This window comes from Drosophila serrata, unplaced genomic scaffold, assembly GCF_035046125.1.
Source record: "Drosophila serrata isolate PLE 108 unplaced genomic scaffold, ASM3504612v1 contig_245, whole genome shotgun sequence".
NCBI classification, from domain to species: Eukaryota; Metazoa; Arthropoda; class Insecta; order Diptera; family Drosophilidae; genus Drosophila; species Drosophila serrata.
The window spans coordinates 1,104,352-1,245,235 of NW_028257143.1; the positions used below are offsets into that span (position 1 = coordinate 1,104,352).

General features: G+C 41.8%; 13 protein-coding genes and 2 long non-coding RNA genes across 19 annotated transcripts in view; 6 read left to right on the forward strand and 9 right to left on the reverse strand.

Moving 5' to 3' along the window:
* Window positions 1-6,388: 6,388 nt before the first annotated feature.
* LOC110186030 (dynein axonemal light chain 1) lies at window positions 6,389-7,193 on the reverse strand. The gene is made up of 2 exons (XM_020955066.2): window positions 7,089-7,193; window positions 6,389-7,024 (listed from the first exon to the last, which is right to left on the reverse strand). Exon 2 carries the CDS (start codon window positions 7,015-7,017, stop codon window positions 6,469-6,471), a length of 549 nt encoding a protein of 182 aa, XP_020810725.2. The 5' UTR covers window positions 7,018-7,024; window positions 7,089-7,193; the 3' UTR covers window positions 6,389-6,468.
* Window positions 7,194-24,588: 17,395 nt separating this feature from the next.
* Window positions 24,589-25,403, reverse strand: LOC110186052 (uncharacterized). The gene is made up of 4 exons (XR_002319815.2): window positions 25,130-25,403; window positions 24,914-25,071; window positions 24,779-24,858; window positions 24,589-24,724 (listed from the first exon to the last, which is right to left on the reverse strand). It is a non-coding gene; the product is annotated as an uncharacterized LOC110186052 (long non-coding RNA).
* A 1,747-nt stretch (window positions 25,404-27,150) lies between these two features.
* LOC147643707 (uncharacterized) lies at window positions 27,151-28,058 on the reverse strand. Its single transcript, XR_015271522.1, has 5 exons — window positions 27,815-28,058; window positions 27,742-27,758; window positions 27,508-27,599; window positions 27,350-27,455; window positions 27,151-27,295 (listed from the first exon to the last, which is right to left on the reverse strand). It is a non-coding gene; the product is annotated as an uncharacterized LOC147643707 (long non-coding RNA).
* Window positions 28,059-28,647: 589 nt separating this feature from the next.
* Window positions 28,648-84,074, forward strand: beat-Ib (beaten path Ib). Of its 3 annotated transcripts, XM_020954836.2 has the most exons (7): window positions 28,648-29,225; window positions 50,058-50,749; window positions 80,313-80,524; window positions 82,091-82,226; window positions 82,290-82,546; window positions 82,608-82,779; window positions 83,389-84,074. In XM_020954836.2, exons 2-7 carry the CDS (start codon window positions 50,680-50,682, stop codon window positions 83,523-83,525), a joined length of 984 nt encoding a protein of 327 aa, XP_020810495.2. In that variant the 5' UTR covers window positions 28,648-29,225; window positions 50,058-50,679; the 3' UTR covers window positions 83,526-84,074. The 3 variants fall into 3 exon arrangements, with proteins under 3 accessions (XP_020810495.2, XP_086688171.1, XP_086688172.1); XM_086832045.1 differs by lacking the exons at window positions 28,648-29,225; window positions 50,058-50,749 and adding an exon at window positions 70,031-70,862; XM_086832046.1 differs by lacking the exons at window positions 28,648-29,225; window positions 50,058-50,749 and adding an exon at window positions 73,882-74,186.
* LOC110185827 (uncharacterized) lies at window positions 31,156-32,873 on the reverse strand. Its single transcript, XM_020954834.2, has 5 exons — window positions 32,616-32,873; window positions 32,473-32,562; window positions 32,017-32,415; window positions 31,643-31,953; window positions 31,156-31,580 (listed from the first exon to the last, which is right to left on the reverse strand). Exons 1-5 carry the CDS (start codon window positions 32,687-32,689, stop codon window positions 31,357-31,359), a joined length of 1,098 nt encoding a protein of 365 aa, XP_020810493.2. The 5' UTR covers window positions 32,690-32,873; the 3' UTR covers window positions 31,156-31,356.
* Window positions 47,121-48,601, reverse strand: LOC110185829 (uncharacterized). The gene is made up of 3 exons (XM_020954835.2): window positions 47,966-48,601; window positions 47,582-47,877; window positions 47,121-47,523 (listed from the first exon to the last, which is right to left on the reverse strand). The coding sequence occupies exons 1-3, from the start codon at window positions 48,478-48,480 to the stop codon at window positions 47,312-47,314; spliced, it is 1,023 nt and encodes a 340-aa protein (XP_020810494.1). The 5' UTR covers window positions 48,481-48,601; the 3' UTR covers window positions 47,121-47,311.
* On the reverse strand, window positions 69,300-69,994 carry LOC110185831 (uncharacterized). The gene is given in 2 exon segments (XM_020954837.2): window positions 69,300-69,717; window positions 69,853-69,994. Coding segments are annotated over 2 exon segments (279 nt in total). The 5' UTR covers window positions 69,926-69,994; the 3' UTR covers window positions 69,300-69,511.
* Window positions 84,075-87,758: 3,684 nt separating the features above from the next.
* On the forward strand, window positions 87,759-89,233 carry LOC110185873 (retinoid-inducible serine carboxypeptidase). The gene is made up of 2 exons (XM_020954885.2): window positions 87,759-88,755; window positions 88,817-89,233. Exons 1-2 carry the CDS (start codon window positions 87,780-87,782, stop codon window positions 89,122-89,124), a joined length of 1,284 nt encoding a protein of 427 aa, XP_020810544.2. The 5' UTR covers window positions 87,759-87,779; the 3' UTR covers window positions 89,125-89,233.
* A 411-nt stretch (window positions 89,234-89,644) lies between these two features.
* On the forward strand, window positions 89,645-91,189 carry LOC110186037 (retinoid-inducible serine carboxypeptidase). Its single transcript, XM_020955075.2, has 3 exons — window positions 89,645-89,801; window positions 89,887-90,798; window positions 90,865-91,189. Exons 1-3 carry the CDS (start codon window positions 89,726-89,728, stop codon window positions 91,155-91,157), a joined length of 1,281 nt encoding a protein of 426 aa, XP_020810734.2. The 5' UTR covers window positions 89,645-89,725; the 3' UTR covers window positions 91,158-91,189.
* A 1,885-nt stretch (window positions 91,190-93,074) lies between these two features.
* On the reverse strand, window positions 93,075-94,627 carry LOC110185849 (uncharacterized). 2 transcript variants are annotated; one of them, XM_020954858.2, is made up of 4 exons: window positions 94,413-94,627; window positions 94,300-94,354; window positions 93,521-94,230; window positions 93,075-93,454 (listed from the first exon to the last, which is right to left on the reverse strand). In XM_020954858.2, exons 3-4 carry the CDS (start codon window positions 94,224-94,226, stop codon window positions 93,174-93,176), a joined length of 987 nt encoding a protein of 328 aa, XP_020810517.2. In that variant the 5' UTR covers window positions 94,227-94,230; window positions 94,300-94,354; window positions 94,413-94,627; the 3' UTR covers window positions 93,075-93,173. The 2 variants fall into 2 exon arrangements, with proteins under 2 accessions (XP_020810517.2, XP_020810516.2); XM_020954857.2 differs by having other exon boundaries at window positions 94,286-94,354; window positions 94,413-94,602.
* Window positions 94,628-96,740: 2,113 nt separating this feature from the next.
* On the forward strand, window positions 96,741-101,914 carry Tep1 (Thioester-containing protein 1). Its single transcript, XM_086832194.1, has 9 exons — window positions 96,741-96,855; window positions 97,315-98,508; window positions 98,559-98,820; window positions 98,888-99,116; window positions 99,183-99,245; window positions 99,300-99,408; window positions 99,475-99,653; window positions 99,768-100,687; window positions 100,789-101,914. Exons 1-9 carry the CDS (start codon window positions 96,785-96,787, stop codon window positions 101,830-101,832), a joined length of 4,071 nt encoding a protein of 1,356 aa, XP_086688320.1. The 5' UTR covers window positions 96,741-96,784; the 3' UTR covers window positions 101,833-101,914.
* Window positions 101,915-103,172: 1,258 nt separating this feature from the next.
* On the forward strand, window positions 103,173-104,354 carry LOC110185856 (phenoloxidase-activating factor 2-like). Its single transcript, XM_020954865.2, has 2 exons — window positions 103,173-103,440; window positions 103,508-104,354. The coding sequence occupies exons 1-2, from the start codon at window positions 103,381-103,383 to the stop codon at window positions 104,306-104,308; spliced, it is 861 nt and encodes a 286-aa protein (XP_020810524.2). The 5' UTR covers window positions 103,173-103,380; the 3' UTR covers window positions 104,309-104,354.
* Window positions 104,355-111,362: 7,008 nt separating this feature from the next.
* LOC110185586 (aminopeptidase N) lies at window positions 111,363-114,608 on the forward strand. 2 transcript variants are annotated; one of them, XR_015271483.1, is made up of 5 exons: window positions 111,363-111,971; window positions 112,029-112,184; window positions 112,243-113,602; window positions 113,862-114,083; window positions 114,145-114,608. XR_015271483.1 is itself a non-coding variant. In XM_020954518.2 (4 exons), the coding sequence occupies exons 1-4, from the start codon at window positions 111,496-111,498 to the stop codon at window positions 113,955-113,957; spliced, it is 2,088 nt and encodes a 695-aa protein (XP_020810177.2). In that variant the 5' UTR covers window positions 111,363-111,495; the 3' UTR covers window positions 113,958-114,608. The 2 variants fall into 2 exon arrangements, 1 of the variants encoding a protein (XP_020810177.2); XM_020954518.2 differs by having other exon boundaries at window positions 113,862-114,608.
* Window positions 114,609-134,199: 19,591 nt separating this feature from the next.
* Window positions 134,200-136,492, reverse strand: Tektin-A (Tektin A). The gene is made up of 3 exons (XM_020955083.2): window positions 135,955-136,492; window positions 135,582-135,856; window positions 134,200-135,485 (listed from the first exon to the last, which is right to left on the reverse strand). The coding sequence occupies exons 1-3, from the start codon at window positions 136,312-136,314 to the stop codon at window positions 134,363-134,365; spliced, it is 1,758 nt and encodes a 585-aa protein (XP_020810742.2). The 5' UTR covers window positions 136,315-136,492; the 3' UTR covers window positions 134,200-134,362.
* Window positions 136,493-136,752: 260 nt separating this feature from the next.
* LOC110186046 (uncharacterized) overlaps window positions 136,753-140,884 on the reverse strand; it is a 4,528-nt gene continuing 396 nt past the window's right edge. Inside the window, exons 1-2 of the mRNA XM_020955084.2 lie at window positions 138,144-140,884; window positions 136,753-138,094 (exon numbers count right to left, since the gene is read on the reverse strand). The exon at window positions 138,144-140,884 is cut by the window's right edge and continues 396 nt beyond it. Of these exons, the coding sequence (XP_020810743.2) occupies window positions 136,878-138,094; window positions 138,144-138,147 (1,221 nt within the window). The 5' untranslated portion in view covers window positions 138,148-140,884 and the 3' untranslated portion in view covers window positions 136,753-136,877. The remainder of the gene's footprint in view (window positions 138,095-138,143) is intronic.

Sequence of the window (140,884 nt, forward strand, 5' to 3'; positions counted from 1 at the left end):
CGTCATCATAAAAATTCAATCAGGCCGCAGAAGCAAATGGCAAGAAGCCCTGAACCCGAAAAAAAACAGAAACCGAAGAAAACAAAAAACCACCCAAAAGCAAAAAAGAATCTCGCGCCCAAAATGACATTAATTTACACATCAGCGAAGCGCGTAAGAGGAAGCTGAAGGGGGGCATAAAAGGGGATTGCTGGGAAGGGAACCAAGCGGAAACAGGAAGTTGCACAACAGCCCGGCGACAAGGAAGATGGCGGTTGGGATCCCGCGACCAGATGACAAAGCGGCAATAAAAAACAATCAGAATGAAGCAATGGGAAAGTCCGAAAGAAAAACAATTTGTTAAGTATCCCGAGACCCAACAAAATATGGGCTCAGACTGTTGACAGTGTCGTAAAACGGGTTTTATTTATTGTGACAAGAACATAGAACTACTTTTATACCATTATATAGTTGTTGTTGATCTTGGACTACTACATTTTATTTAAAGTGCAGTCTTATTTGTAAAAGGAGACTATACTGCGATTTTAACAACAAGAACAGGTGATCATTGAATCTTAGATTAATAAACTCTTATAAGGTGGAAAGGTGTTAACTATGTCCTATAGAAATTTGTAAAAATCTAAATCGAAAAACTATATTGTACAGATATTAAACAGATTGACCGAATATTTAAGTTATACCAAAGTAAGATTGCTTTCTCGTTAACATAAATTAAAAAACAATCAGGTGGAGCTTAGCTTAACGATTGACTTAAATACCTACATATATACTATTAGTAAGCTTATAGTTATAAGAAACGGAGCGATTTTTCTTACATTAAAAGCTCGATTTGAATACATTCTAATAATAATCTGTCTCAAGCTAATTTTTTGTAATTGTAATTGTAATATTTAATATAGCCATAGGTACCATGAAATAAATATGGCTGAAAGCCCACAAGCCTAACTAAAACTTTGAGTATAATAACATTGTCACTCCTTCTTAAGGTAAACTAAATGCAGGACAAGACCAGGACTCTTGCAGTTGACACAAGGCATGGAAAAAGCAAACAAATTGGCAATCGAATGCCAAAGATTGCTATACATTCCTCAACGTAAACGGCAATATAACCAAGAGCTTTAGTGGTTCATCACGTGTGCCTGGGAATATGCATAATTGCATTTTACAAACCCAAAGATTGTTATTGCTGCGGATTTGTGTGGTAAGCAGTAGCTTCTGCCTGCAGCCAGCAAATTCGAAAATCCCAAATTGTTAAACAAAGCCTAATCTGTGTTTGCTTCGCTGCCAGGATATTCCCGAGCCTGGGTCCAGAATATCTAATTGACACAGAGCAGAAGGAATTCCATACTCTTTATCAGCTCGGTGACAGCTTGTTGTCAGTGAAAACAAATTGTCCTCTCGGATTGTTCTTGAGGTACGACAATTAATCACAGCATTAATAACATTTTCTCCAAGCTGGCGGAGGAGAAAGCCTGGAAAATCTCTCGAAATTAATGCAAAATTGTATGAAATTAAATGCCGTTTATGAATACTAGGCGTATACGCAATGCCGGAAATTAAACATACGCTATACGGCAGCAGAAGGATTGTGGGGCCCCAACTTAAAGCGGAAGTTAATTGTTATTCAGAAAACATAATACGAAAAGCGAAGACTGGAAAGAGGGAGCCTCTGGGCGTCGGTTTGGCAAGTTCTGCCCAAGATGATGCAGAGCATAACAAAAACTTTAATATTTAAATATGAAAAACTATTTATGTAAGACGCTAAACAAAACAGAGCAGACACACACACACAGCTCTGGTCAAACACAAGCAAAAGCAAACACCAAATGTAAATTATGAAATTGACACTACGGAAAAGGATGGGCTGGTGAATGCCTTATACAAATTATTTAATATAAGAAATTTAACAACTCATTAAATTTGGTAAAACAAGTTATAAATTTAGGAAGTAACCACTACTTGAAAAATCATAAATTTAATAGATTTCAAGATATATTAAAGGGACTCTCCCCTTGTTCCTTGAATCGGAATACTCTTTTAATGCCCTATCCCTAAGCTAAGCCAGACCCATAGCCTTTACTCGTCCTTCTCAACCCTTTTGTTGCTCCCTTCAGTTCAGACGAATGCAAAAGTTGCCTTCCGCAGACTGCAATGAGGATGGCCTCGTCCTTTCAGCAGGGTCGCATCTTTTTGGTGGCCGCAGCGCGATGCGAAAATTTTAATTTATACATTTTCATCTGCATCTGTGTGTGTGTGTGTGTGCGTGTGACTTCCTGTTGCAAAATGGAGTTTTGTGCATGCGAGCGAACAGAAGTTTGCACAACTTGTTTATGATTTCTCATGTCAAATACGCTGCAAAAGTGCCTCGGTGAGGGCGTGTCTGCAGATGCAGTTGAAATAAGTATCTACAAGTTCGGGCCTCTATTTCGCACTAGAGAAGTTTGTGATTTACTATCCGGTTGTAAAAGTGTGTGTGTGTATATATAAGTGGGGAGAGTGTGCGTTGCGAATCTTGTAGAGCATGCTTTAAGGCGCCGGAAGTGCAGTTTATGACGCCATTTTCTTGGTGGAAGTTTCAACAAGAGCTCTATGAAAATACCACTACGTTTATAAAACTATTTATCTTCCATTTTGTTTGAGAATATATATTTTTATTTCATTAAATGGTATATTAAATCGTGATATGTTTGGTTTTTTCCCCCCTTCAACTGAAAACACTTAAAGTCTAGACACTCGTCCATTTAATATGACACCATGAGCCATGTTTTTTCATCTGTTTAAAGTGTGGATACTCATTGGCAGACAGACAGGGCTGAAACTCCAAACCAGAAAGTTTTTACGATTGCTGTTTTTTTTTTTTTTTTTTGTTTGCATTAAATGCACTTTACGCAGGGAAATCTTTTTATGCGCCTGAGAGCACGCTTCAGTATAATTTGCGGTCATGTTCATTGATCTCCTGGGAAGCATTAAAATTTAATGATTTATACTATGTTGCGCGGAGTCTGCAAAGGGGGGAAAAGCGCGAAGCATCAGGGGCCCGGGGGCAAGGGCAAATGAATTTATGTTATGTCTCCGCTGCTATTTCGGTTTAAGGGTTAACATTGCGAAATTAACAACAATTTGACTTATGCGCGGGGGAGGAGCAAGTCACACATACACGCACACACTCATGTGGGCCGGAGAACAATGTCTGAAGCCTAAAAGTATGCTAAACAGCCAGCAAAAGTCATAACTCAGACCCGCTGGCCGGATTTTGGGGCCAAGGGAACTTGGCGAAAGGTGGAAATGTGGGCTGCAACTATTAATCAGGCTTTAATTGTTTTTGTGTGCGTCGCTCGGTTACATTTGTGGTGCCAGATAGGCCAACACACACACACATACAGAGGCAGCCCTTCGCAAGGATCCTCTCAGTGGGTCTGTGGGCCGTAGGCACCATGCATCATGTGGCCGAAATCTTTTTGTAATCTCTGGCATTTGTCTGGATTTTTCGCAAAGACTTTGAATAGATTTATGCTCCATTGACAGGCACAAGATGTGAATGCGAATCTCTGCGAGAGTAGAAGTCTCGCATGTAAGTATGGGCGAGCTTAAAGTATCTTAAAGATACGCCACTGCCAGCCAAGTAGCCATGAGGGACATTTATAAGGCTCCAAGTCAAGGAACCCATGTACTTTGGGTGACTCTAAAATATAGATCGAAAGTGAACAGAGTGTTTAAAATTATTTAAAACAAATTTGCATTTAAATTATGAAGTATTTTTTATTAATACATATATAATTATATATTTCTTAAGAGCTTCTTAAGAGCTTTTGCTTGCAATTCACAAGGTTTTGACTTTAATCCCTTAAAATACTTAACAGTTTCAAATTTCGATTCTAAAAACCAGTAGAATTATAGCAGAAAATCTTCATGAAGTAATTGTTGGAGAAGAATCCATGGAAGAACCCTGTTGCCCACATAATGGTTAAGCAGGTAGACACCTGTAAATTTTCAACCACACCTCGTCCTTCAGCTTTGCCATGTTTTTTTCACCGGCTTTTCTTTCTGCTCCTTTTATCCTTCGCACTGTCTCTTATCATTGCCGGGGCATAAATCACGCGTTTAGTTTGCCAAGTGGCCTTTTCGACCGCTTTGCGTTTAACTGTCGTTTTGGCCACTTTCACGTTGGGCTCGTTGGTCTGCCGACCGGCGAGGGCGAACCAACATATTTAGAATATATGGCAACACTTTGGCAACACCGACACAACCCTTGACCACAGCAAGTGCGGAATGTAAAAAATAAAGCCCGCCCGAACAGAACACGGAGAGTACGAAAACACAGACGATTGCGCAACCACAGTGTAAAAACCACTCCAAGTTTCGCACACAAACACACATAGCCATAGGTCCTGGGAGGAGTGTAGTTGTAGTTGGGTCCTGTGTTGTCACTGCCAGTGTTGCCAGCAACCAGGACACAACAATGGCGAACAACAAGGCCCTGCTGGCTGGCCACACAAACTTGTAACGTAAATTTTGTATAAGCCCTCGCCAACAACACACACCCTCGACCAGTTTCGGCATTTGGCATTAAGATCGGTGCAATGATAATTTTTCAAAACAGCTGCGGAGAACCATATTTATTTAATTTTAAAGGTAATTTGATGAAAACATAAAAACAGGGCTACGATGATACAAATACTAGGAAAGTAGATACTCAAAACATTGACAATGCTTACTTGAAAGTAACTTTTATATGGAAATTTAAATCATTTAGGTTTATTTATTCATTTGAATAGATAAAGCAACGCTTTAAATTTATAGTAAAAACGCATCATTGAATTCGTATGGAGTCTATGAAACAAACAATTACTCTTCAATAAGCCTATTGCCAATTTAATATTTGCTCTGTACAAAAAAAAAATAGTTCAAGCTTTAAAAATAATAATATTCTTTATTTTGCGACTGCCTAATCAGCCAAGCGTTAAGTCTGACTGCCGAAAAATATATATTCCTGTGTGCATCCAATTGTACAATTGTCTCGATTTCTGTTTGTCTGCCAAAATGTCGAACTATGGACGGAATTCATGTTTACATTAGTATTATTGTTTATCAAACAATAACAGGAACAGCAAGAACAACCATAATAGAGAAGTTGTTAAATCGAAAAGACATAAAAGTATCATTAAACTTTCGTGTCTGGCAATTGGTTTGGTTTGCTTAGGGTTTTGGCTGGAATTTGGCTGCTGTTTTTACGATTTTATTCAACGTTTTTATCTGGTGTCTTTCGGTTTGGCAGACAGAAAATTCACATTCTCATATATTTTGTTTAGTTGCTTGTTTGCCAAAAATCTCTGTCTGTCTGTCTGTCTGTCTGCCATTCTGATTATTTATGCACAGAAAACAAATACGATGTGCCCACAGAAAGGACAACCAAGTCAACTCATGAGTCTCCCTCGTTGCTCTCGTGCTTCAATTGTTTTCACTTTTCTGTTACGATTTTCGGCATCAAAAATTTATTGATATTTGTTGATGGATTATACGAGTTATGCTGACAGAATCTGTTGATTGAATAAAATCCCATTCTGTGAAATATTAATTTAAAAACAATGCATCAGCCTCAAATTGAATTCATTATCGAAAAATTCGGCAACATTCTCCGAGAAGCCTTCTTCCCTTTACCTTAGAACACACATGTTCCTGGCGAACATGACACGCCTCCTTGCTGCAAGGATTGAGCTCATTACTTTTTCGACTTCAAAATATGCAAACAAGGCAGAACACGCAACACAGGAGCTCGAACTAGTCCGTCCAGACAGCAAAAAACACAATAGACCCCAAATAGACTCCACTGCAATGGAGCGTTTAATACTCTTCTTGAGCAGCAAATAAGCCCCAAGATGTGTTTGTTGGAAAACAGTTTATGATTAATTATTTATGGGAACAAATAGGCCTGTTTAATCCCAACAAGCCTCGCTGAAAATCGATTGGTTTATCTTAAATGACGCATTAGATGAATATGTATATGTATTTGTAAGGTCATGGCATCCCGGTTAAGTCTAGAGTACCTGCAAGCATTTAAAGATAAGCCGTAAATATATTCACAAGAGGTTAGGCGGTTGGCAGTTCGGGGGCGTCGTGAGACTGGCGAAACAATGGAGCTCATCAGCAGGAACAGGAACGCATTGAAAATTGGAAAATCCTTTCAATGCTGTGCGAAAAATACGAGATTCAATGGAAAAATGTTTTTCTGCACAAGTGCCCATCACAGACACACGCAAAAGCAATGGGAATGGGTGTCAATGGAATCCTTGATTTAACCCATGTACCGACATGCTAGCAGAGATTTAACCGAACCGCAAGTCAAAGTCGTTATAGACGTGGAAAGTCTTTAGAAAAAATACTAAACAAATAGGAGGATTATATGCTATATGCTTTAATGGTTCATTTAATAATACAATACAGTATTGTCAACACTTGTAACCATTTTTACTAACGAATAACTGGCTCTCCGTCCAGTTTCTTGAGATTGGGCAAACGGCGGATTGCCTCGGCAGCAAAGGCAGCCGGCTCCATATTTTCGCTAAGGATATTGCCCACAAAGCTGATGTCGGAGAGATTGGGGGGAATCCCCATGCGTCCAAACTCCGCCCAATCCTTGATCACATTGTGTGAAATATAGAACACCTTAAGGGCCTTCATTACCTCCAGGGGCTTGATCTTCTCAATGTTATTGTAGCTGACCCACAGCTCCTCCAGGGTATCGGCCAGCGGCTCAATGCCATTGAGCGCTTTCAGATTGTTGCGTGCCAGGCTAAGGACACGCAAGTTCTTCATTCCCGAAATGCCGGAAATCTTCTCGATCATGTTCGAGGAGAGGCTCAACTTCTGGCACTCGGCCAGGCTGTTTAGGACGGGGTCCATCTTCTCAATCGGTGGATACTGGAACTGCAGACCGATTTCAGTGGCCGTTGCCAGTGGCTGCTTATTGCGTTCCTCCCACTTGGCCAGGGCATCCTTAACGCTAGTGGGCTTGGCCATCACTAAGCTTTTGTGATAATGGAATCAAAATGAAAATAATTCTGGAAAGCTGAGTGAGATACTACTGTCACCTTAGACTGTAATTACAAGGTCTCCTTTTGGTTGGAAAATATAAACTGCTTTGTTTTTGGGAACTTTAAAGTAGCAAAAAACCAAGACTTCGTTGGAGATTAATCTATACATATATACTATGAACTATGAAATACTCCCTTTAATATGTATACTTTATATATATTTCCCCTCAAAATTTTGTATGCTCGCGTTAAGCCAACAATAACAATGCATCGCACACAGAATATTTAGTTTGGCTTTGTACATTTATTATTTATTAATATTAATCGAGAGTTTAACACGAGCCCAGAGCTCTTAAAGCTGTTTGAGCTTTGGCTTTAAGGTCGGCGCTCTTGTGACTTTAAAGAATTTTCTAGCTGAGGAGACAGAGCCACCTGTGTGGGCTAAGTAGATGACTTGCGGCCCCGGGGTAATTTATTTATTTGCGCATGTGCCCGCTGCTCCCCATTCGCTGGCTGAATTGCCCGTCTGGCGCACAATGATAACTCCATTGGCCGGGTCCCTTTGTTCTGGTCTGGTCTGGGCTTGGGTCTGGGCTTGGATCTGGGACTGGGTTTGGTCCTCGTACTGGAATCGAGGGGCTCCCATTGTCATATGCTACCCTTCGCCTACTTTGCTGCCGTTTTGTGTCATTTTCGGGGCGGGGGCTGGAACTGCTTTGTGTCAGAGGCCTCTTTGGCACTTTATTACACACATTTGAGGTGATAATACAGTTCACATTTAGCCCCAAGGGGTTCGCTTTCTGCTTTTTTTTGCCGGCAAGTCTGCTCTGCCGTTTGTCAAACAATTTTCCATTGGGTTTGTTTTTTATTGGGCATTTTTCGGGGGCTGCCTTTAAATTGTAGCAATTTGATTAAATATTTGCAGCAGCTGTTATCGCGTATACAGCCAGTTATTTTTGGGGCTATAAATTATTGAATTTATTTGTCCAAAATGGCGGCAAAGAGAAAATTTTGCAAAATTGGGCCACCGCTTTTCGTTATTTTCCTTGATAATCGTCCAGAAATTGGTAAAAACATATTTGCTGCCTTTTCCTTTTTTCAGTTTTACTCCTTTTTTTATTTTTTGTGATTCAAATAGAATTTGTGATCCCATAAATCGAGTGCTCAATGCGGCAGAACTGACGCCCCAAGAACCACCACTAGAAGGGACGGCAGTGGTGGAGATGGAAAATGATTCGCAATTGCATGCAAAGTCTAATTTATGAATTGGCCAGAGGCACACCAGCGATGAGAGGTGTTCGGATGAGTGGGTATCGGTGTTTGGCAAGTGGAACATGTCAGTGGCGAGGGCGTGGCCACAGGCCAGCTGTCGGGGCAAAGCCAAAAAAAATTGGCCAGCAAAGTTGGCCAACAGGGCGGCGGCGGGCAATTTTCATAAAAGTATTTGCGATAAAGTTGCAGAAAATGCGAGGAAAGTAAGGCAGGGCTGAAAAGTGTCAAGCTGTCATTGCTGTTGGGACTCCCAGTGAGATCAGGGATTTGCTCACATATTTTTAAGATATCAAAACTAAAACATAAATATTAAAACTTGCTACAAAGCGTAAACCGTTTAAGGTGATCGTTTCTAAAATGTTTCTAAACAATTAAGCATGGGCTGCAAAGTGGCCTCACCTCTGTGTGTCCATATGGAATCCTCCACTATCACGAAGGCAAATAATCATATGGGGGAGGTGTGTGTGGTAGCGCCAGTAGCCACAACATGTCCTGTCATCCAGCACCGTGCTGGATGTGGGCATGCGGTAAATGTTCCAGTTGTTGACAGCCATGTTTGTACTGTTTAGTTTCAGTTAACAAGATGACAAACAGCGGCAGCAGAGTTCTGGCCAAATGGCTAACCATAATATATATTTTTGTTTTTGGTATGAAATTTGGCAACATTCTTTAAAGAAAACTGCAATCTTTTGTTAAATATTTAGGTTCCCTTAAAGTTATCAGAGCTAACATTTAATTCGCACAAGTTTATGGACATTGTGTTAAGTTTTCGCCGAGTCACTGTTCCGAGAGCGGCAAAAGTCTGCCAAGGACACCTACTTCTTCGCTTGTTAGTCCTGTTTGTGTTCTGCGTGACGCAAAACTTTTATCTATGAAAATATTTTTTTGCATAAAACACCTGGCCACACTCAGAGCGATATCGGAAGGGAAGGGAAAAAGGGGGGCTTTTGCATATTGAAAACTTTTGCATTGGACAAACAACATGGTAGAGTATTGTCTGATAACAAGCGATGGAAGAGATAGATGGTTGCCCAGGTTCTACTTGTTGGCTGGTTACACTTTTTCGAGGCAGCCTGCGAAAGTTTCTTTTGTATACACACGGAGAGCGTTTCCCAACTTGGCCAACATATTTTCCAAGTCATAAACAAAACCAGTTAACTAATAACGGCCATCAATTTTGTTCAAAATACTACAACAAGAAGCTAACTTCAAATTACATAGATCACACCTTAGAAAAGGCATTTGACAATCTCAAAATTCGCATCACTGGATGCCAATAAGTGTCTGCGTTTTGAAGAATGAAGTGTTATTGCTCATTGTCTGATGTTACAGAATGCGCAGCTATAAATTTGGCACACACACACACACACAGGCGGCGGTTTAATGAGTAATCAATAAAGCTGTTCGATTGGCATTCAAAGGCTTCCGCAGCGACAATAGACAAATATTGCCCCTCGTAATTATCAATTTCAAGTGCAGTCATCGTAGCCTTTGTTTGCAGCAATCATAAACGTCGGTTAGAGTGCACTCAGAAAAAAATTTAATAAAGCGAGTTGTTTGGGAAGAGTTCAGTAAATGTTGCTAATGAAAATATAAATTAAATGTGTTTACATATGAAATATACTTCTCTTGAGATGTATTCACTCTAAATACTATTTAGTATATTTAATATAAAAAATTAAGAAAGGAAGCTAACTTCTGCAGGCCGAAGTTCATATACTAGACTTGGAACAACATAAATTATATATTTTTATGTTAAAAAAATAATGAAGTAGTTAGTACCTGCTTTTATTTCATTCACCTATACATATTATATTTGCGGATTTACATTCACAGATTTTCATTTTTGCTCCACATCTAATGATCGTTTTGTTTGGCAACTAAATGATATAGTCGACACCAAATTTAAGACTAATATAAAATGGTTTTATCTTAAATTTTATGAAAATCTGTCGAAAACTGAAAAAGTTATAATTTTAAATTGAATTAATTTCTCGATCGTTCCTATGGGGGCTATATGGGAGAGTAGTCCGATATGCATGACATTTTACACAAAATTGTAGATTAATATATATATCATATATCTATATATCAAACTTGATTAAATTCTGTTGAAAATTGAAAATGTTATAATTTTTTTGGTAAAAATTTTCCGATCATTCCTATGGCAGCTATATGGTCGGAGGTGCCTCCTTCACTGCGTTGCAAACTTCTGACTGAAATTATAATTCCCTGCAAGGGTATATTAATGTTTTATTTATTTAGCTAGACAGCTTAGTTTCTTAAAGTGTATCGAATGTCTTGGCCAAACGATTGAACCTTCTCCCCTCCTGCGTCCTGCTCCTCTGGAATCCTGATGACTCAACTGGAAGGACGGCTTGTCTATTTGTGGTTGTGTAACTCAAAACTCGATTGCAATTGCATGTGTGCAACGGCGGGCGGACTTGTGGTGCGGTGAGACGTGAAATTTGGGCATCTCTCCGGCAGCAATGTTGTATTGATTGGGGAGTTACGAGCCAACGGAGTGGGCCAGATGGAGTCGAGAACTGCAGCGAATCGCTATTCCGGAGAAAGAGCAGAGCCCTGCAGATTTCAGCCTTCAATTAGTGTGTGTTTGTTTGCTGCTGCTGCTGCTGCTGCTTCTGCTGCGGTATCAAGTTCCCTTCAAAGCCAGGATAATATAGGCCGTAGCCCGGTATCCTTATGAAAGGGCATGGGCCAGATTAATGCGAATAATCCTTACGGCTGGGATGTTAACTTCGATGTTATCTGGCAGATTATTGAACGGTTACACAAGTGCTTGAATTTACAGATTGATGAATATATATTTCATTGTAATAATTGCTTTAAACTTGGCTTAATGTTAAGTGCTTGTGCAAGCTTGGAAATAACCCAACTAGGACTAGGTATAAGCATTATATATTTGTGGAACTAGATCATTATCTAAATACTACCTTCTAATTCTATTAATTAAATGAAATTATTATTTTCCTAGTCCCTTTATTAGGCTCTTCTGGGGGAAACCAATTGCATCTGCAAGATGCAACCCAAATTCATCTTGCTCTTGCTAATTTGATTACGGCTAGGAATAAGGAGGATAAGGCAGGACACAGCTTAGGGCACCCGGAGAGGACATCAGGACATGACTTGTGTGATGTGTGGAAAATGCGGCAGGGCAAACATTTTATAATTTGCTGCAGCACGACGCATCGCATAAGTCAGCAGCAGCAGCAAGGAGCTTCGTAGAGGTCACTGGGCTGCGATGAGGACCCTTACTGGCCGAATCCTGGCGCACATGAGACAGGAGCAAACGGGAGACGAGTGGCTGCCGCATTCACCAGGCTGGCTGCATGCGAACTTTGTTCCGGCGACTCGCCGCAAATGGCAAATGATTTTGCAGCTGACACTTGTCCGTTGCCATTTGGGGAATTTAGTGTTAATTATGGTCGTAATAAGTTATATAACATCAGGCAGCAAGCCCCAGTCCAGTAGGCTCCTCTCCTCCCGGAGATGTCACAGCCCGACGACAGTCTGTCAGTCAGCCTGCCTAAGATGTGAAATAGTATCCGCAGGCCGCACGAAATTGTATTAAATGCAGTGTGTTTAGGTAGGTCAGCCGACCGTAGAACGATTGTCCATAAGGACTCACCACTGCATGATGTCCTTACCCAAGAAGTGCTGCTTCTGGGCTAAGATCTATTGTTTCCGCTTCTATCAGTAGTCTTTGCTATCACTTTTAATAAAAGATTATGTTCTGTAGTAAGGGAAATGTAGGTAAAAAGAAACTAGCCCGCTGTGAGAACTAATAACGAAAACTACTCACACCCACAACGAACTGCAGTTGTCGTGATGGGTTTGAAAAACATTCTCCAACTGCACTTTAATTGCATCTTTTCATGGCTTACGAATATAAAAGTCGTTCTCCTTTGGCCCTGGCACCCTGCCACCGCAATTACATGCAACTGTCTTCCACTTAGCTGCTTAAATTTACATGTTTAATGCCCGCCCCCATCGTCATCAGGGACCCCTTCAGAAGTTGAGACACTCAAGACCTTTACGCAAATCGCTTGATAATTACTTAAAATAATCTGCAGACGAGTAACCACAGGCGAATGCAGCCGGGCCCAGGACGAGGACGAGGACCACGCCCACGCAGGCTCCAGATTCTAAAAAGCCGAGCACACCGAACAGATACCGAGGGGATCCTGGGGGAACACCCACTGAAATGAGGAGTGTAAATGATTCCCCTAAAAAAGGCAAAGGCAGAGGAGTCCTTTTCAATTTCCCAGGCACGTCTCGGCAGCCAGCAAAAACAACAATAGAAGGACAGTGTTCGCCTTCCCCTTTTTTATGTGTGGAAACTCGAAAAACAATTAAGCGACAAGTGTCTCAATTTCAACGTCACTTACAAACATTTTATGCACCGCTCTTTTGCTCTGTATTTGCTTGTGTGCCTCTGTGTGGTTGTCGGTGTGTGTGTGTGTGGTAACAGGACATGAAATGCAAAAGTTTTTACCCATTGAAAGTTACGTGTCGAGGAGCAGGAGCACAGAGACAACCACGATCCGCCGCTACCAACACCGAAAAAGTTAGAGAAAAAACTTAATTATTTGTGCTGTTGAAGTGGGCATGGCGGAAGTCCTTGATGGAAATCTGTGCCCCTTTTGTCTGAGTGTGTGTGTGAGTGATTGTGCGAATATGCGCATAAAAGTATGCAGCTCATTTTAATCGAAAAATGTCTGCAGAAAATGTGACCCCCTTCCAAGGTTCTTCATCGAGATTTCTCATGATGATGGGGCCAAGGAAATACAAAAACTATGATTGCAATATAAATTTATTAAATTGATTGAGTTAATAAATCGAAAAGCACAAGCTTAAGAGAAAATGTATGTCTTAAAATACTTTTCAATGATAACTTACTTATAGATTTTTCTGATATATTAACAAGAGCTGTAATTTGTTGATTTTGTGCAAACAAATCGATGTAATTCCAACTCAATTTCCACCATATATGTTCCCTTTAAGCTTCTGTTCTCTATGTTTTCCATTTTCCAACAGTTCAAGATGTCATTTCGTTGACTTAATTCCCTACGTTCCCGAATGCGAATCAAATTCTGGTCGCGAACAGATTCCGAAAATAGAAATATTCGTAAATCCTTCCCCAACCTCCGCGGCGTTGAACGCACAATTTCTATCCGCGCCCTTTGCTAAGACAAATCCCTTGGGATTATGTGATTCTGGCCCGTAAACTCCGGCAGCAGCCATAAACTGACCCGGAAATGTAGCTGTTCGGCCCCAGCTGAGATTCCGAGACCCGAGCGGGCGCCACTGGGAAATGGAAATGGAAGCTGGCCACGGCACCCCAGCTCACCTGGTGGCCAGGTGTACGGTTCGGATTCAGGTGCACAGGCCGGGGACGGGGTCCGGCACCTGGTCAACCGACACACACACACAGATGCAGACACACAGCGGCTCCTGCCAATCGCTTTCCATTTCGTGTTAAATTACACATCGAATCGGATTGCGGCGGCCATAACATTGTGGCCAAAAGGGAAGGAGCAGGCCAAACACAGTTGCTGCGGTCGTTTGGGGGCCCTCAAATAGGTTTTTGCGGTTTTTTAATCAAGTTATTTGCTCGGCGCAGGAAATTCGTAGGAGATTTACTGGCATTGGTGGAGAGTCCAGCCTAGGGTCCGAGAAAGTCGCATAAAATAAATATATTCCGAGGGCAATTTATTAAATGTTTGCGCAAATAAATCACAAATGTGTTTTCCAATCAAACTTTTTCTTGGCCCACACAAACGCAGACGTTTGAGCGTGTTTGTGTGTTCAACCAACAAATCTTTTGGCCCTTTGTTTGGCGGCATCAAATTTATGGCGTTAATTCGCATGTAAAACATTTCTGTGCACATTTTCTAAGCATTTATCAAGCGTTTTATTATTGACAGTGCTTATAAATATACATACTATATCTTCCATTCGTGCTGCGTCTGCAGTGGCAAAGTTTTCGCTTAAAATAAATACATATCTAAATTATATTTATGCCCGACATGGTCAGCAATAAATTTGGACTTGGATTTGAGTCCAGAGTTTGGCATGGGCATAATAAGTATAAAATAATGTTTGGCATTTGGCAAATTGAGTTTTGATTTCGATTTTGGCCAGTTTAATCGGCTTGAATTGGGAGAAGAGGTCAAGGGTCAGACATGAGAAATAATATACGTTAATTTGGAATTGAAAAGAAAGTGGGAATCGTTATATCAACTGAGGTCAATTATTATTATATTAAAAGTCTAAGAACATTCATTTATACAAGATACATGAAGAGAAAATAGGTAATATGCTTCAAAATCATACTAAACCCTCTCAACGGTATGACGAGTAAAGACGAAGATTAAATAATTTTGAAAATAATAGCCGGATAGAGCCGATAAACAATAATAGTATCTACTAGGTTAAGGAATATATTTTATCATGGAAATGTCAAGCGAATGACGAGAGATCAACGATCGAAGATGATGACAGTCGAAAATCGAGTTAAATCACCGAATTTCAATGCAGCATAGCGAGTAAAGATAACGAGATGATAAAAAACAAAAGAGAAGGATATGGAATGACTTTATAGTCTTATAGTGGTTATCATTTAATCGACCTTATATTTTCACACAACTATGTTTTAAACATATATATTTGTATTTTTTTTTTATAATTTCCGGCAATGAATCAAAATTTTCAGATTAATTCTTTAGTTTCAAAGAACTGATGCAAACTTTGGGTCACCCACCGCCCATTTGCGGTGCTTGCATTTTCCTACTTACCCTCAAACCCTGCTCTGTCCGACTCAACTCAATAAATTCTTGGCGGTGGATCGAGGGGCGGCAAGGGCATCGAGCGATGTTACAAAAATTTCTGAACAAATTGAAAATTCCAAAATTCGCTGAAGCATGCGAGTAGAAAATGATAGAATCTACGATGAAATGCACAAAAAGACGGGGCGGCAGCCACGGGGTTGCATCCACACACGCACCCTGCGTGCATCCGTAACTCCTTCTGACATCAACCGAGCAAAGGTCACAGGGCGGGGCGCTGGGTGGTCAGAGAGGGGTTCAAGTGGGCTGGAGCCAAGTGGGGTTGGGATTTGGTTTGGGGTTGGGTTTTGGGGAGAATGACACATTTGGCGTGGCTTTGGCATCAAAGTCAAAAGCAACATTTTCGGGGAATGGGGGCTGAAGGAAGGCGACTGAACAAAAGTCAGTTGGGAAAATATTTTGTCATGTCATCAGCGGCATCAGCAACTGAAAACTGAAAACTGGCAACTGTTGCAATGGCCAACACCACCACCACCAATGACACCAATGGCACTCCACCTCTCCGCCACCACTGCTTCACCAACAAGGACTCCTTTGGCTCGGTTCGCTCTGCTGCTTTTCCCTGTCGCCGCCAAATGTGGTTACAATAATTTATGCACTTGTAATGACAGACAACAAAGCGCTCAAGAAGCCAGGAGTCGTCATCCGCGAGAGACCCAAAAAAGCAGCATGAAAATGAGTTTTCTTTCATTCCTGTAGCGGTCTGGGAAATACTCTTCTTTAAGTTCTAGAGATTATATGTTATTAATCAAACTATTATGTTACATAATTTGTTTAAAATAGTTTATTACAAAAACTCAATGATATAATGTTTAATGAAACGGATAACTATAAGACTTGTAGACCAAACTTATACACTGTTCCTGAGTACCCCATGGTAGTGCCATAAAAAGGATTCAGACGCAACGGAAGAACCCATCTCAGAGCTTCGTTCTCTGTCAGTTGAGGCGACTGACGCGCAATAAAATGCGTGTCATGTGTGTCGTCACTCCAGCAGCACTCCGCCAACACCACTCCCCCTTTGGCCAAGCCTTCCATAGCCCGTTGATGGGTGGCCTTCGCCAAACGGAGCTCTGCGACTCTGCAACTCTCCGACTGCACTTCAAAATTAATTTAAAATTTATAGTTGGCGCTATTGCGTTAAACGATGCTGCGAAGAGCAGGAGGAATGGGGATGAAAAGGTGGCGTTTGCTGAATACATCTATCATGGCGTTGAGTGATTTGCGAGTGTCAAAGGAGTCGAGACGGGTCTGTTCGTCCTGTGGCGCGCATTCGATTTATGTTAATACGCCTGCCAGTCGGCCAGGACGAAACCGGTTGTGCGGTTAAAGTGCTTAAGACGTAAGTAAGCCTCCGCGAATGAACCGGAAACTGAATACAAAGAAACTTACTACACAGTTTATCACCTCCCTGCTATCCATCGGCATTGCTCATGTGAACAATTATGAAATGGGTTTCATTCCATATTTCACCTGTGTCTATTAAAGAATTCTTTAATTTATCATTAAGGATGTAAAGATATTGACATTTACACAAAAATAAAAAGATCTTAATTGCGAAAGTAGTTTGAACTTAACTCTAAAAGTTAATTTATTAGAAATAATACAGTATAAAAGACAATTTAAAAAAAGCTACGATTAGTTAAGCTAAAGTAAACATTACACCATTGATAGGTTTGTATTTGCCTCGAAGATGCTCATCCTTGGCGCAGCCGGTGATCCTTTTAGCCGCCCATCCCTGCCGCTTACTCATCTTCATCATGGTGTTTGTGTGCGCTCATCGTCAGCTCGTTTGTCAACACTGTAAGTGGGGTAATTTTCAATGTAAACGCAACGCCTACAGCAGCTGTTTTCCCTTCGCATTCACGTTCACATTCACCCTTCACACTGCCGCTGTTTTCGGGGTGGGGGATGGAACTTCCTTGAGGAGAGGAGTCTTTAGTTTGGGCGTAGGCCCTCAGGGCGTGGCCCATTCATTTGCATTGCACGGGCGAGGTTGGGAGGCCGTGGGCCAAGGCCGCCTTGTCGTCTCGCAAGGCGATTGCATTTTAACACCCAACCAGCCAACCAGCACCTTAACCCCTCCAAAGCTGGCCCCCGCTTCAAGTGAAGAGTGTTTTTACAGTGCTAGCAAACATATTCTCCCCACACGACCCCCTCAATGTTTTCCTCATGCTCTGCTAATATGCAAAATTCACTTGGCCCGCCGTCGCCTCGAGGTTATTTCTTTTCGTTTCTCTAGTTTTCGTTATGATACTTTTCCTTTTCTTTTATTTTTGTCCTGTTTGTATGCGTATTTCTGTGGAAATCGGAGGTATATATGGTAGATTTTTATTATGACATTATAATACAATAGTATTTAAACTTGTTTAGTGTTATCTTCATTCGTATTTTCAAGTTATAGATATTTTAAGACCCCAAAAAAGTATATTTAGGGTTGCTTCAATAGCTGAATAGAAGTTCCCTTTCTTATTTGCAAAATGTTGCATATTCGGGTTTTCAAAAATATCTACCAACTTTGACAAAGTATTTCATGTAAATTTTTATTTATTTATTGTTCTACTCCCGCAAATTCCAGGGTAAACTTTAAACGAAAGAAAAATCAAACAGTGTCCTTTGGCCTATGCTTTTTTTTTGTGTTTCCAAACTTCAAACTAAGCATAAAGTGTTGCCTAATGGGTTTTGAGTGTTTTCGACGACTAGAACTACGACAGCAGCGACAAGAACAACAGCAGGAACGGTAGAAGAATCAGGACGAGGACGAGGATGAGGGGCAGGATCAACACTGCAATGCATGGCATGCATTTTTTGTTTGCCGCTTGCCAAAAGTTGGTCATTAGCGCTGTTTTCTAGCACTTTTCCAGCTATTGTTGCTTTTGCCTTTCGGGCAGAGAACGGAAAAGTAAATAACAATTAAAACAATTTTCGTGTGCAACGCAAAAATCTCCTAATGACTGGAAGCTCGCTCTGAGGTCAAGGATAAGCGCTGAGCTGGCTTTTGTTGCCAGCAGTTGTTGCATATTTTCGAATATTTATCGAAAAGAGATTTCCTTTATACCCCAGAGATTAATCTAGGATTTCCGAGCAACTTTGCCGGACAGGAGGAAGGATTACACTGAATAAATGAATATTTCTAGAGAGCTAAGGGTTCGACAAAAAATGAATTTTAAATAGGAATTGTTATTCCCCAAATCAAAGCACTAATTTTACTAAATGTACTGACTGAGTGCATCAACGTCCAAAATGATTAATTTTACTAAAAAATAAAATGATGCAAATAATTAAATTAATAAAATTACATCAGTTTAACAATGATATATCGTAATATACATTAAAGTTATCATAAGTAGTCTTAAATCTTTGAATAAAATGAGCATCTTTTAATAAATACATATTTCCTGCAATCTTTTCCCTTATTTACGAGTCTCCATTGAAGGCAATCTCTGACCTTACCCGCTGGCAAATCATAAATTAAACAATTCTATGCGGAATAAAGTCCCTTGCCAGTCCCACGACCCTCGTCCGGCGCCAGCTTACCCAAAATAAACATTAAATTTCACCTTTTTGCATACGATATTCATATAAATCTATTATAATCACTTCGACGCCACAACAAATTATGATTGAGAATGTCCTCCAACCCCGTGCGAAGACGGAATAAATCTCCAGAGACAGACCAAAGGAGCAAAGGAGAAGTGAAGGAGCAAAAGGGAAAAACCAAGCAGACCAACACAGGAAATGTCAAGCCAAGCAAAAGATCTGAGGGATATGGTAAATCAAGCTAAATAAATCATTTAAATGATTACAGCTTAACTTTTGACGCTTTTAAGCGAAATTAAATGAAGGATCAGTCGGGACCAAAGCCGAAATGGGGCAGAATGGATTTGGGGGGGTTGGGCTACATGCCATCATAAAAATTATTTATTTGCTTTGAAGAACGTCGAGGCGAACCAAAAATAGGAGCGCCAGGCCAGCAGAAATGTAACCCAAATCTATGTAAGTGAATCAAGAGAAATCACTTAAGTATATTTTTATGCTGGACATGCTGCCAGGAATTACAAATACAGGGCGGCACGCACGCACGCACAGGACCAAGAGCAGGAGCAGGAGCAGGACTACGACTACGACCAGAAAGCAGAGCCTGGAACTGAAACTGAAATGGAAACGGTGATGGGTGACGGGAGACAGGACGATGGCAGGACATCGACGGTCGGTCGGTCGGTTGCTCTGTTAGTCGCTTGGCGGTTTGTGCGGCAGTCATTTGGCCCCGGGGGCCATACCCGACCGATATGCGGAGGGGGAATGGGATCCAGGGCCCAGGACTCCGTCTCCGTCTCCGACTCAGAGAACGGGGCCAGGAGAAGAGCCATCAAAAGGACATCAACACGTAGCAAATAAAAGACATGCCACAAGGATATGCCGGCGCTTCTTCGGATGCTCTTTGGCCAATGCTACATTGCAAAATTATTATGATTTATATGGCCTTTGGGAATGCGCACTAAAACACACACTCTCCCGAGAGGGGCCAGAGGGGGACAGAGCGGCCAGAATGGCGAATGGGGAGCGGCAACAATCGGCGAGTGTCGCACAAAGGACTTGGCCAGGATACGTAGTATACATTCAGGCGAGTCGTCGCAGTGGCCGCAAAACTTTTGCCCGCTGCGACAAAATAGAAAACTTTCTTGGCATAATTCTTTCTATTTTCCTCTGGCCTGTCGTCGTATTGCCATTGCTCTGGCTGTTGCCTTTGCCACTGAAGTTCCCTCCGGCGTCGCACTTGCCATCTTTCGAAATTAGGTTAACACTGACGAATTAAGGACATTAGCGTCATAAAGAAATAAGTAATGAAAAGAGCAGCCAGTTGAGCATTTCTGCCGAGTGCGTATAGCGTATAGAGCCAGAAACAACAAGAAAACAAAACTTGAAAACTTTTCCACCTCCTCGCTTCAACTGCAGGATTCGTTTGAAAGGCTTCGCAGGCCTCCTCCCATTTTGCCTTGGACAATGCGAAATACTTGTGACAAGAGGCCCAATTGAGAGAAAACCTTACATTACATTTAAACACTTGGTAAAACAACAAGATTGCCAAAGAAATTATTACGAGGGCAGAGAACTTCATGTGGATATTAGAGCTTTAAATGTTTTCGGTTGAAAAGCCGATTATTAAACTTAATTTATTTAATTTTATATATATATATATGTTGTGTAATGGAATGGAAATTTACTTTATTTAAAATTCCATGAAATAAAATTATTAATATAATTCTTAGAAGTGCTTTATTATTCTTTAAAATCATTTTAAATTTTGAAGCTTATGAATTCAATACATTAACTCTATGATTTTAATTGAATTTATTTTAATTTTAATTTTGACAATTGCTTTAATTGTTCTCTGAATTCAATTTATATTTCGAACATTTTAATTAAAGCCAAAACATGCCAGATTTACTTAATACATTAACATTACTGAGGCAGAAAAGTGTTTATTTTGCACGGCACATTGTCTGTTGTTGACAAAATGGCAAAAGGTTAGTGGAATTTCACTTAAATGAACAAGGCAATAGCGCTTATATATTGTGTGATACTCGTGTTATTTAATTACATGAATAGACCATATGCTCAAATAATTCCAATATGTTTTCGCTCGTGTTTCTTATCAGCTTTTAACCAAATATTCCCACTCTTACGCATATTTTTCAGCTAATAAAATATTGATTTATTAAATTATGCCCCCGACAACGGCAGCGAGCGAGTCGCTTGTCAATATTTTGCAAATTTGTGTTCCCATCAAGCCGGAGCCCTAGAGCCCCGAGTCCTGAGCCCCTTCGCCAGGATGCTTCCCAAGCCTCTGTCCACAGGCACACCCGCACACCCGCACACACGCACACACGCTGGGCTTATAGTTGCCACAGGCACTTGCCACGCCCCCTCTGCCTGTGAAACACGATCTTCTGTTGGCCTTCGCAAAGTGCTTTTTAAAATCCCGCCCGGAGCATTTTGTTTGTTTGCATCATTGGCAGCTGTTGGTGGCCAGCTCCTGATTCGGGCGGGCGGGAATCGGGGGTCCTTCCAGTAAAACCGCACAACTTTAAATTTGCCGTTCACCCTTTTCCCTTGCAGGCTTTGTTTGTCCCGCCCAATAAAGCATCTTTGACGTATAACCACCGCCCACGCTCAATTCCATACCCTTGGTCCATAGTCCTTGGGCCGATAAAAATATGAGCGGAAGCTTTACGGCTCAGCCTCAACCTCAAGTCCAGAGTTGTCCCTTGTTTCACACAGAAATAAAAAAGCGGTGTGAAATGCGGGTCTCTCAAATCTGATTTCTTATTCCGGAAGGACACTTCGAGAGCCTAAATATCTGTATATTATTATCTAAATCATAGGGTTATATAATAGATAAAACTATGCCTCAAGGACATCAAGTTTTAAAGAACGATTTATATATATATTGGCAGGGAAATTAGATACGAAATCCAACGCGAATATACGTTATGTCATTGGTATATAAATATAATTAGTTATAAGAGATATAATGGTTTAAATGATTTAATATTCTGAAAGCTCAAAAATTTTAAATTTACTTGGTGAAATGTTTTTATTTACATAAAAATGAGACTTTTTAGAAGAAAATTAATTATATACATTTTATAATTCATCCCTTTTTTGTTTTCTGTGCATCCACTCGGCTTTTCTCACTCGTTGTGGCACTCCATTCCAGCAACTGTCTTTTACACTGTTTATTGATGCTTTTGTTGTAGTTTTCTACTGCCGCTGTCACAGACATTTTCTGACGTCTATTATGCCTTTTTATAGAAAATTTTCTTGGGCTCTGGAAACAGCAACAACTTTCCGGGAGGGGAAAAGCCCAGCAAAGACAGAAGGGGTGTTGGGGCGTGCTGGTCTTAGTTTATAACACTGTCTTGCGGTTTCTGCAAGCAAAATGGTTATGCTAAAATTTTCCATTCCCGTTTCTTTTTTTATTTTTTGTTTGTGGGCATTTTGGGTAACTGTTTAAAAGTTTATAACAGCCTTTCTCGACAAGAGCTTAGTAATGGCTTTTGTTTTATATTGAATATAAAATTAATAGATCACAAAATAAGTTATTACTAAAAGTAGAAGAATTGTAGCTTTAAGAGGTTAAAACTAAAAACAAATAAAAGAAGTTGTTAAAATTTAATTTTTTCTCAGATAGTACTTATTTTTTCACATTGAAAAACATACTAGTGCAAAGTTTATGAAGATCTGCAAAACCTACTGCCATAAAAAGTGCAATTATGCACTCTTATACCGTAAGTCTTTAACCCAAATGCAGGCAAATATGGCTGCTCGCCATATACCTTGACATCCGTTCTACAGGATGCAGGATCCTTGCTCCTGGGAGCTTCATCTTCCCTGCTCCTGGCCACAAAACTGCAGTCGGGGGAGAGACAAACTGCTATTATGGCACACGATAAAAGGCGAATGGTGGAGGGAACAAAAAATAAGAAATAAAAAATCGGAAGCCGAAAGCGGGCGCATAAAAATTGCATTAAAATTGCCACGCGGACATCCGCAATGGACCCCGAACTCCATTTTTTTGGGGGGGAAACACCGGGCTCAGGTTGGTCGCCCAAACGGAGGCGGAAGTGCAAAAGGAGACGGAAGTGCAAGTTGTGCAAGAACCACTGCATCGAATTCTGGGGCGCAAAATTAAATGTTTCCGCATACAGAAGTCGCTACCGAAAAAGGGACCCCAAATAAATGGAACTTGTGGCCATTTTCTAGTCGTTTGCCGGACGTCATTTTGACGGTTTATTGCATACGCTTCTGGCCGGGGTCTTTTCCAACTCACAACTGACCAGGGTCGGAGATAGTCAGTCCCACATCCAGTTCATGGCCTCTCCGGGTCGTGTCTAATTTGGCACATCATTTAGTGGCAGCAAATCCCCGTCCAAGTTGACTTGGTCACTTGTCACCTCGGCGGTGGTGCTGGCGCTGGCGCTTGACATCCATTAATCAATCAAGTGGGGCTTTTTCTTTTCCCCGGCATATTTCTCGGACTCGGTGGGAGGACCTCGACCTCAAATGCGTGCGCACACCGAGACAATTAGCGCCAAGTTTCCTGGCTTATGCGTTTCTTTGAAGTGTTTCCTGTTAATGAGAGACAACTTTTGGTTTCGGGTCAACTTGCTGGCTGTTTTTTAGGGGATTCCCCCACACAGAGGTGACGATAAGAGCGGATTCCTTGGTTCTTGAGGGTTATTTTTTGTGTAACTTTTTATTATTTTAGTTTGAGAAATCAAACATATTTTATAAAGACTTAATAATAATAATACTCTCAATTTCTTGTTTTTTATAAACTTAATTTTTACATTAATTAAACAACATTTATGTTTTCCAGTTAAAACAATGTGATAAAGCTCATCTTCAACTATGGTGAACAACTTAATTTTGCTAGAACTTCTTGTATCAGCTCGTCCTTAATGTCCCCCAGACAAAGTATCTGCTAAGCCCGCCCCTGGAGCCAAACTCTGGACGCCTCTGACCTGGCTCGCCTCATCAACTCTCGCTTCATTAGCCGCACACTCTGAGCTTCCAATGCCAAAAGGTGAAAACAAAAAATCCCCTGCATACGTATACGTACGTACATATATTTTGGGTGGAGCTGGGGTCTGGACTGCTCCTACTTGTAGACAATACGGCAAAAGGACGAAGAAAGCGCTACGAGCTGAGCAGGTCAAAGTTACACAAAAGGAAAAGTTGCAAAAGAGCCAGTAATAATAACAACAAAAACCACAACATCGAGGAACAGGATCCGAGCTGGTTTCCCCTCAGCAGCAGCTGCTTCTGTTGCTCGTCCTGTTCCAGCCTGCGGCTGATTGATCTCGTGGGAAATTTTGCACAGTTGATGCAACCAACAGCAGCAGGGACAAAAGCAAAAAAAAAGGAAGAAAAACCAAAAGTAAAATAAAACGTAAGTTTTTCCCCATTGCCACTTCCTTTGTTTCAGCTTTTTCGTTATATTTTTTCTCTTCCAACTCGCTTCTCTCTTCGATGGCGCACACGAAAATTAACTTAATGTCACTTACACTTTAGTGCTTTGGGTTAATTTGGTTAGATTATTGTTAATATCCTTCGGGTGCTCTGAGACAGAGCGAGACTTTCGGACGTGTGTGTGTGTGTGTGAGAAAAAGAGAGCGAGAAGGAGTGTCGGAAACTCCGGTCGTAGAGGTTTTCCGCCAAAGATGGGGGCACATTAAGCGCTTAGGCAGTTCTAAAATTTTCCACATAAAAATGATGCATTGGACTCGGTCGCTACTTTAGGGATTGTCGGCCCGGCATGAAAGATTCATGGAAATAAACATATATTATGTAAAAAATAAATTATTTAAAGAAAAACCCCTAAAAAAAATGTAGATTCAATAAAACGCTCGTTTAGGTGTAAATGTTTTTATTATAATAGATTTGTTATATTATTATTTAAATTGTATTAGTTTTTCTCTGAGATATCGCAATTACTTTCTAGATTTCCTTGTCAATGAGTGGACTGAACCAGGGGAGTTATCGAAGCTGTGAAAATAAAATCGATTAGTACAGTTTTCAAAAATAAAATATATGTCTTACCAGCTTGGGTGGATTTTATGCACTTTGTTTATACTTATATGATTATGAAATATGTTAAGGAGGTGTGGGGATAAATGATGCTGCGAAAAATAAAACTAATTAGTAAATTTTTTAAAATATAAAATGGTTCCTTACCTTAACGTATTATTATTGAATAAATACACTTTGTGAAAATTGGCATGGATGGTAGAATGAATCGGTTTTGGCGAGTAAAGATTTTTCTCACCCAGGCAACAAGTATACATTTTGAAAAGTGTCCTAGCCTTCTGCATAAGGAGGGTGCAGGAGAGATGCTGTTGAAAATATAACTTATTAGTAAATTTAAAAAAAGAATAAACTTCTGTGTCTTACTGGCTTGGTGTAGATCGTCCACATGTTTAAATGTATCGTGTAGACCTTGTTTTCACTTCATAGAAAAAGAATTGCGTTCACTTTTATAATTTTGACATACATTCACTCTGATTCGTTGTCTTATTCTTAAATATTAACTATTGGATAAATTATCACTTTTTCACTTTATGCTTAAACCTAGCCGAAAAAAATGTATTTATATAAAAATAAAAAAAACTTTTGTTTTCGTACTGAGCTAGGAGCTGTGCACGCTCTAGAATTTTGATTCGAACTGAACTTTCCTGGCGGCGTTCGGAGTCAAGTAAAGTTTTGGGACAATTAAAAAATCCCAGACTACTTGGTTGTTTATTTAAAAATAAACAAAAATTAAAAAGTTAAAGAATTTAAAAAGTTTTGTATATAAAATTTAACCTTTAATTAAAAAAAAAACATTTAAATGAAATATTTAAACTAAATAAGACAACACATTTCTTGTAATTTATAATATGATCTGATGCAATATGCCTTACAACTTTTTAAATAAGATTTAAAAACAATGGTCAATTTAAAGCCCATTTAATACTCTGAAAGCACCCAAGGTTTAGCAAGAAAATTCTTCAAAGAAAAACATTCTTTGGAAAGACAGAATTAGCAAAAGCGGGAAATAAATTTAAACAATATTCATCGGCTTATAGGCACGTGTGGGCGCTAAAAACTTTCCGTGGGCAAAGAGCACCCTCCATATTCATAAGTCAATTGAAATTTATGACACAACACATGCCGCCGCCGCCCCACAGCCACCAGCGAAAATACTTTGTTTATCTCTGGAAAAATATTTTTGTGCATAGTATGTGGGGTCTAAGCACCCACCCCAATCCTGATTTTGTCTTGGCATAATAATTTACAAAGCATTTTACGCTTCGCTTCGCCTGCCATCTGCATTAGCCGCAAAGTCAGTTTCGCAAAGAATTTCGGAGCGAAGGAATAAATATGTTTGCATAATGTAAATATAAGGGAGCTGTCCTGGATCTATGGCCGCATTTTATTGCCTTTGAACGGGTCCCAGGTTGGAGTTCATGAGGTGCAAATGGAAGGTTGAGCGATGCAGAAAAATATTAGACGGACACTTGACAAATGGCTAAGTGCGAACTGTTTGAAGCAATTAGCCAAGACACGCGAAAGTGATCAAGTTGCCGAATGTCTCAAGATATTTCCATTAAAATTTGTTTAATTTCATGTAGGACTAAGATTTATCTTGGACTTAAAGATCAAGAGAATTCTCTTCTTAGGTGCAAACGTAGGTGTAAGACTTCAGAAACCAATTAACGATTATAATTTTAAAACTCCTTACAGCCTGAGCATTCAAAATGCACATTTCATTTTCTTTTGCTTCCCGCGACGCAACAATAAAAATCGCGTGATTTTATATGTATATTTTTATGACAGCCACAGGTACGTCCTAGCAGGATTTCAGCTCCCTGCTTCGTCCTTTCCACGAATTACGCTTTCATTTGTATTCAGAGATGCGGCGCCCTTCTATGAGATTCTCATAATTACATTAAGCATATTAAAGCTCGCTGTCTGAGTCGGCTCACCCCAGCCACAGCCACAGCCCCAACGAGTCCTTCCCCGAAACGCGGCTTCCCCCTTGCTCTGGGCCAACTAATAACGTGTCATAAAAGATTTTCAGTGCTTTAAGTATGTGTTCGTAAAGCGAAACACATTCGAGGCACCTTAAAACACTGTGTGGGCGGGGGCTGGGTGTGAAGCCGATGGCTTACACTAATTCCTTAACTCTACACCCAAGCGGTAAACGCATAATTCCCAATTAGCGACAATTAATTGAACCTCGCCCAGCGATTTACCTAACGTTTGAGAGCGCAAAACTGGTCTATACGGATTTTAATTAGAAGTATTTATTTAAAGCTAACTTACTTGCAACGGAATGCTTTCGAAATACCTATGCACTATGTCATATAGTCAGCCAATTCAATCTTGTAAAAGGAAGTCCCTAAACAGACATATCCATAATAAATAACACATTTAGGTGTAAGTGTATTTTTATTATAATAAAGTTGTTATATTATTTGATTTGACTAAACTATTGCCTTCCAAGTATCGCCCTCCATCAATTGTTTGTTTACACCCTTTGCTGTCAGGTGTTTAAATCCCTCGAATAAGTTGATGCTGAAATGAGATATTTTAATATTTTTGAGAAACAGAAAGAGTTATATTTCTTACGCTGCTCGAGTGTTTCATCTAAATCTCCATTGGTGTCTTCCTTTATGGTATTGATTGTGTTAAAGGTTCTGAACAAATTTTCCATGAGTAATTTTGAGTTATTCATCTAAAAGACTATTTCTTAGCACTAGCATCTGGAAAGAAAAAACTATACGAACCTCGCTAACCTCGTGTATAGAATAGGGCCACTTCAGGTTCCAAACCATTTTGTATTGTAGATATATAATAACTTTTTCACTTTACGCTTAAACCTAGCCGAAAGAAGGTACATATTTATATAAAAATAAAAACTTATTTTTTTGTACTGAGCTAAGAGCTATGCTCGCTCTGGAATTTTGATTCGAACTGGATATTCCAGAGTCAAGTAGAGTTTTCTGGGTCGAGTTAAAATCCCTCCAAAAAGTGGACGCTGAAATGAGATTCAGTTAAGGTATTTCTAAGGAAAAAAAGGAGCTATATTTTTACGCTGGCCGAGTCTTGCGTCTGAATCTCCATTTGTGTCTTGCTTTATGGTATCGATTCTGTTAAAGTTTCTGAACAAATTTTGTATTGTAGATATATAATAACTTTTTCACTTTATGCTTAAACCTAGCCGAAAAAAGGTTTTTATATAAAAATAAGAACTTTTGTTTTTGTACTGAGCTATGCTCGCTCTGGAATTTGGAATTGAACTAAATTTTACTGGTATCGTTCGTAGTAAGGTCGAGTTTTTGAACAATTAAAAAAATCCTGGACTACTTGATTGGTTATATTAGCCTTCGGATTTATTATTAATATTTACAAAAAATTCTATCTCCTATTGCATTCATACACTATGAAGACGTCTTTTTTGTTTTGCATCATTTTCATTATTATTTTAGGCACTTTTATATTTAGAGAAGATATTTTAATATCGTCTAATACTTATATAAATTAAAAAGCAGGTTGAAATAAAAGTTGTATTCTTTATTCAGTAACTCATCTTAAAATGATTTAAAAAAGTATGCAAGTTGCAAGTACTTTGCTCTTCTTTAAGTCATTACAATAATTTCCCACTTTTTTAACATTTTTGGGACTTTGTAATATGTATATAAAGGAATACCCAGATTAACAGTAGTATATAATAGTCAACAATTTTTATTTTCCATATTTTTAGTTTTTTAGAAGAATTTTTATTTATTTTTTTTCATTAAATATATTATTAGCCAATACTTTATGAAAACTTCTGAAGTAATAATGCTATTAGCTTAAAAATATCCTGCCCGTTAAATATCCCAGCGAAGAAATAGAGAGAGAATTACAGACCCTTCGGCACCTTCGTTAAGTTGAGAGCGAAAGAGTCGCTCCCCCGAGAGAGAGAGAGAGAGAGAGAGTGCGAAAGGACGGCCGAGTGGCCACGAGCGAATGTCCTTTTTGGGGCGATGCTGGCGACGATGACGAGAAAAATCAGCAGTTTCATTGATAACGCGCAACGAATTGGATCTCAGACGAACAGCGGCCACGACTACACTGTTAAAAACAAGTCGTGAAAGCGGCTGCAAAAGCACACAAGGAGACCATTCCACATCTCACGTTGAGGTTTGCTTTGCAGAACACACTGCGTATGAGTGATATTAATATAACGTATGAGTATAATCATCTTCCATTCCGCCGACTTGATTCGCTCGGTTCTCGCAGCGCGTGTGCTTAATTATATCGCCGAATGCGAAGGATTATCCCCTTTTGCAATAATAACGAACACAGGAAATCAAATTAAAGACCCCCATCTTAATTTCTTGGTAACAATTCAACTGTGCGTGCAATAACAGAAGAAAACAATAAACACAAATGCCCAATCATTGAAAACTTTAATTAAATACAACATAAAACCCAAGTGACTGCAAATAAAATACAAAGAGTAAGTAGTAAAAACCTCTAAAAGCATTTGAACTTGCTCAACGGAGCTTTAGATGAACTATTTATTTTTAATAAGTCATAAAAAAAATATTATTCTTATAGTATCCCTCATATTTTAAATATCTTCCCAAAGGACATTAACTTTTTTTCAGCTTTTCAATTAAATTCCTATTATAATTTAATTAAACTGCGAGCACCCACAAAATGGCCACTAATTAGTTTGGCCTGTCCCGCCTTTTTGGAGACCTAAGTCAGTCCGTGACCTTCGCTTCAAAAAACCAAATAAAAATAAACGGAACAGCAAAAAATTCCTGGCATTTCCTATATATAGGACAGAAAAATAAAAACAAAATAAGGGAAACGACCTAATTAAACTGTGTGGAAAGAGGGTGCGCTGAAACAGATTTTTGTTTTCTGGGTTTTTCATTTAAAGCGCCGACATTTTCATTTCAACCTTTTCAACAATTTTTTGCGACCCCCGTTGATTTATCTAAATACATGGGAAGGGCTGTAAACACCTCCCACGCACCCTACTTTTTCCACAGCAAAGATATTTTATTTGTATTTTTTTTCTGCTCTCGAAGAAAAGTTCCACGTCGATTTTCCGAGGGACTGGGGAAGACTCTGCTCAGTGGTCGCCTGTCGTCCAGTTGGCGTCACATAAATTTATATATATGTATATATATTTTCCGCCAGCTTCCCATCGTCCACCCGGAAAATCCCGCCTCGGGAACTGACAGTGACTTAATGAGCTGCGGAAGTTAATGTGCAACTTGGCCCAGACTTGTTTCCATTTTGCTGGCAAATTTATTTGCATATTTGGGTTAATTCTGTTTCTTCGCAGCTTTTTTTTCTCCCTATGACTAGCATTATTCTTAGCTCTTGTTCGTTGTTATTCCGCTGTTTTTCTGACCCAATTTTCGCTTAATTAGCATGTTCTTATATTACCGTCTGGCCATAAACAATCACTTTTTTAGGTGTAGGTTTATTTTTATTAAATTAAAAATGTGTTTTTTATTAAATTGATGTTTTGTGTTGCTGGGATATCATCGGATAAGTAAAGTTCGGAAACGTATTTATGTATTTGTAGGACGAAGTGGACAAACACTCTCATCGTTCTTACATATCCTGTGTATATTTCATTTCCATTGGAGTTGAACTGAATATTCCGAGCAGTGTGTTCATAGGCAGGTCGATGTTTGAGGATGATTCAAAACACCCAGAATACTGTGTTTGCTTATTTAAAACAAAAAGTGAATACTCGTATCGTACTTCAGTCCCTTTAACCCCAACTGAGCCCAGGGAGCACACAGACCTTCTAGGAATCAGAGGGAATAAAACGGAATGTTGACTTCTGTGGCCTCACAATGGCCAAGCCACGCGCTTCCCATACGAGAATGGAAAGGAAAGGAATGTGTAAATACCACTCACACACAATCAATAGCAAAGATTTTTCTGCACACACGTTCCCGGACTCCTTAGCCAATTTTCTTTTATTTCAGACGTATTTTCCCAGTCGCTTCTTTCATCTTATTACATTCGTGAAAAGTGCTGGGAGAAACTCTTCAGTGGAGCCCAGCGACACAATTGAGAGCCCTGCCAATCTGTGGGGAAAATTATATTCTGCACAGCTCTCTGGAAGCCCCAAAGCCTTCGACTTCGCCTATTTGTATGCCCAAGTTCATTAGCGTCACTTGGCAAATATTTACCGAGTTGGCAAATTGTGCTTCGCTTTTTGCTAAGGCGCTTCTTTTTGGCTGCAACAGCAAACATAATTAAATTTAATTTGTTGCCAATATTGAACCTACTCACATACCTTGTGTGTGCGGAATAAACACAAATATAGAATGGGTCAAAGAACGTCTGGCTTAAAAGGCTCCATGGGCTGTCTTATGGATAAGGTAAAAGCTTTGGAATATTAAACAAAAAAGTTTTAACGATGCCGACAAAGGTCTTGATTTTATTTCTTTCTGCTGCATTAGAAATCTCTAACATCTGCAGCAGGTTTTTTACAATACACACAAAAAAAAAAAAAGGAAAAGGATATCATCCTAGTACATAGTAAAGTACCCGAAAAAGTATACAAATTTTGTAAATTATACCGTACAAAATATACAGAGATGTAAATAAATTTACATATCGGCATATTGGGCTCCACAATTGCACGGCTCCAGCGGGCCGTAAATTTCCTCTAGGTTCTCCTTGACCTCATCCAGAAGGGCCTTAATGTCCTTCATTTTGAATATCGTCTTTGGCAGGACCATATTCCCGTCCGCATCATGCCACTTCTTCATGTCGTGGGCGATGCGCTTGAGGAAGGTGGTTGTGATATCTAACGCCTGTTTAATTGACTTTTCTGCAAGTATGTGAGAACTTACAGTCTAGTTTCTTGCAAAAATGTTCCTTAATTTGGCTTACCCCCATATTCATCGTCAAATTTGCGTCTAAACTGTACCTTCATGTCCATGTCGTGCTTTTGGCACACAAATGCACGAACCAAATTGGCATTGTCGCCGTTTTCAACCACTTGCACGGATTTGCGTCCTTCGCATAATCCTCGATCGTCAAATCCATGAAAGGGTACGAATGTATACACTTCGGACTTCTCGAAGGCAGTTCGCAAAGCATGGACTTCGGCCATTTTCTTCTGCATTCTGTAGCAGGAGAAGGCATTGTAAATGCGATAGTCTAATGTGGCCATTAGCTTGTCAATCGTTGCGCTGCACTTCCTGGACAATCGGGGGAGATGAGATCTTATTAGTATAGAGAAAGATCGTAGTCAATTAGCTTACGTGGGAAAATTATTCCAATAAAGTCCTGGTACCTGACCCTTGTGCTTCACCTCATGCAAGTGAACACCCAGGACACTGATGAGATACTCTGCCAGGGAGCTCTGCAGAGACCTGAGCTTGGTCAGATCGTTGACATGCTTCCGAGACCACCAGCCGCGGAAACTTGACTGAATAATGGAGGCACACCTATTGTGATACGCATTTACCACCCGCTGCAATTTGGCTTCGGCCAGCATAACCAGAATGCCTTCCGCCATGAAGCGGCGCCACCATTTCTGAATGATAATCGCAGCGCGCTCAAATTTCCGATTGCGAAAACGCACTAACCAGCCGCGGACATGTCGCTGAATAAGTTGCGCCGCCTTGAACTGTTTAAATTCCAAGATCAGTTGTTGTGTGCTGCAGAGCCCCGTAGTCAAAATCAGGGATATCGAGTAGAAAGTGTAGCCTACTTACCGAGGCAAGTTCACCCCGAGAGTCGAGTCATCTGACCACTCCCCGGCTTCATCATCAATTGACCAATCCCCCAAAGTTGTGTTCGAATGGCTTAGGCAATAATAATAGAATATACTTTTTTCTAGTTAAAAATAAATTCTTACTCTGGGCTTGTGCGGGTTATCATCTTGTCTTGTTTTCTGTTTATGAGAAATGGAAATACTACTGGTTTCTCCATATTAAATCCGTAGAATATACTTGAAAGCCAAGTCAAGGCCAATTAGATGTGAAAAACAAGTTCCTAGACATTCCTAGAGATAAGGCTCTCTACAATATTATATATGAAATTCACAATTTTAAAGAAATAGAATACAATCCTGTAACCTCGTGAGGTGCTAGTGAACCCGAAACTATCTATCATCCTTACGTTTTACGCCTCCAGAGAGCCAAAAGCTGCAGATAGTCGCACATTTAATACATTTTTAATGGCGATGCGACTCGCTCGATATTCCAGGGAAGGCGCAACTTTGCCACTCAATGCAATCATTTGCCAATGCACTTGGGCAGGACGAAGAGGGGCTCGTACTGAGAAATGCGGAAATCAAAAGTTAAAATAAACTTCGCTGTCCTTGTCGCCGTTCGCTGCTGGCTTTGTTGTCCTTTTTTCGGGTGCCTGCCAGGGAGCTCCTCCTTATAAAGTTCCAGGATATCCGGTTGTTGTCTTCGGTGCTCATTTTTCGTCCTCCCTCACCAGAGCGCCGTTGAGCGCACCCGCCTCTGGTCCTTGTCTCGTTTAATGTTTCATTTATTTGTATTTTTGTGCTGGGGCTTGGAGCAAGGAGCAAGGAGCAAGGCAGCACAGAGGAGTCAAGGCGGGAGGGTACTGAGGCTGCAAGGACTACGAACTGGGACCGGGTATTGCATTGTACTGGGTCGCTGTTTTCACTATTTGACGCTTGTTTACTCATTTCCGGTGGCTGCCTGCATTGTGTCCCGTCCGAAGGACATTGCCTTGCACTGCGGCTCTGTCGTTCGTCTGGGAAAACTGAAGCACTTTGTAGCTTCCATTACGAAAATGCTTTAACGTTGACTTGACTTGGCAGCCGAGTGTTCTTTCATATTAAACAAGAGTAAAGAGTCCTTCTGATGTGCGAGTTATGCAATGGGTGATAATGCAGCTCAGAAATATGATCAGGTATCTTTCGATTATATTGATATTAAGAAAAGAAACTAAGATCATTTTTAATCACCTTAATTCTATAAGTCTAAATATCATTGGGCTGAGCAAATGACCCAATTTAAATGTCCACTTTAAATTGAATTCAATTGCAAATAATTTCAACCCCTTTAGATCGTCCTTTGCCAAAACTGAAGGCTAAACTTTCGCCGCCCTTCTGAACCACCAACCTCTCGCTCGCGGCGCACAAATAAAAACTTTGCCAATGCGGTTTGCGCTTCTAATTTGCCCCAAGGCAAAGGCAATCAATCAATATTCATCAAAATGCTATTTAATTTGAATGCAGCCGCCCTGCAACTTAACGTCGTCACGTCCTTGTCCTCATCCTCGTCCTCGTCCTTTTCAGACAAGAAGGCACACGCAACTTTCATTACTCGCGAACTCGGCGACAACGCGAACTTTGAAGTGTGGCAGTCGACATTGAGGGAAAGCCCTCACAGAAGGATGCACTGAAACAAATGGGGAACACATGCATTTTTACTTTGAAAAGGATTAGGAAACTATTTACCTAATAAAGAAAATATCATTTAATTTCTTGGCGTGATTAGAATATGTTTTAAATATTATTTTATCTTGAAGTTAATTAATAACACAACTTACTTTCTCTGACTGTGAGAGAGTGTAAAATTGAGATCGGGGCTAAGAAAGGGTAAAGCGAACTAACGAACGTGCTGCAGTTTCCTAGTCTCGCTAAAATTTCAATTTTTCAGACTGCATCTTTGTCATCGAGTCGAGGCCGAGAAATTTCGGAAATTCTTTGACTGAATTTTTGCATTCTTGGTCTGTGGACTGCTAATTGCGGCAACTTGCTCACTCAACGTTTCCGTTGAGGAAAATGGCTCACGCATCTCAATCGCTCTTCGTTAACCTGATTTCGCAGAGAAACCAGGGGAACGAATGGAGAGGTAAACATTTACCAAACTGCATTTGTATGGCTCACACATATAACGAGGAAATAAAACATCAATTGCTGGCCCTTTTCCCTCAATTTCTCCAGGAGCATACTTTATTGGTTCATTGATGAGGCAAAAGGAAATAAAAGGGTCAGACGGGGTCTGACTTCCAAATTGGCAGCTGTAAATTTGAAGTTGCCCCCAGACAAGCCAAATATGTGGGATTACGTGTAACCGGCTGGCAGGGGTGAGCATTAAATTGAGGAGTTTCAGGTGAAAAACTTCTATGAAACTTAAGAAGGGAAGAAAAGAGTGAGAAATGTATGCGTACCTTTGTATATAAAATTATATACTGCAGTTGGAAAATAAATTATTCCGATTTAAGATCATTAAAGTGCGAGAATAAAGCAATCTCTAATTCAGATTCTTGCAGGAAATTTAAAGAAAATGCTCTGGCGTTATATATTTTCTGACAGACTAATATAAGTTTTATTGGCCACACAGACTTTGCCACCCCCGCAAGCAGGGAGAAAAATAATTTTAAAGACCACAAAAAGCATGTCCTTGTGTGGAAAGTTAAGACCACTTAATGCACGCCAAAAGCAGTTTATATATATGTATATGCATGTATGTGTGCCTGCCTTCTATGTATGTATGTACATGGCTCATAAATACTTGTATACTCGCACATAGGGCCACTCGCACGCACACACTGGCAAACAGGGCCAACGACACATGTTTTGGGTTTTTGGGCCCCTTGAAGGCATCACTCGGGTGCCTGCTTGTGTATGCGGTGTTAATAATGCCTTTGATGTGTGTTAAGGACAGCTTCAGACTACGACAACCGAAATACATGGCCAACTAAGGCGGCTCCATGTCCTTTGTTGTCCAACTCGATCTACAGCTGCTTCTGCTGCTGCTGCTGAAGTCTACAAAAATGTTGGCAAATGTAAACAGAATTTGCAAGCAAACAGAGTGCATGGGAATATTGCCCCCAAAAATTGAGCTGAAAGCATTAAATTTGGTCTCTCTGTTGAGTATAATTTTCATTTATCATTTAAAAGAAAGCATGGGCTCTGTCAGATTGTGCAATCTCAAAGAGAAGTAGAAAATCTATATCTATCTAATTTACAAAAGAGAATTTATGCATTATAGCAAGACAATTTGTTTTCTCAGTTATTTCAAGGCCTGTTTCCTTGTTAAAATAAAATTCCCTGTAAGCCGCAAGTCATTTTCAGTGGTTAACGAACCCTGGCAGTCATTAAATCTTTTGAAGGCCTATTAGCGCATAAATAAAATGGCATTCGCGCATTACGCATACGCAGCGTTGACCAATTTTTTTATGGCTACATTGCGGTTGGTATTGCCTCACCTGAGCCTCAGCCGTTCCTTTCGGCCAAAGTGGCCAAGTGGCCAGTTGGCCATAACGGTCTGTCTCCGAAGGAGGCGAGGTAAGTCTATTAACGGCAATGACAAAGCACGCGAAAAGCTAATAGAGAGACAGTAAGCCGACGGTGGGCGGTGGCTAAGTAGTTTGGCAAGTCTATAAAAATGTATTAACTGCCGGACGACAGGAGGAGAAGGCGAAAATAAAGTCATAAAGCGAAGTGCCGTGCGCGGGGCAGTGCGGAGGAGTGTTCAGGAGTCCAGGCAGGACCCAGACACAATGGCCGTAATATGATAATCATTGCGTAGTCACTCACACACACAAAACACACTCGCACCCGCACTTAGGGGCGTGTGAAAAGTGGGCAAATGATGCAAAGCAGAAGCGGGGAGCCTTTCTAGGTTCCTTCAGGCGGCAGCCTAGGCCAACGGCAAATCCATTAAACCCTTATGATGCACGAGTACAAATAAAGTGAGTGAAAGCCGACAGACAATGGAAATGCCACGAGTGCTGGCAAGGAAAACACAAGGCATGGGTGGCAAGCGGCAAGCGGCAGGCGGCGTGGGAAATCGGTGGAAAACAAAAACATCTGGGCGCAAAAAAGGCGTGTCAAAACATATGCGAAAAAAAGAGCAGTAACCGCAGACCGAAGCGATGGGTGAAAGTAGGGAAAGCTGCCCGCAAAGTGAGCAAACACTTGAGTCAAGTGGTTAGCTGGTTAAAGCGCTCCTGTCAGGATGCGAGTGCAAATGGGGTGAGCGGCGCCACAACGTGTGGAGTGGATGACAGAGCGAATGTGAAAGTTCAGTCAAGTGCACCGTCGAAGAGGCCTAAAGGTTCTCGCCTCAAATTATAAACAGATGCTGGCAGGGAGATTAGCCGGATCAGGCGAAACAAGTGGGTAAATGGGCCAAGAGGCTCACATCTTGGAAAAGCCCACCAGAGTTACGTACAATTATGTTACATTTTATTAGCAAACTGGGGATAAACATGAGAGAGAAGTAGCACACAAGTTGTGAAATACAACTCTTCTTGGAAGTATGGATAATTTCTTAACACGTTTTGCTTATGAGATTCTAAGCAGTAAGAATACTAAATAAAAATACTTTAAGTTAAATCATTTAGTTATTAAAATTAAATGTATATTCAGTAATATAATTATGTAGAAGAATCATTCTCATACTGTTTAAGGTAAAGAAGTATTCGAAAATGAGTCTTTTTTTAAAGCGTCAGAATATACAATTATAAATTTAAATGTGTATAATTGCAAATGAATATTTATTATAACCATAAAAAAACAAATAGTGATATGAGAAAATCTTGATGCAATGGTTGTCAGTATAATTAATGGTTTTATTAATACATTATATAATGAATTCGCTTTAGTTTATTTCTTACCAATCAATTCAAAGCAAAACAACATAGTTTCAAGTAAGAAAAGTAGACATTCAAACCTAATAAAATCTAATTGTATTATGTTCTTATAAAGTTTACTCAAGTTTCTGTAATACATTTACTATCTTCAACTTTCTACACCCTTGAAACAAATTTCACCAATTCAATGCCATGTTTTTTGGGGACAGCCTTTCCTTAGCCAGGCTTATCTCATATCCAGGCGACCAGGTACAGAATATCAGAATAGCACCTGGCACCTGGGAAACGAGGACAGTGGAACAAATAAAGCGCAACGCTGTGCAACAGTGGCCAAGCAACTGTTCAGATTTCAATACCTGAGTGAATTTTTAGCATTTCCTACAATGCCAGACCAGAAAAGGGATACTGGTGGAATAACAACAATACAATATATGAAACTTCCACCACTTCCACTTCCCCTCCTGCTTGAGGAGGCGACGGCAACAAACGAGTCGGTGCACAAACATTACGTATACGCGATGTGGGTCTGAAAGAAGCAGGAATAACATGGAGAATACCCAAAAGAGATACTTGCATTAGAGACATGAGCACCACCACCGGGCATCAAACTAACAAAAGCAAGTTTTTTTTCGCATAAAAATAATACTGACAAACACACACACACACCACGTACATTGAGCAGGCGAAGAAAGTTTAAATCAACTTGTGGGAATTTAGACAATTTTATAAACATGTATACGAGCCGGAGGACTGTGGCAAGATAAATCCGTGTACATATAGATGTGCGACTAAAGTCGAAGGAGTTGCTTATCCACTGAGGAAAACTTTAATATTTAGTGAGAAAGTAATGTAAATGATAAGTATTTAAGTATTACTTTTTGCTTGAACTTTGTATTGAACTTTGAATTATTTAATTCCCAATTCCTAACTTAATTTGACAACTTTTTATAAATATTTTCTAAGCATAATTTATTGTATCGCATTGAATTTCTTTCAGTGCACCCACATGCACTGTGCACATGGCATATAGTACAAATTTAAAAGTAAACCAAGCCGCATCGCATCGCGCTATCTGCGAATGCTTCTGCCGCTTATTTCTTGGCGAGCCCACAGACACCACACACACACCCGTCTTGTTATTGTTGTACGGTGGTGTTTATGCAAATTCTCGCCCTGTGTGTTGGGCCAGCGCCAAAAGGAGATACGTGCTTTATATATATTCATGAATGTATGAATATCTCGCCTGTATAAACAGAGTAACTGAATAATAATAACAACGGCAGCAGCCGACGGGCGGCCAGCCTCGAAAAACTTGACGGAAATGTCGCCAGGGGAAAAAGTTTTTCACGTAAGGTATGAAAAAAGAAAGCTGACAAAATAAATATTACATATTTCGGTTACTTCTTTAAGCGCTTTAAATTAGGTTTGTGGAAAACAGCGGGATAAATCAGTGTGTGGCTGCCATTTATATGCTGCACTCGTGCCAGCGATGAGTGGAATATCAGCTACAGAAATTCGGGAAATCGTACGTGATACATGACACTAACCCAAAGTAAGGGGGAAAAGCGTCGACTTGACTTACTGGAGTAAATTACCATGTGCAAAAGGATCATTTTCGCTGGGGTGTGCTATTTGAAAAACTATTTCAAAATATTCAAAAATTTCCAATGTATAAAAGCTAAGGTGCTGATAGTGATTCGTCCAAAGAATTTGGAATACAGGCATATAAAAATTGGCTGTAGAAAATACAGAACTCGAAAAAGTTACAAAACATATTGCACTTTTAATTTTCTAACTCGCTTGCCACCGCCAGCTGGTCAGTCATCCGTGGGCGATATCCTGGCCCCCTGTTCGCGTTCCCCATTCGGTGGCACAGTGAAGCGTGAAACTTGTGCGCTTGTCACAGAAATGCTGCCCGTCAGCTTTCCTTCCCTTTCTTGCGGTTGCACTTGCAACAACAGTGGGGTTGCGGAAACGTCGCCACATAAATTACCAAATAGAGCAAACCGACGAATCGAGTTGCCGCACAACAAACGGATTGCATTTCACCTTTTTTTTGTCCTGCCACCTCCTGGCACATTTCTCAGTCCCCACCTCGATTGCATTAGCATTTTGACGTTGGCCCTCCCATTTGCACTGCCCCATTGTCTGAGTTTCTTTTATTTTTTGCTGCGGGTGCCGCTGCCACTTGTCTCATTTCGAGCGCTGTCAAGCTGCAGAAAAGTAAATGCACAGCGCCATCTTGTGGCCAGCAGCCGGAGCATCTCCTCCCCACTTCCACTTCCGCTTCCGCCCACTTCCACTTCCGCTTCCTCCGGTGGCGACTGCATCGCTGAGTGGATTCCACAAGTCCGGCACTTGGACATTGCTCTATTTTTACCATTGCGAAAGTGATTGCTTGTTGCTCTCTTTTGTTCCCTCGGTTGCTGATTTGCTTTTGTTTTCTAATTAATTATGGAACACTGTGGCCTGCTGGCAAAGGAATGGAAAAAAAATCCGAAATATGGTATAAAAATAATATTTTTAGTTATTTTAAAATACATAACATCCTAAAAGCAAAAAGCATTATTAACATAAGAACTCTACTTATATGTTTCAGCCTATTTTAATTTATTTAACTTGTTAACTTGTTTAACTTGTTCGGAAAAAAATTTAAAAATAATTTAGTTGCTTTATTAAAATATATTTCATTAAAGACCACAATTTCCTTTTATTAATTTAAATTTAAAATCTAAAATTATTCAAATTGAATTTCCAGTTACATAGATCCCACTGTAGTTCAAAAATTTCCTTCCTCCAGACAAGACTTTTTGTCACTGGCGCATTGTTTTTGTTTGTCATCGCTATTTTCATAGTTCATTAGTGTGCTGGCCCCTCAGTAAACTCCTTTTTTTACCCAGTTTGACCAACACTTTTCTGCTGTTGGTGCTCCCTTCTTCTTTGTCGGGATTTTCCGTGGCATTTAACAGCTGCTGTCAGACATTAGAAAAATATTTGCACTTTGTTTTTATTTTATAATTTCCTTGCAATGTCTGGCAGGCTCTTAACTTGACAGCGTTGCAATTTCGCCCCTGTGTGGCCCGGACTTTCTGCGCGGGGCTGGCATTGATTTTCCGGGAAAGCAGCTCCTTTAAGCCAGGGTGGCTAATGACTTTAGTGTGTATAAAGATAAGCAGCCTCTGTGTCAGGCTCCCAGGATGCAGGATGCAGGATTCTGGATACTGAATGCTGCCATATGCACCGAGCACAAGGAGCTGCAACGACAACGAGGCAGTGAGCGACGATGACGACGACAACTAAAATTTGTTTCGCCCCCGAAAGCCCCACCCTTTCCCCACATAAAACAGCTTGGGGTCTCGACTTCAGCTCCTTTCAGCCTCCCGCCTCCTGTCTCCTGTCTCCTGCCTCCTTTCTCCTTTCGGCGGCTGCTTGGGTAAAATAAACGACAGCTAATAATGCGCACAACGAGCAGCATCAGAGAAAAGGAGCATGGAGCCAGGATCCGAGAAAGCTACTTGGGTTTTCCCATGCTCTGCTAGTGGAAGTCAGGGCATGAAGGTTGGATAGTTCTTTGTGAGTAAAGAGAAGCATTTTGGGGGTATTCTATAGAAGCATTAAAGCCAGTTATTTCAATGTAGTTTATCAATGTGTAGAGCAGGTAAATGTAGTGACTGTTATATAAGATGAAATATGAAATAATATTAATTCGAAATATTATAAAAATATAGTATCGATTAATTTATTTCTTTTTCTTTTCTTAAATGGTATGGGTACTTTTATCTGTTCTATTTTTACAAATATTTATGGAACATTTAAGCTACGAATAAGGGAAAGTATTTCGTCCTTAAATAACAAGAATCCTGTAAGGTTAGAGGCGTGGCAGGGACTTTAATTGGCACACATGCAACAAAACGCGCCGTGACACACTTGCCGCACTCACACCATTTGCGACACGGGCAACCAGGGGCTGGGCTCCGGCTTCGAGGACAAAGTTTCTCTCGTATGCATAGACACATTCTTAGGGTTGGGTTGGGGAATGGCTGGGTGGCTGGGAATGGCTCCCCGGTTGATCTTTTGGCTGGTAGGCGGCAAACGCGAGTCCTTATGCAAATGAGTCAGGATGCGGCCGAGACAACGGGGCCGGGCGCAAGTGTTAAGGGTCGCGCAGCTCGAGTTTAATTAGACGCAGGACGTGTGATTTATTTGATTGTCGCCACGGCAATAGTTTCCAAATGGTTTTGGGTCACACCCAGTGTCCCCAAACCCGGTCCCCAAATAGTTTCTGAAAGTTTCAATCAATAAATATAAAGTGGGAATCGAGTTGGAGGGGATTTTGTGAATGTGTGTTATGAGCTTCAATAAATTGTATGAGAAAAGTTCTTGAACTTCTTACTTCTGCAAACATTATTTAACCGTGAATTTATTTAACATAACTTTTAATAAATAAGTTTCAGTTAATAAATAGCTGGAATTTATTTTAACTTAATTATATATCAAATTATAACAAGGATTAATTAAGATGAAAGATAATTATATCAAACTGACACTATTGACCGCTATATAAAATGTATCATTAAAAAACTTATTTGAGAGCATAAAACCAGATCGTTTTCTGGATATTCAGCTGGCAAACTTTGAAACTTATATTTATGTCCGATGCAGGCTTCGGTCACCCGGGCAACGTGAATAATAATATCTGTCAGTCGAGCGGCGATGGCCACTTTTTCTTTGTCTGTCGGGCCAAGGCGTTTGCCTTTACGCCTGATTCGTTACGCAACTTTGGTCAGGTAATTTCCAGGTGGGGTCGGAGGCATTACTCAGTGACGCAGTGGAGCGAACGGAAGTGTGCAACAGTGGCAGAGGAATGCGCAATGTGTATGCGGACTAAAAAGCCAACTTTGACCTGCCTTCGGGTCCGCTCTCGCGTCCCCAAGTCCTAAGTCCTGAGTCCTCAGTCCTGAGTCCTGAGTAGCTGCTCTTGGCATCTCCGCAAAAACTTGTCACTTGCATTCAGTCGCTGACAGTTGGCGTGCAGCTTCCTTCAGCTGCCACTGACAGTTGCATTTATTTATTTCCTTCTGGAAAAACCTGGCGAGAGCAGCGAGTGGCGGATGAGCCTGGCGAAAAACTGTAAGGCGAACATTCGTTACGCTGGTAATTTCCATTAGCCTGGCAGAAAATCAAAATTTCAATATGGAAATATTGAAATATCCATTTGCACAGCTGCAAACTTTGCATGCTAAATTAATCTGGGGAGGAGGTGGCAGGTGGGAGTGTGGAAAATCCTGGGCACTCTCTCGTTTGCTCTGCCAAAATATTTAATTATCCATAAATTAGGGCTGCCCTTCACATAGCCCCACTCTCTGGTTTTATACATCAAGTTAACAAAATTGTTCATTTCTATAGTTGCTGAAAGTTGATGATGTTGGGAAAATTATTTTTAATGCTATTCACGAATGTTGTTTTGTTAACATTTAAATTTTGTATCCAAATTGTTGTGTTTATTTTATTTTATAATATAAACAGTATAATTGTGGTATTTATTATGTTATTAGATAGAAAATTAATTAAAGGAAAATCAAATGAAATGAAATGAGAAATAGTAAGTATTTAAACAAAATAAAAATATGTATGACACAATTGAAACTCTTTCCAAGTTCATTCATTCCAGATTTATTGCCTCCGTTGAATCCTTTCACTTAGCCCTGCAAATCGTTTTGATTCAGTTCGCTTTCCCACATGTCTGAGCCCAGAAGGAGCACATCCTTTGGATTTTTTTTCAGCGACCTCCACTTCAGACTCTACAGCTCTTGCTAGAGAGAAAATACAAATTTCTCCGTTTACAATACAAATTATAAATAACGATTTATCATGAGCTGCCGAGGCTGGCTGCCGGCTGATGCATTTGCCAATTGCCCACCTGAATGCGTTCTGGAGTGCCTTCGCATCTTGGCCAGAAGCAATTGCCCGGGCCGAGGACAAAATCCCTGAGCTGCAGTTGCTCGGCTGGTGGAAATAAATTGCCAATGGCAACGAGAGCTTGGCTTCCAGTCAGTCAGCTCCGCTTTTGTTGGGGAGTTTTATGTTTATTTCTTATTTTCTGCAGCCAGACTTCGCTGGCACACACCGTATTACATGCTGGAGTTGATTTGGAAAATGTTTCCGCAGTGCATCTGGGCTTAAAGCGGCTGGAGTGGCTGCTGCAGCAAACGAAAAATAACATTTAAATTGCAAGACGAGTTTCCAAAAAGAAGTCGAACATAAACTCGGCACATTTGCCGCTAATCGCTTCCCCACAGACGCATTAACAATTTATCTTGCCTTATTTTATGCGAAAACTTTTTCGCCAGCGCCACGCCCATGTAACCGCATCGTTCACCTTCTCCATTTGCCGTCGAATCGAAATCGAATCCCCGAAAAGAAAAACATTTGAATTGAAAATCGTGGCGAGCAGAGAAGGAACGAGGAAAATATCAACGGCATGCGCATAATTTCAGCGCACACAGGCATCGCTTTCCACGGGGGAAATGCGAGTACGTGGCTGCCAGGATGGGGGAAAAGGGATTGGATAAGGATTTGGATATTGTGTCTGTGTGTGCTTAGGTAGGCCTTTGGGGTTTCGATAAGGGAAACGTATATTTGGCAGCTTAAGGAGGCACAAAGTTCGATCTACTCTGGATGTTTTGTGTGTGCAGAGGGATTGGGATAATGGAAAGGTAAGGAGCACCTTCTTGACATTGCTTGTGCTGCAATATTTGGATGCTCCTCCAGTGCGGAGAATTTCAAATGAGCTGTACGAAAGTAATATTTTTTGCCATGTTTAAAAGCATTCTTAATGTTCTTAGTATCTTTTGGACACGAAGTACTCAGATTACCTCTCTAACTTTACTTTCAATATACTCTATCTCCGCTTAAAGATCATGCAACATATGCCAAGTAACGCGAATCATAGTTACTTTAGCTTTCAATGAACTGAAAAACACTGCTAAATCCACTTTTCACACAGTAACCCTGCCCCCTCCCCTTTTAATGGAAAGTTGCAGTTCAATTTTCCGCAGCTGCCAGTTGTCAGTGTGTGTTGAGCAGAGTCCAGCCCGATCAAATCCAATAAATTCGTAAAATAAAATGTGCCAATAAATTGCTGTCTCCACTTTCCACAAGCTGCAAAACTGAAACTAAAGTTAAATTGAATTAAAATTCAGAGCGCTTAATGTGCCACACACACATACACACACACGACAGAGGGAGGACAGCCCCCTTCGAGTCTTCACATGTCGCAGATTTTTCAATAAACTAAACAATTTACGAAAATTGAAGTTTATCTCAATTGTGCAGCTGTTGTTGACAACGCTCTTCGTAGTCCCTACACTCCTCCAACCCCCTATGTATATGGCACAGTACACTGAGCGCTTTGTCGCGCACCCTCCCTTTCGGCCGAGAACTCAATTTGGCAATAAACTGGCACTCAAAGCTCATGGATTCAGGACACCCCGAACCTCGAACCCCAAACCCCGAACCCTATAGATGAGGCACGATGCCTTTGTGAAGTGGGGCACAAATGCGCTTAGTTGCTTTATTGGTCAAGCTGTTGTGCGTGGATAAAACCCTTTTAGTGCACAATTGCTATAAATTCGCTTGGCCCATTATGCTGGGCACTGACGACGACGACAACGACGATTGGATATATGTGCTGGGAGGGTCCTGGCATTGTCATGTGGATGGGATCCCGGGACACTCCAAGTCGAAGTCGATTGACGGAAAAGCTTATTTTAATCTCATTTGACAGCCATGGGCGAAGGAAGACGAGCAACGAGGGGCGGCGGCGGAGTCGGGAAAACTATTTTCCGGCGAACAGCTGTTGTATCGTGCCAACCATTTGACAAACGGAGACCTTCCGCCTGGGTCAAAGGGTGCTCCCCAATATAATTTCCCATGATTAAGTCCGAAAATTTGCATGGACCGAGCCTGACACATTTTGATGACCCAAGCATTCGGAGGCGTTCGGCAGTTTGGTGTTAGTTTATGGCCAAAATTGGGTCGCCAGCTCAGTTCTGGTCGCACATGGTCTCGTTTCTCTATTTTTTTTCTTTCTTTTTGAGCATAATTAACATTGGGGTTAAGGAAATGGTTTGGGGTTTCAGGGTTGGCAATGACCTCTAATTGGAATCCCTTTGTGCTATCGCATATGGTCAGTTGAGCAGCAAAACACTTGAGTGAATGAATGCCAAGAGTCCTTAAGAAGTTGTATATGATTAGTTCAAGTAATTCCGGCTGATGGGATCATTGCGGCAAATTGCTAAGCGATGCGAGCGCATATCCATAAACTGGAGACTATTAAATATCATATTGTCAACTATAAAATAACACTTTGCTAATAAGTATCATACTAAAGGATGAAGCACGAAGGTCATAGAGTTTATATATGTTAACCGGACCGTATTTAAAATACTATACAAATTGATGGGCAAGTCTTGAGTTGCATTTAAGCAAATAAATCGTACGATTTTTGATCAAGCCTGTTTCTTAGATTCCTGGCCAACACCTAGAATAAGTTGATTCCACAGAAAACAAAAAAGGAACTGAAGAAGCGGATTGATGATCCAATCGAGAGCAGAAAAGAGATAAAGATACCGTAAAATTTCGATTTTTTCCTTTGCCCGACAGCTTAATTACATTCGAACGAAAGGAAAATGGCCAAAAAGGCAAATAAACAGGGCCTTTCGGGGAGGTGTGGGAAAACGGAGGAAAATTCCCAACTTAGATGTGGCTATATATACGTATATCCAGTGGCATCTTGGCCAGCTCTTGACTGCAGCCAATCCACTTCAGCACCTCGGGCTTGTGTTGCGGTTTGGCGCTTGTTAATTTTGCAGTGAAAATTGCTTTGGTATTTACAGTGCACTTGGCCGGAGGCGCATTCCGGATGCCTTAAAGCCCTCCTTCCATTCCTCCGGGAGCCAGCTTTGTGCTCTTAGCCCACTCCTGCCATCGACAGCTGTTAAGCATTTTCACGTGCAGTCTGATGCTGATGCTGCTGCCAATGCCTGATTGTGTTTGCCCTCTCGTCCTGGCAATCGTCCTGGCCAGACCCCCCCCCAAGACGAGCATCTCCACGGACTAATCAAGACGGCCACTTTATGCCACAAAGTGTGCTGCACGAAATTGTGTAACCTACTTATCTTTAAACTAATTTGTTTCCTAGGTTGAGGTCCTCCACATCTGTTCTCCTTCTGGCGCTTTGGTTTTATCAACCTCGGTCGTCCGCTTCTCAGCTTTTTTATGGCGAAGCATTTCGTTACCGACCACGATGCGACCATAAAACAATGCAGCATAAAAAGTGACCCCTCCTCCTTGTCCCCTTCCCCTTCCCCTTAGCCTGCGAAGAGAAGTACTCAAAGCGAATAAAACAAAAGTAACTATAATAAATGTTTGCAAATAAATTGTGAGCTGCTAAAAACGCAGACTCACCCGGGGGGAGAGTCCGCTTTTCTTCAATTTTTGTTGCCTTGACATTAAAAAAGTTGAAGCGCCCTGCTTTATTCGTCCGCTGTTGAGGGACGAAATCTGTTTTATGCTGAGGAATTTGTGAAATTTTGTGACTGATGACTATGGGAAAATGAAATGGTCGGAAGTGTCCTAGGAGTCCAGTTTCGAAGAGGGAGTAGGGAAAGGAACGGCTGATCCCCAAGTTATAAATATTCCGCACACCAAAGGAATCTCAATCTGTTGGAGTATTGTAAGTCACAGGTGCCCCTTTTGTTAATCAAACACATAGATATATATTGATGTATAGAATATTTTTTGCTAAACTGTATCTGCTGAGTGCTGTGACAACAGATAATTTAAACAATAATAGCGAATATAATGAGATTTCAGATCCACGTATTGGGAGAATGGGGTTGCCATGTCCTGGCCGATCCTCACTGACCCGTCGAGGATGCTGCACTGACCGTCCAGGACTGGGCAAACCTAAACGCACCAATTGTTATCGACCATGGGCTTGCAGTAGCAATTGAACTCTTCAACTTTCATAAGGAGATCGTCAATAAACTGCTGGATCATTCCGGAATAGCGCCTAGTGCTAGGCAGATTGAGTGTGGATCGGATAGTTCGCCTTATTAATTCCTTACAGAAATGGCTCCTAAGGGCTTCCCGATGTGCCGCCATGGTATCTCGGAGTCCTATAAATAATATGCATATCAGTGGGGGTCTGGTTAAAACCCCGCAGGGATTACTTACGCGCCGAGGCCTTTAAAAGGATATTCTTGACATGACGGTCGCGATTGCATTTGTCGTACAGCAGGAATACCCGCTGCTGCTGCGTTCCAATTCTCTTAGAAAGACTAAATTCTGGTTGTTGGGTCAACGCAGCATCGGGTCCCGGGAAGGGTGCCTCTGTGTACAACATGGAATTCCTGAACTCCTGACGTCGCTTCGCGAGAAGGGCTCGCCTCTGGGCGATGGCCGCCCGCATGCGTCCGTTATGGAAACGATAGCCAAAGGTAATGGAAAGGACCTCGATTTTGCTCAATAAGCTGCAGGCAAGATTAAGGGATTTAAATTGAGTTCAATTTCCTGAAAGCTTTAACCACTGCCAAGAGTTATGACACATGGAGTACGTACAGAGATCCGCGTAAACCGTATATCCCCGGCAGCAAGCGGTCCTGCCGCATCTTATGGAGAACCTTGGCCAGCGTGCTGAGCATATCCTCGGCGCACTGCATGCGAAGTTGTTTCATGGCCTGGAAGTCCTGGCACTTCATCCTGGTCTGCCAGCCCCGGAAGAGTGATTGGGCCTTGGTGGCCACATCGTGGTAGTATTTTACTTGACGCTCCTGCAGCAGGGCCTCTATTGCGGCAAATCGGTGGCTTCGTACCCAATAGCCGCGCCACCACCTGCTAATAGTGGTTGCGGCCTCGTTCTGCTTACGGAAAATGGATCGGAAAAGCCAGCCACGCACGTGGCATTGTATGATCCTAGCGGCCAAGAACTGTTTGTGCTCGAGCAGAACGGACTCCAAGTAGGTGCTCGGGTCGGAGCTGCAGTCGGAGGAGGCCGAGCTTGGTGTGTCGCTTTCGGGATCTTCGAAATCATACCACACCAATGTGCTGATGTTTGTGGTTAGAATGCTGGACATGGCGTGTGCCAGTGTGATGGGTTTGGTGTTCTATAGTATTCTGAAGTATTTTCGAGTCTTGTCGGAGTAAGTGTTGTTTGACTGTAATACAAAATGTTACTGTAAGATATTTGTAAGTATTAACACAGTGCAAATGAGCTCAATAGAGTTTAAGAAACCTGAATACCTACATTTGGTTCAAACACCGATTTGACCCAGAATCAATGTCTAACATTCATCAAGCAGCGATGCACTGACTCTCTACTTTCGAATACTCCTCATTCAGCTGACTATATCGGGCTTACTTGATTCTTGTATTTGCACATACAGTTCTCGGTGGAACGGGCATTAAGAGCTCCCTTCGTCCCACCACTTGGCACACATATCGAAGACTTGACGGAGCCGAAACCCACTCCGTGAACTGATCCAGGTCGCTCCTCTCTCGCCCAGCAACTCCTCCTCCACTCCAATCAGAGTCGCAGTCAAGCTGTCAGTGGGTCGCTGAAGGATCCGCGGGCAGGGCTCCTCCTTTCGAGCGCATTTGCGGCTTAAAGGATTTACATTGAATACCGAATACTGATACTTCATATCAGTTTAGTTTTCGTAACGTCGCTCTGGAGCCACCAGCTCCTCTGGCTGGAAGAAAATCTTCGATTTCCATAAGTGAATTTTCGCCATGCACACAGGCATGTCAAGTACCCGCATGTGCGCCACTGTCCCCGTCCCCGTTCCCGTCCCCGCAAGTGGCAGTGGCAGGCACTGCGAAATGGTGTCATGTACGAAATGTGAAAATCGTGTTGTACAATTTCATGGCTTGGCTTTTGCCAATTTCCCATGTAAAACCGGGGCGGCTTTCGCTTGGCGCCAAAGTCACCGCCACTCTGCGCCCTTCTGCGGCGGAGCAGTGCGTATTTGGTTTGCTAATGGGCAACATTTGGATTTTCAAATCAGTTGGAAAATGCACTGAGCCCGTGTTTTGTTTTCCCGCGCCGCCAGGCCCCGAATCCGATGCAGCTTAAAGCGTCCGTCAATGATTTAGACCCGTGGGATTTCCCAAAGCTGGAAGGCACTAAATCCTGGCGGGGATGTTGGATTCATGATGATTGGGGTTGTCAAGACCAAGGAAAGCGTCACACGGAATCGGAGGCAGTAAGATTTTATAAAATAAAAGCAATGGTTTTGTTTCGTGATTTACAGAATGACTTAGATACTATAATAAATAAGATGGGTAACGCCCTATGGCGGCAAGTGAAATATATGCTAAGCTGCTTATTGATTGTATTGATTTTCAAACAATTGCAAACACTTTAAATATTATTAATAATTCAGTATTGCTTAGCTTTGGTTTATATTCTTTTATGTTTGTTCAGTCTTTTACAACAACTTATCGATTTTGTTTTCAGCCAACACATAGTTCACTTGCCTAAATTCGAATTACTAATTCAATAATCTGTTTTATATGTACAAAAACCCTGCAAAATTTAAACAAATAAAAATATAATAATAGTTTTTGATGTATGGTTTATATTTCGACAAAAAATACCTGTACTTGCAACTAAGTCTAATCCTATTTCCCTCTCCACTCATCCATTTTTCAGGCTAAATCGGAAACGGACTCTAGTTCAATCATCTGCCAGCAACATTGTTCAGTCCCCAGTGTGTGGGGGAAGCAGAGTGAAATCATATAAAATACATAGGAGCAAAGTGGAAAAATTGTGTAAAACAGGAAATGAATATGCAAAAGAGGCAGAGGGGATATGAAAAATGCAAATAGCCAAATCGAGTTCAATGAGAAATGCAGCTAACCCGAGCGTATTTACACAATTCCCATTCCCATTCACATTCCACGTGCGCGAAGGTGGCGTCGAGGTCCGAATACCAATGCGACTCACTGTGCAGATTGCTAATTGTGGCTGACTGGTAAACCGAAGAAGGCACCGGCCAGGGAAAATGAAAAATGCATTAAATGCGACCGCAAAATAGAGAAAAAAAGGAAAACCAATCAAGGGACGAAAAACAGGGGGAAAAAAGGGAAATTGCACATGCTGAGCGCACAAAACAAAAGGATGACAAAACGAGTTAGCGAATGTAAAAATTGATTTCTGCGGTCTGGGCAGCGGATATTGCTTTAAATCGTTCGTTGGACGCAGTGCGATATAAAACATTAAGTGATTTATCAATAACCAATCACATTCCCTGGGCAGGAGGTCAATAAACAACATGCAAAAGCCAGCGCTTAAGCTGCGAAGACTCTTCCTCATCACGGCCGTTTACCTAGCCAGCCTGCCAGGTGAGTTCGTTGTAGAAAGCGAAAGCTTTCACCTGGTTACGGGTTCTACATTCACCCAACCCTATCCCTCTCGACCACAGAACTCTTACAATTTGCCTGAAATATTAACCGAGAATTATGAATGGGGGCGAAACTGTACAAATCACAAATCATTTCCACCCACTCGCCCTCAGGTTGACTGCACTATCCACATCATTTGCGGTTCAATTATGATGCGGTTTGCCATTTGTGAAAACGTTTCAACTCCGGACGTGTCCTTGTTTTTCTACCATTTGTCTGTCACTCGGGAAAAGCTTGGAAAAATCGCATTAAACCGCAACGAGTAGCACAGAACAAACCGAGGCAGTAGCTCAAAAATAGTGTGCTTCAAAGGGGCATTGGAAAAAGGATAAAATTGTAACTCGAATATGAAAATAGCTTATAATAACAAACTAAAGCAAGTGACTTCCTTTTAAACAATTAAATTAGCTTACTTTCTCATAAAGTTGATCAAGAATATGAATACCATGAAGTGACATTCGGCTTAGCAGGGGTTTGCGATATATTTGAAACCAGATTCAATGGACTGAATGCATTGTTTCCAGATGGCTTTGTTCCATTCAGTTCTGCACTGACACTGGCATTTGGCTATTCCACCTGCTGATTGTCAATCCTATTATGTCACTGGCTCTGGTCCTTATGTCCGGTCAATCTTCCTTGACAAGTTGGCTTGCGTTGTTTACAGTCGGATGCTTTATTTAATGCCCCATCCTTTGGGCATCACTTTCATAATATTGCAAAAGCCGCATGGCTCCGTCTCTTTGCCAAGCGTCGAGTCCACTTTTCTTTTTTGCAAAAACGCTTTTTATTAATATTTTAGCACATTTTTCTTTAATATTTCCCTCTTGGTGCGATGACTGTTTGTTTGTCACTTCGCCGCTCTCCCTCCAAGTGCAATATGACTCGGATTTCATTTCAGTTTTCCGACTTTCCCCATATTCCCCCTGCCGCCATCTTCGTCTCTGACACTCCGGGCAAAATGGCTGCTGCAATGAGTTGTCGCTTTGTCTGCATTTCCGGCAGCTTTAATTTTATTTCATATCCCCCATGCCCCTCCCTCCCTCCCCCAGTCGCTTTGAGTGCTCTCATTCATTGTGAGACTTGGGCCATAATAAAGTTGTAAAAGAGGAGCTCATAAATCCCCATCGTTTTATATTAAAATCTGAAAAAAATTCGAGCAGCACTGTGAGCTGAACTTGAAAGTCACCCAAATGCAAGGCCGGTAAATTCATCACAGTGACTTCCGGTTCCGGTCTAGGCCAGATCTGCACATCAGCTCAATTTTAATTAAGACCAGCCTGCCGCGACCCTCGACTCCTCCCCTTTGGCATGAGGCCAAGTGACTGTGCTCTGAAAACCTCACCAGTCTGTGCCAAGTTAGTCATATTTTTGATATTCCTGGTCACAACCCACTCGTAGTGGCACTGAAACAAAGGGAAGCGGCGACAGGAGCTGCTAAAAAATTCTCATCACGTCTCGCGGATCCTTCACTAGACACGCATTTCAATGGCCATCATTTGGGGCCAGCTTTCAATGGAAAAACGTATCTGGGAGGTAGTCCAGAAATAGCACTACGCTGTGGTTCCAAAAATAAATCCATTTCATGTCGGTATTTTGATTTTATTATTTTCCTTAATAGATAAACTTACACTTACAAGGGGGAAGCTAAAAAAATTTGCTATTGACTTGAAATCAGTTGCTAGTGTCTTTAAAATATTAATTATATTTAAAGATAAAATATATTATCAATACAAGTTTTATTAATTTAAAATGATCTTAATTGATATTTCTTTTTCATTTCTTATTCCTTAAATTTTTGCCTCTCGCATAGAAGTTCCCTTAATTTCTCTCCAGCTGCTGCCTATTACTGCCGATATTTTTAGACTTTTGCGTTTTGAAAACCGCCAACACACCGTTGGACCGATTTTCAGTACTAAACTCTTGACACCCCCGCAAACACAAACACCCAACAAGACACACACACGCACCCTACGCTACGATACACCCATGTCCCAGCACAGCACACTTGTTGTTGTGACACGCACGCGATGCATGTGGCGGCTGCCGGAAATGCCGGGCTCAACGTCCAGGAGCAGGAAAAAGGAAGAGAACGCCAGGAATCAACTGTTGGCATGTTGATGTTGACGCTTCGCCCCCGCCCCCGCCCCCGCCACCACCACAGCCGTCCTTTGCCACCCACCGGGCCCCGCTTAGCTGACATTTTTGCCAGCGTAATCACGATTAAACTGTCAACGGCATACTAATTAGATTTTTATTTTTATTGCGCCATGACAACGCCGCGTGACGTTGTCGCGTCCTGCAAACACAACCTCCTCCCACAGGGGCCGAGGTCCTGCTTAGCTACTCTTTTTTTTTCATTATTTTTTGTTGTTTTGCTCTTTTCCCGCTGTTGTTGTCCTTTCCAGAGGAGCGCGTGCCTCGCATGACCAAGTGACATTGCAGACAATCGGTAAAAACCACTCCAAACACGGAAAGAAAATATGCTTCGAACAGGATCTGAAAACTATATAATTGAAATATCAAAGAACAGAGATTCTCTCATTTAAATGAGGAGATTGTTTTAATATTTAAATACCAGCTGCACAATCACTATTACATTGAAATTAAAAATAATGATTAAATTCCAAAAATATCCTAATTATATCTAAGAATCTTTTTCTCAGTGCTAAAGGACCCCAGAAAATATCAGAGAGGCGGGGGAGCTGTAGATCCTCGGGCGACAGGACCAGATTCGGGACCCTTGGCCAGGCACTTTGTGGCGCCTGCTACTTTGTGATTTATGTCTTATCATATTTATGAAAATTATTGTTATTGATGGCATTCAATATGAAGTGAACGAGAAAAGAACGAGCCACGAACCAATTCAGATTGATTGATTGAAAGATTGAGCATAGCATTTTCGTAATTGATTTAAAATGTGTGACTGCCAGTGGGCATATTAAATAGTTCAAACATCAGAATATTATTTATAATCTTAAACCTTTAGAAAGAAATCAATTAAAGCTAAACTTTATAGGTTATTCCTTATTAATAGGTTATTAAGAACACGGTAAAAGTAAAGTAAAATAACTTCGAGACTAAACGTTGTGGTTTTAGTAATTTAATCTAGAGCCTCTTTAATTTAGTTTAATTTAATACCAAAAGTCTCTAAACATCTAATTCCTGCCGGCATAGGACAATTGCATTCATTTTCACGGAGGAGGACGAGTTTCTCACATCACACGGTCCAAGTAGCCCTTCCTTGTGTATCCTTGTATAGAAACTGGCTTCTAAAGTTCCCTGTTCTCACTTAAATTTCCAGACGCCTTTCTGTTGAGTTTTCTGGGTTTCCCTTTAGTATTTTTGTAAGGGCAGCGCCCTTCTTTCGGGGAGGCAGCTCTTTGTTTGCCCTGTTTGTTAGGGTCTATTACTTCCAAGCTGTTGAATGCGTCATCAAGGAATCCCGCAAGCCGAGTTCCAACTTTAAGCCATACACCTACGAACACTTCCCCCTGTCCACAGCGTTTCCCAACGCCTCTCTTTTGTTTCTATATACATATATACTTTTTCTTCATTTTTTTCAGATTTATTTTCATAAAGTTTCCGTACAGGAAGTGAAATGTTTTATTCTCGTTGTTGGGTAGTTCACTGGTCCAAGTGCTAATGCGGCCAGACAATGGTGGCTGGCCGAGGCTGGGCGAAACAAAACCCAATAAAAAATATAAAAAATATATGTGTATGTATATTTATATTGCAAAAGGAGGTGGATTTAATGAAAGGATGCAAATTACAGGGAGCACAATGCAATTGTCGGCATCCAGGCTATGCTGTTGTGTTTGTTGTGCAGAACTGCCAATTACGAATGCGCAAATATTTTTGCCTACAATTAAAAATAATTATTGTGTCCGGTAATCGCGAGTAAACAAGGCTCTTCGTTCTGCTGATTGTAAGGCAACGAAGTGCAGAGTGTTTTTAATAGATTAAGGAAAGGTTATTGCATTATTGACAACCAGGAACATTAAACATTTAATATTGCTGCTTTAACATCAAAATAACAGTTCGCTCAACCTTAAATTATATAAAATATTTTATTTATTAACACAATATAATATATGAAAAATTGCTTTATTTAATTCGCAAAATATTATTATCAAATAAATGGATGAATTCACATTCACATGAGTCGGAGCGAAAAACAACATAATGTATCAATCTCGATCTCCATCTCATATCAAAGGCCATAAAAATCAGCTCGAAGCCGCTGTTTGGATTATAAAAAACTTTTCGCTCAAATCAGCTGAAATAGTTGCACACATCGGGGGCCATTCTCTGAACAAGAAACAAAATAAAGTAATAAAAATTAAATATAAATATGAGTGGGACTCTGGCACGCAGAGGATATAAGTATTTATTTATGCTGATTCCTGATGAATATGCGGGAACTTTCTGCACAGACACGAGTAAAGGCTCCCAATGGAATTGTTGGTAGCATCATCATCATTGTGGAAATCATCATTAGTGTGACGACATGTGGCCAACATGACGCATGAAAATTAATATATATATATGTTATATACCCGTATTTATGTGTTGCACACTTCGCTTCCGAGAATTGATGCCTGAAGTGTGGACGGCGCTGTCGAGGAAAGCCATAGAACGTGCTCCGTGGATCTCCCATTGCATATTCATAGCTGTGGAAATATTTTGAATAATGCTAATTTCATTTGGTGCCGTGTGCAAGTGTTTTCACCAGCTTTAAGTCTGTCCCGAATTGGCTTTAATCGGACACACTGCTGGCTCTTAAACGCATTTAAAGTGGAAGTGGTTTTATCGATTAGCGAAGAGAAATTCAATGTACATTAGGCTTAAAGCATCTCCAACTTGAACGTTTAATTTCATTAAAATATCTTAATGACAAATATACGATAAGAAGCATTTTAAGCTTGCCAAAACTTTTCAAGGCACAATAGAGACGAATCGGCTCGTAAATATTTCGTAACTTTTTCAATAACTCAACTCAGTGTTAGAGAGGCCGGCTTTGCCGCATTACATTCACTTAAAAAATCGACGGTACATTCTACTTGGCCAACTTTCACAAAAGAAACCAAGGGGCTTTAATAAAAAATTGCCAAGTCCCGGCCGCAATCGTCCTTCTTGAATTTTCCATTCTCCATATTTTTATTTTTTATGATTTCACACAATGAACGCACTTGGCGCACATTAAATAAGCCCGCAAGAAGCATTTATCAAATTTCTCCCTTTTATAAATGCTTTTTTCTTGTTGGCACCATGACTATGTAGTGTTTGCTTTCGTTTCGCTGGCTCGGTGTGTTTTTGAAACATTTATAAAACGGTAGGTGGGCGGAAAGGTAGCCAGCGGGCAACAGGCGCGGCAGCTTGGCAGCTCGGTATCCTGGCAGCTCGGGAGCTCGGCGAGTCCTGAAACTAGCAGGTGGGCAGCATAATGGGAGCCTAATGACAGCGATGAAGATGCCAAAATGATAAACAGCGGCAAAAACAATGGCAATGCGTTGCGAAGTAGGCTAAATAGAATGGTAAACAAACACAAAATAGAAAATGTGTTTGGTCATTAGGACTTTAAAGTGGAGCTTGAACCAAAGGTTGCCAGCTAATTCTGATTTTGTAGAAATATTTACATAGTTATTTTAATTATTTCTATATATTCTTCTTTTCGAGTATACTCGCAGTATAATTACAAATCATTATAACTTAGTTGGCATTCTATCAAGATGATTCATCACTCGAACGATTTTCATTTGTATGCGACTCCTTCTTCGGTCCTGGGCGCACTTTAAATGTCAATTAGTTGTCAAATGTTTTTGTCCCCGGGAACGGAGGAGAAAAAGTTCTGCACTCGGCTCCCGGCAAGCGTACAATGTCGAAATAATAATAATTTATAACTATCAATGTCACGAGTTCATGACATGCTCATCAATCAATGCATTAGACAGCTCAACAACGTCGTCCTGGCCCGGTCCTGGAGAGGCAGTTGACTGAAGCGAATTCGCAACGAAATCGGGTCCGAAGGACGTTGCCTGTCCGAGACTTTTCCGCCCCCGGGAAAAGTTTTCCCGGCCCCCAATCATAATTCTATGTTGCATGCTCCGCATTTTCCGCGCTAAAATTGACAGCAATTGGGTGGGCTATGTGTGCGTGTTGACGCCTTCGAGTGTTTGGCAAACTTGTCGAAATGTTGCTGAAAACTTATTTCGATTTAACATGGTGAACTTGACTCGCTACACGAAATCCCGGGGAGTCCTTCCGTGTGACAGGATAGTGAGATGCTGATTCGATCAACTGACAGTTGATTGAGATTCATATTGATGCGGGTTTGCTTTAGGTTATTAGTGGTTAATGTTTATGAAAGAGTGACATGAAATTTTAGTTTATTTTCTTAAAATAAATTTCGAGTCTTAAGATAGAAACTGATGAAAATAATTATGAAATATTATTGAAACTATTTGGTTTTAACTTATTATCCCTATGGCCATTCAACCAGGTCTCTGAGAACCGAATGCTCAGGTATTGTGGCCATAAATGTGTATTTTTCACATTGCCTTTCAACTTTCCCATTTCTCATAGCATTGCTCGTTTTCTTTTGGGATTTTTCCAGTTCGACTCTGCTGGTTTTGTATTTTGCTTTCATTGTTATTATGTTTTTCCATTCGTCTCGCCAATTTCCCTGCACTTTTTTGCTGCAGTTCGCCCTTTTCCCATAGCTTATTCAAATTGACTCAATTTTTGTTAAATTTCCGTTCGCCTCGCCTTGGCCTCCACGGCTGCTCTCCTGCCGTTTGCGGCCAGACTGCTCTGGGAGCTTCTTCGGGCTGGCCTTAATCCTGACCAGCAGCAGCACCGGAATGTGCCGGCCCAGAAAGCCAATTTAAAAATGCCAACAATGATTTATGCTCGCCGCCTTCGTCCTGTTCGTCCTGTTATTCCCTTTTTGCCCCGACCCACCAACACGTGGTGGGCAATAATTTAAATGGCCGCTTCTTTCGGCTTTAATTTATGCAATTAACCCATATGCTTAACCCCCAGCAAGCCCCGTTCCCGTTGCGATGTAACTAATAAAACGAAATGACTTAATATCCCGGCCACATCCCGTAGCGCCTTCGCGCTTGCCAAAGGTCACATTATCCGCAGCAATTGAGAGTGTAACAACGGCGTGTAGGTCCTTGCCAAAGCTAGTGGTAACGTCTCCATTTATATTTTAACCGCCTGGCGTTCGGCGCCCCAAGTCATTGACTTCCGCTTGTGGGCCAAGTAATGAGCATGTGCGAGTGTGTGTTAACAACATTTGCTGCAAAAGGCACAATTAAAGGACACGAGCCACGGGCACGACAGCGACAAACAGCAGCAGCATAAATGACAATAGAGAATGCGAAAATGGTAAAGGATCCAAGGAGATGAATAAAGAGTATAGCTGGGAAAAATTGCATTCACTATGAATATTTCTAGATACCCTTTCTCTAATGCTTAGGATTTGGAAAATCTGTTTTATTCGATACTGAGTGTATTGTGAGCGACATTCTGAACTGGCTTTAAGCCTTTCACCAATGTTTAAAGTATAATAGCTATCACTCCCAGACTTTAGAATGATCATTTAAATTCCTAGCTATTCTAACTATTTGAGGTTTTCTGTACAATTTAACATTCAAGTCTAAATGAAAGTCATTGCCGACTGACTCTCCGCCGAATCATGAAATGCCTCGGCGACAACAATGACGACTCGACATCAGCAAGGACTCGTTGGGCTAGCTGGTCGGTAGTTGCTAGTTGCCGTTGTGTGGCAGTTGCAAAAGGCCATTATAAGCATATGTGCCGGCTAGGAAGTCTGAGAGGAGGCGGAATGCTTCCGCCTATCGGCCACGGATGGCTGAGGGGCAGGCCATTACCGACAGTGGGCTCCACCGGCCGGGGAAAATGTGTGTGTGTTATACCAGGAGTAATGGGCTCGATTCTGTCGCCCCCATGGCCACTATCTGTGTTCCTGATCCCATTAAGTACCGGCTGACAAGTGGGGAACTTCTTGTAAATGGTCCTCATTCCCACATATTGGAGGCTGGAACTGCATATATGTACATATGCATGCAGGCGGAAGTTCAACTCCCTTTAATTGCATTTACCAGCATTTGTTTGTATTTTGATAACAATTTCACCGCAGACACTGGACAAACATTGCCGGCTGGCCGAAAATTTAAGAGCGTTGTGTTTGTTTTTCTTCAGGTGCCAACGAATGATTAAAAATCGTTTGCCTAAAATATTTTATCACGCTGTGTGCAGGGTCCATGGGTATGTTTTGACAGCCCCACCGCCTTTTTGCAAACGGTTCACGTGGCAATATAAATATATCATTTTGTGGACAATGTAAATTTAGCTACCTAAAATGTGTGTATATTTTTCAATTTTGAAATGATTTTAAGAGTTTCAAGTTGGGGATTTAAATGGTTGAAAGTTTGATAGGAAATGTAACTTCTATGACTTTTCTAGCTAATCACCCGCAGAATCATTAAATGTTAAGCTACTCAAAGTTCGAATAGCTGTGACAAAATGTTCACCCAGACACGCTTCTCACACCGACTTTTGCCCCGTAATTAATTACACATAATTAATAAATTTAAACAATCTTATGCGGCGCTTTACAAATAAATCACTCGGCTCAAAGTGCCGCCTCAGAAATTTAATTACACTTTCAGCAGCTAATCACACAATTTGCACCACCACCCGAAAGGCTTTAAGGAGCCGTGGTGTGGCATCGTAAAGGCGTCGAGCGGCACTCGTAAAAGATGCCATAAATCTGCCCAGGAGACGTCACTGGCTCCGGCCTGACTTCGCATTTTGACGGGAGAAGGATCTGGATGCCCCGTCAACTCCCACATCCTGCCGTGCCATCCAATTATAACTCACGCCAGACGTGATAAATCAATAAAAGTGTCCTTGGCAGGAGACTGGCTCCACTCTCGAGGTGTTTACTCGCCTGATGGCTTCCCTTGTCGATGTAAATATGCCAAAAAGGGGAAGCATAATGTGACATAAAGTCTGGCTCAAGATTAATCTCCGGCTTATTGCAAACTGATGTGGGTGCTCTGCAGCCAAGTAGTTGGGCTCAAAATAAGTTGTGAGCGCTTTGTTAATGGGACAAGAGAACTATTATACACTTTAGTTATTCTTGCAAGAAAAACATCTATATAGATAGTCTGACTCTTTTAAATTAATAAAATTATATTAAGCATGCTGAACGTTCTATAATTACCCGTTCAGATTCCTTTTAAATATTAAGAATTAGATTTAAATAGCACTTTGGTATATTTAGAATGCATTCCCTATATATTTTTCTCTTTACTAACATTTTCGTCTTCTCTGTTAATTCTCGTTTTAGGTAATTGATTGCAAAATTAAATTAATTTCCACTCCTGTGTGTGTCGAGACTCGCTTGAGTAAGTACGGGCCATATATCACAAATTTGAGTAGACGCCGGCCAGCGGCGGAGAGGCAAACAACTACTAAATAATTGTTAATGTATTACGAATAATTTATGGCACTATTTCATAAAAAGCAATAATTTTTCAATATCAAACCGAGCGGCAATCCCCGCCCAATGCAGCGCTCCCAAAGTGTTGCACAGTTGCAGCTGAAGGATACGTTCTCCCAGGAGGACGCTGCTGCTTTCGTAATAAGCTTGATAAATAATAAAATAGCATCGGAAAGGCAGGGCCCTGGATGGGATGTCGGGTGTAGAGGGCATGGGGACCGGCGGGGCAAAGTGAAATTTATCATTTTTCATGGCTGCAAGCTGCAGTTTCTTGAAACGTTTCACTCACCATCGGAGGGGCTCGGCCACTCCACCAGGATACACATTTTCGGAGCGGACTCGGAGCCATACTCGAACCCGGACCCGGACTCGGACTCGGATCCGGGACTCCTTAGATGACAGCATGCCGGCGTTGTTTTTTCGGCTTGGGGCCACTGGCAAATGTTTGCGAGCAAAGATTAATTGATTCCGCTTGGTTGCATCCAGAGTGTCCCTTCTGGTTTCCCTTTGCCAACCGAAATGCTCCTAATGGAGCTAGGAAAAATGAGAAGCATTGTCGGACCCAACCATGGTTATATTTTCGAGACCATCTACTGCCATTTACCAACTATAGTTTGGTTAGGAACTTTATATGATTTATGGTAGCTTCGATTGCATCTGATAACCTTGAAGAGTAGAGAAAAGTACAGTGTATAGCGTCTTCTTTTGAATAATTAAAATATATGATCCATTGGGTTTATTTAGTATTATTATATTTTGTACGTTTTTATAGGTCCTCTGTTGATCACACAATACTTTTAGAGAATTTTCTCTTAAAATCATTTATTTTTTATAGCTTTTCGTGGTGATGCTCACCGTGTAAAGTTTATCTTCTATTTCTGAATCTAAGCTTTGAGTTTTAGTTCTGACTGGACGGTCACATTTCCATAGAAATCATCACTGAAAATATTAAGTAAATAGGTTTTAAAAGTAAATCTTTTATATATATTTTCTGTTATTCAAATATCAACTTGAACAAACCAAAAAGAATTGCATTAATGATCGGTAGAAGGACTGCCTGCTTTTCCAGGACATCTTGATTGATGCACGCACACACAGCCCCGCAAAAGCTGAAAGAGTTGCTAATGCTCCACATGATTAAAACTTTATAAATTTTCACCACTGCAGTTAACTGCTGCACAACAGGACGGCGAAAAGAAAACTTTGGTAGAACTTGTCACGAGTGCCAGTTACTGGGCAACTTTATGTTAAGGTTGAGGGTTCTTTGCATTCGCCGAGTGGTGCGGGAGTGAGTCCTAGGCGATGCTTTTGAGATGTTGCACAGTTTAATGCTTGACAGCCCCTCCGCCACCTCAGGCACCTCTCGATCTCGATCCTGCTGCGGTTTCGGCGAGGTCCTGGCTTGTCAGCCATTTTGAAGTGACAAATATATTTAATTGCTTGCAAAAGTTTGCTTCGCAAAAGTTTGCGATAATTCTCGGTTCACTTCTATATATATTTTTTTATTGCAGACAAAATGGGGTGCTGGCGCATGTGTGAAATAGACGTTTTATAATTGCTTGTAATTACTTTTTCATTTGCAGCCCTAATGAAACTGCGTCGGACAATGCTACAGCTCACACGAATGTGTATCCAGAGTCAATCCTAAAAATGCAGCAGCCTGCAATATAATTTCAGCTGAATTAACATTTTATGAGTCTGCGACTGGTTTTGCCTTTACACAGAAATGCCGCAGAAGTGCAAGGAGAGTCCAAGTGAAATGATTACATTTTAATTTCATTTGCTTTTTACTGTTTGCCAGACAAGTTTAATTTTAACAGAAGGCAAGATGCCATTTAACCTACTATTTTCATCTGCTCATACTTGCTTTAGTAATATATGAGTTCTTCAGAATAAAAATGGGATCAAATACAGTTCTCTTCAAACTCATTTGCTGTACAAATAAAATAAATGATGGCAAATGCAAATTCATTTTGAATCGATTAACAACTAATTCCATTGATTCTTGTCATGCTTATTATTCATAAATATTCATTACTTTTTAATTGTCCATGTTTTATGGGACTATGTGAATCTTTAATAGCTAAAATCCATTTTAATCTGAACTCATTAGCCTAAACTATTCAAGCGATTCCCCCATTGATTCGGGTCAGTGTAAGCTGCTTTGCCAGGAATTAATCACTTGCATTGAAATTATCAACATAAATTCCATGGAATTACGCAGTTTACGAGGCGTTGTTAAAAAACAAAAAAAAAAACAGCATCGTCGTAAATATGAAATATTAAACATTTTTTACCGAACAACTAAAAGTTATTCCGTGTCTGAGCTGAGCTCAGTTGATGTTAAACAGTAAAACGCGAATTACGACTTTGTGACACATTAACAGGGACGCTTCGAGAAAAAATATGAAAGAACAAATACATCAATTTCATATTAATGCATTTTTTATGCAAAATAATAGTGCCGGCCGAAGGCATCGGGACAAAAAGTCGCAGTAAACTCTTTATCGAGGCCAATCGAAATACCATTTCCAACGGCAGGACAGGATTCCCTTTGATGCTCCCGGAGCGGGAGCGGCACACAAAGACTTCTCCCCCCTTTTTACCGGAAATGGCTCCAGTCGGGGAGGTGTTTATGGGATTACCCGGACTCGATGGAGCAGGAGGCCATCACCTTTGCCACTTGCCATTTGCCTGTTTGTCAACACTAATCTGCTGCTGCACAAACACACGCTCCGAGGAGGAAATCGAACTCCTGCTGGGACAACACAATCAATGTAGAAATCGACAAGGACACCCGCTGCCAAGTGCTGAGCATTTGAGCCGGAAATCAAAATAAACAACGGCAAATCAGTCAAACAAACAAATAAACAAGCAGCCAGCGAGCTTTGGCTAAAAGCAATAGGGCCCTGCCGCCATGTGTTCCACATTCGACTGGCTTTGAGTGGCAGGACCACTTCGCCTTCGCCTCCTCCTCCTCTACGCAGGACATTGGGCAATTTTTGTGCGTTCCGAAATTGGTTGTATCTGGTCTGCGATTTGGGGTCAGCTTGGATCGCAGTAAACTCGGACACAATTAGCCGGAATCCGTGTGGGCCACAGAGTCAATAGGGCGGGGAGAGTGTGTCCAGCTGCTCTCGTCCTCCCCCTCGATATCTGTTAATATTTCAGCAAATATATTAGCAGATTTGTAATGCATAATGCAAGCAGATCGAAAGTAAACATTAGGCGCCCACTGTTTGGCAAGCAATAAATTAATTTCGTCTCAGATGAGTAATAGGACACATTTACATGTTTGCCAATGAGATTCGTTAATGGATTTTCTGTCTAAACTAAGATACTTGACGAGACATGATATGTTTAGTAAGAGATGAATTCAAGGGCAAGTAAGAGTTGGTTCTTAAATAATATAAAATAATAATAATAAAAATAATATAAATAATAAAAAGGTAGTGGGAGATTGGGGAACCTTTACGAATTTCACTTTTAAATAATTTATGATTATACTTTTATCAAAAGTCAAACAAATGATATTAATCGTCTGTATATTTACCAGAAGCAATATGGTTTATGATAAACAATCGAACAATGCTCGTAACAGAATGAGAAATATCCACCCATTTACCTATTTATTCAATTGTAAATTCGGAAATTAATGTATTTTTATTCTCTATATCCAAAACATGAGCAAAGTATCTGGTATACTAGAGTATTCGCCATTCCACGTCTACTTCTGGATGAGATGAGACCCGTTTTTAATTACGTCAAATTTGTGCGTCTGCGGCACTCGCTTAACATCTCATTAATTTACAAAATTTCCTTTAATTCCCATTTCATTCAGCTCTCAACCGCAAACTCACCGCCCGCCTGCCGCAGTGAAAACGCATTACAATTTTATTTTTATTCAATTTTCGCGCAACGACATCAAAAGGCTGAAAGCGGAAAACAGCAGCGAGTGCAGAACTCGACTTGACTCCGTGTAATACAATTTTCACCATCCTTGCTGCCACTTCCTTGGCGTGCCTTGTTCAAGAATATTATATTTTTACATAATTTAACATGACGAACGAGCGGCGGCGGAGTAGGAAACTCGCCGTAGTCGGAGTTTGTCCGTCATTTTGCCGGGTCAGCTTGCTCTTTCTTGGCGGGAGCCTCGATGTTGTTGTGGCAGCCATTGCATTGACCACTAAAAGTTTGCCATTAAAGGCCATAAAATTGTGCTATTTCTGCCGGAGCGGAGCCTGGGACAACTATGGCAAAGTGGCACTTGAGTGGCGGCACTCTGAATGGGCGATTCGCATCCCTTCACCTTCACTGCCAGCATTCCATCACACCATGGATCCTTCGCCGCTTTAAGCGTAAATTATGTTGTAAATACGATTTTTTAGCGGGCAAAATGTCTTCATCATCAAGTGGCTCGCTCAAGGGGTATCTTTGCCACCCATTTTCCCACCTTTTACCGCCGAGAATGGCCCGAATGCCGTAAAAGCCTTGCTGTTTCTGGAGAGGGCCAGAAAGGTTGCTAAGTGGAAATGGGTACTTTGGGGAAATGTGCGAAAATATTGTTTATTCCCGAAGAGAGGAAGGTAGGCAGAGTTTTTCGAGATGAAGTTCCCAATTCGAAGCCGAAGAGGTTTTGCAAATTAAGCCTGTCTAAATTAGCGGGTTTCCCTTAATCAGTTGTGTAAAGAAATCTCTTGTATAGAATGGATATAGATAAATCTTAGAGTTACTCACTAAATCCTTTCTAATTACACATTAAAATATCTTACCAGCAGTTTCACTTTCTTAAAGCAAAATGAGAAAAAGTAATTAAACAAATTGTTGTTTCCTTGAAATTGAATTTAATTCGAAACTCTCAAGTGGCAACCTGGGTTCGGGGCTTACCTCAACCTTATCCTTTGTCCCATCCAAGGGGAAGCCAGTTCATTTCTCATTCAATTTCCAGACTTGCCATAATTCTCCAGAACATTTGCATAAATACTGAGCCAATCGCTCGCTGCAAAAGATTATCAATAGCCCCAAGGCAATCGGGTAAATCCTTGCGGCCGTATTTAAACTCAAATGCGGCATAATAAGCCAGTCCAACGGCAGGGACGGAATGGTTGAGATTTCCCTTGTCCGCGGACAAAGCGCAAATCTGAAACTAAAGCCAAAGCCGGGTCCTTAACGCGACGGAAAATCATTACCAGAAATGTCCTGCAGCGTCGTTTGTGAGCGCCTTTGGCAGGATGCCCTCAGTTGTTGGCCAAAGATGGAGTGGAGTGGAGAGGAGTGGTAGCGGAGAGAGGGGAGCAGGGCCTGGCCTGGCCTGGCCAACAGCAGACACTTAAGTCTAATGGTCCTGTCAGCCGGGCCACACCCCCTCCCGTCCTCAGACCGCCTCCTTGCAGGACATCGCAGCCACTCGCAGCAATGGAATTCGCCTCAATTCGAAACGGCGCTGCACGCATACAAATTGACAATTTTATTAGCACATAAATTAGTAAAAATAATCAATAAGCAATGTGCCAAAAAGCAGTCGACAAAAGGGAAGCTGAGAATTCGTTGGCCCAAAGGCGAATGCCACATACTCTATGATGGGAATAAAAGTCAATAAAGTTATGAATGTCTTTATGAGAAAGTGGCTTATTATATAAGCACTATACGTCTTGATATAAGATATAAGATTCTGAAGAATGATTGAAAATGTGAAACCTAGGGGAAACTTTAAAAACAAGGAGTAAACTTAATTTACTTTACTTTATATAAGAATTAACTTAATACACCAATCCTGTAAAAGTATTATGCTGATAAAAATATCAGCAAACTCTACCCGACAGAACCAAAAGAAAGGGCAGCTAATGCTCAAAATTGGAATTGGTAGCTGGCTGAAATAAATTCAATTTATTGGCCGTATTTATGCCTTGTCCCCGCACAGTATCGTTGTCCTTGGAGTGGCTGTGGAATTCCTGCGATTGCAATTACCATGCCAATGCCGGGACGAAACCAATACCGAGACCAATGTCAGGGATTCGATTCGATTCGATTCGATCCGCCGATGATGCGAAGACGGCAATATTGGTCAATTAGCAGGCGTTGGGGCCACGTCACACTCTGGCTGCAATATAGGCGGAGCCGCTCCAATGCCGGCTAATTCGCCATTCGGCGTTTTTATTCTGCCTTTTTCTTTGGCTGCCCTGCTCCGGAGTTGGCTAATTGCTTAATTCACGAGCACTCTCTTGCATTGCATACTTTTTGGTGGCCCGTGGAAGGCAGGGAAGTGGGCGGGCGGGTGGCTTTCCCAGTTTTTCAACTATTTTCGTTTTCGTTTTCCGAAAAAGTTCTGCGACTGCTCTCAATGACGATGATGACTATGCCTCTGATGATGATGATGATGATAGCGATGATGCTGCTGTTGCTGTTGTTCCTCCCCGGAGTTGTTTGTTGTTGAGCGCTAATTAACTAGATTTTCGAAGGGAAAACCGTTTGCTAATTTGAAAACGAAATAGTTTCGGCGGCCCCTCCGGCATCATTTTCAAATGAAAAGTTATGAAACATGCAGTGATGGGAGCTGCGGTCGTGGAAGCACCAAACGCCAGTTGCGCAATTTTTTGGAACTTTTCCGTCAGACGGGAAAATCGGGATTATTCCTAATGATGAGCAGAAAACAAAACATGATTATATAGTGTATAAGATACAGAGAAAATGATTAATTAACTTCCTTAATATTAGTTAATAATATTGAATGATCAGACTACTTAAAAAAAACCTGTATCCTTGATTTTCACCTTGAACCTCTTTATGGAATGCAAAATCTAGCTACTGGAAGCACGCCAAGAAAAACCAGAAGTGTGAGACCATTCCACCGGAAATGGAATACAAGCAGACGATAAACGGAAACGGAAACTGGCGGGACAGGGATAAGACGAGGAGCCAGGAGTCAGGGGTCAGGGTCCTAGGACGGGTCGGCGGGTCGCACAATTCGCTGTCACACTTAACTGAAATTAGAACGTGATTAGATTTCATTTAAGCATTAAGCACAACTGACAGCCAGCATGACAGCGGCGTCGGCGAGGTTCGAAATGATATTTTGAGCTCGCAAATTTATTGACAATTAGCCGGGACAAGTGTGAGACGGTTGTGGGCGGCAGCTGTAGCCGTGTGTGGTGGGTGGGGCGGGTGGAGCCACGGCAGAGAACATTAATTATAACGTGCATAATTAACAAATCTGGCAATCAGTTGGGCAGTGGCAGCCTCAACTACTCTACGGGACCTGGACGCGCCCGGATCCACACACTCATGTTGCCAGTCCAATAATCGTTTAGCCGGGCCAAGGACGACGCTGGGGGGCCAAGGACTTCAAGGGGGCAGAGTGGTGAGAATGAGAGAATCAGGGGCTTTGGCCATTCAGGCAGCGCTAATGAAAGCACAGCCGGGAGAAATTGGTTTACGGGCTGTTTACGCAAGTAGAAGTTATTAGTGGAGCTCGACTTCCCCTCGCCCTCCTTTTGCCGGGCTAATTTGCGGTATTAATGACAACAGAGGGCAGGGGACTCGACTCAGATATCCTCATAATTGGCAAAGGCTTCAGAAAGCAATGCTATATCTATCGTTAATGCAATTGCGATTATATGGCTGGGCAGCTACGTACGTCATGAGGCGAAAGTATCTTAAACGGTTAAAGTTTAATGTTTGTGACTTGGAACTGAAATTTCTCTAACTAGAAACCACACTTTCTTCAACAATACCTTCCAACTTGTCTTTATATTTTGGTTTTCAAATCAAATAAAGTTCTCAAAGCCATCATTATTTGCTATTGGTTTTTTACAACGGTTTTGGGTTGTCGCAATCATAATCCACTTGATTTTCTCCAAGGGGTAAGGAAAACATGGAGGGTAAAAACCTCGACCTCAGCGACCTGCATCACCTGGCTCCACCCCAAACCCAGCACCTGTCTCTACACACACGCAGGCAGACACACAGGACAATGTCAGCTTTATCGCTACAAAGTTAAACAAATACAAATAGATTAGTTCAAAAGTTCGGGGCGTCGCTCGAGCCAAAAGTCAAATTGTGTCAACTGCTGGGGCGGCGCAATAAAAAACAAAAAGACGAAGGAAAAACACGCAGGAGGGCGGAACCGTGTGGCATGTCAGAGATGCTTAGAACAACTTGTCATCGTGCGAGAGTGGGGTGAATAGTTCGAATGCGACAAGCAAACAAATTGCCTTCGAGTCAATCGATTGACGATTCGCCCTGCACTCGGACAACGGACAACGGACAACGGACCTCAGAGCGGCTTATTGAAATACCTTTGCTGGGACCCAGTCGGGGTCAAAGGGGACACATTTGAATTGCAAAGCAGGCGGCGAGGTGACAATTTCCGCAGTGCGACCACCGCCTTGGTCGACACGGCATGCGAACTAGAGATGGACCAAATAGTCCTAGGACAACTTTATCAATTCAGTGAATGCCAAGATACAGAACAAGCTTTAATAATTTCTAAAATTATATTCAGGAAAACTTTTGTAGATATGTCATAGTGAATTTTTGCCTTTGCTGCTTCTATAATCTCTCCTCTATCATCAACTGGTCGAGTGGAAAATTAAAATCCCACCCAGTGCTGTCAGTGATTACAAGAACTATTCGGCCCCCAGAGGCGTTTCGTCTTCAATTACTTTGCATAAATACGAGCGAACGACAAGCTAATTAGCTCACAGACACGACTACATTTCATTAAACAAATGGTCCCCGGTGTATAATTTTAATACGCAATTACTGGCATTTCAACGACACCCAATGATGCCTGCTGATAGTAGACACCGGCATCGCCCTGCCGCCTTCTGATACCCACTTCAGCCTAAGCCGGAGCAATAAATTCCATTTGAAGGCTTAGGTTACCTTGACTCCTGGCTCAATAGGAGGGCTTTAAATTATTTGACAATTTATGCGAAAATTATGTGCGAATCGGAGTCGAGTAACGAGGGCAACTCAAGGGGACAAACGAGAGATCTCTTTATTGCCAACCGCTTCCGCTCCACTCCGCTCCGTTTCGTTCCGCCCCCTCATTAATCAATTATTTGGTTGTCATGGCGCCGAATCAAATCTCAAATGTCCGCCCAGATGTCCCAGTCCTCCCGACTCACTAGGATGCTCCTCCATTTCCTGAATTTCGTGGAAGATCTTCATGGGGCAGATGAATCCGGTGACTTGCCGAATCACGAAGAGCACGAACTCAAACATCTCGCCGGGATCTTGATATCAGGGAACGAGCACAGGCTGCAGATGGGAAGGATGCCCAGATATTGGCAGTGGAGCTGAAGGAGAGGACAGCTCTGGTGAAGCGGACAGAGGGGCGGAGTTCCCAGGTATAGAAAGGCCTTGCCGATAACTGTGGGAAGCAGAATGGTATGGATATTGAACTAAAAATACCTTATTGAAATAAGAAAATCCTTTATAAATTTGTAGAGGACCTTTACCCACTAGTTAATTAGAAAAGAGTCCAAGAGTCCATCTCATTACTCACCACGTGCAAAGTGCAAAAGCGCGTGTTTAATTGGGTCGAACTGATGATGTTTCTTTTGATACTTGAATTTCATCTCTTGAATTGAATTTCAAAGCCGAGAACTGAGAGGAAAAGTGGGGCCTACTACTCCTTTCACAGGTTTCCCCCTTTTGAAATCGCACAGCTCGCCTCCTGTAGATTATAATTGGCAACACCGAAGCCGCCACCGCAACGCCTCAATTACACTTTGTGGCTTTTCTGGTTGTGGAGCATTTCCTTTGGTTTCAAATATCCTATGTAATATCTTGTCATCGTGTTACATTATTTGGTTATTTTAATTGAAACAAAATTATTATATACAGACAAATGAAGTTAGCTTGAGTTGGAGTAAGCATTAATTGACGTATTTAAAGGAAGAAAAACTACTAAGATTATATTATTTTTTATGTTTTTAATCTCCCTATGACATTATGCCGCCACTCCGTTTAAGCCCTTACTCACACAAAAGCCCAACCGTTTTTTCTGACGATAATTACCCAAATGATCTGGCTGAACACTCGCAAGTAAACAGCAGTTATGCATTTGAACAGTGTTGCCTGAGGGCAGGCAGCAAAATAAAAAATGTTGTAAAAACGCCGATTAATTTTTGGGTGGCGTGTAAAATTCGCCACGAAGGACGAGGCTGTGCTGAGCAAACACATTTAAAATGCAATCAATCGGGAAATGGCAACGAAAAAGAAACGGGCGTCACACAAAATGGAAATTAATTGTGGACACATTTATTTATTTATTAATTAATTTCCCCCCAGAACCATTTATGCAGCTCCGGCAATGCATTAATATCGTTTTTAGTAGCGCATTTCGGTTTAACGCATCCCCCAATTCAATTGAATATGGATTTGCCTGTGTCTGGGATTATTTAAGCACGGAAAGGAATTATTTTCAATGTGATTTATTTAAAAAATGTCAAAGGAGTAAAGTGCAAAACCTGCTCGAAGGACCAAAAATAATCGGGAGAGTTTCTGCTAAATGTAGGCGAACATTTAACGAAAAATATATGAGAGTACTTGTACATATCGGTCTTTATAAATCAAACTACTTAAAACTATCAAACTAAAACGACATGGATAATAAGGGAATGCACTTACCTAAATGTATAAACTATTGAACTACTCAATTTCTCTTCCAAAGATATTATCTTCGTTTTGTGTATGCCAACTTAAGTATACTAAGAATGAGATTATTTTCTCACCGTTTCATCTTAAGATCATTGCCCCGTCTCCAGCTCCAGATCCAGACTCTGATGGGCAATCTGGCCGGCACATTATCATTTGCTCGGCCCGGTGCCATTAAGCCGGTGCTCGTTCATTAACCAATAAAGCTCGCTGGATAATTGCAATTACCATTAACTGCTCTCGAGGCTTACGAGAGCAATCCTCTCGAGCTTGACAGCGGTAGCAAAACTGGCCGGCTTCCTTCCTCCGTGGGCCACCACTTCATCATTCGCCCCACATCTTTCCCAGCCGACCACACACTTTAACAATTATTGCCAACCACACGTGGACAAGGACATGGACACGGACACGAACATGGACATGGACATGGACTTGGACATGGGCAGGGCCTGGACCTAGCAGGACACTGACTTGGCATGGACACAGAGCTCGAGAAGCAGACGATGGAGTCACAGTCGGAGCTTGTAATGTGCTCAATTTTTCGCATTTTGCACATCCGTCGGCCGGAACAGGGCCAAGGCGAAGCGAAGCGAAAGCAAAGCCGAATGGCCACCTGCCAGCCATAATAATATTAAACAATATATATAAATCACTCAGCTGTCTGGCGCACACAGCGCACACAGGAAGGCGGAGGGGCTTCATAAAAATTTACCGCCATAATGCTTATTTTAAAAGTCAATATGTTCGGTGCCTGTTATTTTAACACCCGGCGTGTCCAGACTTCCAGGTGTCCAGGTCACATCCGCTTGTGCAGAGTACGAGACAGGCGACAGGACCTGGGCCGGAGCAGGAAAGGCGGCAGGAGCAGGAGCGGGAGCCAAGTGTCAGTGGCCAACGTCACAGCCCACAACACACAACATAAACATAAAGTGAAAAGGGGGTTGAGGATACAGCTGGTGAAATAAGTTGGAAGGCACCTCGGTTTTCTCCCTTTTTTTTTAAAGGCCATCTAAAGCCAAGCGTCACCTGTCGCCAGGATGAAAGGACCAAAAGGGAACGGCAACGGCAGCGGCAGCTTGTTGTTCATATCCTGGCCTGTCGTCCGTTTATGTGACATGATTATGTGCAAAAAGTGCAACAGGCAGCATGACCAGGCACCCACGGTTTCACCCGTCCGCATCCCTATCTCCTTTGGTAGCCAACCAACCAACCACTCACCTGCCGGCTCACCTGACACCCTGTAAAGTAGCCCCGGAGCATTGCGGATGACGAGGGCAGCTGACGGAGGTGTCTCACCTTTGTTGCCGGTCCCAGCTTACACGTGATTTTTCCGGAAATAACGTGGAAAGTCGAGATGCCAGCGGCGGATGTCAAGCAACTTATTCAGCTCAATGTGCTTTCATTTACACAGCAGCCACATTTCGGCCCTTTCCACGGACAAAGAGCCTTGTTTTCTGTGGGATAAAAACATTTCTGATTAATAAGAATCTCGTTGGGGGGATGATGTTATTACTTATATTGGATCGTCCTTCAGATTTCCCTTCTCCTTATTTCCGATCACAGTTTGTTGTGATTATTCAGATTTTTGGGAATAAAAATGGTGTTTCGTACTTACTGCTTGATTCATTACCGTTATTCTTACACAAATAAAAGAGAAAATATTGATTTTAATGTTCATGTCCTCACTTTGCCTATCAATTTTCAATGACTTGATCTGTGACACACTAAAATATCTGCAATAATTACTTATAGTTCCATTGATTTATGCTTGGGACAAACTTTGCAATCCTATGCATCGAAAACAAAGCAAAAACAAGCACATAAATATGTATAATTAGAAGATTATATTGATTATCGCTTCATCCGTCCTCTTCGCCAGTTTGCATTATTACTTGAACTAGATTGAAAGCGAATTATTTCCATACATACACAGAGTAGTAATTGCCATGAAAACCAATTAAATTAAACACGTATTTTTCTAAGAATCAAGGCTTAGGTTAGCAGACGAGGGTTGTCGGAATGGAACTATATTTTTAAATATGGCATAGTTTTAGGCAAGTTCCTAAAAATAAAAATCTCCCAAAAAGTAGGCATCATATGTTAGTGAAGGCCCTTCACCATTTTGTAGTGAAACTTGTGAAAATAAATGTGTTTAAAAACACTGCGTGGATAACTTAGATCAAAAATATTCAAGAACTTATATCTGTAGTTTTTAAATTGTACAATTAAATTCAAATCAAAATGATTGACATTAGCCAAAATAAATATAAGACCAATAAATCAGGCTTATAATCGGGTGGGAAGCATTGGTGTTTGATAGCTGGGGTTTTTTTCGCTACTGGTGACGCGTAATTTTTACCAAAAATAAAACAAAGCACACAGATACGCCGCTGACAAGAATGTGAAATTCAACTCGCTGACCGGGAATTTTGTTTACGTTTTCTGGTGCAACCATTGGCTATTTCCCACGTGCTGGTCCCCTGTTCAATTAGCAAACTATTTAAAATGTTTTAAACTTTTTCATGCGGTGTGCTGTTAAATTTACTTAAACAAAATACAAAATAAAAACCCGTACACACGCTGCGACAGCTACTTGTTCCATTGTGATTCCGAAACTCTGCGGATCACGGGGCGTATGAGTAATGGAATTAAACGGACTAAATTGCCCTTCTCTTGTTGGTGCTCTCCGTGTTTGTATCTCCCTCCCACTCGCTCTATCTCTATCTCTCCTTCTCTGTCTTGCTGCCTCCTTTAATGATGAAGACACGGCGTAGCGGTAAATCCGTAAGTTTCTAGGAAATACGGTATTATTTTGTACTAATTCGAATAGGCGAGCAGCTTTCGTAGGCGAGTGAGCGAAGCGTTGTGCCTTTTCAGTCACTCTCGCTCTTCGATAAGTGCCATTGTGTGCATGTCCGCCCAATACATGTACGATACTCACACACACACACACACACAAACACACTCAATCGCACACACGCACAGTGTGTATACGCGCAGATAAAACATGTGTGTATTTATTGTTTGCTTTTGCCGTGTACAATGTTAATACAAAATATTGAATCGCCGCGTCTGGCATTTGGTTAATTTGCTTATTAGCACTCACCGTTGAGCTTTTGAATAATTTGTTTAAACGTTAAGAACACTGAAAGATAAAAGTGGATTATAGCGGAAAGTAAGGTAAAAATTTCCCTAGTATTTTATCCTCTTTCGTTAGGTACTTATTTTGGCATAATCATGATTTAATTTTTAGTTTTTGTTGGCATTTAGGTTTTAGGGTTTTTTGATGAAGAACAATTTATAAAATAAATAAATTATGGCAGTATTTAGTAATTGTCAGTTAGTAAAATCATAGAATGAAACGGTTTGATTTATGAACAATTTGTAAAAAGACCGTCTCATTTATTTTGAAGGATAGTTTGGTATTTTATTTTAACGTGTACATTTATGTACTATTGTACTATTATTGCTATACCTTGTATATTTAAAGGTAAACATTTTATACACAAATTCGAATATATTTTAAATTTGTATTAAAAGTTTCTCAACTTAATACTAAGTGTATACATTCTCTTGCCTGGTTAGTAATTTAAAATTCTTTGGTAGCCTGACAAACTTGTTCGCAGTGCATCTCTTCCTTATTCTTATGTAAATCTCATTGAGTCGTTTTCTTTGAGTGCACAGTTGAAATCCATTTGTATCCAAACCTCAAAAAAGAAAAGATACACCCGCTGCCACTAGATCACTGAACGCCTGGGATTTTGGATAAATGATCAACTCTGAAGAGCGGCAATCCGAATTGGAATAAGAATCGGAAGCACAAGTGCCTCGCAGCTCAGATACAGATACAAAAGCGAGAGAAGCGATCACGCTCGGAAAGTCTGTGACCTCATAGGGGCCTTCGATCCCGCTCCAGCTGTGAGTGCCATGTGTAGCTATATTTGTTAGCTTATCAACTGGCCCATTCGCCCCTCCGCTCCGCCCCTCCGCTTTCCACCGCACTCAATTACACAACACATTTCCCCAGCGATTCGGCCTCGGCACTTATCCACACGAGTGGAGCGGGCGAGATGCAGGCCGTCAAACGACTTTCAAACGCTTTCTGGGCGCTTGTTACAAAAAGTTTATAATTTCGTATTTAACAAAAAAATTAATGTTTTATACCGCAAAGGGGGAGGCACACACAAAAGTTTATAAACATTTCCAGTGAGTTCCACGAGGGGTTCGGAAAATAGCAACAAATGCGGAGCAAACGTTCTGGATAACAATTTGTTGCTCAGTATGTTTTTTTACAATAAAATGGAAACTTTACCTACGTGACAAATTAACAAACTACAGGAAACGCTCTGATGAGGTGAATATTACGTAAAATTTAGTCAAACACTTTCAGAAATGAAACTAAATTAAAATATGTAAATATTAATTTTAATATTTTATTATTAGGATAACAAAATTCATTTTAAAGTATAATAATTTATAGATTATAATAATATAATTAATAATAATAATATAATATTTATAATTTAATACCTTCATACAAATTAAATTTGATCCCAAACCTAAGCCCTTAAGGTAACATAGGAAAATTTGTTGCGTAGTTATCGCAAGAATTGTTGATGTTAATTGTGCTGTCCATATACTAAATCAAAATATTTTATCATACATTTTGGTTAAAAAATCTAAATGTGATATTATTTTTGTTCTTGAAATTCAAACCAAAAAAATGTAATAAAATTTTAATGAATTTATTTTGTATTTCATTAAAAATTTATTTATTAGAGCAAGATAAATTATTGAATATCAATAACTTAATTAAACAACTAAATATTTTGATTTTTGGCAGTTGAAATATTGAATGTAAATTTTTTTATGTTACAAGTAAATCATCTTTAAACGCTAAATATATATACATACGGCAAAATTATTTATTTTTATTTTTTTTAAATTTTATATCACATGGAGTGCCCACTGTCGATTTAATTGCTAAAGTCAAAGGTATAACCAGCTTGCCTCTCGCTCGTTCGCTTTCTCCCTATCTCTCTCTGTCTCTTGCTTTCTGTTCCGCACCGAATCGAAAGCGTTGCTGCTGACATCAGCTAACCGTCTCTCTCCCTCCACCGCAGCGTGCGCGCGGTCAACGATCTCCAAAATTTCAGGCCCGAGAGTTCGTTGAACCCCCGAAAAAAATAACGAAACCGCCCGTGGAACAGAGGGTCTTCCCCTGCTGCGGGCTCTGATCCCCTGGTGCGGGCAACAGGCGCCTGATTTTTCTTTCAATCGTGCTGTGGGCTTAGGTCGTTGCGATCGACGGTCAGGGGCGGTCCCTGAACGTGACACCGTTGGCGGCCGCTCACCTTGGCGCCCATGGTCGCGGCCGTTGAACCTTGGGCGGGGTCAGAGCCAAAGTCAGCGAACGCGGCCCAAAACTGGGTCAGGCGAAGAAGAGCATCGCCTCCGCCGAGTCGGGACGCAACGGATTCACTTTCGTTTTTTATGTAGAAATCGATAGCCGGCTTTGCTCGGCGAACAGGCGAGCAGCAGACAGAGTCAGCCGGTGAAGTACATACATATCTGTATCTGCGCCCTGTTTGTATCTGTATCTGTATCTGCGACTCGCAGACCTTGCCAGGCGTTGCACAGTGGGTCGCTTAGCGAAGACTGGTCGTGCATTTTGTTTTAATAATTACTTAAATGTATTATTCTTTTACCTTATTTATTATTATTTATTGTATTAAGTATATTTAAATATATAGGTTAGAGAATTATTGGATCTTGTATTAGAAATTATTGTATTTTATTATATAATACTTTATTTTATAAATCTTTGTCTTCATTATAATTAAATATATAGAGAGGAGAATAAAATAAATACTTATTCAACATTATATATATTTATAATTATAATTATATTTATTTATTATTTGTTTAGAAATAGAAATAGAATATATACATATTTCTGTAAAGATGTCCTCTGTTCTACCGTTTCTCTTTTTGAAATACAATTCTAAAGAGATATAGTTTATCAATTCTTTGTGTTAGTGACTGGCATAATTATAATTAGTAATGAATTTACTAAGAATTATAATTAATGAAATATATACTAGCATTTTCGTATACATTTTTTTTAACGAATCAATTGTTTTAATTGTTTAAAATATTACAAATTTGAAATCGATACCAGTCGTACTCCTACTTACATAAAATATTTTTTTTTTTGTTTTGAAAAATGGAGTCACTGTGCAGCAGCGGACGAGCTGCTCGCTCGACCTGTCCGTCCGTTCGTCCACCGCCGCCACCGCCTTCACTTTCGCTTTTAAAACATGATCGATAATATACCGGCAGCGGGTAACAGGCCAACATAATGCCGAGTGGCTCGCACTTCAGTTGGCTCTCTGCTTCTGGTGACCTCGTTTCCTGCTGCTCGTTTTTTTGGTTTTGGTTTTGGTTTCGGTTCGTTTTGTTTTGTTTTGTTGTGTTTCGCTGCTCTTATTTGTGACGAAATTTAAACAATGGTGAGTCGTCGGCAGTGGAGGGAAAAGGGCAACCGTCAAGAGCAGGTCGCCCGTAATGCGGGTCTTAATGCCATGTTTAAATGGGCGGGGCCATCGGGGATCGGATGGGACAGGGATATGAGTTAAGAAAATAAGGCAAATCTCATGGGATGTGGAGTGAATCAGATTCAGATACTTGTAATGTGTCGGAGATGTTATCAACATGTTGCATTTTATGATAATTATTGGAACTTTATAAGACAGTTATGGGTTTAATAATTATTAAATTAGCATTTTCTTTTGTGAAAATAGAAACTCATTGGAATTTGATGATAATTACAAGAGGTTTATTGAGCATTTAATTGTTATAAAATACGAATTTAATTTTAACTTTGTATAATATGTTTTTTCATTAATATTATTATATTCTTTTGAACTCATTAAGAATAGTTTGCTATTATCTTATATCACATTGAGTTAAATATTAGCATAACATCTGTTTACTTGTATGTATACAATCATTTATTCTTATTATTTGATTATTAATTATTAATAAAATTATTAATTTTTTTAGTGTTCTTTATTATATTCAAACTGAAGTTCTCTCAAGTTCTCAGGTTCTAGCAATAATCTTGTTTTTTAGCCAGGCTGAATGCCCTTTGTCCGTTCATGCTCACCTCTCCAGGCACTTAGTTAGTCGTTTTTATTGTTTTCACGGTGGAGGGGCTCGCTTCTGGTTTTCCAAGGTTTTCCAGTTCGATCGCAACGACAACCTCAAGGTTTCCTTGAATTGAACACGTACCCAAGCAGCAGCAGCAGCATGTTGGCAGCAGTAGTCGCTGCCTCTTCTGTTGGCCTGGCCAAAATAGAACAGCAACGGTTTCTAAATAGTCTGGCGATGGATTGATCACCGCCCGCCCTCGTTGGAGGAGAGCACTTTTAGCGTCACTCGACAGAGCAAATAGTGCTCTGTTTACGCAAATTCGTGCTGCTCGGAAGACGGCGGCCGGCTAGAAAACCGGCGCGGCGGATGAGATTAGTTTTTTCGTACTATTTCGATCCGGCGCCCAGCGTTCAGCGGCAGCCGCCCCGAAGGGGCAGCATGAAATTTTATGCTGATACGGCAGCGGCGACAGCCACCAACAACGCTCCGCTCCGTACGCAGCCAGTGCCATTAAAATCAACGTGAAACAGCAATTAGTATTCAAGGTTAACCAGAAACGAACCGAGCCGGAGACGGCAACGGTGACGGCGACAGACGGAGCGAAATCAGCTACCAAGTGCGGACGACGTTGGAGCAATTGTTTAAACAGACCCCAGCAGGTCCCCTCCCTACCCCATCGAACCGGTTTCACGTTTTAAATTATTTTTTTATATACTATTTTTGTATCAGAAACTAGCCCTTTAAAGCCTTGAGAGAAGTCTCCTTGTAGGTATTATAGCTTAAAGAACGAGGATAGCAAAGTTACACTTCCTAAACTCAAATACTTGGGAATCTTACGCATTTGTTTTGTCTTACAGATAAAACAAAGTGTTATTAATTAACTATATTTTCCATATAATATTATTCCAATAGTATATAATATAATACAAGCAAAATAAAAATAGAACATGCAGGTAAAAAGGATAAATATCTTTAGGTATTTTCTATTAACTTCTCTTGTAATTTAAGCAAAATGTATAAAATATACATACGTATATATTATTATCTAAGTAAAATATGTACATTTTTTATCTAAAATACACACCTAGAAACAATGAACTTCACTAAGCTGAAGAACTTAAAATATATCAGCATAGCAACCACCGGTTGATCTGTGCCGTCTTCTGCTGAACGTGCCTATGACTCAGAGATCTTCGTCGCCCACTTGGGTTCAGTGACCTCTGGGGGAACTATTCCACCACCTTTGACGGCGGGGCAGCGGAGGCTGCTGAGACCCTGGTCGCCTGCCCCAACTTGATTTCCTACATGGCGGCGACTCTACGCAACGCCACTTGAAAGAGCGACGGGCCCCCTTATGATTTATGGGTTGTTTTTCGGCGAGAGAGCGACCCTCACTTTCGATTTTAATTTTTCTAGGAAGCTTTTTATAATTTGGAACAGGCGAGCAGCTTGGGGCGCTCGGTTAATATGGAGATTGACCAATCTTTTTGTTATAATCAGCTTTTGAGTTTGGCTCTTCCGGTTGTCTCTTTCCCACCCGCGGGTTTGTGAATGCCATTGAGTATTTTATATATTTTTTGGAGGGTCTTTTCATGTTTTCATGGCCGTTGACCCACTTTTTTTCCATGGCTGACGAGGTTGCGGTACACCGAGCGAAAGCCGCAGAGCTAAATACTCACGAAACCAAAATTTATTTGATGTGGAATGTATAGATTATCAAATGAGTAAGCTTTAAATAAGAAATTCGTTTTAACTTCTGATGAAATGTGATATTTAACTTAAATATTATTTAATGAAACTAATGAATGCAACTTAGTATACGAAACTTGACCATAAGTATCACATAGCTTTCAAGTAATTGAAGCTTGCAAGTACAAGTGTACTACTCGTATTGATTTTATGTGATTTCGGTAATTTTTTGCCATCGAAATATATATTTCCCTTTACTGATTGACTCCAGAGTTTAAAGTTTTCATTCATTTGTCTTGTTTTTCACGTTGAGTCGCTGTATAAGAGGACGGGCGTGAATGCCGTGTAATGCTCGAGGGGATCATAATTAAGCCACAATAACTTGTCATATTTAAGCCAGAGGCTGCTGTTCACTCCGATCCCATGACAACACTCGCTAACAACACCCATTCTGCCTTGCAGGTCTCACAGTGGGGCTGCGGAATGTCAACGTTCGCATCCCGTCCGCCGTTAAGCGCGGCGATAATGCGCTCTTAATCTGCAATTATGACATCGAGAACGACACGCTCTACACGGTGAAGTGGTATCGAGGCCGGCGGGAGTTCTACCGCTTCACACCGAAGGAGAATCCGGCCTGGAAGATATTTACCAAAACGAACGAAATCGACGTTGAGGTGAGTGATGTCAAAATAGCTATATCTGGGACCACCCAAAGCTCAAGAAATTTAAATTCTTCTTAAACTGAAAACAGTCAGACAACAATCTTTTTATAAAATATTATTTGGATATATTTTTTAATTATTTACTTTCGTGTACTGATGCATTAATAAAGGTTTTAGAGGTATCTCTCAACAGTTTCGAATTTAAAAGAAATTGAAAGTACAACGCCTTTGACTATATTCCTATCAGATTTATTTGCTTTATTGTAATAGTTCTTAAAAAAACAGAACTAAATACAATTCAATCAAGGCAGAAATAACATTAAATGTCACTGAGTTTCTATAGATATAAACGTATTTGATTTCATGATTTCGCAGTAAATAAATTAACATAATGCTTTTATTGCATATTTTATTGTGGTGTAGTAATATTGTCTTCTGGTAAAGTAGAGTAGCAACTTTTAAAACACTATATTGCAGCATGCAAATTAAATTTTATAAAAGGGATGTGTCTTTAACATCTGTTGAAGAGTGGTTCTGTTTATTTATTTTTTTATATGAGATTATTCTCCTAAGAAAGATCCAAAGGGTGATTTTAAGTAATCCTGTGAAATGTTATAAGTTATTGGCTATAAAACCACTAAAAGGTCAACGCTTCGCAAGTGCTGATGCTGGGCATGCGGATGATGAGACTGATTGAAACTGTGAAGAGATACTGCGAGAAAGAGTTGCAGGATAAATTGCTTTAAATAACTGAAGGCAACTGCTGCTGCTGTGTGCACTCGATGATGTTGCTGTCACTGTTGCTCATGGTATTAACGACATCAGCAACAGCAACAGCAGCAGCAACAGCAACAGCAGCAGCAGCAGCAACAAAAGCAGCAACGGCAGCAGGAGAAGAGTAAACAATCGGCCTGGTTTGATGGGCCTGTATGCGGCTGTGTTTGTTTTATGCATGTTAAAAAGTTTTAATTAACAATTTTGACTTTTCATTTGCTGCACTCTTATTGTTGACTTTTGCTGACATTTCGATATTAAAAACGACGTTTCGAAAGGACAAAAACACGCATGAAATAAATTAAATACATATAATGAATGAAAAGTAGCAAGAAGGACGAAGGTTACGCCTATCTTATGTAAGTGTAGGCGTAAATGCGGTCGACAAATACATATTTATTTGTGGGTTGACCAAGAGTCGTTTTTGTGTGTCCCTGAAGCCAATTAATTGGGTTGATTTTAAGTACTGAGTTTAATGGTCGTAAATGATTTCTTGTATATATTTAAATCACATTTATTATAAAAGCATAGAATCAGTCAGCCGAGTCTCTTTCTAAAATAAAAGAAATTAATAATATGCAATATAAAGAAGCTAACATTTGTATTCTCTTTAAATCCAGTATACTTTTGGGCTGCAAGTAGTCTCGATATTAAACTATCTTACACAATAAGTATTTTAGCACAAGCACAAGGATTCAAAAACTTTTCCAACAAATTGGCTACTGCTTCCGTTCTTTTGTTTATTATAATTTAATTAAATTTGATTGTTGTTAGATAATATTTCTTTAAAATCTTAACTTTCAGACCACCCAATCGAATGCCAGCCACGTCCTATTGCGAAATGTGCCCACCTCTATATCCGGCAAGTTTGCCTGCGAAGTGTCCGCCGATGCGCCCACCTTCGACACCTCCATCGTGGCCGCCGACATGGAAGTGGTTGGTAAGTGGGCTCCAGGGCCTCCTTCACTCCATCAGGAACTAATTGTACCGAATTCCGCCCCAGAACTGCCTACCCAGCGACCCATTATCACTGGCATCCATTCGCGATATCGCCTTGGCGACGTGGTGAACGGCAACTGCTCCTCGGACTATTCCAAGCCAGCGGCTAACCTCACCTGGTGGATCAACGACATACAGGTGCCACCGAACTATCTGCGCGTTTACGATGTTCAGAGACATCTGGCCGAGCACCTGGAGTCGGCAGTGTTGGAGATCAATTTCGTTGTGACGGTTCACCATTTCATCAAGAGTCGCTTGAAGGTGAGACAAGACCATTTATATAACTAGAACTGTGACATATCCCGTTTCGTTTCGATTACAGCTGAAGTGCTCGGCCCGCATCCACGACATCTATGCCCAGGAGAGCGAGAAACTGATCGAGGAGGATCGTCCCAGGATTCTGGCCTCGGGGCGATCTCCCGACATGAATATGTATCCCTTTGATCAGCCTGGTGAGGCCGACGAGCACAACGAACTTTTCCTGATTCACTCAAGTGAGTAAGATTACATTTCCCTATACTATACTATAACACCAATATCTGAACAAGGAATCAATGCTAAATATTACTAATTCAGGCGCTAATTTAAAGGATATTTAAGCCATGATTAACTTGTCTTATTCAGGCACCAATTTAAAATATACTTTCCTATTGTCTTAACCATTGTCAAAGGTAATCAATAGATATCCCATATGATTAAGTTCCAGTCATTAGAGGCTGAGGTTTTTTTCTGTTGTGGCTGCTGTTTAAAAATTAGCCCACAGACAGGCAACAACCACGCCCTAATGAGGGGGAAAGGGAAGGCTATTGACCCAACTGGGCCTGATGGTTTTTGGCCAACTGAACAAATGCACAGGGGATACATTTACACGCACGCCATTACAGTGATAAACTGTGGGGCATTAAATCAAAGTTAACGAAAAAGGACCGAGCACCTTATTAGCCCGATCCCCCACATCCTTGTGTGGCAGCGATTTATTAATGCTCTGCGCTAAGCTGGAAGCAATTAATTCAAAGATTAATTTGGCCGCCGGGTGCCCTTCCCGCAGCAGATTTCAATCTCTCGCCAGGGCTAAACCAATCTTGTTTTGTGTGTTATTTCAGATGCCGCCGCCGGACTGAGGCCGAGTCCGTTCGACTGGAACCGCACCGTGCTCATCCTGCTCTTTCCGGCCATCAGGATTCTGGGTCAGTGGGGTAACCTGTTGGCCGGCCAGCGTTCCGACAGGATGGAGCGGTGATAAGCCGGTCACTGTCAGGAGAGATGGACTTCAGGCGGGACTTGGACGAGTGGAGGAGCCCTGCTCGGGCTCGGCAATTACGGAACCCATATTTAGTGAATCAAATAGCGAATCGACAGTGAACGGTCCCCAGCATACCGACTATACCTACTCACATATACCTATGCCTATGTTAAGTATCTGTAGGGGCGAGTGCATTTCGGAAATGCGGCATCCCGCATCAACACTCGTGCGAATCCCTGCGAGGACCTCTCTAACCCTTAAGTCAAGTGTAAATAAACATCGAGCACATTCTCACAGGAACACATACACACCTACTCTATAAGCAGGATTCTGAATGTTTGCTTCCGTTGGGTTTTGTCAAGGATTTATCGTTAAGATTGTGGTTTCTGGGCGGATTAAGTGTTTCGTTCGTCTGTGTCTGTTTGAAAAACTGTACAACTACATATTTAGCCATAGAGATAACTTTAGTGTGACCCTAAGTTGGGAGAGTGCGTTGGGAGCCTTGCTGGAAGCCAAATAAAGATTGTTTTATTTCATCACCAGTAAGTAAGTAAGTGTTTTTATTGAAATAAATTAAAGGTTATTGAAACAAATAAAAGTATACATTATGGGTGTAAAACAACCTGGTAAGTATTTATCTGTTTATTGCTTTCTTGTGTAAATTAGTAGCTTCTTGAATTATACATTTTCCAGGGATTTTCCCTCAAATAAAGGACTAAAAATGTAATGCCATGATTTTCTCCCATAGCCTGCAAAGTATGTATCTGAATTCCAGCACGCCATCAATCTTTATTTGATGCTCTAAATCGCACCATTAAAATTCACTCAATCTAATTACAACAACCTTTTGCGGAAGATTAATTCCGCAAGATTTTCATTGTTCTTGAATTTGTGTCTGCCTGCCGGCGATTTTCCATTACCAGTATTTATAACTCGGTCGACCCCGGCAACCGTTTTCGGCTAAAGTGTGAAAAATTGCAGAGTCAACGATGTAAACGGAAACGGAGGCAAAGAGGGCAAAGGCCAAGTTCCAAGCTGAAAAACTTGTAATTTACGTGACAAAAACAACCAAATGCCGGAGACGGAGACAGACATTTGGAGTCGTCGAAATTGGCGGAGTGACACCAAAAACAGCGTCAAAGGGGTGTGCGTGTGGCGTGTCCTAGAAAAGTCATTCGGCATTGAACACAGTCTGTGTGTGTGGGGTGTGTGTGTTAGCTGCTGTTTCACAGACGACTGCATCTGCATTTCCCCATGCTGCAAATCTGCATACGAGGGCGTGGCACAAATGCACAAATTTATTGAGCGTGTGTGTTCTAAAAAAAAAATACTTGCAGAGATGCAAATATTTTTAGCATACAAGCTTTATATATTAAAAAGTAATTTCCCCAGCTACCCAAAGTCATGAACTAATTGATGGGGTTAGGGCTCAGATACACTATGCATCAATATTTTTCCTTCCCTTTCGCTGCATCTTAGAGTCTCAGAGGTACCTTAAATAATTGAAGTTTTATAGCAAATACCCATAATTATATAAACATAACTTACAGATCGATCTAGAATTTAAAAATATTTCTATTCAATATTCAGACTAATAAAATTTCAAAGAGACCGTGTCGGGAGCAGACCATTTTTTCCCATTTTGGCTCTGAGCGCGCTGTTGCCTTGCCTTGCCAGTCAGGCCAATTGCTTGAAAATGACTTTTGGCAGACGGCAAAAAGCCGGCTGCAGGAACTGCTTAATGGACAATCGAAAACGCATTCAACTGGCAATTTGGGTTTTGCTCCCGTGGCAAATTGATTTCCGTTTGCGGTCGCTTGGCATCGCCAACTTGCCACTGATGACAGTAGCCGCCAGCAGGCAGCCGGCAGTCACCAGTCACCAGTCGCCAGTCGCCAGGTGCTGCTCTCATTAAAACTGCACTGTGACTCGGAGAAAATTGGCAGTGGCCTGTGTGGGAAGAGGGGTGTGTGGTGGGTGGTGTGTGGTGTGTAGTGGGTGTTGATGTGGCAGTTGCGAAGGGGTCCAACCACTTGCAGTTGTCAAAAGCAGTCCGCCTTGCTTGGCTCGCATCGTGAGCTTTTTTCGCCGTCCTGTTTTTGACTTGCATGGAACAAACAAACATTTGTTAATTACTTTTCCGGGTGGAGCCACAGAGTGGCGGAAATCGGATTCATTTTCCACTCCTTCTCTGCGAGGCATTTTCCTGGCACCCAGAGTGTCCATTGTTGTGGACTTCGTGGAATTGAAATGAAGCAATTTTAACTTTGACAATTAAGACACAAAAACATTGGCGTTAAATAAAAAAAAAATAAAATAAATCAAATGAAAGCGTTAGCCGGACATTTGAGATATTAAAAGAAGAGTTCCCAACAATTTGAACAATTTTTACATTTAGTACACATTTTTCTTTCTGCAGGTATAGCTTTAAAAGATTATAATTGATATAACTCCTTACAATGATAAAGTTTACACAATAAGGTAGCAAAACACAATTCGAATAATAAATTTAAATAAATTTCAATTAAAATAAATTGAACAGAAGAATAATTATACACATACCCCTTAAAATATGCTACCAAATGTACCATATTTACCCCTAAAGTATATCACAGACCGAATAATGAATAACCGCCAGAAAAATAAAATAATTCCAATGATATTCCAGCTTTGGTGGTCACAAAAAAATTGAGCTAAGCGCTTAAACACCATAAGAAAATAAAATATTATTATAAATTAAACATCAAATAAGCATTTTTCAATTATTAATGCACTTGGTAAGTTTATTAAGAAGATATCTATGTTTCAGTGCATCTGTTTAAGCTTTTCAATATTTACAAGAAAGCAGAGCAAACAAGAGAGTAACAATTTTGCGTTCAAATCAGTGCGATAAATAGGCAAAAATTCGTTGCAGCTAATGGAGTAATTGGCCGATCTCGTGGGAGAATGCTCTGCAGTTTCTGAATGATAGTGTGTTTTCTCCTTGGAAGTCACTAGACCCATGTGGATCCGGTGGCTTTGGTGAAGATATCAAACAGTTTTTGAAGGCGTCGTGAGCGAAGCTTTGCAAATCGATTGCATCGTCTTTGCCGCTCAATCTTTTCTTGCCCTCGACAGCCTTTATGCGGATACTTCCGTGGCAACTATTGATGACAGTAAGTATTTGCTAAAACCAGTTTCTTTTCTCTAAATGTTCGGTAATAAAATTAAAGCCAAATATCCTTGCCAAATAACTTTATGAGATAATGAGACTTACAAACTTAAAGAGAAGGCTCTTAAACCATTTCAGATATTAATTTAATTAACCAAGAACTAGAGTGTGAAGGCCAAATCCCAAAAAATGATTCTTTAATTGAATAATTGATCTATATTTAATTATAATTGCAACATGTGTCCACCTAGGCACGTTCGGGATGTACTTGATCAACCGATCGGGTCACCTGGCCCCAGAAGACATCATGACAGCTATGAAAGCGATTCTTTTAAATAGGTCGACCTGAAATGCTAAATATATTTTTAAATATATAGAAAATATCATGACTAAATAAATTTAATTAAATAAAAATTAAGAAAGTATAAAGAAACCATTTATAGCTGCACTAATGAATATGCTAAGAGAAATAAATTTGAAAGACTGCTTGAATCAGATCGCTGTAGAGAATTGTTTATAAATTGGGATGCCATAAATTGGCATTGAATAAACACAAGGGAATTGTTTGCCAAACTTGCCCAGAGGTGGTCACCTGGAGAAAAAAAGCAAGTAGCAAGTGAAAGTCGAGGAGCGCGACCAAACATAGAACTTAACCATATAAATGGGGTTTTACGAAACCAGAATTGAACTGTTTGTTTATTTATTTATCTTTAATTGTGAAAATTAATGTGTAGAAACAAGTTTGATTCATACAGAAAGATAAATATATACATATAAGAACTCTTACTTATTTATTTTAAAGCTTGGAGTTGGGTATATTTAAATGTAGAAACAATGTAAAAATATTTGTCATTATTTTTACTCGCTATTAAATATACCCTTCCAAATTTAGTTAAGAATCTCACAAGGTATTTCTCTGAATGCAGGGGTCAAGCACCAAACAAATTGTCTATATATACCTCTCAGCAGAAACAAAGAACATAAACTTTTCATGGTCAAATTTCGAACATTCGAACGCGTAATCGTTTCCGAACCAGTCCAATAAATAGACGAAAGTTTAAGAGCAAAGATTCCAGTAATTGACGAACACGCCTGCGAGAATGTGGTGCGGTTACCTGGCGATCGTGAGCCTCCTCCTTTTAGGGGTCCCCTGGACGAGTGCCCGCCGTGGCTTCGGACCCGGGGAGCAGGATTGGGGCTACGTGGACGTCCGGGAGGGAGCGCATATGTTCTACTGGCTCTACTACACCACCGCCAACGTGAGCAGCTACACGGAGCGTCCCCTGGTCCTCTGGCTCCAGGGCGGACCCGGAGGCGCTTCCTCCGCCTTGGGCAACTTCCAGGAGCTGGGACCCGTGGATATCAAGGGTGAACCTCGCGAAGGGAACTGGGTGCAGCACGTGAACGTACTCTTCTTGGACAGTCCTGTTGGATCGGGCTACAGCTACGTAGACAACTCCAGCCTGCTGGTCACCAATAGCGAGGAGCTGACTGAAGACCTAATGACCTTCATGATGTACTTCTACAAGCGCCACAGCGAGTTCAAGGAGGTTCCGCTGCACATCTTCTCAGAGAGCTACGGCGGCAAGATGGCACCTGCATTGGCCATTCGCCTGGATAAGGCCATGAGCACGGGTGAGTTGGCAGCACCGGGAACCCTGAAGTCGGTCAACTTGGGCAATCCCTGGATATCCACCCGCCACATCTGCCGGGAACACTCCAATTACCTGTTCGTGAACGGGCTGATCGACGAGGACGGAGTGGCGCAGATCGATGCGCAGGAGGAACGGATTCTCAGCGCTCTCAAGATGCACGAGTTCGAGAAGGCCACGGATGAGTATTTTCAGTGGTTCGAACTTATGCAGAACATCACCGGGGAGGTCTTCATGTACAACACACAGACCCATGTGGATCCTTCCGAAGATCGCACCTACGGCTATGGGGATGACCTGGTGCGATTCATGCAGGAGGATGTGGGTGAGGCCCTGCAGATTAATGGCAGTATTTTCGCAGCGCAGGTAATACAGGTTTTCCTCACCCTGCACGGAGAACGCATGCAATCGGATATGTTGACGAGTGAGACAATTTTTTAATAACTTTTACATAAGGGTGTGTTTAAATAATATATCTCTTTTAGTTCCACGATTGCTGAACGAGACCTCCGTCTCGATTAATATTTATTCCGGGCAATTGGATGTCCTGGTTCCCACCTCAGCCACCTTGGCCTTGATCAAGGACTGGACCTGGAAACATAAGAGCGAGTATGTGCAGGCACACCGAACTCCCATCGTGATCGAGGGCAGACTGCAGGGATACGAGAAAGTCGGAGGCAAGTTTGGGATGTACTGGATCAACCGGTCGGGTCACCTGGCCCCAGGAGACAACCCGACGGCTATGCAGTATGTCTTGAAAGCCATCACACAGTATGAAAGCGATTCCTCCTAATAATGTTTTATGTTTTGCAAGTGATTAGTTAGGCGAATAAACTAAAGCAATTAATAAATATAATCACGCCTCGAAGAGGATCCAATTGCAGCGCCAGATGCCACATATAGTTTTTCTTTTTGTTTTCTTTTTGTAAACAAATGGAGTGAGTTCCGGCCTCCTAAATAGCAGATAGGGTCAATGTTTATATTTCGGCAGTAAATATATAAAAGCTAGATTTTGTTAAGGGGTACACATTGCGGTCTCAGACACTGCAACTTCCTTCGAATTCTCTTCGTTTTCCCAAGAAGCTTTCCCATCAGCTTTTTGGGGGTGTGTATTGTATAATACCCTGTACTTGGCAATCAATGAAAACATTTTAAGTGCAAAATTTTAGTTCGGATAGAATATAAGCACTAAATGTTAGAACTGAATAGAGGGTAATCTTCGGCTCGCCTTGCCATTGTTTTGTTCTAATATTTGTTTATCTGAACTCTGAATGTTTACCAATTTATAATTAGCCACTAGCCAAAAGCTTACCAGATCAGTGCGCATTCGCCACCGAGGCAGTCAATATTCGCGTTTAGTTCCATTTTCCCCTTAGAAGACCTGTGATCGCGAAATGCAGCTAACTCACAATAAGAAAAAATTATGGCTAGGGGCTCTGTTGTTTCACATAACGCTGATCTCGGTGCAAGGTGGGTACGTCTTGAATGAATGAAAAGAGTACAGGGATCATCCTTTGATGTGATTAAATAATACCTCGGAGGACTCTTGTCTTAGGGCGCGTCGGCTTGGGACCTGGTGACCAGGACTGGGACTACGTTGAGGTGCGCAAGGGTGCTCATCTCTTCTACTGGCTCTTCCACACCACGGCCAACGTGAGTAGCTTTGTGGAGCGACCCCTTGTGATCTGGCTGCAGGGCGGACCGGGGGTGGCATCCACGGGCAGCGGCTGCTTCGAGCAACTGGGACCCATCGATATCGAAGGCCGGATACGGGAGAGCAGCTGGGTGCGGCATATGAACGTGCTCTTTGTAGACAGCCCCGTGGGCACGGGCTTCGCTTACGTGGAGGATCACGGACAGTATGCCAGTACCAACCGGCAGATAGCTCTCGATCTGGTCACTCTGATGGAGAGCTTTCTGCAAAAGCATCCGCTCTTCCGCCGAGTGCACCTGCACATATTCTCGGAGAGTTACGGCGGGAAAATGGCGCCAGAATTCGCGCTAGAGCTGCACCTGGCCAAGCAGCGCGGACGAGTGGATTGCCATCTTCAGTCTGTGGTGGTGGGAAATCCCTGGACCTCGCCCCTGGACAGTATCCTAGCCTACGCTCCCTACTTGCTCCAGATGGGCATTGTGGACGGCGATGGGTACCGTCGAGTGTCCCAACTGGCCGGTGAGTTGGCTGCACTCGTCTACGCCGAGCAGTGGCAAAGCGCCCTGGCTAAGGTGGGTGATATTCAGGAGGAGATCGCCACCAGGACAGGCGGGGTCTTCATCTACAACACCCAGCGGCGCGTTCATCAGGACGAGATCTACCGCTATGGCGAGGATCCGGAGATGAGCAACTTTATCCGGACAAATGTCACGCGGGCGCTGGGTCTCGAGAAGAAGCCTGTTTGGATGGAGCAAAACGCCACGGTTTTCATGCAACTCAGTGAGGAAATCTTTAAGCCAGCCACCAAAATTGGTAAGTGCTATGGCTGCCAACTCAATTTTTAAGTTCATTTTATGGTAATAGAAATGGTAATTCTAGTTACCAGACTCCTGGATGAAACCCCGATCCGAGTGGGAATCTTTTCTGGAATACTGGACTTACTCTGTGCCACTCCCGGCACTGTCAGTTGGATCGGACGATTAAAGTGGCGAAATAGACGGGATTACCTTGAGGCACCACGCACTCCCTTTCGCATCCAGGGAGTCCTCGAGGGCTATGAGAAGCACGGAGGACGGCTCAGCATGTTCTGGGTCTTCAGGGCAGGACATCTGGTGCAACAAGATAACCCAGCGGCCATGCAGTATATCCTGAGGTATTTTACGACTTTTTAGGGCTCCGAAATAAAGTTACATTTAAATGAAAACAATATCGTATGACGCCTTAACAATTAAAACAGGTCAAGCGTTTTAGTTAGAAATATTCTTATATTTTGATTTCTCTGGTTTGCTTGGGATAAGAGCAAGGACATTGAGACCCACACACAACTCTGGCAAAGTGGTTAAAGTTCTATGAAAGGGGGAATCTCAATACACTTTGTAATTAAATGCCATAATTCTCGAGCCAAGGCCACAAGCCATGCCCACATGAGCCGCCCATCCAGCCAGTTTTGGGGCAACAACAATTTTCTAACAATTTACTCAAAATTAACTGAATTTCGGTTGCCCTTCCTCCCTCCGACCCAGAACTTTCTGGCTGGGATGCGGTTGGCCGCATCACACGGACAGACATTCGTCTGGCTCAGGCAGCCCCATTGTTGGAGCGCTTTACAGGTGCACCGCATCAATTTATTTTCCACACAAAAGCCTATTAAAAGTCTTACACACTTGGGCATTGATGAGTGCCTGGGGAACTTCCAGCTCGAGTCTCGGTAAATGTTTGCCAAATGAAGCCACTTAACCTTTTTTTTGCTTTCGCCGCCGAAAGAAAAATGAGCAGAGGGGCAACGAGGCTGGAGGTGGGAAAAATGCTGCGCTGCGGCTTTCGGGACCGCAGCAAAACAAATTAATTAAAAACTTAAAAGTTTGTCTGGGGCAACATCCCAATTGGCTGGAATAAGAGAGGGCCAGGAAGATCATTTCCGCAGAGATGCTTTTTTCCAAGACGCCATCAAAATTGGACAATATAAAAATATAAAGTAGGTATTGCATATACTTTCACGTGAAAAGATTTTAGCTTTCTGTTTAGAGTTCTCCTTCAACATGCGAAATCTGGGCAGAGCTCATCAGCCCTTCAACAAAATTCTTTTTCTTAAGAAACCCCCTTGGTGTTTGGCTTTTCATAATTAATATCTTTAAATCAACAGTTTTCTCTTCCCGAATTCATGATTAAAAAAAAATGACATCAGCCTGCCATATTTATGCTGGCTAATTTGTCTAACTTATTTTGATGGAGATCCAATTTGACAATTGATTTTTGCAGCATAGCTCCTTACATATTTAATTTTCGAATATACTTGCACCGTCTGCCACGTATTTTTGTCATCAACAACTAATTAGGAAATACTTACGGGCGGGTACGGCAATCGAAGCCGCCAAGCCGCCAGTGGCGAAGAGATAGATGGTAATTGGAGTAGATGGCTCCTGTGCTCGCGTTCCACACGAATCGCGCCGCGTCACGTCAGGGCCCGAGTAATTTTCACACAAGTTAACGCCACATATCGTGCATATTAATTATAGGCAAATCTAATTTGCCAGCCCGCAGCACTCCGGATCCCGGATTCCGCATCCCGTAGCCAGAGCCAGACCCAATCCCAATCCCAGTCCCAGTCCGTGGTCACGTAGGAAGGCCAGGGGAGCCAGAAACTCCAAGCCGCTCCTGCACGTATGTCGTGGGCTCAGGACAGGTTAACTCGGGGGCTGGGCCAAGTGTGGCTGCCACGTCTCTGGATCGGGGGGGAGCTATTGTAGCCATGTCAAATATTTATAGGTAAGCACGCCAAGATTTACCACGCAGCTCACAAATTGCCCGTGTATGTATGCCGGGTCTTCCTTGGCCCGGCCGGGAGTAAAATAAATTAAATGCCTGCTAAAAACAAAGGAAAATTCCTCGCATGAAAAATGCGGCTGCCTGCTTGGAGAATGCGGTTGCAGGACCAGGGGTAAGCCAGGAGGCGAGTGCAGGGGTAAAATTAAAGAAGGCAAAGGTGAATAAATGGGTGCTAATTAGTAAGCAGTCAAGTGCAGATGTTGCCACTCGGTCGGGCCCTGCGTATGGATCAAAATCAAAATAAGAAGCTGTCCAAGAACTAATTCGGTTTCTCCTAAGAAATGCTCAACGTTTTTTTTATAATAAACCATGTAAGAAACAAAGGTATTGTACAATCTAAGCTGATATGATTCACCTTGAATTTATCCCTCATGGCCTGGGGAGATTGGCGTTTCTGGACATTGGTAGACTGGAAAAACGTGAGCCACGCATTGACAGTTAATGCTGAAATCTTCAAGCACCAATCCCAGCCTCCTAAAGAAGCGTTCCCGCTTGTCCGGGCCACCAAGAGTACCCCTAATTCCGTCACTGAACTCCTTCCAGACCACCCACTGACGCATACTCGTGATGACGGAGTTGCAAAACTTTTCCGAAGCTTTTCTTTCTCGATCTCTGATTTTGCTAAGGCACTCGTCACGTTTTTCTGAAAGAAAATGATACGTATAGCGAAAAGTATTGATTGCCATAGATTTGAATAATGAATACTCACGCGACACGGAGAGTGAATGCAAGTTCCGGAGATATACACTCCGCTGAAAGTACTCGTACTCGGCGGCAACGTCGAGCATCCGCGGATTGAGCAATTCATTCCCGACAGCCGAATCTGTTCTATAGGCACGATAGGGGCACAGACTGAAGTTGTGCCCAATATAGGGTATCTGCGTTTGGAAACGGCACTCGCGGAAATGCCTGCGGCTCTCCTCCTGCCTAGTCTTCTTGGCGGAGATCATCGATGTCATTCGACCGTTGTAGAATCGAAACGTCATAGTGGCAATAAGGTTCTCAACCTTCGACATGCACTGCGTCTCCATCAGCGAGTAGACACCTGGCAGATATTCGGTTCGCTTTATGTGGTGTAGGGTCTCGATAAGGCAATGGACCACATCCTCGGTGGCGGACGTTTGGATACGGGTCAAGCGTAGCATGTCGTGGATATTCCGCCTGGCTGACCATCCACGGAAGAAGGCCTGAATGCGGGTGGCCATCAGGTTGAGGTGATCGAGGTACGCCTCCTGCAGCCGTTGCTCGTACAGGACCCACAGCTGGCGCCGCAGCCGGAAGCCGCGCCACGAGCGCTGGATGGTAATGCATCCTTGCAAGCGCTTATCGCGCAGCTTCCGGTCGCGGTGGGCTCGCCAGAAGGCCTGGATGCGACGGGCGGCAATGAACATCTTGTAATCGATGATAGCCGCCATGGTCCTAGGAAGAGGTGGGATAAACTTGTTAGGACAAAAGGTATGTCTTCTAGCCTCACCTGGTTAGCTGCACCTCTACATTCCGCTCTGTGCATTCATCTTCCTCGCCCTCGTACCCGCCATCAAAACTATAAGTTCAATGGCTTACATTTCATTATATTTGTAGGTGATTAGAGCTCAACTTACTCCGAATCAAATATTTCCGCGTTGGCCATGATGAACGCTTTTCTTAAATTCAACTCTTTGTGTCTTCAAAAGATTCTTCCGGTGTTAGTGTTGCAGCAACAATTAAAACAAACAGGTGTATTTGTAAATGTAAGTGTAGTTCATGGACAAGCTTTCCTGGAGAGTTTTGGTGTGTGATTAATTTTTAAATGGCAACTTCAAAACTGTCAGAAAAATCAATGATGCTATCCATAGTAATTCATAGAGTACAGTAAAACAGAGCCCTTATCGACGGAGCTTATGTTTGGTAATCGAAAAATTAATTCGCCCCATCCAGGTCTTAATAAAAATGGTCTGATATAATTTGGAAACATATTTGCATACTTGAAGTAGGTTCTAGCAGGTTCTAGCAGAAGGAACGTGAAAGCATGTGAGGGGCGTCACATGAGCGAAGTAGATTAAATTGCATGTCAACGACAATGGAGCTTGTCTCGAGGGAAGGACAATAAAAACTCAAGCGAAATTATTTAAAGTTGAAAAATTGTTTGATAAAGTGGGAAGAAGAGGGCCGAAGGCAACCTAAGAAACACCTTAGGCACCCTTTTTCACCTGTGCTTCTCTGTCCCCTTCTTCGCTCAATCAATTTTTGTCAATTTCTTCCCGCTTCTTCTGTACCCCACTCACGTGATAGCTTCTTTATTATTTTCCTCAGAGCTGGAAGGCTGTCCTGTCTCCAAGGCTCCCACAGCGAAGGTCCTGAGTCCTGGCGGCCTCCCGATTGACGCGTGTCGATATTTGACACTTTGTGCGCACATCATCAATTTACAAATTATTACCAAGTGCAGTTAGGGTTGCATGAATAAGACTGCATAGAACGGTAAGAAGTAGATCTTCTAAAGTAGGTTCTTTAGGAAAGTTAATTACAACATAACAGTAGCTCAACTTCTAGACAGGACTTCACGCGTTTAATGGAAACGATTGGACCAAAACGCACTCGCCTATCCTCCTGCAGTCAAAGCACACTCGGTGCGCCACAAAGTATGCGATCAATTTTTATAGTCCACATGCAGCAGCCACAAACCCAAACCCACGCCCAAGCCCAAGCCCATTCCAGCTCTCTGTAACCCCATTGACGCCTCCGAGCTCCACGGGGGCTCGATGCTGCCATGTTTCGCCAATAATTTTCAATATAATCAGCACCTGTGACGACGTCGAGCATTTGCACAAATGTTGCTAATGTACAAACATTTGTGTGTGCCAGTGTGTGTGGGAATAAAAAATTTGAAATGCCTCGGCGGGGGCCTATCTGCGGGGGTTGTGTCCTGTACTCAGTGTGTTGGGCTTGTGGCAGGAGAGGGGCGGGGGGCATATCCGGGATGCGGCCTCCTAATGCCATGTGCTGGCGTTAATTTCACCACATGCGGTTATGGCTGGCGGTGCTTTTAAGGGGTGGTGAGTGTGGGGAATACCTGTAAGAAACAAAAGTCTCGCTTAATTTATTTCAACAGACGTGAAGTCGTAGCAATGGGGATATTCAGGCTTCTTTTTAACTTTAATGGAGGGGTCCACCTACATATTTTTCAAGATATTATTTTATAAAGTATTATTGGTATGAGAGCGTGATGAGAACGAAATAGAACCGTGTAGGGTATTACAATTGTAAATAACATTTTTACAACTGTAATATAATTTGTTATATACATTATGTTATCTTTACCAAATTAACTTTAATTTTGCACAAAGTTTTTAATTAGTTTTCTTTCCATTTGCAGATTGTACAATATATATCTGTAATGAAAACCATTTAAAAATAATTGCAAAAATAATTACAATTCTTGTTCTTTATTACATTTTCATCTATTTTAAAGAATTTACGGTAAAAAAAGCAACGAAGAAAACGCAGTGAAGAAAATAAATTTAATCTTTAAGTTCTCGGAAAAATAAGAGATAACATTCTTTCTCATTGAACAAGAAACATAATTAATCTCTGCAAACATTTTTCTCTCCCATCTGAAGTTCGAAGCGTTTTTTTCATAGCTCTGGATTTTAAATAAGCTTACATATTGAGTAAATAATAATTTAAAATGATTTCCTAAACAAATGTAAAAAAGAAACAAAAAATTTACATTTGTACAGACCTTTTTCAATTCATCATTTATGTTCATTATGTTTCATACTGTTTTTATAATAATTCCCATGAAGCATCTCCTCTTCATTTCATTTAATCTAAAGAATTCTCCGAATGCCATGCAAAACACATATATTTATTTTTTATTTTTTTCGAGTCATACTCACAGAGACCTATATAAATGAGTCGCAACCGACGGCGACATCTCATTGTCGGCTTTTAGTTGATCGGCTTCAAAAGCTTCTTTTTAATAATTAATTAAAGAATGCACTGCGAAGTATTGTGGCTGCTACTGGGATGCTTGCTTTTTCCATATGTACTAACTACGGACAGGGGGTAAGTTTGATATAAATTTGGAATAATTAGATCTAATGTGCCAATTTTTACAAAGTCGATAGTAGGTACAATGATTGATTCTTTCTATGGCTTTTTAACTATATTAAAAAATTAATGCAGCGTTTACAAATCCAGCCAGGATAGATACGTACATACATGTAAGACCTCCAATTTCTGGATTCTGAACAAATTCTTTATTTTTTATCTCTCCTGATTAATAATCACAAAGTTCTTCGGGGTGACAGTAATTATTTATAAAGAGACATAAAAAGTGAAAATTATTAAAAAGAGAAAAACACACTCAAATCAGTCCCTAGATTCCATCATTCCCTTTTTTTTTGTTTAAGAAAAAAACATTAGCCTTGCAATTAAAGCCCAATGGAGACTCAGTTGGTAGAGGTATAAATTATATCAAATGGATATTAAAACTTTAATCAAACCTATGGTTTTTTTTTGCAGCACCTATTCGGTCGTGGTGCCAGACACCATAAGGTCCAACATCAATTACAACGTTGTTGTTACCCTGCATAATGCAGATGGACCTAGTCTCATCAGGGCCACTTTAAGTGGACCCTCCTATAAAAAAATTAAGGAAGTCCAGCTTCAGCCCATGTCCACGCAAATAATTGCCTTTCCCGTCCCGAAACTTACCGGCGGAAATTACCAGCTCACGGCTGAGGGCCTCCGGGGCATCGTTTTTAAGAAATCCACCCAGCTTAAGTACGTCGAGGATGCCACCTCCATATACATCCAAACTGACAAGGCCACCTACAAGCCCGCGGATCTCGTGCAGTTCCGAGTGCTCTTCCTTGATAGAAACACCCAACCTGCCAGGATCTACAAGCCCATTCAGATTGAGATCCACGATGGAGCACAGAACCGGATAACCCAGATCGTCGATGTTATGCCGATCAAGGGAGTTTACTCCGGAGAGCTTCGGCTGTCTGATAAGCCAGTGCTGGGAAACTGGACGATTGCCGTCTCGATGCAGGACGAGGGCAGTGAGTCAAAAGTCTTCGTGGTAGACAAGTACGTATTGCCCAAGTTCGAGGTATCCGTGCACACAGCCAACGACGTTCTGGCCAACGCAGGAAGCGTCAGAGCGACGATCAGGGCTAGGTACACTTTCGGAAAGCCGGTCAAGGGCAAGGTCACTGTATCGATTGAGGGAAAAGCGCAGGAGTGGACCTTCGACATTGACGGTCAGGTCAACGTTGAGCTCCCCTTCGCGGCCACCGACCCGTCTCCCCTGAAAATTGGCGCCACAGTGACCGAGGAACTAACAGACCTCCGGCATAGCGGCTCCAACTATGTAACCCTTCACCAGCATCGTTACCGGCTGGAGTCCGCCTTTTGGCCAAAGAGATTTAGGGCGGGAAAGGTCTCCCAATTTCCCATTATTGTCAGAAATCTAGACGGCTCTCCCATCAGCTCCTCGTCTGAGCAGGTACATTTCACGTTCGAATGCTGTGGAACCTCGCGAAGTTTCTCAGTCCCAGTGAACGAGGCAGGTATATCCATTGCAAAGACAATGCTGCCGGATATATTATGTGGAAGCTACCATGTGACTGTTACATTTAAGGACGCTAAGGATCACATACAAACTATTTCGAGGCTTGACAAATCACTAAAGATCGAGCTGAACACAGTCAGGTGAGTATTGGCCTTTATGTCCCAACACTTTGTATTACCTTCGACTACAGTCCCAGGCTGAAGAAACTTGTCTCATTTGATGTCGTTTCGACCGGTGACCTTCCGTACTTCATGTTCACTATCGTCGCTCGGGGCAACATCTTATTTAATCAGTATGTGTCTGTGAAGCCCGGACAAATGAGTCGAAACGTTAAGTTCATGCCCACCTTCGATATGGTTCCTCAAGCCACGATTTACGTACACTACGTAGAAGATGGAGTCATGCGCTCCGACGAACTGAAGATCGACTTTGAGAAGGATTTCGGCAACTCGGTAAGACACCACTCAAAGCGTCGTTTCCCAGTCTAACCCTCAGTCCCACCCTTGACACTGCCCACAGATTGAAATTAATGCGCAGGAAAGTGCTGAACCCAGCGAAACAGTTAATCTGAGAGTGAAGACCGATCCCCACTCCTTCGTGGGGCTACTGGGCGTCGACCAGAGTGTGCTGCTTCTGAGGTCCGGTAACGACCTTAGCCGTGACCAAATCTTCAACGATCTTGGCAAGTTTGCAACTCCCGGGCTGGTGACCCTAACCAATGCCCAAATAGACAACGATGAACAGTGGGGTAAGATATTTACTCGTACAACTCCATCGATGTAACTAATACTATACTTAACCTTTTATTTATAAGATCAGGGAACCTGTGAAAACGGGCTATATACCCCTCGTCATGTTAGAGGAAAAAATACATCAGGTAAGCTGGGTCTCGTTTTCCGGAATGGTTCTGCTAATTAAAATTAAATACTAGCAGGTCCACACCCTGCTCCTGTGGCCACTGTCCAAATAACCGAACAGGAGAAACAACCTCCGATTCGTAAAGAGTTTCCAGAGACCTGGTTGTTTTCAAATATAGCCGAGTAAGACTTCCTTCACTTTTGTACCATCAAACAGACTGATCAATCTCTGTATTTACCAACCCATAGCTTTGATTCTAATTATGGAAACCTGACGGCGAAGATTCCAGATACTATTACCTCGTGGGTCATCACTGGATTTTCCCTGAATCCCATTTCCGGCATTGCGTTAACCAATAGCCCAACCAGAATCCGTGTCTTTAAGCCGTTTTTTATTTCAACTAACCTACCATACTCTGTAAAACGAGGTAAGTTGAGCCAAGAAGACATGACTTTATTTATTGCCCGATTAATCGAATCTCTCTTCGGAATGTAATAACTCTTGGATATTGTTTTTCTAAAACCCATTTGTTCTCCTTCAGACGAAATAATTGCCATTCCTGTGGTGGTGTTCAACTTCATGGATGAACCAGTACAGGCGACCGTGACGATGGACAACTCCGAGCAGAAGTATGAGTTCACTGAAGCCGTTAATGCCAATTCTGTGAAGGCCATGCAACTAAACAAAAGACTCAAACGGGTCACCATTCCCGCCAACACTGGCAGGAGCTTCTCGTTTATGATCCGTCCCAAGAAGGTAGGACTGATCTCCTTGAAGATCACCGCCATTTCCCCGCTGGCCTTTGACTCCATCGAGCAGATGTTGAAGGTGGAGCCTGATGGCGTGACTAAGTACGTCAACCGACCCGTCCTCGTCAACCTGAACCGCAACAGTCGATTACACCGACGGAGCCTGGAGGCCCCAGAGAAGACTCTGGAAGTGGAGTTACCACCAGAAGCTGTGGAGGACTCTGAGGTTGTATTATTAAATGTAGGTGGTGATATCCAGGCACCTGTTCTTGACAACCTAGATGGATTGGTGCGTTTGCCCACCGGTTGTGGAGAGCAAAACATGATGAACTTTGTGCCCAACGTCCTGGTGCTTCGCCTCCTAGACGCCACCAACCGCAACGAACCGGAGACAGCCGCTAAAGCCAAAGACTTTTTGAATATTGGCTATCAGCGACAGCTGACCTTCAAGAAAAATGATGGCTCTTTTCGAACATTTGAAAGTTGCCAGATAGGCAGCACCTGGCTCACGGCATTTGTGTTGCGATCTTTTCACCAGGCCAATAAATACACTGACGTCGAGCCTAGAATCCTGACTGCTGGACTCGACTTTCTTGCGGCCAGGCAGCTTGCGAGCGGAGAGTTCGAGGAAAAAGGCACTCTATACGATAATAAATATGGGAGTAAATGGGCGCTTACATCTTTCGTTTTGCTGGCATTTTTAGAGAATCAGGTGAGAGTTTGAATAGTGTTTTTTGTTACTTAAGAAATGAGAAGCACTTATTTTCGCATATTTGTAACAATATTTTTCCCCACTCTATAATTTATCCGAAGGAACATATCCCAGCATACAGAAATGTAATTGACAAAGCCGTACAATTCATAGCCGCAGATGTGGAGACATCAGGTGATCTTTATAGTCTGGCCATAGCTGCTCTGGCTCTGCAACAGGCAGACCACAACAAGGGCAACACTCTTTTGACTAGGCTGGACGGCATGGCCAGGAAGGAGAACGGCCTTCAGTGGTGGGAAATGTCCCCCAACAGCAAAAGCATGAACGTTGAAATCACATCCTACATCCTGCTCGCCATGCTGGAGAAAGGCATGGCGGTAGATCCCATGCCCGTTGTCCAGTGGTTGATTGCGCAGCGTAACAGTAACGGAGGGTTTGAGTCCTCCCAGGACACGATAATGGGTCTGCAGGCCCTAACCAAGTTCTCCTTACAAGCCACATCACCCGTTGGACAGATGGATATTTTCTTGCGCCCCGAACACGCTGCCAGGTCCATTGTCCAGGTCAGGCCAGAGAATGCACTGAAGCTACAGACCCGCGAGGTGCCAAAATCGACTCGCAAGGTGCAGTTCTCGGCCCGAGGCTACGGATCAGCTCTTGTCCAGCTCGCGTACCAGTACAACGTGGCCACCAAGGACCCGGAGCCCAGCTTCCGCATCAGACCCACGGTAATGGACTCACCGAGGAACCGTCTGGTGCTGAACATCTGCGCCGAATACACCCCCAGAGAAGCGTCGGGGAGGAGGAAGCCATCCAACATGGCTCTCATGGAGGTCCAGCTGCCTTCCGGTTACGTAGCCGATGCCAACGCCCTCGCCAAGATCCAGTCGACTCCCAGCGTGAGGCTCGTGGAGACGAAGAACGCCGACTCGCATGTGGTTATATACTTTGAGCGCCTGACCCCCTTCGACCCCAAATGCCTTACTGTCGAAGCAGCCAGGACTCACGACGTGGCCAGGCAGAGGCCGGCATATGTCGTTCTCTACGACTATTACGCCCCAGAGCGCAAGTGCACCGAGTACTACCAGGTGCAATCATCACTCTGCGACATCTGCCAGGGTTCCCAGTGCGGACCGGGATGCTGAAAAAAAGGTTCAAGGATCTAATTTCAATTCCACTTTAACGTTCAATACAATTTTCACAGTCCAAAAAAAAAAGAATATATTAATAAATGAATTAATTTATATTTTATCTTTGGGGTAGTTATGTGTGGCAACTCCGTTTGCAGGATTAACATTGCAGTGTTTTATATACTCTTGATAAATAATACGTTTCTGAACTGTCCAAATTTCATGCGGCACTGGTTCTTTGTCTACTCAAAGACTGATCGGATGCGAGGCAGGTGGCAGTGGTCAAGATCACTGTTTGACATATCAAAGCCCTGCAGATTTGGAACCTTGATTCGCGTCCAGGAAAACTTAGCAAAGATCGACTACACATCGCCGCCTCTCACAATCTAATATAACGTTATAATCCGAAAAAAACAGTAACATCAAATCAAGAATGATAATAAACATAGTCTTGTTTGGATTTGTTTTTTTATTTTTAAAAGATCACCGAGATCAGAAAAAAGATTTAAACGATGAATTCCACGAAAAGCGATTAATGAGAAAAATGCCGTATATACGTGCAGAGTTTATTCAAGGAATTTTATACAGTATATGTAAGTACAGTCGAGTCCCGATAATTCGAAATGGCAAGGGGATCACTTTTTTTACGAATTAGACGGGAATTCGATTTATCGAGATTTCTATTTAAAGGGGCTCAAAAATGAAAGAGTCGAATAAACGGGGTACTTACATTTCACATCATGTTTACATATGTATTTAGCTTTATTAAAATTAAACAAACATAATAAATATGTACATTCATTTGTACGTTTTTCAAATTAAAGGAAAATTAAACAAAAAATTAACAAACAAAATTAAGCAGAAACATTAAATTATTAAAAACGAAAATTCAAGCTTTAAAAAATTTGGTAATTTTTGATTGCTTCGTGTTTTTTTCTTTTATTTTTTCCATTTCGTTTTCTAAACCTATTAGGTTGTCAAACACACTATTTGGCACATCATGAGTCGAAAAATAATGTTTAAGTTGAGGAATTAATGCTCTGGTTTGTAAATTCTATAAAATTTCTTCTCCTTTCTGATGTCTGCAAAATCTAACGTCGCTTTAACTACAAAATATTTCGCATCGCATTACGATTTATAAGAGGTTTCGAAACAAAATTACGATTTATAAGAGGTTCAATATTCTTTGCGTTGCGCCAAATACTACGAATTAACGAGGGGACCAAAATGTATGGAATTATCGCGATTTTCGATTTAGCGGGGTACGAATTATCGGGATTCGACTGTATTTCTAAACATATATTCTCTCTATAATCATAGCTGATAAGCATACATATGTACATATATTTATTAAGAGCGAGTAAACCAGACGATTAAAGTGAAATTAACAACAATAATGGTAAGTTAAAGTCAAGCTTATGATCGAATTTCTGGATTACACGATTGCGAGAATTGTGACTTAATTCCTATAAAATCAAACTGATAATGACGAAGGCGGGGATCGACCTACTGAGCGTTTCGATTACGCTCTGGATCATTTCATTCCGAGTTCGCGACTGAGCAATGACGCTGTTGTGGGTGCTGCTCTTGGGGCTGCTGATCAGCTGTGACGCTGGGGAAAGTGTGAGTCTGAACAAGATATAGCCAAGTTGAAGCAGCCGTAAAAGCAGCTTTGCACATTTTTTTGAAGGCAACTGGCTGTGGCAAGTATAACCAAAATGGTCTGGAGAGTAAAATTGGCTTGATTCCGGGAGGCGCTCGACCTGGTGAGTTCCCTTGGATGGTGGCAGTTCTGGATCGAAGGGATGGACTGACCCGGTATATTGGTGGCGGCTCCCTGATCGCGGCGAATGTGGTCCTCACTGCCGCACACATATTGAATGGCATTGGCGAGGACGACTTGTTGGTAAGGGCCGGCGAATGGAATGTGTCCACCACGGAGGAGATATACGGGCACATAGACCTTGGTGTGAAAAAGGTGATCTCGCATTTAAAGTTTAACAACTACAGCGGGCAGTATGACATAGCTCTGCTCATCCTGAAAGCTCACTTCCCAGTGCAGGCAAACATCCGGACAGTGTGTCTGCCCTCCCAAAACACCAGCTTCGTGGGCAGACACTGCCTCTTCAACGGCTGGGGCCCAAAGGAGGCGGACTCGAAGGACTATCCCAACGTTCTCAAGAAGATAGATGTGAACATGATAGACAAGACAGCGTGCCAACGAAAATTTGGAAGAAATGTCTCACCTTATTTAATATGCGCAGAAAGCCTTAACCGCAGGGCAAGCTGCAAGGGCGACGGAGGCTCTCCACTTGTGTGTCCCTTGCCCAATGACCCCTCACGCTTTGAGCAAGCCGGAATTGTCACCTATGGCATCGGCTGTGGCACCTTTAGAACCCCGGGCGTCTACACCGATGTATCCCGGATGAGCGACTGGATCAACTATCACCTGCACAGGTGGAACATTCAACTGGGGCAGCGAAAATTGTAAACGTGATTAAAAGATTATAGATATAAAGGCATTTTTGGAGAAGCAATTGAGCACTTTAAGTCTTTTACGACACGATAGACTTCTTGCAAATAATATCTGCAAATCTTGCTGTAATATGGGAAATTATTTTAAGGGTATTTTGAGATTGTGAAAGCTGTTCAAAATACTCGGGTAGATCAACAAATCTTTAATGAAAACGATATTTTCTTTTACATAAACAAAATGTACACGTTGTAGCTCTTTAAAAGGCATAAAGTCTTCATCAAAGCATAACTCTTGAACTCAGCTGTCATGTCAGTCCAGCAGAGGAAGGCCGAATAAAGGTATTTACCTTCTGGCTATTTTAGCGAATTCAAGTTGACTTTGAGACAACTAAAATAAGCGAGAAAAAAGAGCAAAATGGCGTATTAAAAACTGTTTTCTGGCTTTAGCTTCCGTTGCTTGATGAATGAGCTCCCTGCGCAAGGTTGGCATCGTTTGACAGCTGCAAACTAGGGGGCAGGGCGCCGCGTCCTTTGCCTTCCCCCTGGCTCCTGTAATTTGAGTAGACGTTTTCTAATAAACATTAAGTTGACATGAAATACACGCCAAACAAATGAAGCAAATGCATTTCATCCCAGCCGCGACGTGGGTGTGGCCAGATGCTGGCTAATGCCGCCCCCCTTTTCAGACCGACTCTCAGCGCCGGCACCGCAGGATATGTTTACAAATTGAAAAATATAGCTGGCGACCGGGAGAACGTGCTGCGGGAAATGCACAGTGGTTGGTAGAGCAGTGAAAATGCATTCAAAACATATATATAAACAGTTTTAATAAGAACATTCCAAACATTTCAAAAGAGGTAATGTAGAACCAAATTTAATACTTGCAGCTGAGCAATCTAAACATATTTATTTAGAACTCATATTGTATGCAAACTTACAATAATGTAAATCTAATAAGTAAATTATTGTTTATAATGTATATAATCCTGTATTCTACCTTTTTCCCCAAATTTTGAAGCAGTAGCGCCAGGCGAGTCCTCTTGCTAAAATGAGTTGTTACATGGGTCAGTTGGCAGTGGGTATCAGACTTCCTGCAAGTGGTCCGTCGACGTGCCGCGCTGCCTTTCCACCGGGCATGGCCCTTACATACTAATGCTGCATACATAAAGCCTTTTATAAAGAGTATGGCAAACTGTGCAGAGGTATGTATGTGTGTGTAAGTATATATGCGGTTAAAAAATATTTCCTGCAGAAAGCTAGCCGGAGCAGGGAAAATCTGACACGAAACATTTGCGTGACAAGCAAAATGTTGCCACATCCAGGGGAATACGTCGTAGGTGGGGCCGAAATGCACTAAGGGGTCGGGCCGGCTTTCACGTCCCGTGCATTTCAAAAGGACCCAGAAAAATAATTATGGCCCAAATCAAAATATTGCAGAAGGGAAAACAAGGAAAACAAAAAGAGGAACACAAATTAGGAGTGCCCGCAGGCCGCCAATGTCAGGAGCAGGAGGAAGACAGCAATTTTCTATAGCCATGACATTGAAAACGGCAAACTTATGTTGGAGTGCAGACAAAGATAGACAGTGAGATTGATTATGACCACTGCCCAACAGTGAAGATAAATTTTCTTAAAGAAAAAACTGCAATTATGCAGACAAAAGTGACATAATTAATACATTATAGTATTTATGCTTTCAATTTAAAATTGAGTTCCAAAGCAAGTATGTAGTTTAACTTCTTTTGGAGACACTTTTAGGTTTGTTTAGAATTTAATTTACAAATGTGCATGGATTTTCGTTATTAAAATGATATTATATGATCGATATGCCACCCAAAAAGTATAATCTATGGAAAATAATTTGAAAACAAGAAAGGAAGCTAACTTCGGCTCGCCGAAGTTTATATACCCTTGCAGATAGAATTTCTATGAATAGGAATCCATAGAATATAAATTATATATATTTGTGTTAAAAAACAATGAAGTAATACCTGCTTTCATTTCATTCACCTATACATATTATATGTATTTGCAGTTTTACATTCACAGATTTGCATTTTTCCTCTACATCAAACGATCGTTTGTATGGCACCTATATGATATAGTCGTCCGATTTTTATGAAATTTGCCACAATTTAAGACTTATATAAAATGGCTATACCTCAAATTTGATGAAAATCAGCTGAAAACTGAAAAAGTTATAAATTTAATTGCATTAATTTCTCTATCGTTCCTATGGGAGCTATATGATATAGTAGTCCGATTTTCATAAAATTTTACACAAAATTTTTGAATAATATAAAATGGATATATCTCAAATTTGATTAAATTCTGTTGAAAACTAAAAATGTTATCGCCACCGCGATTCTCAGTCTTCCGACAACAGCCACCGCCATTCTCATTTCCCTCAAATTTCTCGATCGTTCCTATGGGAGTTATATGATATATTAGTCCGATTTTCATAAAAATTTACACAAAATTGTATAATAATATTTAACGGCTATATCTCAAATTTGATGAAAATCTGTTGAAAACTGAAAATGTTATACTTATTAATTGAATTAATTTCTCGATCGTTCCTATGGGAGCTATATGATATAGTCGTCCGATTTTCATAAAATTTTACACAAAATTGTAGAATAATATGAAATGGCTATATCTCAAATTTGATTAAATTCTGTTGAAAACTAAAAATTTTATAATTTTTTTTGTAAAACTTTTCCGATCATTCCTATGACAGCTATATGATATAGTCGTGCGATCCGGCCCGTTCCGACATATACGAGTGAGAGAATATAGAAGACTAACTGCAAAGTTTCATTCAGATCGCTTCAAAACTGAGAGACTAGTTTGCGTAGAAACGTACAGACGGACAGACGGACATGGCTAGATCGACTCGGCTGTTGATCCTGATCAAGAATATATATACTTTATATAGTCGGAGGTGCCTCCTTCACTGCGTTGCAAACTTCTGACTGAAATTATAATACCCTGCAAGGGTATAAAAATAAAGCTAGATTGGGGAAAAGAACTTGCCAGGCTTTGCCAGAGGAGAAAACAAAGCCAAACGAACGGAGACAGCCGTCAGCCAACTCTAATTTGGCAATGTCAGATTGACAACAATTAAATTTGCTCCGCTCCCCGTTCCAAAGAGGTGGCCAATCAGCGTCTCGTTCCACCTTCTCAGATGTCGGCGAGCTGTGAAATTGTTGACAGAATTCAAATCAGTGCCGCAGGACCAAATGCTGCAGCGCATCGTCAGGATAATGCCGCTGCTGATGGAAACGATGCTGTCGCGCCAGCAACGTCTGTGTCATAAATGTCACTTTCAATTTCGGTGGCTCGGCATGCAGGAGCGACCGGTGGGTTCGATTAAAGCGTGTCCTGAATGACAAATCACCTAATCGTCGTTCAGTCGTCTTTTGCCACCTCGTCTTCGCAGGAAACACATATTTAATTATGTCAGTGGGAGAGCTGATGTGCAAAATGACTTGATAAGTAACGGCATGTTGCCTAAATATACAATTTCCATTTTGACACATTTCAATTCTAAAAGTATTCCTTGTTAAAATCACCGAAGTCGAAGTCTAGTCTGGTTACAATTTTTAGAGGAAATAAAGATTACTTTGAGAGCATTTAACATATACCAAAAATATAAAAATGCATATAAGATATTTTATAAATATTACCATATTATGTTTCTGACTACAAAACAGAAGCAAATAGTAGGTGAAATCGAAAATCGGGCGTTCCATTGATTCCAGGAAGAGAGTACAGTGTCCAAGGACTCGATGCCGTAGTTCCCTGCTTCCTTTCTGGCAATGTCTGGGCCGACAATGAGTGCTTCCGGCTTCCTGCCTCCTGATTCCGGCATCTCGACTATCTCTAGACAACTGGAGAAGCAACTATAACTCTCGGCAAGTTGGCTTTATTATTTCCACACTGTTGAATATGCATATAAAAAGCGAATCGGCTCCTTTGACGACCAGCGCCCACTTGGCTCGTCCCTCGGATATTCGGTGGCTTCGGTGGCTCGACAGACCGGTCCTTTGTACTCCTGCCAAAGGCCAAGGCAGCCCCTGGAGGATGGGGACCATCCAGTTTTGCGGCCCGAGGCCGGTGCATTATCACTTGCCAGCCAAGCAAAATATTGTGGGTGCATTAAATATTTTCCCTCCTGCCGCAGGACAAAAGAAACGCTTCACAAACTTCGGCAGCGGGCTGCACGAACTATGCGGGCATGAGATGAGCTAAGGGCTCTGGTCCCCGGCCTTTGTCTGCGTTTTATATTAAACTATTTATGCTATCGCTGCAGTGGGTCCCCGGTCCCCTTTCCCGCTTTCCGCTTTTCCCAGGCGTTGGATCTCAGCTCTTGGCCGCCGGATCTCGAGGAGTGCCGGCTCGTTGGCGCTGGAAAGCCAAGACTCGAAAATTTACCTACGACAGCTGGGTTTGTGTGCCGCATTTTTATCGTGCAGCATTTTGCGGGGGAATTTATGAAAAATTTAAAACAATTATGTGGCTTTAGCCGCATTATCTCGGCAGCAGGACAAGTACCCATTGATCGCTTGCCGCCTGGTCAGTTGGTTGGCACAAGAACAATTTGTGTGGCATTTTTCGGAGCCTGAGCTGGAAAATATGAAAAAATTAAATGTTCATTCATTGGCTTGGAGAAATCCTGCTGCTTAAGGAAAGATAACTAACAGTTATTATTAAATAGTGAATCAGTTTGATCCTGTACGAACCCCAACTTCCAATTCCGAGTTTTTCCAAAAGGTTTTGACGCTTTAGAGCCTGGAAACATGGGGTTTTCAATTCAAAAATGTGATAACCCTTTATGGCTGGCAATTGGTCGCCACTTCCGATCCGATCCGAAATTGCGATGCATTTTCGTGGCCGGAAATAGTGGAAAATGTTGCGGCATAGGCACATTTCGAGGGGATTGAGGGAAGCGAGGCTGAAAAACTTAATTAGCCAGCCGCAGCGCAAAATCCAATTGGCCGATGATTGTTGCACAGAAGCAGAAACTGCAGAAAATGTTGGGCAGTTGTCTCCAGTGAAAATCAATTGAACAACCGGCAGCCCTTAAATATCAGTGGCCTTTTGTGGGTGTGGGTGGGTTGTTTGCGTGCGAGCTGTGAGCCTGTCAAACAATATTGCAGCAGAGAGATTAGTTGCTTATTTTGACAGTAGCTGTCAGTGTTGCATTTAGCCCCGGTTCCGGGTACAGGGCTGCCTGCATCCCAGCCTGGGTAAACAAACGAAAATATCCTCCTCAGCTCCGTTTCCTTTTGGGATGGGGGCTTGGGCAACGGATGCCGGGCGGTCCATCCTTAGCCGGCTGAGGATGATGATGATGATTCCCATATCTCTCTCCCTGGCGCAGCGAGTGCATGCTCTTCTACTCGAGTGCCCTGCCCATGCCCCTGCCCCTGCCCCAGCTCCTGCCGCATCCGCATCCACATCGAGCAGAGTTTTTCTTTGGCTTCTTTCATTTTTCATGCGCGCCCCAGCTAAGCTTTTAATTAAATGCAAGAAAATTCAATTTTAATTAAAATTTCTCAAAAGTCTCTGGCCTGGCACTGCATACGGATAGCGCAGCGATTGAAAGGGTATGAGGGGGATGCGGATGTGGATGCAGATTCGGATGCGGATGCGGATGCGGATGAGGATGAGGACTAGGTTGGGCTTTGGGCGTTTGTCCTGTTTTCGATCTGGGCTGTTCGACTCGAGTGTTTGCCAAACGTGTAAAATTGAAAATTAGGAAATCGAATTGTAATGCCACCAGTATCGGATGGGGAAGAGTCCGGACGGAGGGGTGGACAGGGACAAGTCATCAGGCACACAAAGGCAAAATCGTAAAGTAATTGGAAATGAAAATTCATTTAGGGTTCGGACTGAGATGAACAAATCCGTTGGAAAAGTGCTGAGGGGCATAAAGCATAATCTGATGGAGCTTGGTTTCTTTTTCGGGAGGCCCTAACAATGATCTCATACCTCTACACACATTCTTGAACTAATTTCAGTCTGAAAATGTTTAGGTTTTCATTCAAACCAAACTTGGGGAAACAAATGAAAATTCCTAATTCATTTAGCACACCTATGTGGTCATTTCATTTAGAAGTGCTTATGTTGTCTCTGTGAGAATAGACTTTATAATTACTTTTTGTATGAAATAAATTCCAATATTTCTTGTTCTTAATGATCACAGCTATTTACTGAGATTAAGAAAAATTCTACAAAAATTTTGCTTCAATACTAACTAAATTATTTAGTTTATTATTGTAATGTAATATTGGCTTCACTGTAGTATTAAAATAAATGAATGCTGCGAATGCTTCAACTGTTGTATCTTTAAAGAAAAAATACCCCCTGGGAGTGGAAAATCTATTCAACACGTCGGGTTGGAATATGCAAGGCCATATGCAGCTCGAGTCCGATAACTAATCCACACGTGACTGTCAATATTCCGGCATTCGGTGAAGGGGCTGCGGCCAAAGTTTTGACTCAAAGTTTGTTAGCCCCCCAAAAGCCAGGCGGCTTTTGTGAGCATTTTGCACATAATTTAAGCGCACACATCCCGCCAGTCATAAATTACACATATTACATGCACGTATAAATCGCAGGCCAGATACGAATACGTTCGAGCAGCTACATATATGGCAGTTCGAGGCTGTGCCAAAAGTGCGCCTGCAAACTGGGACCAAAGTGCTTAACATACTTTTTGGCGCTCGGCCCGCACACGCACCGATACAGACACTCACTCGCACATAGGCAAATCGACACACGCACGTATCGCAGAAAGTTGCAAAACTTCTGCCAGCCCCCAAGTGAAAGCTGGAAAGTAAGTCAAGACGCTGCCAAGACGTCCTGCGAGTGTAACTTTTACTTTTGAATCGCTTTTTTCCCACTTGAAATGGTCGCATATTAAAATCCTCGAAGCCAGAGCCCCGGGTAAACTGAAAGCATTCCCATTGATTTGATCTGTAAATACCACATATCATTCGCAGCAAACGTGACTCATTTGTTCGAAAAAACAAAAGAACTAAGGATGATAATAATAACAATACTCATCTAACCCAACAGTAAGCGATTCTATTTTTGTCAGAATTCTCATAAATTGTCTGTTTCTTTAAAATTACAAAATTTACTTTCCTTTGATGAATCTCAGGTCTGCGGACGAGTGGAAAGTATTTAATCAGAATGTCGATATGTCCCCTTAAGGTTCATGGATTCCTGTACTCTTTGCTCTTACTGGTCGTCTGCCATATGGCAATGTCGTCTTCAATCTACGACCACCCAAGATTGCCAGCCTCTGTGGTGCCGTTCCATTACGATTTGACCTTAATAACGCATCTGGAAAGCTTGGCAGGATCCCGGTACGAGGGCACAGTAAAGATCTCGATATACGTGCAGAGATCTATCGAACAGGTGGTGCTCCATGTCGGTGACGTTAAGGTGGAAGCGGATAAAATCAGCCTGCTCAAGTCTGAGGATGTGTGGCTGAGAAAGGTGCAGTTCAACACGGATCGGCAATATATGATATTGAAGTTCAATAGGCGCCTCACGATGGGCAGAACCTATATCGTGAGCATCCCTTTTGGCCGACGGATGACAGAGCACAGCACTGACGGTTATTTCATCGGCCGCTATGCAAATCCAAGGACATGGCAAAAGAAGTAAGCAATTCCATGTCCCAGAGTCCCAAAACTTACCCCACACATCCTCCCTTACAGCTTGTACTCGCTGACCTTATTCGAGCGGAACTATATCAGAAACACTATGCCCAGCTTCGATGAGCCCGCCCTTAGGGCAACCTTTAATGTCACTATGGGACATCACAAGCGCTTCCAAAGCTTCAGCAATATGAAGGTCCGAGCGATACTGCCGAAGTGAGTACACAAAATCTATTTGTTCTTTGTAGTACATATTATTCTCCCCTTTGATTAGCCCGGAACTGCCGGACTATGTGTGGTCAGTGCACGAGGTGACACCAGCGATACCCACTTACCTGCTGGCCTTCTCCGTGAACAATTTCACCTGCAGCTTCAGTCAGTCAGTCAGTTCAAGCCCAATACATTTCCGCACCTGCTCGCGGGGCGGCGATGTGCCCGAGACCTCCTTCGTGGCCCAAGTGGCGCCCCAGTTACTGCAGTTCTACGAGGAACTGCTTGGGGTACTGCTCCCACTAGACAAGATTGACCAGCTGGTGGTTGACAAGATTCCCTCGCCATCGAGGGACACCCTGGGCTTAATCGTCTACCGGAGCAAGGAGATGCTGCAACTATACGAGGGTCCGATGACGCAGGCAAAGATGCAAGCACTTCAGTTGGCTGCCCACGGAATCGCTCACATGTGGTTTGGCAGCATGATGGGCATCGATTCGTGGTCTGATCTCTGGCTGAGGGAAGGCCTTAATGGCTACTTCAAGGCTCTGGGCGTGGATCACGTACAGCCGGGTGTGGGACGGCGTCTGTTGCTTCGCTACCGTGAGATGGCCTTCATGTATGAGGCGCAGGTTGGTGGCATGACCCTGGCCCCGCTGGTGCCAATCGATCAGAAGGAACTAGAGGGAGCCCTATTCCAAAAGGGCAGTGCACTGATAATCATGCTGAACGGCTTCCTGGGCAATGAGACCTTCTACGACGGCATCCAGCGGCATCTCTGGCAGAACTCCTTTGCCGGCACTACGCCCGATATCTTCTGGCGATCGCTACAGTTAGCCCGGGAACGGCAATCGAACGCTCCGCGCATCGAGGAGACCCTGAAAAGCGTTATGGACACGTGGACCCAGCAGAAGGGCTATCCGCTGGTGACGGTCAGCCGAAACGGCACTTCCGTGTCCCTAACGCAGAGCCACGCCTTTAACGAGAGCAGGCCGGAGCGATGGTGGATCCCCATTACCTTTACCGTCCAGGGGAGACCAAATTTCTTCGATGTCCGACCCAAGGCCTGGATGAGTCCTCTCGAGAAGAGCGTTCAATTAAAGGTCTCGGTGCCGGAGGATCAGTGGATCGTATTTAATTTGCGTGCCATGGGCTACTACAGGGTCCTGTATGACGATCACACCTGGGAGCTGTTGGCCACCATTCTCTACGACGACTTCCGTAGAATCCATGTCCTGAGCCGAGCGCAAATCGTCAGTGATGTCCTTTTCCTGTACAAGCACCATCGTCTAAGCTGGGGCACTGCCCTCAATGTTCTCAAATACATTATTGATGAGGACGAGCAGGAGCCCCTGATGGCATTCGTTTTGGGAGTGACTCACGGCTACTGGGGATTCAAGCCGGAGAATTCAATGTTCATAGCGGTAAGTGTGATGAAGATGCACAACTATTCAACCTTGTCTGCTCCTAATTCATCACTAAAATACCCCATATCTATAAATTTAATTGTTTGTTAGGTTTCTTTAATGCATAGAGAGTTATCTATGTATATCACTCATGACTCTGCCATCGTGTAGGTGCCTTAAATATTAAAAGCAACTATCGTGTTTCCCTTTGTTGTGAGCTCATTTTTTGCATAAACTCGAGGTCCCACTCCTAATGTACCGACTCCCTTCTTTGCAGAAATGGCTGAGTATTGCTGGCAAATGGTACGCAGAGTTCATCTGCCACACGTTCGACAAATTCGTGTTCAAGCAGAATCTGAATAGCCTCGACTAGAAGCGGGCTGCGAGGAGGGTTCAGTACTCAGGACCGCAGGATAATGGCCCGGACCGGCTCCACAACCAGCTCGTTTCGCCTTCGCCGCGAAAGGCAAAATGAAACCGCCATCAATGAACCGCAATTGTATTTGTTTGCAAATAACTGAGCGTTATCTGAGACTATTTATCTTTATCTGCAACAACAGCAAAGGCGGCTCCGCACAATGCCAAGGGACAGTGCCACAGCATCCGGAAGTGGGGCAGGACCTGCTGGGAACCGGGAACTGGTAGCTGGTAACTCACTCCACCTCCACTTGCCAGAGTCAAGGCGCCAACTGAAATAATGATGCAGGCAAAATAACAATAAAAGCGGCACTGGAAGATGCCCGGGCAGAAGTGGAGGACACCATCGATGCTCCTTTTCCGCACAAAGGACTATACCAGACCCCTAATGCTGCAGCATTACCATGGCAATGCAATGGACTTTCCTTGCTCAAACATCGTATACAAATCGGTCTTTAAGACCGCTTTAAGGTTAATGCGAAGCTTCCTCCTCGTCCTTTTAGAAATTGCACTTGTTCTTTTTTTTTGTTTGTATGCAGCCAGTAACAGTGTTGTATAGAAATACATATATATATATAAATATGTAATAAAGATTTAGAAACTTCAACTAGCTAATTATTAATACAAAACCTTAAGGAGATATATCATTAATAAGTCTATTTTCACTACAAGTTTTCATTTTGAAATACATTTAGTAAATTTATAATTTATTTGTTAAAATCATCAGAGCAATATTTTCTCTAACGACAAATCGAAAATCCAATATCCTCGACGGGGTATGCAAATAGGAAGTGAAAACCAAATCATATTTTACGCGTAATGAAATTTAGGCCACAGCCAGAGCTTAGACGGAAGCGGATTGCGCCTAAAACCATGCAAATTAAATTTAATGGAAAACGTATTACCATTTTTCGTTTTGGGTGTTTTTCTTTTTCCCCCTCGCCGCTTTGTCATGGCCAGGAGCAAGACAAATATGTATAAACCTAATTTGGCGATATGAATTAATAACGTTGTTTACTGCAACAAGTTGGGGGCAGCAGCCACAAAATAAAAGGCTTTAGCTGTAAATATATATTCAAGTATAACGAATTTTTGTAATTGTTAAATTACTTTTACCATTATTTTTTATATTTGGATATTCCCTCTTGCAATTCCTTTTCTTTATTTTATGGCAATACTCTTTGAACGGAATTTTAATATTATTTTTATGCGATATTTAAATGGCTGAAAGATGATGAACGTGAATTATATTTTCAGTTCCCTTTGTTTGATGTGGAAATTCATTAAGGTTGCTATTTATTTTTGTCATTGTTAAATAAAAAGGTCCAATCCATTCATTTTCTGCACAATAAAAACAAAAGTTTTATGCTGTATTATAAAAAAAAAATATTCAATAAATGTGAAAGCAAGGAAAAAAGTCATTATGTGTCAGAGCAGGTCATAATACAGTACTGAATGCAGTTGACAGCTTTATAATGACGTTCATTACGGAAGCGGGCAATTAATTTATTTTTATTTCCCAGGTGCTGCCCCTAAAAGTTAATAGTTTAAAAAGGCCAGCAAGGACCCCTAAATAGAAGTGTTTGAAGAATAAAAATGGGCCCCAGCAAAGATCATTTCAGCAACAGCAGATATTGATAATAAGTGGAGTAAGGAAATGCGAAGTAAGCTTTTATTTGAGTTTCACGAAGAGAGTGTCTTATAAATTCATTATGCAGAGCTGCCATTTGCCATTTCTAAATACTTTGCAACGGGTATCACCTTATGTCTGTTGGAATCGGAACTTAAAGCACGTTTAGACCTGCTTTCATCAAAGGACATCTCCCACAGAAGCAGATGCAGGATCAGCTTTGAGAAAATATACAAGCAACTCAGTGGGACTCGAATACGAGTTGTGTTGAATTTTTTGCATGAATTATGCAAAGGAGTTTGTTCAACTGTTGTGGGTGAGACAGAATTCCGGGTATCCCTGGCTCCCACAAAGGGAATTCTTAAATGGGATTTGGGAAATCACAAGCCAAGGAAGTCAGGGAGTGTTCCTTGGGGATGGGGGAGAGGAAATTAAAAGGATATGGCGAGGAGAAGCGGCGGCCAAATGATTTTTTCGCTTTGATGGCATATCCAATTGCATTTTGGTTAAGTAATACTATATGTAAGGACTCTACGCAGCAAACTCATATGATTTTGCACTGAAAAAAATGTTTTTACTGATCTTTTATAAGTCCCTCTTTGACACAAATTATTTCAAAATATACATTGAATAAAATTCAAAAGAAATTCAACAGATTACGTATCCGCCGGGTAGGTCAAACAATTTTTAGGTTTTCGCACAGTAAACCCTCACATTTCCCAATTAGAGTGCAATTTTATTTACTGTGCATTTTGAAGCACATTTGCATTGCATGCGGGTGGAACTATTAAAGCCCGGCCAATAAATTCTGGTAGCGTTAACTACCTGAAATCCCCTGGCCATTTACTTTGCCCACGTCCGTCTTCGGCAATGCATCCCCGACAGCCACCTGCAAAATTGCAACTTAACAATGCTTCGGAGGGTCCATGAACAGGGCGAGGCAAAGAGCCACGAATCCAGGACTCAAGGACTCCCACTCCCGGCAAACCGACACCGGGAGCCTGGACGCGGGAGTCGGCAGCCCCTTGGCACGGCTTTCGTACCCCATGTGGCAGCAACGCATGCGGCGTATAAATCAATATTGGCAATTTAAAATTGGCTGGCGGTGTATGAAGCCAATATCCGGCAACGCTCAGCAGCTCGAGTGTGTGTTTGTGTTCGTTCGTTTGGTCCTGAAGCGGGCAGGAGAAAAAAATTGGAGCCGGGGCGAGGGTCTGCAAAAAAAGAAGTACCCCGGCAATGGGACACCGCTGTGGATCTTAGACAAACACTATCTGGCGCCCAAAATGTTCGTTCGATTTGCACCCGGTCGCTGTATATCTGAGTGTATCGATGATGGAGGTCGCGGGAGTGCTCCGCAGAGTCCATTAAAAATGCGCGTTTGTACGTGGCCAGCTCGTAAATAAGAAATACACAGCGAGGTGAGGTTTCTACTAAATGCTTGGGGAGAACTGCGGATTATAAGGTATATATTTCATATTTATACATTTCAAAAATTAAGTTCGAATTAAAATGAAAAACTGAAATCTGCTCGGATGCCATATTTTTTGGGATGGAAGCCAAACAATAAAGCCCGCCTCATCCACGGGTCCTGCCAACAAATACAGCCAACTAATTATGCGCCAATAAGTATGCAAAATTAAAATATTATGCAAATTATATCGAATGCGTACAGATCGTTGAAATTTAAACGCTTTGTGTTTTGATTTTTGGCCGAGCAATGGAGGGGCAAAATAAAATTATGACATCATCATCGTCATCATCATCATCGCAGCCGTTATCAGCAATGCGTCAAAAACAAATTACCCGCGGGAGGCTGCCGGGCAGGCTGGCGGTGGCCAAATTATGCGGCATCAAAAAGCTTGTTTACTCACTAAAAAGCTTAGGAATATACGGTGGATGTGGGTTCAAAACAATTTTGTGGAAGTCAGAAGCAAAATATAAAAATACTAAAATTGCGACCGTATCTCAAGTTTTATTGTTGTTTGTCTGTTGTTATAATAAAAAATATTTCTGGGAAGAAAATAGTCGCACTTAATGTGGAAATCAGTCAAGCATAAAGTATGGTAAACAGAGATAAATACGAAATGGCTATTGGGAAGCCCTAGCTCTTCATACCGTGAAATATGAGTTATCGATGCCAAAATATTCTTCAGAAAATGGCGAAAAATAAGATGTGTGTATTTGAATTTTGTCTGAAATTTAAGTACACATACAAGTGAAGTGAAATTCCTCCTCAACTTTTAAGTAGTTACAGTTCATTTCAAAGGAACTTCATTTTAAATTGTGGAAGGTCTTGCCTCCCCCTACATTCAGGTTCAATTCTGCAAGGCTTACCATAATGTTATTGGAGTATAAAACACTTTTCCTAATTAAAACCAATCCCCTGCCCTTTTCCCTCTGCCCAGGCGGTTGCACTTGTGTGTGGAATTTGTTTCCCCTTTTTCTTTTGATTTTTTTTCGCCCCACCAAATGCCCAACTATCCTTTGGGCCGTGCCAAGGGCTTAACATTAATTGCCGTCTTTCAGGTCCCTGCCATCCTCCTCGGAACTCACCTGCCGGTGGAAGGACGGAGGAAGGCGATGGCCAAGTGAATGCAAAGTTAAGTACGAAACTGTAAAAGGTCTGATAAAAAAGTTCACGGAATTGAAATGCTGAGGAGAAAAGTCTCTGGGATTGCAGGGCCAATAAAAAACTTTTCGCTTCCTTTCGAATTAAGCGGATAATTTTCTGTTGCTGCCAAATGACGGCTTAATTATTAGCTTGCAGCTTGTAAATGAGACAATTTGGCAACTAAGCAAAAATACCAGAGTTTATTGATTCATTAGGACTCTAGACATCGGCGGTGTATTTCGTTTGAGGTAAAGAAAATAGTTCTGTAAACTGGAAGAAACGAAATCAGGTAACGTCATGAATTTCTATGCAAACTATATTCTGTTAATATATACATAGGCTGCATTTATTCATTTACTTTTCAAAATTGATGAAAAATGCTGAATATATGTACAGGGTAATTCGGTTTTATTAACAATTGTTAATGCATGTGTAAATAAATAAATTCAAAATAAACTATTTCTAAAGCTATTTATTGAATATAAAAGTACAAAACTCTTAGCCCCTTATATTTTATTTGTTATTAATTTTGAAATTTAGGTTCCAACTAAAGGCTCCGTTTACTCTAGTCCCCTGATACAATATTAATTAAAGAAACTATAAATTAGCTTACTTCAATATTCCAGCTGATGCACTTAAATAAATGCAAGTAGATTGCAAGTAGCTTGCAAGTAAACTAGTTTCATTCAGTTTTACTCAATGGAATGTGAATATTTTGGCAATTAGCTTTCTAATAAAGAGCCTTGATCTGCATCTGTTAATTAAGGCAAACATTTTGCGAGAATATTTGTGCCACAACGCATGCCGGAGATAATTTTCCGAGTTCGAGTTTTGCTTATCGATTTGCCTCCAATTTCGCCAGCATTCTGGGGCACACAAGCGCACACATGCAGGTCGCCTAAAGTTGTGCTATTAATTAATTAAATTTTGACTATGACCATGCAATCTCTCCACCCCCATCTCCATTCACGTCCACCCATTCCGCAGGCACTCGTCCTTTTGTCTTGGCTTTGTCCCTGTCCAAGACTGTGTCCGAGTCCTGTGTCTGTGTGTGTGTTGTCGCCGGCATTGTCGCTGCACAAGTTCTGGTGCACAATTAATCCTTATTAATTATATGCTGCCTGTGGATTTATGGCATGTTTTGTGCGTTGGCATTTCGCCAGGACGTACACACACGCACAGGCACTCAGGAGTGAGTTTCTGGGGCAAGTCAGTTGCAAGTCGGTTTCCCAGCAGCGAAGACCCCCGTCGATAAGCGAGCTATTGCTTTCCCTGGGCCCCAAGATCCAAGGCGGGGCATTATCTCCTTCCCACATTCGGTTTTCCCCCATTTCAGATCCCACTTCCGATCCCTCCACCTGCTGCAATTGACAGCTGAGACCCCGAAAACAGGCCAATGGAGTTTCCCGGCTCACGTCATTACCTAATCTTGGGACAAAGGACTCCTTAATTGCTCTCACCCACATTTCAATTTGCACAGATGAAGAACGAGTCGGCCGATGAGATCTGTAGAAACAATAGGTCATAAATAAGCACAGTTTGTATAGAAACTTCTACATACATATATTCTGCAGAGTATGGCACAGTTGAGAGTCTTTGGAACCTTTACGAAATTTGAAAAATGATTCTAGTGTTTGTGCTTTCCATTTGCAGAATAATATTCTGCTCAAATTTTGTTCTGTCTTCAATTCCTTGGAGGCTAAGTTCTATAAATATTCACATAATGTTTCTCTGCCTGAAAGTTTTTGCACCGCAGGGGACTCCCATTAACAGGGCTCATAAAAAGTCTCAGATTTGAAAATGTCAACACACATATCGTTGCTTTCTATTCCGCTTATATTCCAAAGGGACTTGTTCCAGGCTGTAAATGTTTATTTTAAAGTAGAGAAAACTAGAATTTCCTTGGAGCTTCTCATTTGAAATTATTTTTTCCTAATGCAACTTTTTTAACTTTACATTTTTTGCTGTAAAGAAGTTTTAAATTAATTTCCTTTAATAGACTCCAGCTGGCTCAATGGCAGGATATTCAATAGCCAGAGATCCTGGACAAGATAAACTTACTAAGGTGTTGGAGGAAAAATGTTAATCAGTTTGCTTGCGGAAAGGTGAAACATGATAATTAAGTGTAAATTGCATTAAATGCAGATGCAAAACGAAGAAGCAATTAAAGGAAGTGCTTAAAACAAGGCATCGTAGAGACAGAGTCTTCACAGAAGAAAAGAAATTGTGGCTTATGCCATTATATAATTTAATTACTTTCACAAAATAAATATTACAAAGGAAATAATTGAATGAGTGAACTCTTGGGCCTATATCAAATTTATTTATTTTAATTTATATTTAAACGAGGGGTCGACTTCACAGCAACACCTATAAATAACACTTAAACAAAAAAAATATTCTGCAATCTATCCTCTGAGTGGTAAGCTCTGTTGCCGTGAAAATGGGAGAGAAAAATCAATGTTAACAAATAATGCGGTTAGTTTATACACTTTTTGCACTTTCCCCTCGTTCTGTATCATTGAGTCTCGCTGATGTTTGAGAGAGCAATCAGGGCGATAAAATAGATTGTCATTATTGGCAGCGGGGTATTGGCCGATTTCCCTTTTTCACGCGGCCGAGTTGATTTTTTTCGTATTTGCATTTCATTTAAAATCAATTTAGCAATCAGTCAGGCGTATTTTGTTAAACAGTAATTAACATAAATCAATTTGAATGCGGATTGGGTGTGTAAAAATGTTTATCCAGCGGCCTGATGAGCTCGCAGTCTACATTAATTAGGCCGACTGAGCGGGGAGATTTAAGAGAGATTGAATGGCAAAAGTATTAATATTTAGCCGACTTTAAGCTGATTTTCAGTCCATTGTCACTGTCAATAGCCAGCTGGTCCTGTGGATTGAAACTAATCCTTTTTTTATAGTTTATATTCAGCTTCAAATTGTGCCTTTGCCATTGTCTATTATTTTGTTCGACTTTTTATGATTCACCAATAAATTTTTAATTAGTCGCAATAAAGGCAATATTCAAAAACGGGAAAATTAATTAAACTTTTGCAACATACAAAGACAATAGAAATTTCTATTACACTGTTTTATGAAAATTCCTAATAACTTATTTATTACATTGCAAAAAATATTACACTGATTTTGTGGCCTTTTTGTTCACGGCTCTGTAAAGTGTCAAATACTTGGTACAATATTACCCTTTCGAAATATAAATAAAAAAGGAAACACTATGACCGTGTGAAAAAGTTCATAATTAATTCGCAGAGTGTCAGGAAAATAAAGCAAAGAAATGTGGTTTTAAAATGAAAATTTTCCCGTTGATAAAATCGATTAGCTGTGAAAATGTTGAGGTTGAATACTTGTTAATTATAGATGCTGATATGTGGAGCATAAATCATTTGGCTAATCATTTATTTACCCCGAATGTAGTTACCGCAAGTGTAATTTTCAAAGTTTCTGCTTCCGAAAACGAACTGTCAGCAATTGCATTTGAAACAATATTGCGGGGAAAATGTGAAAATCTTTGTTACGCTCCCCAAAGCCAATATTTCTGGGAAAACACCCAACAAAGGTCATACATTTTGCTTCGAGATAGCGCAACAAAAACAGACACAGCCCGGGTTCTGTTTTCCACTCCTTCGTCGCAGTTTTCCCATTTTTCTTGTGACCGACCGGCGACCGGAGGAAACTTCGAAGGCAATTTACTTTCGAATCACACGACTTGGGCGAGTGCAGTGCCATTAAGTGCAATTGTATTGCATTTTCGAGACAAAACTCTCGTCGCATATGTCGTTTGCGATGCCACATATGTACATATGTATGTATGTGCACCAAGGATGTGGAGCGGACACATTACAACTAAAAACAAAAGTGTGAAACTATTTAAAGCCCCGCCTGAAGCTGGGAAAATATGGTATGGTCAGGATCCTTGGAGTGGCGGGAGAGGGCTTCTCCCCCCATGAAATATCCATTGTAAATAACGTTCACCTACGCACCTCTAACACTCGGCTAATGGCAGCAACGGTTGTTGTTTTTCCCATCTATGGAGCCACTTTCACTTTACTCCCCATAGCTATGCATAAATGTATATGTACGTACATCCTAGGAGCAGCGGTAAAAAATCTTCGTACTTCAAGTGTTCGCAATAAATTCCTTTAAAGCTTTTAAGCCGCAGAGCAAAGGGTTGGCTGGGAAAAGAGCACGGCTGGGAAGCTGGGAAAGAACACCATAGGCAAGGCTCTGAAATTACTTAAAATGCGCTTTTAGGGTTAAGCTTAAGCAGTGCCTCGCTGCATCCATCATGGGGCGCTTAGGCACTTAAGCACTCTGGTTAGACCCTCGAGGTCGACCTTCAGGGCCTTCTTGGAGTGCTGCTTGTCCATCGTCAAGATGTGTTTTTATGAGGGGAAACCCCAAGGCCTAGACGTATTATTATGAAACCAATTTTACAGGACGTTTTAATGGCTTAAAATATATGATAAAGCTAGTAAATACATGTATGTAGTCGGCTAAAATTTCAAGCATTTGAGCGGCAAGGGATATTAAACTTAGAGAAAGTATGAATTTCTTAAATATAAGCTAAAAGTATTTTTACTATTCAAATTGTGTTCAGTTCTAATAAAGTCTAAAGATATTCCTTTATTAGGGAAAATGGCAGACTAAAGACAATTGAAAGAACCTTCATTGTCTATCTAATAACAATCATTTAGTTGACCTTACTTTAATGACATTCTTCTTTTGTTTCAATTGATTTTACAGACACATAAATATATGTATAAAATCATAAATATATGTAATATAAAACTTCCTGAACACAGCTGGGCAAAGTGACAAAAGAAGACACATACTTTCTCGGAAATCTAACGAGAAGTGCATGACTTGAATGGGAAAACGTACTGCGAAATGATTTAGTAGGTGGAAAATGGAAAATGATATTGCTCCAATAATTTACAGAGACAAAGTTCTCATTGTCATAAGACACAAGACTCGGTATTTCTACGACAGCAAAGACGTTGGCAAAGCTGTAATTAAAATCAAACATAATTTTTGACTTTAGCTTAATTTTCCACAATCCTATTTAATCCCTTCACACTTGGACAGGAAATCGCACAACAAGCTTGTAAATATTATGCCATTTTGATAGCCTTGAACAGCGATAGATGACATTTCTCCGGCCATGTCGAACAATGTAAGTCTCAATGCATTTCTGCTGCCTTTGTGCTTAATTGTAAATATTTTGCCACACACCTGCTACCATGCATTCTGAGGTATAAATACACAGGAAACAAATGCAACTTTATATTAGATTGAATGATTTTCGTTATAAGTTTCGTTTTTCGGGAAATATAGTGAGACACAAGTTTGCAAAAATATTACTAATTGTGCTATTTATGATAAGCAGTAAGTAATAAAATTATGTATATATTTACCCCTTGCTAATAACTTTTAAAGCTTTTTAGACTACTTTTCGAAACTTTCTCTCCGTGTACCTGCACAGAAGCTTTTGTATGTCTGCTCCAAGGACTTTGTTCGCCATTGATTTTGGCCTCTAGGTGTTAAGATTACACAAATTGCAATTTATTTGTTTGGCCAACCAAAGCCAATGCTGGAATCGCTTATACAATATATCCTAGCAGCCTCCTCTCTCTCTCTCTCTCTCTAGTAGCAGCCATCCTTGTCTCGCACTGATTAATATGTCTTGCGTTTTGTGTATTTGCCTTTGTGTTTATGTTTGCATTTAACTGGCAAACTGGATTGGAATCGCAGCGAGAGGACAATAGGGTGAGGTGGAATGAGGGCCGGGATACAGCCCACTATATATCCCGGCTGTGCCACACCTGCCCCGCACCTTTCCGCAACCAGACCGGATTGAGATATGCATGACCTAGACAAATATTGTGCGTTTGCAAGCACTTTGTCATTGGAGCTGTCCTACAGCGCCCTGCACCAATGGACACATTTGTTATTTTGAAATATTTTGTTGATTTTGCCGAAGAAGATTCTCCTCGTTCGCTCGCATTTGAGGTTTTCATTTGGCTAAAAGCGGAGACGGCACACAAGGTAAATCCATTTCTCATCTCTCTCCTTTGCCAGCTTTCCCAGCTTTCCCTGAGTGACACACTAATTGTCCTGCATTCACCGTTTGGAATTGGTTTAACCTGGCGTATGAGTGATTTAATAATGAATTATGGCCACTGATTTATTTCGCATTCACAATCTGTAATGGATTTATGTTGCCCCTTCTTCCGTGTCTGTTTCTTGTTTTATCTCGCACCAGTTCTATTTGCCTGATTGCCAAAACTGGCAGAAAGAAAGGAAAGTTAACAGAAAAGCTCAAGCAATTGCTGCACATTTTCCGTACGGCACTGTGCCAAGAAAAATAAAAATGCTGCCTACTTCTTGGCGCAGCCGCCAAGGGAAAGCCTCGAAATTAGTGCTTCGGGGTGTGAACAAAATGCAAATATTACACAGCTCATTAAGCCTGAATTGGATTTGTGCACTCAGGAATTTAGGGCCCAAAAAAAATTTTAAGACTTGGCATCCAAGTCAGTGCCAGCCGAAAAGGGGAATTGAAAAGTTGAAAGTTACAATGGCCAAGAGTTCAGCTTTATTGCAGTACCTAATAATAATATCTTTTTCCTATTTAGTTAGAAGTAAATAAAACAAAACAGCGATAACAAAAGTAAATTTCGCAAAAAATTACAGAATTAAATGTTTTTGTTTCTTGCTAAAAATCAGTTATTACTTTTCATGAAACTTTTAATAACTTTAAATTAAAGAAATAGAAAACATAGATTGATAAGGCATCTAAAAAATAGACAATAAAAGAATTCCTTAACAAACAAAGAAGTAGAAAATATTTTCCTAATATTTATACCCAATTCGTTCTGGTCTGACAAGGACAATTCCTTCAGCTCCGCAAATCCCTATTCAATTGGCCTGGCTCTCTCCGGCAGGTTTCCGAGGTCGTTCCATTGTTCCCTCTAGTTAATTTATAATGCCCGACTTCAATGTTAATTTACGTTTAATGAATTTTAATTGGGCCTTCCTATTGCCAACAAACACGTGGACCGCAAACGGCTCCCCCGTTGCCACCCGACAAAATTGACAAATTACATTCGGTTCGCAGGATCCGCCATCTAAAGTGACGGGGAGAAATGGAGTCCGGTCGGGGGACCTGGTACATTTTGGCCATGTCCTGGGCCTCTGTCATTTCAGTTCATTTTGTCGCCGCTACTGTTTGTTGTTTTGTTTTTCATTCCATTTTATTTTACTTTTTTTTTTCGTTTTTTTGTTGTAGTTGTTTGCTGTTGGTGCCTTGAAAGGTCCAAAATCGCGCTCTCTGTGTGTGTGTTTGTGTGCTCGCCTAATCAAAAATTTCAAACACGTTTTATATTGGCAACGCAAAAGTCATTTATTCAATTTGCAAACCAGTTTTACGTTGCGTAATCTAATCAAAAAGGTTGCGACTCAACTCGACTCCACTAGCTGCTATAGCCTGGTGAGCCGAGGGTACAAATGTATATGGCTCTATATGGCAGTCAGATCCTTGGCCCCTTGCCAAAAATAGCTAAAAGGGCATAGGACAGGGGACAGGGACAGGCTCTCCAAAATAGCATGTGGCTGAACAGAAACAAAAATAAACAAAGCTCCCCAAAAAAAGTTAAAATGCTGAAAACTAAAATAGTAAATGGCTAACGTCATGGCAGGACACCGCTGATTTATACCGAAAAGCAAAGCATATATGCTATAGTCCGTGAATGTACATACATGCAGGCATATAAAAATAACTTCTACGAGGCTTAACATTATTAAATTTGCTTTAAAATTTAATTTAAATAAAAACAAAGTACATTTTATAATAAGGGAACTAGAATATATACTGCTTAAGATGGCACCTTACGAGGTCCTGTATTTAATTTCAGGAATATATTTTCCTATTTGAAAGAATTGAATCTAAACTACAAAAGACTTTAAGGAATATATTTATTTTGAATTAATAATGAGCCCACATCATGCTCCATTACATTTTCAACTCAATTAAATACAAGTTACAGTCTAAATTTGCTTATGAACTTGAGAACTTTAAGCAACTTGAGGCCCAAAACGATTGAAGGCAGTGCCAGTCCACCATGTAAATGCAATAAATCGCCGTCTGAATGCACTCCGGCTACTGTCCCAAAACCCCGGGATGTGCATCCCCGGGACACACTGAGGGGGAATCCCCGGGACCGCCGGCTGCTCGAACACGCGGAACAGACGGACTCGGGCTCCGATTAGCGCTGCGAACATGAAAAACAGATATGCTAACGTGGCAAACAGCCGCAACAATTGGAGGTAGGTAGACCTGCCACGCCCCCTTTGGCGGCGCTGGGCGGGGGCGAGCCAATAAAGTGCTTAACATTTTCGCCTGTACATTTTAATGGGGAAATGAAACAATTTCGGTGCCAAAGAGAGCACAGCGGGTGGGCATTGTGCAAATGGGTGGCAAGGGGGCGTGGCAGCCACGCCTATATGCAGATTAAGCGCGCATTTAACAATTTTACGCTGCATACATTTAGGCGGCGGCAATGGCGGCGAAAGCACAGTGAGTCCTCAGTCACGACGGCCGTTGCATCAATAAATTAAATGCAGATTTCCATTCTCGAACATGCGCTAGCAGCTAGCAGATCGGAATCCACGGAGCTCGGCTCAATATCACGGCCCTTGGTGCGCCATCACAGCAGTTAGGCGGAGCGAGTAAATTGTTGCATGCAGTTAATTATTTTCCCCAGGTTTTTGTGTGCCGCAACTTCCACTTTTGGCCACCGGCACCGGCAACCGGCCATCGGACACTTCCTCTACAATTCAGAGGAGCGGCAACTAATTGAAATAAAACATGCCCGCATCCTTGTTTAATTAAATAAGGCCGCAGTTGTTTCGGGCAATGATTCCGATTTCGAATCCGCCAGCAACTCCGACTTCGTCGGCATTAATAATTCGCCTTAATTGATAGGGAAATTGCATTAAACAGACGCGAATGTGTGAGCCCAAATGTCATTTTGCAGTTGCAGTTCCTTTTCCGTTCGCTTTTAATCAACTTGATGCCTCGCCTTTCCCAGAAATCAAATGCCAAAATTCCACGCTCAAAAGGAAAGGAAACTCCTCGATACCATTTTGCGGGAGGCGTGAAATGTTTGGCAACATGAACAACCAGAAACGGGCACTGGCAACACACTGTAAAGCCAAGATGAATTTATACTTGCATCAAATGTATATTTATATATAATAATAGACTCTAAGTTAACATTTTCTGTCAAATATTTTAAAGAATTAAACTGAAATTCAATTTAAAGAGAACCTCCATTCCGATTTATTTATTCTCCAAGTGTACTCAGCGAGTGAGATATGTGTAGGACCTAGATAAGATCCATTGAAACACATAGACAGACATTTGGGGGCAGCTCTTGGGCTAACCAAATCCAATTGGCCAGCATTCGTATGCGATTTCAAAAACGAAATCTGGTAATGGAAGGGTGAGAATCCGGGGCCAGGATACATACGTGTGATAAATAAGGCTTGCGAGTGGGTCCAGTGTCCTCACCGTTGGCCGTTTACCTGGCAGCCAATGTTGACCACCCCGAAAACTTTCAGCCAAAACCAAACTCGAGCAGGACAACAATTTTCCTTTCGCCATTTGCTTTAGCATTTTCCTTTTTTTTTTCTTTTTTTTTTTTGCTCTTATTTTTTCTGTGCAGGTTTTGGGTTTTGTGGTCTCCGCTTTCCTTGGTCCGCTTCGGTTTCGGACCCAGCTTTTAGTGAAATTTGCATTTTGCTTGATTTACGGAAAGATTTGAGGCTATTGCAACGCAACTTTGATGTGTGTATCAATTTACCCAAGTGTTAAGGTTAAGGATTCAGATTGCATTCGCCCGGCTCCGCTTGTTGTTTGTCCTGGCAAACATTTGGTTATTGCAGGAGGGATTGCTTTTCGAAGGCGGAACTTGTCCGTACGGAGAGCAAACGCTGATAGAATGACCGCACAGATAAGTCAATTGGCATTGCATTTGATTGCAGGTGTTCCAGCTGGATGACCTGGCATTGTGGGGAAAAATAGAGTTGATCGATGGGAGGTGGCCTGGTTAGTTCAAATTAAACGAAGTAAATGTTGTTTTGCTTATTGAATTGCATCCTAATTACAAGACAGAAACAAGTGTTGTTGGAAGTATTGCTTATTCTTGGAAGAGCAAGTTGAAGTGTATTTTGTTACTTGGCAAATAGATTAGCTTTTTACAATTCTCAAAATCTCACCATACGTCTTGCTCATTGCTCTTAGCCTTAATTGGTTGGCTTTACCCCCACGGTATGCAAATAGTCAAGTTCGTCCCCAGGACAAATCTTTTGGATACATCGCTTTATGGCCACCCCTGGCATAAATCCGGCGAAAAAACGTTTCATACTTTGTGGCTGTAATTTGCTTGAGCGCTCTCTTAACGACTTTTCTCACAAAAGTCGTAACCTGCCAGGCAGACAAACGCCGAAAGAACGGACGCGCAGACAGGCAGTCGAGGGACAAACAAACAGACAAACAAACAAACAAACGACTTAAGTGCAAACAATTAAAAGACAAACAGCTCGCACACAGCAAACACCCGCGCAGTCACATGTCAGGGCACTCATACAGATGCGCAAACAAAGAATTCGCAGGAGCTGCTCGGGAGCAGCGTGGGACGCAGGATGTTTGGTGGCAAAAGTTTTCCTGCCGGCCCAAAAGTCGAGCCATGACATCTGAGTCGGAGTTTTAACTTTTCGGGCTTCCCATTTTTACACACACACTTTTCCGACTCAGATTAAAAAATGGAAAGTTTGACAAGAGGTGGAGTTGAGGGAAGCACTTGGCCAAGTCGTGGTTTCATCAGCTAATCAGGTGGAAGAATTCACTTGGTACTTGGGATTTGTTTGAGTTTCCAATAAAGTCAGCAAGTTTTTCCCTTTCTTCAATTTACACCTTTACATAATTTTAAATCCTATTATTAAATATAACTAATATGTTACCGAGTTCTTTGGAAATAATATATTTTAGACATAATAATTACTAAAAGAACTCTCATATGCTGTACTTATAAGATGAGCGGATTCTCTCCAAGTGTCTGCCATATAAAATGTATAAAGTGACAAAAGAGTGCTACTGTTGAAAATATGCTTTGAATTTAAATGACATTCCCCGTTTTGTGATTCCCTCACCTTTTTGAGACAGAGGACTTTCAGACGTTCTTTTCTGAGAATTTCCGACTTTTGTTGTATTAAAAAAACCACCTCATTCCATTGCATATTTTCGGTGAGTAAAACGTGTCAGAGTCTTCTTCGGTCTCGGGCCTCCTGTCTGCTGCCATTTGGGAGCCCCGCATTTCGGGCATGTCATTCAATCATTTCCAGAGGTGGAGCCTTTTGCATTCTTGCTATTAAAATGCCCGACAATCTGCTCGTGTTGGAATTTTGATTTTCCAGGTAACGTCAACGAGAAGAGAAGAGACGGGGAGAAGAGACGAGCCGTGGACGAGTCCTGGGCTGGGACTGGGACTGGGGCTAATCTCCCGACGACCGCCAAAACCGCACATTAGCACAACGGGGAATCCCAGCGAGCCGGGACGAGCTGCACAGGATGCTCTGCAAACATTTGGGCCTGACAGCGACCAAAAAATCGTGCATTGATGATGATAGCGTGCTGGCCCCAGCTGACATCGCCATGTCCGTCGACCATCGCTCCTTGCATATTCACGCCGCATTAGCGCGGCGTCCTGCGAGCCGGACGCAGAGCGGTGCATTTCGGTTTAGTTTCGTCCTGGTCGGAGGCCTGGTCAGCGGCTTGTGGCGGCGGCCAGCTCGCTCGATGCTTTTGACACGATCTGCTGATTTCCGTCCCACCTGCACTGGGCTCCCGAGGATGAGGCTCTGCGAACTTGTGAGCTAAACGTATGCTAATCGGCTTGTTTGACGCAGGAGGAGGCGGAGGAGTCGCGTTGGCGGTTGACGGTTAACGGCTGGCGGTGCGCCGGGAAAATGCATCAACTGTTTGCGGCATTGGGGGCAGTGCCATATCTGCACATGGCAGCTGTAAACTGGCCCCAATTGGGGACAAAACTATGCCCAGGATAGCTTTTAAATGTCTCATTCAAATCGTTTCGAGCGTGTACAGAATATTTAAATTTAAATAATCATTCTTAATCGCGACAAATAGAATATATGAATCTTATGGTTATAAAGTATGCATTTAAATGAATAAAGGACTTAAAGAATACATAAGAAATGCTACCTAGTTTTATAAATGCAATATTCTATATTTATTTAATATATTTCCCCTTAATTATGGACATGATATTAAATATGATAAAACAATCTCCCTTTAATGTGTGCATAATGTGTAAAAATATAAATCCACTTGTCATCGTCGCACACCTTGAATGAATTTTCAGCATGTAAGGGTGAAAGATAAAGTTGCACCCTCGCTGACTGCGAGAAATAATGTATTTTATTAGCATAATGAAGTCATAAACATTACAACAGTTAACCCGGCCAAGTCAACAAGTCAACAGCAAAGATAAAATCAGCAGTCACCCACGTTAACTCTGGCTCTCTCTCATTCTCTCTCACTCTCTTCCTGCAATGCGTGATAAGCGATCGCAAAAAAAAAAATGTAGGGGAACCCCATTTACATGCAGCGCAGGCCAAAGCGGAAACGGAAGTGCCGAGCCAGCTCTGAAATAATAACAAAAATGGCTGCCGGAGGCGGGAACAAAAAGTTGCAGCTGGTCACAAATCATCTTAGGAGCTACGTGCTGCAACCGATGCCAGTGTTGTAAAATGCTAACGAGCTCCGGCAACCTTTGTTGCGCCACCACCCTTAGTCCCTCCTCTTGCTTCCGTTCTCCTTTCTGCCCCGCATCATCATCATCATCATCATCATCATCATCATCATCATCATGGTTGTCGTTGTCGTTGTCGCTGATGTCGTCGCTTTGAGTGACTTTGGCATGAATGCGGAAGGTGGCCGGCAACTAATTTAGCTGCCATTGCAAAGTCAGCGGCATCTTCATTTCCTTGGATTATCAATTGTGTTCTGAGAAAGGAATACTCAATTTCTTCAAGTTTTTATTAGGGAAATAAGGTTATAGCCTATAAATATCCACTTCAGAGGCCTTTATTATGAGTAATTATAATAATTGCACGCATTTAAAATCAATTTGTAACACTAAAACCCATCTTTGGACTAGGATTGCTCTAGGAAATGCTTAAGATTGTTCCAAAATGCAAAATGGAAAATGGGAAAGCGCTTCCCAGAATTGCTAGCCGTGATAGCATCTCCCTTTCAGTTGCAGTGTTAACGGCGGACTCGAAGCTACATAGGAGCAGCTGCTGGCACCTGTGCGGCCCACGAACCGTCGCTGGCTGCAACTATAAAATTCCAATTTACTCCGCATGCAGTTACTATACTTTCTTGGCAACCAGACCCGCCTCCATCCCTCGATCCCGCCCCGATTCCGGTGCCAGTGATTCCGGCTGCTGGCATTTCTCGCCTTGCTCTCTGCCTGGCTCTAGCTCTGGCTCTGGATGTGGCTGTGGATCTGTGCGCATGGTCTTCCCTTGGCCCGCCTCCCTGGGCTTTCTTTTAGCTGGCGCAATTTTATGTATTTTTATGGTAGGTTGCAGCCACTGACGCTGCTGCCGCTTGGCCCGGAAAGCGGAAACCGAAAATTGCTACTTATTATGTTACTAACTTTGTGTTGCAGCCGCCGCTCAAAGCCTTCCCCCCCCCCCTTTTCCTAACCCCCCTCAGTCTGTGTGTTGTTGGCTGGTGTGATAATGTCAGGTTTTGTTAAAATTAAATTGCATGTCTTGCTGCGTTGAAGCTGAATTATTGCCTCCCAGGGTCGAAGGTGTGGCATTCAACTTTACATCTCCAACTGGGAATAGTTTCGCAGAAAGTTTTCACCTCAAGTACGAGGCATTCAACTTTAAACGGCCCATAGAATAAAGCTCTGGGCCAAATAAGGACCTCAACTCGTACACAAACGCAGAGGGAAACACATACCCGGCCCGGACATCAAACAATTTTTTTAAAGTCTCATGTTGCCTATTTTTCGCTACATTGTGGATTCCTTTTTCCCCATTTTTTCCCCCCATTTTCCCAGCGGGCGGTTGAAATATAACATTTTTTGCGTTTCGCCGCAAACAGTATGCAACAGATTTTTTCTTAGTCGCCGCATGGTGTCGGCAGAAAAAGCGTTTGGTAAGGGAGGGGGAAGGGCAATGGTGGCAATGGGGGTGTGGCAAACGGCGACAGTCGCCAATTTTTGCAAGCGGCATCAGCGCCAAAATGTATGCAATGTTTCCGTTTTCTTGCCTCTTTTAAGTTGGCTGCGAAAACCACACGCTGTGATTTTTACCGGCATTACGAAATATTAACAGCATACAGCAAACATAAGAAAAACGATATTTCCTTTTTAAGGCAGTCCGGGAAGCAGAAAGGAAGCAGAGGCTGGCAAAATTTGAGTAATGGCTCTTTGATGCCCCCGAGACTTGCTTCTGTGTGGTAATAGAGTTGTCTCCTTGTGTTGCGTTGTGTTGTGTTGTGAACTTAAAGTTCAAATTACTTGCGGTGAAACACAGCAGTTACACTGTTTCTCAGTTGCTTATGGTTACAATAAATGAGTGGAACTATAATTAACTTAAAGCCCTGAAATGTATCATATTTTATTGAAGGTATTCAGCTGGTCATGTTAAAACTCTTTTGGAAAATCAGTGGCTTGGTTAAGTAACTTGGATATTTCTATAGGATACTTTACCCATTTTAAGTCAATCTATGAAATAAATCTATAATCCTGATATATTCTTTGTTAGTTTATTGATAACTTGATAATTACATACAAATATATTGAAAGTTTGCTTACCATTCTTTCAAAATAACAATAAATATTTGTAATCGAACAAAGTTCTCTGGCGATCCATCATCGAATGACTGTTTAGTCCTTGATGGTCCATCCTTGACCTTGCCACGGGACAGAACAAGAAAAAAACCCAATCACTTTGGAAGAATCCATCTGAACGCTAGTTCCTTTGTGCTTCATTCAACTCTTTTTTTGGCCAACATGAAAAACAACACGTTCCCCGGCAATAAATCTTGGCCGACGAGTGCTTAGCACGTATGCGGAAGGAAGGGAAATGCCGGAGACAAGACCATGGAACACACGCAATCCAAGAAAGACAGGAGACATGTCCCATTCTCAGCAACGCCTCTGCCTTGTTTTTCCCTTTGAAGTCTATATTTTGGTAAAATGCAGTGACCTTCAATCGATGTACTATGGTCGAGTTTTGTTATTAAAAAGTTACAATACTTTTTATGTAAGAATATTAATCTCCAAGTTAGGTAGGAGCAATGCAAAGTAAAAACGAAAAAGGGAAAACATCTTCAATGAGCCGTATCCTTTTTTGTTTTCAATTCAAAATTCCTGCACGCTATCTTCCCGGCCTCGTCCTGCAATTTATTGGCTTCCCTGCATGTATCCTGGCGAACCCACCAACTGTCCCAATATTTGTTGCTCCGAGGAAGGCAAACATTAACGAATACTCAACTACCTCCGTATCAATATCAGTCACCCCTCCGACCGAGTGTCTCTAAATTGAGTACGTGTTGTTCTAGCTCCTGAACGTGTTTCGGTAAGTACTAAGGACAACACGTGTGTGTGTAAGTCGAGTCCTGGGACAGGGAAGAGATGGTTCTGTGGCCCAAGTTGGCAACATATTTCTTTCAGTTATATGGATTTCCAAACGTGTCTGATTGGCCTCTAATGGCATTTTATTGCGTTTATTAAAAAGAACTTAAGAGCTTTAGGTCCGATTCTGAAATCCACCAATTGTATGCTTAAATGAAGTCCTTGACAATGTTCTTTGAATGTTTTGAAAGTAAAATAAATAAATATTAAACAAACAACTTTATTAATCACAACAATACATTTAGACATTTAAGCACCTGATAATTTTGAACTATTTTGTTGGTCAAAAAGAAAAAAAATACACTCTTTAATTTGGATACTAACCAAACTGGTTGAAATTCTGGTACTTACAGACTCGCCAGTCTACATTTGGGAGTTACCACTCAGTGTGTTGGCCGAGGGATAATGTGATCGCAGCTGCATGCATCGTTCCCGATCGATGAACAAACTGCGCCGCTTCAGCATGATCTCGCGCTCAAGACGGGCACGGGCATTGACCAGGTCAGACTTGACCTGCTCCGACTCTTCCAGCTCGTGGAGCAAGGCCGATACACTGCTCTGAATGGTGTGCACCCCATCGATGAGCTCCTGCTGAGCGAGATCGCGACAGTTCTCCACGTTAGGCCGGTAGCCGCGATTGTCCATGCGTGTCTGGGCTACCTTCATGGAGCTGTCAAAGTCCGAGATGCGCCGCATCATTAAAGTGATGCGGTTCTCCACGTCGGCCAAGCTCTGCAGAGTCTCTTTGAGGTCATTCTCGAAGCGCTGCACTGCCTCCTGGGTACAGTTGATCCTGGAGGTCAGTGCCTTCTCTACCACGTCGGCCTGAGTACGCATATCGCGGGCCCCATTCATCATGATCGAGTGGAGTGTGTTGCGCAGAGCCACCGACTTGAGGCGACACTTTTCACAGTCATCCAGGGTTTCCATGCTGAAGTGCTCCCAGTACTTCTCGGAAGCCTGCTCCGGCGGCTGCCGCACAGCACCCGGGCGGAACATTATCGTCCTGGACAGGTTATTGAGGCCAACATTGAGGGTATCGATCTCGTAGGCCTCCTTCTTGTCGCTCCAGTCGTACTCGAGTCTCTGGCGAGCCGTGCGGTTCTCCACCTGTTGCATTTCAAAGTCCTCCAGGGTCTTCTGCATCAGGCGCCGGATCTCGGCAATCAGGGCCAGCTCGTTGACCAACTCCTCCTCCACCTGGTCACGCACCAACTCGGTGTCCGGCCTTGTGGCCCGCTTTTCAATGCACTCCTTGGCTATGGACTCCGGCACCCCGTACACCACCAGCGACTTGCGCAGCCGGACGCGCTCCACCTCCATGGTGGCAATCTCGTCGGCCATGGCCCTAATGGCATTCTCCAGGGTGTTTTTCCATTTACCAATCAGCTGAGCGCGGGTCCTCAGCCGATCGGTGGTCTCCGTCTGTGACTTGTTCACCAGGGCCGACAGACGCAGGTACTCGGTGGTGGAACTGAAGCGATTCCTGCAGGTAATTAGGATAATCAGAATTAAATTGTACTAAGAGGAACTATCTAAATATCTCAACAAGAATCTACAAATGCCTGCACAAGATCCTTACTTATCTGCTTTTCCCTGCGTTGCGTTTACGAACTGCACCGTCTCATGGTTTCTGGTGCGCCACTCGTTCGGGCTGTATCGAGTAATTGAGTAGCGATCGACGACGGGCCGGGTTCCCGTCATTCCGGCCATGGGGCTCCAGTCCACCTTGCCGGAGGCCCATGGTCCAATGGGACCCATGGGCATCAGTTGGTCCTTGTGGGGCAGATCGTCACCCTGCTGCGGTAGGTAGCAGGGCGGATTCCGCAGGTTGTCTGCTTCGGGATCTATCGCTCTCTGCAAAAGGTATATTAATTAATAATGGTAGAGAATCATAGTTATAAATCATATACTATTATTTAGCAAATAGTAATCTTAAGACCCATGAAACTTACAGCAAACTGTAATTCCGGCATGTTGGCAGGGACTTGCGACTGCTTATACTGTTCAGCTCGAATGTCAGCCAACTGCTTCTGCTGATCGTCCACTCCCGCCTGGAAATCTCCCTGAAGCTTCTGGTGTTCCATTGCTGGTCCAGTGATATTTTGCAGCAAATGTATCTGGCCGGCCTCGTCAGGATGCGGGGCTAAGGCCACCAGGGCCGGTTGTGGTGGCTTCTTTAAGCGATGCGAGCGCGGCTCCTGCGGTTCGGGACAAATCAGAGGCGCCGGGCAGGCCGAGCCGGGGTTCAGCTCAATGGTCCTGCCCTGGCACTCGGCACTGGGTTCCGCCGACTTCTTCTCATGACACTTCATTTTCGTTCAACGGACAAAAGACTGGAAAAACTAACAATAAATTGTGTCTTATTGTTCGAAGCGGATCGAATCTGCTTCATTAAGTGTTTCCTCTCAGACTGAAACTGAAAATTTCGGAGGATTGTTTGAAGGCTATAAACAAGGTAATGGGTTGCTGGGGGGACGCCGAAATTTTGCTGGTCGAACGGCAACGGTTACTAGATTCAATGTTTTTCAATATTTTGAACAGAAATTTATTTGTTACCTTAAAATTGTTTGGGATGAAATAGTTATATTTTTTATAAAATCAAACTCCAAAATTTCAAAACTAGTTGCTTTTAACATTTTACATCAGTGTTTATTTTTGAGTCTAAATGTAACATTTTTAGAGTTGTTTTATCATCAAAACTATTATTTGTTATACATAACATAAACATATATGTATATCAAACTCATATATTTCGCTTTCCCACCAATGCAATCTCAACTTTATTTTCGTAACACATAATTTTTTTCCAAACAGTTGTGGAGTTTAAGGAATGCGGTCTACACTTTAAATTTTTTGAGATAATTTGGAATTATTTTCAAGTTTTTGACATATTTTGAAAGAACATGATGGAGAACTCCAGGACGTTGGTGGGCTTGTAGCGGAGCAGATTGAGGACGTAGTCCTGCAGATAGTCAGCTAGCTGGGAATGGCTGTTCAAATATTTGGTGGCATTCTCATAGTTGAGCGCCTTGAGGTCACGATACTTTTTGGAGAGCAGCTTGTTTTGGCGCCACATCAGCTCCAGCTTGGGCACAATAGGATCCTTGGTCGACTTGACCGGCATGCAGGCGGCATGCAGCAGGTAGTTGTAGCCGCGCCAGTAATGCAGGACGATTCGTCCTTCGGGCGACATGAAGGTCTCGGCCACGTCCTGCAGCTCGTCGTTGAAGCACTGCTGCGTGACGACATGAATGACGTTCTTGTAGGTGCGGTAAAAGATGCGGACCACCTTGCGTTCCTTGGACACAGCCAGGTTGCAGCGCAGCACACGCCCGTAAAGATTCATCGTGTAGTACTCGAAGTTGCCCACGAAACTGTTGCAGATGAGGTGGCGCATTAGCAACATGATGCCGCCATCCAAGACGAACACATGGTCTCGATCCTTTATATTGATGTTCGCCTTGAAACGCTGCACTTCCTCGTTGATCCGCGTCTCCCGGATGGCGGTGAGCATCTGGTCCGCATGATTGCGCACCTCCAGGATCTTCTCCACCCGGGTGTTGTCGATGCGATCGAACTCGGAGCGTTTTTCGCAGATCAGCAGGAACTTGTCATCGTACTTGCCCTTCAGCTGGTGGCCACACTCCGTCATCCCCTTGCCCTTCTTCATCTTGCTGCTGCTGTAGACCACGTAGCCATCGAAGGCCTCCTCCACGTTCAGGCAGAAGCGCCCGATCTGCTCCAGCTCGCGATCGAAGAAGATCTTCAGATCCTCGTTCAGCTTGCAGTTTGTATTCCGCAGCTTCGATATGAACAGCTGCTCCCGGAACACCACCGCCTGTTTGGTGGGCAGGAAATGCTTGGGATTGATGCCCCAGTCACATACCTTCATCTGGTCATCGGAGGGTTCGATGGGGCGCAATAATGCCGAGATGATACTCGACACACTGATCTCATCCTGGGCGTCCAGCTTCTCCAGCTCCTCGCAGGCATCTACTTCTGCACGCTGCTTATTCGGATCCCGGAACTGGTCCATATCGCAGGGCACAAAAAGAGGCGGATCCAGCCGCAGTTCCTCCGGTTTGTTGCAATCTAATGAGACCGGTTAGGCGATATTTCGAACAACAACAAGGTAACTCACCCATTCTTCAGCTTTTTACAGATCTGTGGATCAAATTTTTCAGATTTTATACAAAATATTAAACTCTTTGGTTAAGTTTACTTGAGTGTGCCGGCAGCCAAAGTGAAAAGTCTAAGCTAATGTGATTAACATTAAAAACAAACAAAAGTAAAGTTAACATGAAAATAGGGAATAATGCTTAGAGATTTTATGTTTCGCAATGGTCTGACCCCAAACCCTTCCGGAGTTCCATTTCAGGAATAAACTGTCTTTCTCCAACAACGGCAACGTGCGCCACTCCAAGCACACTCGCCTTTTGTGTTGCTCTGGCCGAGAACTTGACTTGGCAATTAGTTGGAGCATCTAAGTAACGCTCTCCGGGAACTGCCTCGAGTGGGCCTGTGAGTGCGTGTGTTTAGTGATTCTGAAGTGGGGCCCCGGGACGTAACATTGCCATCAAAATTGGCGTTGCAACGAGCGAAACAAATAGAAGAAAGCCTGACAGGCTCCTCAACTAATTGCAAGGCCAACAGCTCTTCAGACGACTTAAAGAGCGACAAACAACTTGCTACACTGGACAGCTACAGGGACCCAGGGGTTGACAAGTGTAAATAAGGCCAAAAGGACGATTGCGCGTGTGTGCGTGTGCGAGAGAGCTTTAATAGCAGCCACTGTAAGCGAATGGCCAGCAAATAAAAAGGGGTCGCAGGAGGCAAGCAAGGAAAGGACACTGCGGACACGCTCTTTGTTGTTTGTCTCATTAAAAGGCACGGAGCGTATGGGACGTATCAACAGTTGAAGGTGGATGGCCCGAACCAGGACCAGAACCAGGACCAGGACTCACACGTACACGACAAAGAAGGCACAAAGGGTAAACAATAAATAAGACGAGCGGCCTTCGAGGCCGAGCAATATTAAATTTGTTATTAAGCTTGTAATTATTTGCTGAGCCGGAAACGTAGGCATCTGCCCGCAGCCGCTCCCTCTTTTTTAACAGCGCGAATTACGCCCGATGAAAATGAAAATATAAATAAATTATGCAAAAGACAAAGACAATGCGTTTGTTTCTTTCACTGCTTTCCATTCAGGCTCGAGATCTCTCGCTGTCCGCTTATTTCACAGTCAAGTAAACTTTGAAAAGGAGGATACGCGCAAGGACAAAAGGAGGTCCGAGGCCCCTGAGGCGAGGACAGGGTCTTGAGTTCATTCGCTGCACTGTAAAAAATCTAGATCTCCCTATAAATAGATTATATTCATTTAGATTTAATTATAAGAATCTTTATATTAAAACAATGATTTTACTGGCTTAAATACTTATTTATTTTATTTGAATATCATAAGATATTCTTCTATATTATAAAGCTTGCTAGTAACTGGTTAAATTTCTAAAGTTCTTTAATTATTAATTGATTTTAAATATTATTTAAGTTAGTAATTGCAAATAAAGGGATTTTTACATACTGAAAAGGGTGAAAATAATATTAAATCAATTAAAAAGGGTCTTATAAATTACTGAATATTTTATACAATTCAAAAGTATATTTTGGTTTCGCATATGATGTTTAGTCTGTTTCGACCAATGAAATAATATAACCTATATTATAATAATATTACCAATATTACCAATATTATTCTAAGAAAAAGAAACCCAACCTTATTGATATCAATATACTGAAAGAAGATTAAGCCAGCTTATATTGTCTATACCATTTTATTCTTTTATTTTATATACCATATACAATTTCCCGGCCCATGAAACTCTGTGAAATATACTTTTTTCCCAGTGCTTTATTTACGCTGGAATTCTCATTAATTTGTTATGCATTTCTCTCTACGCGTAAATTAACTACAATTGTTTCTGTGTGCCGTCCACTTACATTTAATCTTCGTCTTCATCTGTGCTTTTCTCGCTTTTCCCGCTTTTCATTCGCTCCGACCATTCATTGCGCATTCATTTCAGGCCTCGTTCATTTCCCCTGCATTTGTTTTGCATTCCCGTCATTGTTCGCCCTTTGACCTGCCGCTTCCCTCGACCCCGTTGCCGCCATTGAGTGCTAAAATAAATCAAAATGTGCGAGTGTGTGTGCGCAAAAAAAAAAAACAAAAAAAATAATAAAGAAAAGAGACAACTAAAAAGCGAAAACAAATCTTAAATGAAAATTGTAACCGCTGCGGCTGTGCAAAAAGCCATTGGGAAACCCTTGGGAAATGGCAATGGGATGGGGAATAAGGATGCGGAATGGAATCGGGGCTTGGGGATGGGGAAAACTGTTGGTAATCTCCAGGCCCACATGTATCGGTCCTGTGGCCTTCGAATGGCGGATTGGGCGGCAGCGGGGCTTAAGGGTCAGTAATAAATGTCATGATATGAAATTTATTTGCGCGCTGCGAAAAACCAAAGCAAAGCAAAGGAATGCAATAACAACAGGACCAAGGACCAAGGACCAAGCAACAGCAATCACAAGAACAATGCCACAACACACACACACACACACATTCATGGCCTTAGCCAAATCGCAAAGGACAATTAAAATGGAATGCCAAGGAAGAATGCCGAAGGCCCCGAAAAAGGATAAAAGAAAATCTTTATGCCAACTGATCATTTCAAAGTGGAAATACTACCAGAAACTGGGACACAACTGGACAAACTTTTGGGTCAGTTAAGTTTAAAGACCAGTTAAGTTTAAAAACTAAAATAATAAATATCTATAATTATATATAGTGCCGCTTGAAACCCTGCTGATTTGTGAATAATGATATTT

Excerpts from the sequence above, each read along its gene's own strand:
- LOC110185827 (XM_020954834.2), bottom strand. The coding sequence starts at position 32,689 with ATGGAGAAACCAGTAGTATTTCCATTTCTCATAAACAGAAAACAAGAC. Across the intron at positions 32,563-32,615 it reads ATAACCCGCACAAGCCCAGA|CCATTCGAACACAACTTTGG; the intron begins GTAAGAATTTAT and ends TTATTGCCTAAG. Across the intron at positions 31,581-31,642 it reads ATTTGACGATGAATATGGGG|AAAAGTCAATTAAACAGGCG; the intron begins GTAAGCCAAATT and ends ACATACTTGCAG.
- LOC110185586 (XM_020954518.2), top strand. The coding sequence starts at position 111,496 with ATGTCGATATGTCCCCTTAAGGTTCATGGATTCCTGTACTCTTTGCTC. Across the intron at positions 111,972-112,028 it reads CCAAGGACATGGCAAAAGAA|CTTGTACTCGCTGACCTTAT; the intron begins GTAAGCAATTCC and ends CCTCCCTTACAG. Across the intron at positions 112,185-112,242 it reads GTCCGAGCGATACTGCCGAA|CCCGGAACTGCCGGACTATG; the intron begins GTGAGTACACAA and ends CCCTTTGATTAG.
- LOC110186037 (XM_020955075.2), top strand. The coding sequence starts at position 89,726 with ATGCAGCTAACTCACAATAAGAAAAAATTATGGCTAGGGGCTCTGTTG. Across the intron at positions 89,802-89,886 it reads AACGCTGATCTCGGTGCAAG|GGCGCGTCGGCTTGGGACCT; the intron begins GTGGGTACGTCT and ends CTCTTGTCTTAG. Across the intron at positions 90,799-90,864 it reads TAAGCCAGCCACCAAAATTG|TTACCAGACTCCTGGATGAA; the intron begins GTAAGTGCTATG and ends TGGTAATTCTAG.
- LOC110185873 (XM_020954885.2), top strand. The coding sequence starts at position 87,780 with ATGTGGTGCGGTTACCTGGCGATCGTGAGCCTCCTCCTTTTAGGGGTC. Across the intron at positions 88,756-88,816 it reads GCAATCGGATATGTTGACGA|TTCCACGATTGCTGAACGAG; the intron begins GTGAGACAATTT and ends TATCTCTTTTAG.
- LOC110185829 (XM_020954835.2), bottom strand. The coding sequence starts at position 48,480 with ATGTCCAGCATTCTAACCACAAACATCAGCACATTGGTGTGGTATGAT. Across the intron at positions 47,878-47,965 it reads TACGGTTTACGCGGATCTCT|CTTATTGAGCAAAATCGAGG; the intron begins GTACGTACTCCA and ends TCTTGCCTGCAG. Across the intron at positions 47,524-47,581 it reads CCTTTTAAAGGCCTCGGCGC|GACTCCGAGATACCATGGCG; the intron begins GTAAGTAATCCC and ends TATTATTTATAG.
- Tep1 (XM_086832194.1), top strand. The coding sequence starts at position 96,785 with ATGCACTGCGAAGTATTGTGGCTGCTACTGGGATGCTTGCTTTTTCCA. Across the intron at positions 99,117-99,182 it reads AGACAACGATGAACAGTGGG|ATCAGGGAACCTGTGAAAAC; the intron begins GTAAGATATTTA and ends TTTATTTATAAG. Across the intron at positions 99,409-99,474 it reads TTGTTTTCAAATATAGCCGA|CTTTGATTCTAATTATGGAA; the intron begins GTAAGACTTCCT and ends ACCAACCCATAG.
- LOC110186030 (XM_020955066.2), bottom strand. The coding sequence starts at position 7,017 with ATGGCCAAGCCCACTAGCGTTAAGGATGCCCTGGCCAAGTGGGAGGAA.
- LOC110185856 (XM_020954865.2), top strand. The coding sequence starts at position 103,381 with ATGACGCTGTTGTGGGTGCTGCTCTTGGGGCTGCTGATCAGCTGTGAC. Across the intron at positions 103,441-103,507 it reads GCTGTGACGCTGGGGAAAGT|GCAACTGGCTGTGGCAAGTA; the intron begins GTGAGTCTGAAC and ends ATTTTTTTGAAG.
- beat-Ib (XM_086832045.1), top strand. The coding sequence starts at position 70,538 with ATGCAATCAATCGGGAAATGGCAACGAAAAAGAAACGGGCGTCACACA. Across the intron at positions 70,863-80,312 it reads CGGGAGAGTTTCTGCTAAAT|GTCTCACAGTGGGGCTGCGG; the intron begins GTAGGCGAACAT and ends TCTGCCTTGCAG. Across the intron at positions 82,547-82,607 it reads TCATCAAGAGTCGCTTGAAG|CTGAAGTGCTCGGCCCGCAT; the intron begins GTGAGACAAGAC and ends TTTCGATTACAG.
- Tektin-A (XM_020955083.2), bottom strand. The coding sequence starts at position 136,314 with ATGAAGTGTCATGAGAAGAAGTCGGCGGAACCCAGTGCCGAGTGCCAG. Across the intron at positions 135,857-135,954 it reads TGCCGGAATTACAGTTTGCT|AGAGCGATAGATCCCGAAGC; the intron begins GTAAGTTTCATG and ends TACCTTTTGCAG. Across the intron at positions 135,486-135,581 it reads ACGCAGGGAAAAGCAGATAA|GAATCGCTTCAGTTCCACCA; the intron begins GTAAGGATCTTG and ends AATTACCTGCAG.
- LOC110185849 (XM_020954857.2), bottom strand. The coding sequence starts at position 94,441 with ATGGCCAACGCGGAAATATTTGATTCGGA. Across the intron at positions 94,355-94,412 it reads GCGGAAATATTTGATTCGGA|TTTTGATGGCGGGTACGAGG; the intron begins GTAAGTTGAGCT and ends TTGAACTTATAG. Across the intron at positions 94,231-94,285 it reads GTAGAGGTGCAGCTAACCAG|GACCATGGCGGCTATCATCG; the intron begins GTGAGGCTAGAA and ends ACCTCTTCCTAG.